This window comes from Netta rufina, assembly GCF_964035555.1.
Source record: "Netta rufina genome assembly, chromosome: 3".
NCBI lineage: Eukaryota > Metazoa > Chordata > Aves > Anseriformes > Anatidae > Netta > Netta rufina.
This window is the reverse complement of record NC_140125.1, coordinates 112,185,290-112,329,468: the sequence shown is the minus strand read 5'-3', so window position 1 is coordinate 112,329,468 and position 144,179 is coordinate 112,185,290. Positions and strand designations below refer to the sequence as shown.

General features: G+C 37.3%; 2 protein-coding genes across 2 annotated transcripts; one reads left to right on the top strand and one right to left on the bottom strand.

Annotated features, from left to right (window-relative positions):
• Positions 1-23,453: 23,453 nt before the first annotated feature.
• On the bottom strand, positions 23,454-29,378 carry TDRD15 (tudor domain containing 15; the record flags this gene model as incomplete). The annotated part of the gene is made up of 1 exon (XM_084284474.1): positions 23,454-29,378. The coding sequence occupies one exon, from the start codon at positions 29,376-29,378 to the stop codon at positions 23,454-23,456; it is 5,925 nt and encodes a 1,974-aa protein (XP_084140600.1).
• Positions 29,379-78,062: 48,684 nt separating this feature from the next.
• APOB (apolipoprotein B) lies at positions 78,063-115,031 on the top strand (the record flags this gene model as incomplete). Its single annotated transcript, XM_084283890.1, has 29 exons — positions 78,063-78,120; positions 79,745-79,783; positions 82,490-82,605; positions 83,495-83,640; positions 84,761-84,914; positions 85,100-85,255; positions 86,267-86,391; positions 86,575-86,660; positions 87,393-87,612; positions 88,619-88,846; positions 89,049-89,166; positions 89,265-89,411; positions 90,533-90,741; positions 91,103-91,340; positions 91,897-92,073; positions 92,376-92,567; positions 93,266-93,433; positions 94,641-94,852; positions 95,097-95,279; positions 95,499-95,620; positions 96,280-96,490; positions 97,787-97,962; positions 98,096-98,283; positions 98,563-98,708; positions 101,240-101,616; positions 102,539-110,119; positions 110,940-111,054; positions 111,895-112,078; positions 113,211-115,031. 29 exons carry the CDS (start codon positions 78,063-78,065, stop codon positions 115,029-115,031), a joined length of 13,893 nt encoding a protein of 4,630 aa, XP_084140016.1.
• Between the last annotated feature and the right edge of the window lie 29,148 nt (positions 115,032-144,179).

The following is a 144,179-nucleotide window of genomic DNA, read 5'->3' as shown; positions in this document are numbered from 1 at the left end:
TTCAGAAAGCCATAGATATGTTTTAAATTGTTTAATAAAATTATTACTCTGTTGATTGGCTAGGAAATATGGTTAGGAAAGTAAAGTCTATCATCTAAAATGAGATGTTATTTGTATTATTTCCCTGCAAGAGAATTTACAATAAGAAATTGTATCTGCAGGTTGCATGTCAAGGCACTTGTAATAGCTTGGACAATGTTTTCAATGGCGTCTTTTCTTTAATAACAAGTGATTATTCTATCCTATAGGAGGAAGGAGTCATTCAGGCAAATACCTGGTTCACAGCAGTATTTCTTCCATGTACCCATGCATTCTCCATGAGAAATGTATCACTCTAACAACACTTTTTATGACATCCAGGCGTCAGCAGAACCAGCTGTCGAGGCTAATGGAAGTACACAATCTTCCTGATGAATTCTGGAATAATCCAAAGGAGAAGATGATGACAATTACCTTTGAGACACCTGCCTCTAAAATGGCACATGCTCATTTTAAACAGCCTGTAATCTCACCTTGAGTGACTGCCAGGCTTCATTTGGATCCTTCATGTTTAATATATTATTTAGATTGCATGGTTTTAGGCCTGAAAGGAAGCAATTTAGATTGAAATTAGCAATAGAGTGTGGAATTATACTGACAGGCTGTGGAAGTTTAGATAGTTATTTCAAAAATATCACTCTCTGCTCTATACGTGCCTCTATGGTACTAAAAATGTTTAGAGTGTTAAGACATCACAATTAAATGCTCAGAAGTAACAATTCTTAAGTTAAGATGTCAGGCACTGTTTTAGTTCCTTTAGTTCCTTTCCTTGTTTTTAGGTGCACTGGAATATCTCAAGCACCTCTGGCCCATGATCAAACAGAGAAATGCAGGGAGGGCCTGTAAGGCTGACCAACAGAGAGGAGGAGATAGATCATGAGAGGTAAGCAATTGCCCACCTCTACGTACACCTCTAGAAGGTGGCTCAGTTAGTCTAGGAAATGAAACTTAAGTGGAAAGATAAAGCTAATTAGAAATTAGAAATTAAAGGGGAAAATGGTGAAAAACAAAGATTAATGTTGGCAAGAGAAAAAAAAGTGCAAATCCACCATGAATACCTTGATGCTAGAGACTGGAGGGAATGTCCTCACTCAGAACCACCTCTTGATGACAGTCACAACAGCAGAAACCTGCCAAAATTTTAACTCTCTTATTGCAGCAATCATAACTGTAACACTGCAACAGTGGCACGTTTCTCACTTTAGATGACGTGGAATGCCGCCCTAAGTCCTTTAAGTTTTGATTTTGGAAGACTGTTGATAATTATTGTCTAACTTTTCCAGCAGACAAATGGGTCTGGACACTTTTAGCCAAACTGGTGAAAGTTTCTCAGTAGAAGGTAGTATCAGGAGTACTCTGACATCCAGAAACATACCTGTTAATGGTGTTCACTATGTGTCAGGATATATGGAATTGCCATTCATCTTAAATAGCAGGCAGTTATTCAAGGAAACTACAATTTGCAGACACTGACAAGCTCTCATGCATGAGTTCCAGCTTCATTCCTTCTGCTTGCTGGAGACCACACAGCAAAAGCAGACCCCGATAAATCAGTTACATTAGTATTATCTGGAGGTGACACAGGCATGCGCACGCGTGATGAGGTATCTACAGAAAAGAAGCAGGCAGACTTTCTAGTCAACATCAGTTTTAATTGCTTCTCTTAGTCTAGCCACACTAAGTCTGTTTTATTAAAATGCAGCTAGATGGCATTTATCCTTTAACCATCCATCCATTCTTTTTTAAATGGTGCTCACATTACTATCTATGCACTAATCTTAGTTATAACTCCCATCTGCAACTTTATACTATATATTTAAGTTCTACAGAGAGTAGAGATTTTTTTCACTTAAAAAGTCTTCTAATTTACTATTTTTTAACATGCAGCAGCTTCTACAGTTTTTTTTATTTGAGACTTTTCTTTTCAATCCAGCCAACCTTCAGTGGCAGTGTGTATTTTAGGAAGCTGTACAGCCATCTGGAAAAGCTTCTTCTCTTTTTTTTTTTTTTTGGTTATGTTTATCCTTTGCACTTTTCAGATTTCTGTCAACGTCCATGGTAACAGCTGCTATAATACTCTCCACCCTTGTGTGGTTTGATTGCTGCACAATCCAATGTGGTTTGCAGTCTAGACTTCAAGCAACCACCAATTTGTAAAACCAATAGTTATTTTTTTGCCTTTGGAGACTATTATATAGGTGTCATTTCTGTCCCTTTTGCTTGTGGTTTATTTCAAGGTTGGTTGATCAGAAGACTTTATGCATTGTTTTTTCATGCACATATGCATATATATATATTACATATATATAAAAAATCCTCAAGATGTTTTGCATTACTTTTTTTTTCTTTCTAGCTGCTATCGCCTGGCTCATAAATGAAATTATTTTCCTTGTTTGTAGAGCAGAAACTCTGAAGGGTGTTGCAATTCATGTATACCTGTATTTTATTTTTCATGAATTGTTACAATGTGCATAGGAATAGCATGATTCACCCCCTCCAGAATTTAGAATAAAATGAAAAATAGTATCACCTCCAGGTAGAAGCATGAAAACTTTTTCAACAGATAAGATCAGTAAATGAAGTGATTTTTTTTTAAAAAAAGCAGCTGAATATGAGACATTTGTGATGGTGAACTGTATTAATCAAAGCTGAAATTTGGGAATGCACTGTCTATTGAAAGTGCAAAAAAATTACCTAATGGCTACAAAGTATTTTGAATCAAGCTTCATAAAGAGTTCACGTAATTACTGGAAGGAAAAAGGTTCCAATAATTTGCTAACCTGGGAGTCTAGCATGTGATCTATATTCACAGATGAACTTGCCTGACTTTTAAGGACCTTTGCTCCAGAAAACATCAATAGCTTGGAGAAGGGTGTCAGAGTATTCATAGCTGAGCAAAGAGCTACCTGCATAACCAACAGCAAATACCAAGGTGGGATTTGTGCCTGAAATCATGTCTCTTGGAGGCTTAGTTGTTTGATACCTGGGTTTACCTCATGGATCTTTTGAGGCATGCAAGGCAGGTGCCTAGTCTAATCTGAAAGCTGACGTTCCCTTCATAGCCACTGGAGAACATGCAGAGTGATTCATCCCACCCTAAGGCCTAAGCAAGCATTTAAGGAAACTTCACTGGCAAAACTCTGTACAGCTGGAGGATTATACAGAGATTTTAATGACTGTATACTTGGAATTCAGTGTTTAATTTCAATCTGCTAAAAAACAACTTCTGCAACTACATCTGTGAGCTGGGACACAGAGTCTCAGAACCCTATCTGTCCAACAAGGATACCATTGTCCCTATCTACAGCAAAGTTTATGTGGATAAATATATTTCTGTGAGTTATTCAGATTTTGCAGAAATGTACATGTACCACAGAGAGATTTTACATCAAAGGAAAAATTGAGATTCTTACTTGGAATTTGCCTTCCAGCTAGCTAGGCTTTTCAATTCACCAGTGAGGACTTGACTCTTCCTTTCCACTTGCTAAACAGAAAAGCCAAATTGTGGCCAGTAAATTTTTATGACCTTATTCTACCTCTGTATCAAACTATCATGTCAGTGGCTCTAAAAAATATTAGCATGGATGTATTAGGCAAAAGCCTCGTCAAAATATTTCATTTCTCCAAAATTTGACCAGCTGTGAGAAATATCACAGGAAAAAAAAAAAAAAAAAAAAAAAAACTTCATGAATTGCTATCCAGTACAGCATGTTGAACTGTAGGCCCAAAAACGTCAGCATATCAAGAAAAATAGCTCTAGGGAACTGCAAACATCATCCAACAGAGAGAAATTTTGTATACAATGTAAATATTGGACTGCCTGTCTTTTTATATTGTTATTGCTAAGCTCTTTACTGTTTAACCTATGTGGTACTGTACCTGTCAGTCTCTGTTGTACCTGAAAGTTTCTGTAAACAAACAGCATTATGATAAATCTCTTGAGTCTCCCTGAGGCATTTTTTCTGCTGCTGGAAGCCTGAGGTCACTGTGCAGTCAGTCCTGCAAATGTCCCCCTTGACTATCAACTAAGAGGGCACGAGTCTGGATGCTGTGACGCTGGAATGCTTTAATAAAAAACTCACAATACAGAGCTTTGGGAATCAGCATCTTTAGCAAGTTTGTAAAATCCTTTCATTTCTTCTAAGTATCAGGGAAAAAAAAAAAATCATGTGTCAAGCTGTCAGTGTGTAAAAGAAATTGTCCCTGAGCACACACTGCTGAAGAACGGGAATGTAGCAGGAGTCACACTGCTTTATCTGCTGACAATTCATGTGAAGGTGCATGCCTCCTCCAAGATTGAAGCTAGAGGGAAACGAATGACCAGTTTGAAACAGATAAATAAAATCGGGCATTGTTTTTTCACTGATAGACTGGAGGTCAGATCCAAACAACCAAACGAACAGTAGAACCTAAACATAAGATGTTGAGATCTTTCATAGTGATTCAGAGAGTACGAGTTAGTCATCTTAGTCTCTTAATGTAGCACTACACCTAAAGAACAACCCTTACAGAGCTATGTTACACCCTGATGTGGAGCCCTCCAGACCCAGACAGTAACTCCTTGTGCTAGGGGTAGGATATGTCTCCCTAACTTTAGGCATCTTAAGGTCAGTTGTCTGTCTCCAGGTTACCTTTACAATCCACATAAAAAAGCAGGATGTTTTTTTTACCTTTTGTTACCTGACGTGAAGTGTTTTCCTAGATGTGCCTATTTGTATTTGTCTCCACTGACTTAGGCTTGCATGGATAACTTTCATATGTGCACATTTCAGGGAGACGAAAGGTAGCTTAACCCATTTTCCATCAAGTTACATAGCTGCATATATACACATAGTACTAAGATGTCACTTTTTTTTTTTTTGTGTGTGTGAATGTGTGTATGTGTCTGGTATTTATTTATTTTTAACATGGACCAAAAGAGGCAACTTCTGTTTTTCTCATTTGTCAATGAAGTTCTTCTGTATTCCTCAATGTATGTCACTCTAAGAGAATTCCTGGTATTCCTGACATTGTAACTCATGAGAACTATCTGATTTGAGCAGGCAATAATAAGTTTTGCATATTTCGAGCAGATGGCTTTATCGCAGAGGAAAGTTTAAGTCAACTGCAGTGGTTTCACCTGATGTGCAGCTAACCACCATGCTGCTCTCACTCCCCCTCAAAAGAAGAGAATATGATGGAAAAAGAGTCTCACAGGTTGTGGTAAGGACAGTTTAATTAAAGGAAAAGAGACTAAACCAAGCAAAAGACACATGGAAGCAAAGGGAGAAAACGTTTATTCTCTACGTCCCCTCAGCAAGCAATGTCTGGCCACGTCTTGGGAAGCAGGCCTCAGTATGTGTAGCTGGTGCTCATAAAGACCGTTTTCCTAATGAGAGCCCCCCCCTCTCCTTCCCATCAGCTTTTATTGCCAAACATGCTGTATGGAAGATCCCTTTGGCTGTTTTAGGGTGGTGGTCCTGGTGATGTGACTGCTGGCCTTTCGGCTAGGGCACACAGAGGGGCAGCCTCCATGCACGGCCCAGCAACAGCCAAAGCACCGGTGCGATACCGACGCTGTTCTAGCTACAAGCGCAGAACACAGCACTATAGGGGCAGATGAGGGAACACTAGTGTCATCCCAAACAAACCAGCACAACATCTGAATGGCTACGCCACAGATCTGCCCCTTCCTCCCCTCTGTCCCCACCCAGACTGAGATGTGAATGGGAGGTCAGAACCCCGTCTTGCAGCTTAGTTTTTCAGAACTACCTCATGTCACAAAATGACTTGCCCTTCCTACTTTACAATTTGTGTGCAGGACAAGTTATATTATAGCATACATCACGACATGTACAGGAACATTATTAAGTTCTACTTAAAAATCTTAACCACGAGACATGAAAATGCCAGTATCCCAGGTTTTGTTTTCAGACAAAGAATAGAGAAACCATTACTCCATGTAACCTATTTAGACAGGTGTGCAAAGGAAATAATATTGTTAGACTTGCAGAAAATCCCTAAAAAGTTTCCACGGACCTAAAAAAAGGTCTTGCTGTGTAACTGAAGTTACATCAGAGCTTATGGGAACTAGAAGAGAAGACATTGCTTGTAACACTAGGAGGACATCAGCAAGATCAGTATAAAAACATTGCCATTTCTTTGGATGACTTGAAACAGCCCAAAGACAAATTTGATGATCAAGGAAGGCTCATTCAGCCCATGTTTCCAAGCTAGCCAGGCATACAATGAAATATGGGATCCGTTCTGACACTCTGAAATCTCCCCAAGTCAATCTGGGAGGATTTGCAACATTCCATCACCCATCTATCTCTGTGTCCTTGCCCCACTCACAAGGCCTCCACAGGCAACTACCTGAGAAGCAACGTAGAGACCTATATAAAAAACGGGTATATAGCCAACATTTTTATTACCTCTCCTAACAAAAATTGACATAGTGCAATCTCTTCTCCTATCCTTGTATTTTCCATGACTGCTCACTGCAGACCCCGTAGGATACATTCACTCTGAACAAGCTAGTACATTATCACAAGCTGTATGAAATCTGAAACCCCCTAAGATCTGTTCCAAAATGTCCATAGTGTCCTTATAAACAGTACACATTCACAGTCACTCAGGAAGCCCAAACAGTCAACAGAAGATCTGAGTGCTTGCAGGAACCCCTGGACATCTTTGCTGCTACAAGATGGAGCAATCAAAAACACTTTTAATATGCTCTAAGTATCCCTGACACAGATATGTGCACAATGCAAGCACCTACCATTCTTACCATTCTCCTTCTCTCTGCTACTGCTCTACCCTAAGGCACTTCCACCCAACGTAGATGCACAACTCTTATAAACCAAATGCTTCCCTCTCAGCCAAGTGGGCTGCAGTCCTCTCCAGCCAAGCCCAAGAAATGCCTTGCACCCATTCAGGAAGAACAAACTCATTTACAAAACACCCTTTGTCTGCATAGATGGTGCTGCTTGCAACATCTCATGCCTAATAACAAGGTTTATCCTGCTCTTTACGATCCAAGGAGACAAAAAAGTATATATAAAGTATATATATTCATGCAGATAAATGAAGCATATACATGTGTCTTTATAGATCTGAATATCCCTCTTGTGCAAGTCATTTTGTCCTTTAATATAGGAAATAAGAGCCTTCACAGAAAATGGTGTCATGTAGATTTCTGATATTTATTATTCCAAGTGAGATGATGAAGTTACTTTTCTTTTCCATACAAAAGTGGGTGCAGTGAAAATTGTGTGCGAGTTGCCAGCACATTTGTGTTTTGAAGGGTTATTGATGTGAATAGCAGGTGAAGTGTAAAGAAAAGGCTCCAGCTGTTTCTTGTTTTGAATTCTTCCTTGGTGCAAGCACCGAGAGTAAATACTGGAATAGGAAAAGTTAAACTCGTAAGTGTCCCAGTTACGCTCAGAGAGAAAAGAATTAAAACCCTTTTTTGCTGGTGTGCTATGCAGTTCTGCAACATTGATTTTATTCACACATAGTGCACAGCTGTTTATTGAGTCTGACCCTTGAGGGGACGCCAAAGAAACACTGGAAATGAAACCACTCAGAAAAGACCGTTTTCCTTTCCTGTTTACTTGATAGATGTTTCATATTAAAAAACAACAACAACAAAATCAGAAAAAGAAGGAAACATTTCTTATATAACAGTGACTTGCAAATCATTGTTTCAAGCAGTAGCATAATTATTTCAATACTTCTGATGTTCTTCCCATCTTATTCTCCTGTTGCTTTGACTAAAAATTAAAACAGTGGAGAAGCTACTGTTGTTACTGTTCAGGAGACTGTAAAATAAAACTAAGCAACGTTGTCCTTTATTAGAATGATTTAGTAACCAGACCATCTCACTTTTTTCTACTGCCTTAAACGTTACTATAACCAGCCTTAAATATGTCATTGCTATTCTGTTTGATTGTTTTGTCAGAATAAGAAATATAAAATACATAATGGATTCAAATAAAGACAGATTGAAATGCGGTGAGCACATTCAAATCCCTGCAGATCCAATTTTGTGGGTAGGGAAGATGACTGTGAAGTGTTGCCTGAGTATTTTTAACTACAGACTCCTGTGGACCCACCTTACTTAATACAGTCCTTCTTGAAACAAATAGTCCTATTATTGGGATATAAAAATTTAAATAAAAATGGGACCCATGCAATTGAAATTTTTAATTAATAATAGTGAAGATAATAAATGTCCTGAAAATGATGCCTTTGACACCTCACCCCTTTCTGCTTTGGTGGCCTCTAGCCACCAATGACAAAATCTGCACAGGTGAAAGCAATTTCCACAGCCACCAATTCTTCATTTGGTATCAGACAATTCATTAAAACAAGAGAGATGTTATCTATTTTAAGTGGTAGGCTGCTATACTTCAAGACTTTTGAGGTAATTCAGATTTAAGATTTCCTTTTCCTATAGCTTATATTACTATTGACTAAGTTCTAGTATATGTGTCAAAAAATCAAATTTTAAGTCTTTGAATAAAGAGAGAGGAGTGGTCAAGTGAATGGAGGAAAGAGAAATGTTCTTCTCCTAAAGGACAGCAGGATAAAATCATCAACTACTGTGAGGAAGCTGCAGCAAAAACAGTGTTTGAACCTCCAAAAGGTTTAAAGAGCCAGGTCAAGGGGACTTGCTGGAACACAAAATCCAAGTTACAACCAGAGACAGAGCTGTCAAGAGCTGTGATGACAGTTCAAACTCAAAATTGCTTAAAGAGCAAGCTAGTGCAAGGACTGAATGATGAAACAACTGGGAAAAGCAATTTGTAGATCTTTGAATTAAGATGAATACATGCAAAATATTATTATTTTCCAATAGGATGGTCAGTTGGCCATTACAGCACTGGTATGAGAAATGCAGATTTTAATTAAAAAATAATTGGCATATCCAGTTCAGAGTTAGTGAGAAATGTTTCTCAATGTGTTAACTTTCAGATTACTGCAAGAAGACAAACGGGTACAGGTTTTTCTTCTTCCTTTTTAAGCCATCTAAGCTGGAGGTCAAATGTTTGGATAAAAGTAAGTCTATGCAAATTTGCCTTTTGTTGTACATTGACTATCTTTTCCTATTATAATATTTCTGAATTTTATGTTAAAGTTATAATGCTCTTAATCTTCTCCTCTGTGATATCTACAGCAACAAGGACAATGGTGGAAACCTTCAGCCTGAATAGTTCAGGAGCTTAGGCCAGCACATGCATTCATCAAATGCAAATAATGTCAATGACAGTCTGTGTTATTCTGATTTATTTCAACAAATCTCAAAAGCTATATTTAAAAAAAAAAATAATCTCAATAAGTAGTTTAATATTTTGCTGCAATTAATGCTCTTCTTTGGCTTAAGCACACTGTCCAATCATTAAATAAGCTCTTCCAATCTCACTGCCCTTTACGGAATCCGTTGAAAGTCTTTTCCTCTGAAATACACAGAAGCAAATAGTGAGAATTTAAAAAGAGGGGGAAAGAGTAAGACAGCCAATTCAACCTGCAGATTACGTAACTGTCTCCTTTTATAAATGAAATCTCAGTTTTTAAGAGAATCTTTGAATCATAGAATATCCTGAGTTGGAAGGGGCCCACAAGGATCATGGTGTCCAACTCCTGTTTCTGTACAGGACCACCCAAAATCAGACCACATGTCTGAGAGCATTATCCAAACACTTGAACTCCAGCAGGCTCAGTGCTATGTCCACTGCCCAGGGGAGCCTGTCCCAGTACCCGACCACCCTCTTACTGAAGAACATTTTTGTAACATCCAAACCTGAATTTATCTAAGAGTAAAAACCTCACCTTGAAGAACTGTTAATTGCACTACCACTGAAAGTTTCTTCAAGCTAAAATTGGTTAAGAGAATGAACCCTATAGTCATGAGCACAGGCTTTCCCTCACTTAAAATTTCACACCAACACTGGCACCAAAGGAATTGCTTTTCAGATACAACATTATGAGGGAAACCAGGCCATTTTCAGACCTTTATTTTTAAGGGCTAGATTATCCTCCTTCTAACCATGTTGAATTGTCTTACTGCGCAAGTGACCCACTCTAAGATACTGATAAAGAATAATAAAAACAGGAGAACCTCCCCTTAGAGTGTTATATATCATTCATGTACAAACAGTACATTGTTTTATCATTAACTACACAGCTCTGCATTTATTTTAAAGTCTTTGGTTATTTTTCTAAGCATTCACAATTCACAATTAAGTGCTTAGAAAGCCAAACTGCAAAGCACCAAGTGGTTGGAAGCTTAAAAAAATAAATAAATTCATAATAAAAATAAAAGCATACCTTTCTAATGGCAGATGGCCAACTAACTACACTGAATGATGTCATCTGACAACTGCATGGAATACCTTTCAAAAGTTGTTCTGAATTTTCTCAAGAGAAAATTATGAGATTGATGTGGATAACAAGAAAAAAAAAGTCCTTAGTGTTGTACAGCACAAAATGCTGAAAACTGGAAGCCCATCCAGACCTGCTTGCCTTAAGGCACTCCAATTCTTGTCAACAGCACACAAGGGACAATTGTGACGTAGCATCATGTTTAGATCTAGTAGCAACCCTACAGCAGAACCTACCAGGTACATGTTCACAATTTTAAAATAATTGCAGTTTTCATATCCCATTAAGAGATGCTTAAAATCTGCAGCAAATTCCTTAACTTCCCAGCAACCACATACCAGAAATCAAACCAGTTGATCATAGAAGTCCTTTGGGATCTTCAAAACCGGATTTCTAATATTTGTGGACTTCACTTTCATTTTTCCTTCTTTTGAAACAGTGAGGTAAATCCACGCTTGTTGTCTTTATATGTAGCTGCAAATAATACTTTAACCAAGGACGGAGTTAGATGTAGTGTAGCAGCATTCCTGAGAAGATGGTTAGGGAAGAATGGAAGACATTTTCCCTACAACCAACAATAGGCAGCAAGAACTCCTTGGCATCATCTTTTTATTTCCAGAGCACATCCTTCCATTCCATGACTCCCTCCCTCTGCTAAAGCCAAACATTTGTCTTATCCCCAGGCCCAAAGCAGATGTCACTGGCCCAGACTTGAGCCTTAACTTCACTTACTCTTTCTTTTGAATGAACAGTTTTTAAAAGTAAAATCTTCTAGTGAGATATGCCACGAGAACTAGTGGGAGTAAGAAGCGATACCAAGCCTAAATTCCTTCAGGATGAAAAGCTGGGAATAAAAAAAAAACACATTGACATGTATAATAACCACACAGAGCTGTAACCCCAAAGAGATCCCTCTGCTTTCCATTCTCACTAGAGCCTCATTCCTCACCCGCTTGTAGTTTTCACTGCTTTTTCACATCACTCTTTCCTATGCACCCATTTATACCAGGTCTATACAGACTTTTTTTTTTTTAAATCCAAGATCACCTCATCTTCATTTTTCTGACTAATCTTCAGCACAAACTAAGTCATCTGATTCAGTTTTATCCTTCGTTCCCTTCATTCATTTCCACTCAGCATCCACATTTACTCACTTCTCATCCCTTTGCAACTAACCAGTCTGTAGCTGAAAAATGATATTATGGTATTATTTGCCGGGAGGGCCAACTATACCCTGGGATGCATCAAGCACAGCATCGCTAGGCGGTTGAGGGAGGTGATTGTCCCGCTCTGCTCTGCGCTGGTGCGGCCTCACCTTGAGTACTGTGTGCAGTTCTGGGCACCACAGTACAAGAAGGACATTAAACTGTTGGAGAGTGTCCAGAGGAGGGCAATGAAGACGGTGAAGGGCCTAGAGGGGAAGACATATGAGGAGTGGCTGAGGGCACTGGGCCTGTTCAGCCTGGAGGAGAGGAGGCTGAGGGGGGACCTCATCACGGTCTACAACTTCCTCACGAGGGGGTGTGGGGAGGCAGGTGACCTGTTCTCTGTAAACACCAGTGATAGGACCTGTGGGAATGGTGTTAAACTGAGGCAGGGGAAGTTTAGGCTGGACATCAGGAAGAGGTTCTTCAGCGAGACGGTGGTTGCACACTGGACCAGGCTCCCCAGGGATGTAGTCACTGCACCAAGCCTGTCTGTATTTAAAAAGCAATTGGACTGTGCACTTAGTCACATGGTCTAAACCTTTGAGCAGACCTGTGTGGTGCCAGGAGTTGGACTTGATGATCCTTATGGGTCCCTTCCAACTCGGGATATTCTATGATTCTATTACTGCTGATCGGACAGGAACAGAGCAGTTTTATCGTTAGTGTTAGGTCAGAGGTTGGACTCGATGATCTTGAGGTCTCTTCCAACCTAGAAATTCTGTGATTCTGTGATCTTCCTGCCTCATTGCTGAAAGTCCACAGACAGATTAGTTACAGGGCAACAAGTCCTATTCATTGCATAAAAACAGAAAGAAAAATGGTGGAATTCCAATTTAGTATTATTCTCCTCCATATTAATACATAAATAGCTTGGAAAACCAATTTCCTCCATAAATTTGCAGATTGTTATAGATGATGCTGCCTATTAGTATGTGCATTTAAGGACTTCCACTTACAGAAAAGCATGCAATTATGTCTTTGCTATTAACTATGTTACACGAAGATAAATGTTATTTAAACCCGCTGCAAATTCCAAAGGCCAACGAGTTTTCATAACTAGGTCATTTTAAATGAAAATAATTCAAGATTGGTCAATTCCTTGCCACTTAAAGAGCAAAATCAGGCAGATGGAACATTTAATTTTAGCAAATTCCATCACTTCATAAAACAATTCAGCATTATGTTGCTACATCTGACACTATATGCTTCTTTTTTTCCCCACAGAATTAAGACTTCGCCTCCTCAGACCAGCTTGGAAAACTTTTCACTGCAAAAATTATCTATAAGAAGAACTGAAAAATAAATGGGATTATTTTATTTTTGTGCAAATGGCTTCTTATGCTGATAACTTCTTTTGTCTTTTGTATCTTCAGTTCAGGAATAGTTAATGAAAAGTCTCCACCTGGTGGCCAACCGTATTTTGGTGAAATAGGAACACTGTGCTACCTGTCCAGCATACTTTTTCAATATCTTACCGACTTGAGTCATTCTTTCAACTTTTTTTTCCAATAAAACGAGGCCAAAAATGGCTTGTGGATACAGTATCATCTGTAGCCTACAGTGATATTCACAGGTGCCTCCCACGTTTATAATTTTGCAGTCATTCTGATCAGTACACTATTTTATCTGTGTCTTGTTACTCGGTTTTATATGCACAGTCCTCAAGGAGCCCAAGCAGGCAGAGAAAAAAGTGTGGTACATAATACAAACTGAAAAACTCTAGAGATATCTCCTGAGAGAAACTGAAAATTTCACAGCACATTTGGAGGTAAGAAATGGAATCCCCTCTAAAATAAAGGAAAACAATAAAACAGTAATTAGAGGGAGAAGATAGTTGGTCAAAGAAAGCTCTCAAAGTTCATATATTAGCATCAATGAAAGTGACAAAATCTAATTGTGATTGTAAAGAAATTTGTTTGTGGACTCCAATTTGCCATGTGGGAATGGTCACTTCAGAGTGCCACAGCAGATGACAATATACTGTCTGGTGAGGAAGATAATTTTGTATTACAGGACTGAAGTTTAATAATTATTGGCAAAAATAAAAAAATCCATTCCATGTAAGAATTTAAAAAACATTGTCATCATCTAAACATACTATAAACCACAGTTTACTCTTGTTGAAAGCATTACAACTATTTTGTAAACTTAATGAAAACATTAGAAAACTGCATTTTCAACAACTTTATTTCCCCCGTCTTTAAATCTTCTTTGAAACACTCTTGTGCCTGATCCAGCTCTTCATCATTAACCTCATATTTTCAGCATCTCTGCTCAGCTAAGTCCATTACTTGTACAACTGCTCATTGATTTTGACAGGGACAAAAATAATAGCATGCCATAATCACCAGGACAGCTTTGGACTTGATGATCCAAAATTAAACAAATGTCTACACTCCCTTTGGCATCGGCTATCAAATCATAACTTGGAGCAGATACTGTGGATTCACATTGGACTACTGCAAATTTATAGCCTATGGGTCTTTTAGTAATTTTGAGAGTTTATACCCCAACTTGGAAAAAAGATAGAATGCTGTAAAAAGCATTAAACATTTTTATTTAATACAAAATCTTTTCTAAAGCCACTCTAGAAGAAACTGTTTCTTTTCTAATGCTTATTTCCATAAACATTACAAATAAAGAAAGCGCAGATCATACATGCCTTATGAGCTTTCTATGGAAACTAATGTAGGGATCAATTAAAAAAAAAAAAAAAAAAAAGGTACCATAGAGCTTTCATGTGAATGGGACAGAGAAATTCTGTGTAACTGTAGAATGCTGCTCTTCCCAGAACAGCAGGTGAGAAGACCAAAGTGCCATCTCAGGCAGTCACTGATGCATGTGAAACTGCTTCCTGCACATTGCTGGGTGGTTCTTGGCCTGCAGAAACATCGCTTGCTTTGCCAGGGCTTGCAAAAGTGGAAGAACATACTGTCTAATTGATTTTTAAATTAATTTGTTGTCAAATCTAGCAGCACAGTTTAGATTTGGACTGCTGCTAGTAGGACAAGAAGGATAAGGGGTCTTATCAAGATTAGATCATTTATGTTGCAGTCATCGCAAACACCTTATGGTGTTTGCTCCCCTGACAGTCAACAGAGAGAAACATGCGCTTTTGGGGAGCAATTCACCCAACCTACTTCAGACATCTACTCTGGAGCGAGATGTATCGCATAACACAAAAGTCTGTTTCTTTCCATTTTATTAAAAAACCCTGTGGTAATTTCAAATTCAGATGTTTGCATTCCAGCTTAACTCTTTCATATCCATTTCAGAAAGTGTGAAACTCCATTTCATGGGAGTAGCCAAACACAGAGATGACTGTCAAGCCAGGCTCGGTTTATAGAAGGGAAATTTGGAAGAGCTGCGGTTTCCGCTCTAGGAAACACCTCAAATATTTATTTAGACTAAGGCTTATTACTGCTAAGATGAGCTTTCTGAACACTGTTATAGATGTCTTCTGAGGTGGGTCTCCTATATCCTTTTGTTTTGGGGCTCTTCCACTTCCTATGAAGTACGTATATAGCCATTGAGGCAGAGAACAACAGACTCAACAAATATGTCTGGATTTTTACAGCACAGCTTCAAAATTAACCTTCAGGCTCCCCTGTGTACCCATCCAAACCACGAACCAAGTATTATAAAAAGGGGAGTACCTACAAAATATTCACATATAAGAATGAACAAGACTTTCCCAGATGGACCACATCACAGAGTAAAGTATTTCAGAAGCAAAATATGCCTCTGAGGTCACCTCCTTCAGCCTCACAGGAAACAAACTAAGCTTGTTCCTTTCAGGCAATTCATCTAATCTAGTTTTAAATAAGCCATATAATGAGGCTTCTACAGCTTCCCCTGGGAACTTATTCTACAGTCTAATAGAACTCATTTTCAGGAAGTTTAAATTATTTTTAATTTCCTCCCATTACTTCTAGTTGTATGTATTATATTATACTTTATAGAGTAAACTTTTGAAATACAGTAAATAGCCTTTTTTAAAAAACAAAAACACAGCTAACCCTCACCATCATTAATCTGATGGATTTCAGAGTTTTCTTTTACAAATGAATTTCATTCTGAGAAAATGTTCCAAACTAAGAACTGAGCAAAATGTTTTCTATTTATATCTATATAACAGGTAATGTTGTAATGTTCTACAAATGTAACCCACTCCAAAATTAGAGTTATTAGTACTAAAGAAATATATCAGGTATGTCTATTCCCTTAAATTGAAAACCCTGCTTGTTAAAAAAGATTCAGAGTATAGAACATCTTGAAAAGTGGAAAGGGACAGAAACTTGCCATAAAATTCTTACTGCCTGGATGGAATAAACAGTCATTGACAAAAACTCCTGGTTTATTAATAAGCCCTACTTAGCTCAGCCAAATGTACCTTCCTAAGCACATATACCTGTATAAAGCACCTGCTGGGAAAAAAAGCCATGATAGAAAAAGACAAAATTTAAGGAAATAAAGCTGGAAAAGTGGTTTTGGGTATTGTAGTATATTGTCTGTCATCATTAAATCACATTATGATGGTACCCTAGAGCTGATAGCCCTTGTAAATTGAATTGTTCCTACAGAACGGCATGGAGATAAGTTAGGTGTGCCTATACTCCATCTCCACTATGTCATCAAGCATGTATGTGCATTGCTATACATTACCTAGACTGAATGCAGTACAAAGTCTGGTATGGAGCACTAACACCACTGCCCAGATTGGAGCAAGCTCTCCACAATGAAACCACCTCTCCCCAAACTTATCACCTGAACTAGGTATGTCTATTATACACTGTGCATAATCCAAGAAAATAATTGTTATGAGTAGCTAAGGTTGGAACAGATTTGTCTGACCCCCCACTTAGTGTAGGACTAGCTTCAGAGTGAGGGCAGGTTGTCCAGGGCCTCGTTCAGTCAAGGCCTGAGATCTCTAAGGAATGGAAAATACAGAGCCTCTCCAGGCAAACTGCCAGTCTTGTTGGAAATCCTTTTTTTTTTTTTTTCTTGTATCTGACTGGCATTTCCCTTGCTGCAATTTGTGTCCATCATTCCTCAACCTTCTTCCATAAAATGCCATGGCCTATGAAGAGTTTGTTTTCTTTCTAACTTCAGTTTAGGTCTTTGAAGAGTGATCTAGTCCTATAGCGAGGCAGAGTTCACCTCACCGCGCAGCCACACTGCTCACTCATAATTAAGCCTGCTGTCCATCAGAAACCCAAACACCTGATACTGGATACACCCCACTTTTTTTTTTTTTTTTTGCAGAGCTGCATTCTAGCCAGTTGGTCCCCAGCTTGCACTGTTGTACAAGGTAGATCCACCAGAAAGCATCAACTTTTCATGGAAACAAACAAAAAAGTGAGCAATAGGTTTAACTTTTACAATACACCAGAATATTTCTGACAAAAACTAACAGCATGAATTAGGGTGCATGGACTAATTTTAATAAATTCTGACAGCAGGCATTAGGCAGAACTGTAGTGTCCAGGTTCAGACTTGTTATTTAAAAAAACCTTGTTCAGCAGCTGCTGTACCTGCAGGCCCCTGCAGTCACAAGCTGCCTTCCTGTCTGATATCCCAACTCCCCAGGCACCCAGAGCTATGCTACTAAGCCTGTCCTGAACTATTTCAATCTCAGCGCCTCAGTGCTTATCTCCCATATACACCCAGCTGGAATCCAACTCAGGGCCTTTTCCAGCTTACATCCCTTAGGAGCCATGCACTCAAAACAGGTGTTCTTTCTTACCTTCTAGCTCTTAAGGGTCCACATTTAGAATAAAGGTACTCTGAGAGAACGCCCCATATAAACAGCATGGGACAGTGCTTTTTAGCCTTTTTTTTTTCTCCTCCAAAAGTTGTTAGAGAACACAGTAGCAAACGCAAAAGAACAGCTTAATTGTTAAATTATCCAACCAGGAAACATGAGACATTTTCAATTTGAGGGCGTCCAAAGCCATACCTTCCATCACCAAGCTGTAACAATAAGGTTATTTTTCATTCCTTCCTCTCAAAACTGTTTCATTGTGGATAAATTAGTGAACGCATCACAGAAGCAGTGCTTTAGAGTACCTATCTTAACCCCTGTATTTCTGTGCCCTAGCAGCTAAGCTATAAGACGGTGCCTTCTCTCTTCTGTCTGTCCCAAGTACCTTGCCATACTGCTACGCAGCTTCAGTAAGAAGGGAAAATGCTTTTTTCCAAAATGCCATACAATGTGCAGGAACTTTTACTTGTGGCTGTGGTTTAGTAGGAATTTTTTCTTGGAACTCCTAACATCAAAACAAGTGATGTAAACAGTGCACATTAGATGAAAAATGAGCATTATCTTATCTGTTTTATGAATGACTGCTCACTATGTTGAATAAGCTATCTGTAGACATAGCTCAGGAAAATACACTGCATCGAGAGAAATGCCGACTTAGATGTCACACCAAGCCAACTTCAGACAGCTGGCTGTCAGAGCAGACTCCACAGCCCACACCATGACAAGACGCAGATGTTCGAGGACACGCTCCAAATGACTCTTGAGTCTGAAGGGAGAACTGCCTAAAGCAGCCAACCTGAAACACCGAGCACAGGCACCCGAAATGCCACCCCTTCCTCAGCCACCTTATGCTGCAGGTAGGTGGCTCTTCCATCCTCTTGTTCCTCATGAAATTAGAAGCCTAATTTGTCTCATACTGAAGTTTCACATTTTAAAGCATGTAAGGAGGATAAACTGTTTTATAGAGTAGGCTGATACATTCAATCCAACTGGAGAAAATACAATGTTTATTCTCTATATCAGACCAAAGTTGATTTTTTTTTTTCCTCAATTCTTTTGGGTGTGTGCTTTAGGCCCAGAGCTATCAGTCATTCGAGTTCTCTTGCTGGAGGTACCCTGCTTTGCAGAAAGGATGCAAAATTAATTAGGGAAAATAAAGGGTGGAAAACACAGGGAACATGACCGGATTATGGAAGTCGTAGTGTCTGCTCCCCTAGCTGCTTCATCAAGGAGTGTTTTACATACAAATGCCTAAGAATTCATTCGAGCAGAAATTGGAGCACAGGTTTCCCCCTGCCCGAAGAATTGTCTAGCTCCTAGACTTGACTCCTGTGGCTGGAGAAAAAGAGACATATTGCAGCTCTTTAATACTTTTTGTACAGTAAAACAGCTTCAAGGGGGGGAATAGCATGCTTATCACCTGAAGGTGGGAAATGAGGGTCTGAACCCCTGGAGGCGAAAGGGGGAATACTGGCTTAATGCAAAAGTAAGTGAAATTCCACATAACATGGAATGTCAGATTAGAGGAGATCAGTGGTTCCATGGCTTTAAACAAAATGAACATAATTAAAAAGCTTGATCATATATTTTGTGTTAAGTTCAAACTTCTATGAAATCAGGGTGATTAAACACTAAAGAATTAATCAGAATCAAAGTCTGTCAAATAGTGTTTTTGCTCTCACCACCCTGGTATTCCTTTAAAGTAGAAAAAAATATTAAACTCATTTAAACCCCACTTTTACTCCATTTCCTTTTATTTGCAGCATAATAATTTCACAGAACTAGGTCTGGTTATACTCGAGGGTCACCCAGTTGGATTCCTGATGTTTACTGCTCACTAAAAATTACACTGCAGTCACAATTTTAATTCCTTCATTATGCAGATCTAGACATGGTAGTCCTAGAAACCTTCTTATTAAATCTGCAGGAATCAAGATGGCTCTACCTGAAGTCACTGCAGAGCTGGATAAGTTTTTTTCATGATTTTGGTTTCACAATGTTTATTATTCTAAAAAAAAAAAAAAATCTTCCTTAGAGACAAATCAATGAGGTTTTCAAATGTGTCTAAACAATTAAGAAATGGAAATGTACTGGGCATTAATGGGAACAAGCATTTCTAAGTTCTTTTTCATACCCAGTCTGCAAATAAAGTATCTATATATCTAGAGAAACCATTTGGCAAACATTCTTATATCAGACCTCCCTTAAAATAACTTTTTTTTTTTTTTCCTTCTCTGCTTAATCTAATATTTCACTTTTTCTCTGAACTAATACAGTAAGATCATCGCTTGAAAGAAACTTCTGTAATAAACACCTTGAAAATGCCTACCAGGAACCATGCACAGAGCCACAAGATGTCAGTGCAGCTCAAACATGGTTAATCAGGATCAAGCAGCCTCCTCAGCCTCTGAAACATGCTTAGCAGGATTTGTCTTTGAGAGACACCATCACCATACAAACATCTCCTAAATAAATCCGAAGAGGAATTAAGCTAAAAATCACAAACTCTTTTCACATCAAGTGAAAATGACTGTTTCTGTCATTACTGGGTTTGTCAAAGAAAATGTCACAATACAAAACAGATTTTTATATTCACAGAGTTGCTCAGCAAAGTAGTATGGTTGTTAGCATATTTGGCAGTTTAAACATCCTCCCCAGCTCCACACCCTTGAGTCTGACTGCACCCTCAGTTTTCTGTCATGTTTGAATTAAAGGAAACATCAGCTGACTCCATACTACATGGTGCATGGTGCTTTCCCTGAGGTAAAGAAGCAAAACTTGTTCCTCCTCTCCTCCTCTCACAAGCATTAACAAGATGCAATGTCATTAACTCCTCCTTTCTAACCGAGACCGCTGAAACTGGTCAGTAGAATAGCAACTTGTGAATGCTGGAGTAAGAGCAGTGAGCATCAGAGAAAACTAACAGCCTGCAAAACTAAGATTGCATTCATTAGAAGATCAGTCTATAAAAGAAAAACTGTGCGTTGAAATGTTAGAAAACATTAAGGTAACTAGAGAACAGACTATTTCTTAAAGATCTTAAAACAACATTGAACATGACACTAAAAATTGGAATGCACGAATAAAATGGTCTACAAGAAATTAAGTAACCCAAATATAGCGTACACAATTAAGAAAAACACTGTCTTTTTAAGTTTATGATGTCTTACCTTTTCAGCATAATTTTGGACAACAGCTGAAATCAGCTATCAACCTGATTTCCAGTTTGACTCAACTTTAAATACAAATACATAAAAAGATAACTGTATATAAGTAACAAGATGATCCCATCTCTAATCAATCTTCTATTCCACAGCTTGGAAAGAAACATACTCTTCCAGTATAAAGTATGTGTTCCTCAACGCTGAGCAGCAAATTAGGTACAAGCCACCTCTAACACTGCAAAATTGGTTACATATGATCCTCTGCAGTCAGTAAAAGCAACGTCAGAGGCTCTTCTGCATCCTTAAGATTTCTTTTATGGAAGAATTGATCACTTTTTAGTTTTTAAGAGTTCTTTGTCATGCTTTACACTCATATTTCATATCTATTCATTTGCAAACTTGAAAAATCTTCACAGGTGCAGTGAACACTGAAACCTAAATTTATGCCTGAGAAATCAAAATAGCTATGGTTCCTGGCCCATACAAACATCTAGTAACTGGCATGCCATTTCAATAGTCTTGAATCACAACCCCAGACCAGCAGTAGAACTTTTTTCCTTCCATCTGCCTTTCTTGCTAGATGAATTCTTAATCATCTTACTCTTTCTCTCACACCCACAATTTCTTGTGACTGACAGTTCCCCCTCTGGAGATAGTATAGGGCTCCTGCTGAATCCGTCAGAAAGGAGCATCAAAATCAGCAAGAGGTAGTCTTACTCTAGGGAGTAGTGCTGCATAGTAAGTTCTTCAAACTCAGATGTATCTTGCTGTATGGTTATAACATCTTACAGCTACATTGAGACATAAATAAAAACAAGAAAAAGATACCCACTCCCAGAAATACCAGGTAGGCTTTAGGGGACACTGAAAAATGTCAGAGCATTTGAGAAACATCACAATCTTTTTAACAGAGTTCAAATGTTCATCAATACACAATGTACATCTTTAAAAATAATGCAAAATGTTTCCCAAAGTAATTGCAAGCTACTTTGCAAGTAATAGGATATAAAGCATGCCTACCTATCTGCCACAAGAGGTCTGGCTCCCTTTAAGGTGTGAGTTAAAAGTATAAGAGCAGCACAGAGCAGATGCAGGGTGAGCGGGGCATGCATCTCACGCTAGCAAGCTTACAAGTGAGCCCACAGAAAGTCTGTGCCATTTGTACAGCATTCAGAAGCAAACCTTGATTCAGCAAACTACAAATACAATCTGCTTCACAGCTGCTGGATTAGATGGCAAGGACTGCTCCGTGGCACCATCCCACAAAGAAAGTAGAGATGTAGCTTTGAATTCTCTCTAATGCATTCACCAACCACAGAGGTCACAGAAAGTTTGAAAACATTCAGAATGATTTAGGCAAGGCATGTTACACACAGAAGATAAGCATTTTATTGTTCATGACAAAGAGGCAAAATAGTGAATACATCATTTTTAATTCCAATTGCAACTGGCTCTTTATCACTTTTACATATTTAAAAAAAAAAAACAAAGTAATCAATGACATGTATAAACAAATGCATAATTTACACAAAAATATTTAGGAAATACAACCAAATGATAAGCAATAGCTTTCAATTAAATTTTACCAAATCAAAGCATTATTTTTGCTCAGAATTATGCCTGCCCAAAGACAAATAGCATAAGTAATCTAAACTCTCAAATCCTCTGACAATTTCTCTCAACTAGGTCACACGCATAGCCTCTTCTACTGCTTGGAAGGAGGATGCTGTTATGGCTGAGGCTGGGGATAGGGGAAGTACACACCAAAGAAAGAAGACTGGGAATAAAATCTTAGCAAGACATCCCAGCAACTTCATTTAACAATTGTAACATAACCCTAAAATGTCTGATAATTCACACAAGCAATGACTGAAGCTGTCATCTTTATTTTCATTTACAGTATAATCCTGAAAATACTTTCCCATTATCTAGTTTCTACCTTAAGTAGTTTGGTCATCAGACCTTCGGAAAAGAAACGACAATTTCAAGCTAGATTCATTACATGTTGAAAATAAAAAGTCTTGCAAAAAGCTAATGTGCAATTAGCAGAACATCAAAATCATACTCTTAACAGCTCTTTGGTTTTTCTTTTTAAACCACCTGTCATTACTAGGCTCCATTTTGTAACATTAAGTATTGTACAACCGCCTAAGTTAAGACAGTCTATTTTACATTAGCAAAAATCAAATTTAAAAATGTTAGTTGTACATTAATATTACACAAATAGAACTGCCATTTAAGGTATTCAGATGATCTTTTTTTAAAAAGAAAAAAACAAAACAAAACAAACAAAAAACAGACATTCAAGATGTGCTGTTAGAACCAAATGATAGCCAGAAGTTAGAATCACAGTTAATTAAACCTTAAAACTTTCATGCAGAGGCACTTAAAACTAAGTATTACTTGGCACTACAAAGAACATAACTCCATGAAGTAAATATAGAGTTATCAATGTGAGTTGAGTGAGCTTTTTCATGCAGTAAAGAAGTACTTTTTCTTAATCTGCAGCCTAATTATTATTTAAATAAATGTTTTGATGGTATCTTCACACTGTCTTTAGAGACTGGGGTTCATCAGAATGACAAGTCTCAACCGGTACTTCTGATAGTAGATCTACTCTGTGTGAAATCAATTTTAATTTTTTGTATCATCACAGTGCTGAAAGACTTCATAGTTTTCTCCCCACCCCCTACTCCGCCCCCCCAGTGTTATAAGAACTAAGATCCTTTATTAGCGATGTAGCACTCTCTTTCCAGACACCTTTTTTGGAACTTTTATCACAAGCAGTCCTATCCTATTTCTTTGCTTCATGTCTATCAAAAAAACAAACAAACAAACAAACAAGTTTATTTTTGTTTAGTTACAATCTGGTTCACAAAGAAAACCACCACACTTAGAATTTGGATAATCAGGCTACAAGCATGTTTTGGTTGATTCAACTCCATCAACTGGATTGGGACAGCACCTACCTGCAGAGTAGACTGCATGGCCAGCAGCAACTAAGGCACAACCTAGATTATTCTCCTCATACAGAATATCAACCTCTAACCTCATTCCAGAGCCATAGTGTTTAAAATGGAATATGAGATTTGGTTTACTAAGAAGCTTTTGAAACAGAAATTTGGCTTCATCACTCCAGTATTCCCCTGTGGCAGGAACTATACCATGTAAAGAGCAAGAGTAAGCCAAGTGTGGTAAATAAGACAGACTTTCTGGAATAACTTTAAGTCTATGGATTTCCGAGCAGGGGATGCTTTTCAGAAAGCCATAATCAATAAATGTAATAAGAACAGACTGACTTGTCACTTCACTAATTTGTACTCTGTTCCACTGTGCTTCCAGTCCAAACTGGATCAAGCAGCTGTTACCAGGAAACACAAGTTCTTCTGGCAAAGCTGGCAAGTCATCAGGAACATCAGAGAGCAGCAAAGATAAGGTTTTCATGGAATCAAATAAGTCTTCAAACTGGATGCTGAAGTTTGAAGGATCAGTAACTGCAGTTGCAAACCCAGAATACTTTCTGCCACTCTGCAGCAGTGTCCATGTGATTGAATTCATCCTGAATGACTCCTGAAACTCCTCCATACAGTCTGTATTACTGGATTTTTCCGGTTCAACAACAGTTGTTAAGAGCTGATTCAAGTATTTCTGAAGCAGAACTTTCCCTACTAAGATATCTACTTCCCAGATATGAGAAGATTCCAAGTATCTCAGAAACAAGATCCTTATTCCACCATTTAGGAGTGTATTTACTACATGGATAAATGGAACTTTACTCATTTTTTTTAACCAAACCCATTCACAAAGCACAGCTTGTTTAGGAATGCTTTTAATCTCATCACTGAGAATCTTTGCATTATTTAAGGACACCATCTCATAGATGCCATAATCTATAAAAAAAACTAGCATTAACCTCTCCCTGATAAACATCTTTATCACTTTCGATCGATACCACTTTAAGTTCCTTTCAGATTTTACCATGCACTCCAACCCTTCCTCAATGTTATCCGCCATAAGTAAACCACTTCTTTGTGCTTCTTTGACAAGCATGGCATTTAAACCATTTAATATCTGCAGATTTTTAAGTAACTGTACATGAAATTCTCCACCTGCTGAAGCATTAATTATTTCTGCTCTTTCTATTTGTTCAGTATTTAGATCCTGAGGAGGGACATTTAAGCACATTTTAGAATTATTTTCCATCCTAGCAGTCTGACTTTTCCTTTGACCATCTAAGTCACTCACAGACCTTCCGTCTTGAGGATTACCATTTGTAAGCAGAATTTGTTTTGACACGTGTTCCCAACTCTGCATTGGTTTGTTTTGCAAACTTGTCCCGCCACTTTTCTGCTGAAAGCCATCAGAGATAGAATTTCCATCACAAATTATATCTACTTTCCATTGCTCTCCATCTTGCTCTAAGAATTTGCAAGTGACTAATTTATTATTTGTTTTGTTTACAAAATAGGAAGTTCTTTCGTTAGTCCAGCTTTCATCAGGAGCACTATTCACTGTGCTAAGGAAACAATGAATACTGAGCCTCGGCAAAGTTAACAACTTTTTCTGAATCCTGCAGATTTTGGAAAGGCTTACAACTGCTGTATTGCCATAGTCAATAAACTCTACCTCAAAGGAGTCTCCTGATTTCAGAGTTTTAATAACTGCCCTATAGTAAAAACAGTCAATGGCAAACTCTGCTAAAATGAGATCCCCTACCATGAGCTCACCTAAGCCATTTTCATGACCTATATTCACCATGCTTTCATTTAATTCTTCTGCTAGTTGAATTATTAAGTTTTCATCCTCTGCAAACTGAATATAGAAACTCGATGGACTATTTGTATGAGAAATGTACCCTGCTACTTCAGAATTCACCTGAATATCACGTTGAGGAAGACTGATTAATTTTGGAATATTTTCATTATCCCTTTCCTGCTGACCTGTATAATTTAGTTGTTCAGTACAAGATTCAGAGAGAGCATTTACAGTTATTTCCTTTAAACTTAAAGAAGGATGACACAGTGATTGAGAAGCAGACTTTCCATCCATAGGTTTCTCTCTGTGTTCCGTAGCAGCACTGTAAGGTTTTAGAAAACCTGGTTCTTCACTGCCCTCTGAAGTTACCGGCTTTGAGGACCCACAACACTGGTCTTGTGTTCTACGTGTAATTTGCTCTTCATCTCCAAAATTCTCTCCATTATCTGCCTGGTAATACTCATTGTCTACTTGAAATTTCAGTTTATTTTTCAATTGAATCCTTTCAGGACTTTCAAAACTTACTTCACCGTTATTTTCTATGTCGTGTATCACTTCATAACTTCCAACAAATTGTTCTGTATAATTTGTCACATAAGCCAATTCTTCCAATAGTTTTTCTTCAACTTTCTGACCTACTTGGAGCTGTCCATCATACAACTCAACAACAATCTGGCCATCTGATTCTCTGGATACAATTACAGCTTTCAGCAGCTTGCCAAGGAAAGTTTCCTCAAACCATCTAATAATTCTTGCTGGAAATTTTGTGTCCTTAAGATTGGACAGACAGCATTTAATGGCTTGCATGGGTGTGAGTATTAGGTCAGTGGCAGAGTCTGGAATAGGCATCAATTGGTCTCTCTCTACCATATGCTTATTTCCAAAATCCACAAAGTCAGCACACAGATAGGATGTTGACCCCACAGGAGAAACCAAAGCTCTATAAAACTGACCATCTTCAAAATATCTGGCTATACATAATCGCGTACTGATGGTATCATATTTTGCATGATTTGCCATCTTACTGATTTCAGTCACATTTCGCGACAATGCCTCTATAGTTGCACTGTTTCGATTAAGCTGGCAATAGAATTTTGAAGGGCTATGTATGTGAGTTATATAAACCTCCTCCTCGCTCCCAATTTCTATATTAAAAGATGAGTAATAAAAACTGTACATGGAACCCAAAGGTGCAAGTCTTTGCAATCCAATACATTCAGACTGGTTGAGTCCACATTCCCTGAGAAACTCCTCTGCACTAATAAACGGAGTCTGTAAGTCAACTATATTGCATAAACAGTTTGGACTTAAAAGAATTAGAGCATAGACAGTGCAAGTCAATGGTCCTCCAGCAGCAGAAACGAAGTCGTTAAAAAGTCTACACTTTTCTTCAGACCAATTAAGTGCATCAGTTTGTAAGGGTACATTTTTAAGTGCGCACTGAAAGGCTTGACTTTCGAGAGTTAGGAAATCTGGAAGGACAGCTTGAAGATCATTAAGTAGAACTCTTTCCCGATAACCATAGTCTACAAAAACCACATCAACTTCATTTGTGGACACTTGCTGCAAAACACTTGCTCTGTACCACTTCCCATCTTTGGGACATTTAACAACACAGGCAACCTGTCCGGTTTTGTAAGGAATAGTATGCTCTTTATAGTAAGTCTGGATTTGCTTCATTAAGGTATTTAGCTCTGGCAGTTTACTCTGCAACTGGCATGAAAACTCTGTTGGGGAAACACTGTAAGAACACACCACTTCAAAAACAGCTCCTGGTTTAAACACAAGCTCTTTATAAAGTGTTTTTTTTTCAGGTACTGGGACCTGGGAAAATGACTGAGACCTGACCTGATGACTTTCAGAGAGAGCATCTTTTCCAAAAGAGGACGGCATCATTGATTTTCTCAGCCTAGAAGATGTGCTTACTGTTTTTTCCTTTTGAAATACCTGTCTATTTTGTGATACATTATTTTTATAAATATCAGAGGTGCACCGTGCATTTACATAATTTTGTTTTAACTGGAGGGGATTCTGGGCTTGGTGTTTTTTTGACAGATTTTGAGCAGAAACTGGTCTTCTTTCCCAGTATTCTGCATATCCAGCCTGAGCCATAAGTGCGGCAACATTACTTTCCTGCAAAGCATTCCTATACCGTGCATTAACAATATATTTGTTGTTTTGCTTTCCAATGACCTGAAACAGCAGCAGTTTGTTAAATACAATTTGTTTGAAGAAATCAGTTTCCTTTTTAACCCACACATCTTCAACAGGAGAAGTGCAAGCAAGTTCACAACACACAGCTAAAGCCGGCAAAGCAGCAAACTCCGGAAGCAATGTTTTCACATCGTAACAGGGTACTGTATCTGTATTCCCAAAATCTAAAAAGTAGACAGTAATGCTTACACGAAGCACTTCAGTGACAACACCCCGATAATAATGCTTATCTTTGCTATACCTGGCACAGCACAGTAATCCAGGTTCCGGGTTTTCAAGGACCCAGTCATCAGCTCCACATTGGTTATATGCATCTGCAATATTATTCATCAGGGCTCGAAATTCTTTCTGATATGCACATGTCTGAATCCAGAAGTTGGACGGATTTATGACATATACCACAGAAGCAATATAGGAAGTATTCATCTGCATTTTTACTCTTTTGCAATGGCTTGATAAAGACCTATCCCATTCAGGTAAGCAGTTCTTTGTCTGTTTATTTCCAGTGAGATTTTTAGACGAACTCCAGACACTTGCTTCGTAGCTTACACCGATGCTAGAGATTTTTGTTGCCAAAGGTGGGACAAATGATGCAGCCGCCTCATTCAAGTTCTCTGGATGCTTAGCATTAATTCCAAAATTTTGATTTTTCAGTGTAATATAATATAAGTGTTTACTGGCATTGAATAAATCAACACAGACACACACAGAAGTCTGTCCTGTCAAGGCCTGTATAAATTTTTTCAGCTGAAGATTTATTACTGCTTCATCCTGACTCCCAAAACAAGACAGTGCACATGGAAATGAAATCATAGGCAGTGACATGAACTCTACTGTAAGTTTCTGAACACAACTACATGGCACAGTTTCGATATTACCTAAATCCATAAACCAGACTTCCACACGGTTGGGCAGAAGCTGTTTTATCACTCCTCTATGCCATTGTCCATTTTGCCTTTTAGCAGCACAAAGTAGCCCTAAACTATCAAAAGATGTATTATTCTCTGTACTAATAGCTTCATAGTACAAAGACATAGCTTCTGTCAAATTTTCCAGCTCTTTCTGTCGTTCCTGTATCTGACAGTAAAATTTACTCAGGCTTATTGCAACAGTTATTTTTACATTTACTTTACTACCAGCTGGTAGATGTGGAAAGAGATCTGGAACTGGCCAAAAGTCTGATGGTTTCTCTGAATTAGTAAAAGTAAGCAATTCCTGGACTGGACATTTCTGTTGCAACAACTGTGGCATTCTCTTAAATGTTTCTGGTGGAAACACTTTCAACATTTCTACAATAAGACAAAAGGAATCTCCATCAATAAGTTTTCCTAACTGCAGTTCAAGAATATCACTAATGACCTTTGGTACTTCCAGAATAAACAGCTGGTACGATGTAACAGATTTCACGTGACCTGTAATCTGCAGTCCTACCAGTGATGAAAAATAGTTTATGGCTTTTGGACTCCATTTTTCTCCAAGAGGAAGTATGTTAGCAAAAATCCCCCAAACTACTTTTGGAGGCAGCTGAAAAAAATCATCACCAGCAGAAGCAATATGTATTTCCTCAACCACTAGCACCTGTCCAGTGTCTATAAGAAAGGCTTTACAGATGTTCTCTTTCTTTTCCAAAACTTTTCCTCTATGCCATTTTCCATCCGCATCTTCCACCAAACAAGATCCACCAATGTCAACGTTATCTTTCACTTTGAATACACGTTGCATTTCATTTTGCAGTATGTAGTAGTCAAGTTCACACCCCACCTTGCATTGACCCTTGAATACTATGACCACGCATTCTGGATGGCACTCTATATGACTGATCTTCAGATTCATATCAACTACATTTGGTGAAGGAGTCAGAGATTTCATTCTGTCTGCAAAAAGAAGGAGCAAGATCAGCCTGACAATTTTTCCTATTTCCTTATTAACTAATTCCTTATATGAAAGTTGTTTTTAAAATGTTTTAACGGTATATTTTTACAGTTCTGGCTAGAACATATACTGAACATGTAACTGTCACGTTTTATGCTATTGTGATTGTACTTGGCACAATTCTCTTTTTACAAAGATATCCAGGTAATAACTGAAAAAAGTACCTCTACAGCTGCTCTCATTGCTGCAGTCTACATTTCTCACTTGAGCATAATTTATCATCAGAAAGTGGATCCCAAAATGATAAAGAGAACTAAAGATACCAGATACCTTGGTAAGGGGAATCACAAACGTAGGAAGGGATGGGGGCAGATAAGACCAGGAAAATACCTATTTCTTTTTGGAAAAGAAAAGTATTTCTGCTCAAAAGAAGTGGAAGGCAATTCATGTCCTTTATAAGTATCTGGTGGTCTGATCTATATGTAATAAATTCAACCACAGTGCTCTCCGAAGGAGATTCAGAGCATCACCGTACTAGACCTGCAGTTCATTAAATTTACCTGCAAAAGTGTTTCTAGTGTATTTCTTTCTTTTTAATATAGGAATTACCAAGAATGACTTCTCACACTGTGCTCTTTTTATGCAACTTTTCATGTGAAATATTTCTTCAAACCAATGACATCTAATGCTCTGATTTACCTTTTACTTCATCTTTTGAATCATATTCATTACACTATCACATATAGCTTTAGCTTATTTTATGTTTTCTTAATTTCAAGGACATACAGAACACATTATCTATGTCTAACATTTCTGCCATGCCCATCAACAATCAGGTCAAATATGTTTTGTACTGTCTTAACTTGTACTGCTCTGTAACATCTGGTTCTGACAGTTTAAATACCCTCAAACCATTCAAACTATGCCCTAACCTTCATCTATAATTTGGTCTTCAAGATCAGTTTCCATTTTCATCCAAATTTGGACATTTCAATGGATCTGCAATTCCACATTGTTTAAAAAGGCAATACATGCCTATAATTTAACCAAGAAACTCCATGAACTAAGCCACTGTTCTAACCAAGTAATTATGGCAGTCAACATCTGTCAAATGCAAAGACAGCTCATAAACACACGAACTGGGCAAAACATGCTTGATCTATGACTTTTTACATAATGTTAAAAGCGAAGCTTTCCATTTGAACTACAAATTATCAGAACAAGACCTTCCTCATCTTGCAAAAGGTTTTTCAACAGAATTGGAATAGAAGCTCTTATCGCAAGCATATATGAAGTAACTAATGATCATACATCTTCAGAAGAAATACTGTTCCCTGTCATTCTTTACTCCACTGTAAAGCTTACCATCATAGAATGGTTTGGATTGGAAGGGACCTTAAAGAGCATCTAATCCCAATCCCCCTGCCATAAGCATCTTCAGCTGAAGGAGGATGAGATGACACTGTAGATACTTGACTTTTCAGAAAATAAAAACAAACACAACCAAAAGTCAAAGCTAACCAAAAAAGCCAACACTCTTAGTAAAAACAGTACCAAATCCAGATCCGACTACACCTTCTTTAAGCAACACCCACGCTTTGCACTTTTCCCAGTAAAAAAAAAAATAAAACAAAATGGTCTTTTCTACCTGCCAGAAACACCTGATCACAACAGAGAGAATCAAATCATAGAAAGTGCCATCACCGATGCTTTGCGAACCTCATTACTTCCACTGTTTTCATTTGTTATGTGTTACAATTTAGGCATCTATGTTTTTTTGCCAGTTATCATAACCCAAACAGCAGCATCACACTGAAACAATCAGATTTTTAAAGTTCACAAAAACTTTACTCACCTTCTATACCAGGTATGGCTTATACTTTCAGAACATACTTCTTAGAAGCCTCAGGCCTTATAATAGCAGCTCTGCACCTCTCTAAAAGATAATAAATTCATCAGAAAGTACAACTCTTGTTCTCCTCTGAACACTCCTCCCTCCCAAAACACCCTTAAGAAATTCCTTATGCCCAGTTTAATTAAAGTGTTAATATTTCAAAAAACAGAATTACAAGACTGAACCCACCTTCCTAAAACCATAAAAGACCTTTCTTCATTGGAAGTTAGAAAGAAAAAAAGGGGAAAAACAAACCAAAAAAAAAAAAAAACAAAAAACAACAACAACAAAAAACAGAGCCAGAACACTACAAATACTTGCTAAGCAAGACTGGTCACACAGCTACTCGTTTGCTGAGCTTCGGCCAGCCAAAAATCTATTATCTATTACACATCGCTACAATGCGGATTTAAAAAATGATAAAAGAACTTCTAAAGCACAACCGAAGGTAGGACAGGAGTGAAAGTCTAAGGGAACTGCACATTCATAACAGCAGCAGCTCTGCACAGGGCTAGTTGACAACCTGACATAAGCAGAACGTGAAGCAGGGCTGAAACTCACAACACACACAACACGCAGATGACTGCCACCCCCGATCAGCAGCACCTTTAACACTCACAAGCATGAAAGGGACGTGGGAGAGCCATAACCACCACAGCACGACCATTTCCCACCACCTTAACACCGGACCGACGAGCGATACATCGCTGCCGCCGCTCCTCCCACACCGACAAAATGGCGGCGTACTCACGGCCTCACACACATATACACGCTCTTCAGGGCCGGGGGCGGGACTTAGAGTTGATTGACAGGAGCGCCTTAAGGGCTTCCAGCCAATCGGCACAGCGCATAGCTGAGGTGCAGCCTCCATCTTGTGCTGAGTGGGGAGGGGGAAAGGAGGTGGTTGGGGTTTATTTTGTTGCTCAGGGTCACGTTGTTAGTTTATTTTGTTCGTTTGTTTTCTTACGCTTGCTTTTTGCAGCTGTCTGTCATAACAGTCTTTAACCTTTTTTAAAGATGTCTGTGAATTGTGGGTCATCAAATCTTCAGGAAATACCTTAAGAGGCTTTGAGAGCTTTCAGTCTTTCCCATCATCAAGAATTTCTCCAGAATAGAACTGAGTGCATCTTAATAGGAAGTTTAAATGTCCCGCATCAGCAGGATCTGGTGCATGGAACCTGGGTAGGTTTCTACAAGAAAGCTGAGCTTTTATTTATTTGTTCATTTGCTTATTTATTTAAAGTTTCTTATTCAGAACACAAGTTTACTGAGGTGGTCACAACAAGAAACTTGGTATGAAGAACAGTCTTGCAAGTATCAACAGATGTACAGTGCTTCTCCCTCACAGTTTGAATGAATTTGTACGTGTATAATAGTTTCTAAGGGCTTACCTTCACTTTTTACAGCTTTTTGCCACAGATCAGGGTTCTTGCATTGTAGTTCATATTTTCTAAACTGGCAGGAGAGAAAAGATGCTTTTACAGTAATCTAGATACAGTAATCTCCAAGTACAGTTTACAGTGAAGTCTGGATTATATATATTTAATGTGTTATACCTACTTGAATTAGCCCTAAAACTGAGAGTAGTTCTCAATTCAATTTTGCAGGTAAGTGCTCGTGGCCATGAAATTCTATCTTTTTTTGTAAGGTTTACTCAGAATGAAGAACGTACAGGTCTATCATTGCTACACCTTTATCTTTCTAAACCTGGAAAGAATGCCTAGTGTATTCTTGAATTATTATGTTCCCCCACAGTATGTCATTAATGGCAGACTGCTTTGGAAGAAGCATTCATTGCTTCAGTCACTGCACATGAATTTTGTGCAGTTTGTTTTGTTCCTTGATAGAAAATAAGGGTATATGTGTTCATTCTGAACAGTAAGGTTGTTTACTGTCTTAAGTAATGCAGTGCAGAAATGCCCTATGCACTCTCTCTGTACTCCAGTCTTCCCATTTCGTCTCTTTTCAGCTACAGAACCTATATGCTGTTAAGCTGGTTTTGACAATCTGGGGTAGCAGCAGGGTTTCACATCCATACTTGTCTTCAGGTAGTTTCTCATGAAGGCTTTCCTGCAGGAGGCATCTCACCCTCCCTGAACACCTCTAACAGGATGTGCAAATTTAAGGAAAATTCTCAAATCTTGCAAATAAATGAGTCTGTAGCTCAAGAAATCCGGAACAGTAATTTTAACCGCTAAGTACATACTGCACTTTTTTCATATAAATCTGTTAATTTGCAAATAATGTTTTATCTGCTGATGTGCAGGTACTGCATTTTGCATTGATATACTGACAAGAGTTTTGAGGTGTTCTTTTAAGAGTAGTCTAAGGTTTCTTGAATCTTATTCTAAAGATTATCACGTTTAGCTGTTTTAGAGATGGATGTCCAGTGTATTTCTAAAGGTAGAATACTACTATATTTAGCATAGTAATAGATGAATTAATGACTCACAGTACTGAAATTTTCCCTTTTCTAAGGTGTTTGGAAGCAGTTTAACTAGATAAATGTAAGTATTTTATTTGGTGTTAGATTATCAGATTTCACATCCATCACATTGGTCTAATTAGGCTGAGTTAGGTAAGAATGGAGTTCATTAGTATCATGTTTATAGGGAGCAAAGGTAAGACTGAAACTTATAAATAATTTATATTATTGCAAGATTATAAACCTCAGACTGAAATTTACAATCCAAGGTAGCATCTAGTCCTCCTCTTCAGTGCAAAGGGAGAATGCTGCCTCCGTATGGCAATAGGCAAGGAGCAATCTAGAGTTTATGAATACTAAATGTTACAAAGAGATGTGAGGTGGTGCTATGCTTTTATCTGTAATTTAAACTGAAGTCAGTGTTGTTCTCATATTACAATCCAAAATTCACTCCTAAAGGCATAGCACTATCACAATTTTTTATTTTGTAAAGGCAGCAATACCTACACCCTTTCTTACTTAAATTACAGTGGCGATGGCAGCTGTAATATAATAATCTTAGGGCTAGAACAGTCAGAAATGGATTCTTTCAGCATGACTGAGTTTAAAAACTGTGTGCCACTTCCCTGCAGAGTGCCTTAACCATGTGCAGTTATGCATGGTGGAATGCAGTTTGTCCCTCCTTTTTGAAGTTGTGCCACTGTGGCTGGGAGGAAAGGAAAAGAGAAGATGACTGGACAATCTGTCAGGGCAGATTAGATGATGTAGCTTTCTCACCTTTATTATGGGAACAGAAAACAGCTATTTATGCCTTTGTTACAGAACTTCTTTGCATTACTTCAACCAGTGAAGGAATTGTCTTTTCTGATATAGGGTGGCATTTTTTGATAGCTCTTTGGTTTGCTTTGGTATAAATTTTTTTTCCTATACTTGGTATCTACATTGAAAAGTGTCAGGTGTACATAAAACATTTAAAAATCTCAAAAATTAGCTCCTCCAATAACATTTCTGAGACGTGAAGTGTCACTAGAGGCCTTTGTAAGCATTGAGGAAGCATATAATGGCCAAAAGCAGAAATAACAGTATTGATACAACCCATAACATCCCTACAGTGAACTTTGAAAAACTTGCAAAATCTACTGAATTTTTACATTTGAATAGAGAATGTTTTAAAATACTGCTGAAACTGCATGTCAGTTGGTACTAAATCTGAAGTGGTTTACCCAGTGTTGTTTACTGTGTAAGTGGAACATCCAGCTCTACGTGTTCAGTTCTTCCTCTGTTGATCTTTACAAATGCTGTATTGCTGTTATTCCCACAAAAAGCTATGCTTTCCTTCCTCATTGTTATTGTGAGGTAACCATATTTTTGCTGTTTTATCCAGTATGGAAAGTTAACAAATTCTGGCGAGCTTATTTATATCACATTGACAGAAATAAAAGTAAAATAATACAATGTAAAATAATATGAAAGAAGAATTAACGTTATCTTTTACTTGTGAGGCTTTTCTTTCTTAACAAGTCTTGAATAAAAAAATGTCTATAAGATGAAACTCCTGACGTGAGCCTCACATATTTTGTATATATCAAAGTAATTAACAAGGAAGCACCTCATGTAAGGCCAGAGTATTAGTCTTCTCTTCAGGAAATTTTTGCTGTTACTGTTACATAGGCCCTAAAAACAGTTAATGAAAAAGTAAAGCTTTTCACTAGAAAAGCTTTTTGTGCTCATGGTATGAGATTGCTGTATGTACGCTCTTTTAATTCTGTAAGAGATGACAATCTGACTGTTTTACTGTGTTCCGTATGCTTTCATGTTGGGTTTCTTGCGAAGAACTGGATATTAGTTTTCCTTGTGGATGGATGGAAGTGTGCTATAAAGAAAGCAAACCTGTTCTTCCTGCTACATGTTAGCACAATATCATAAATGAAGTTCTACTGCCAGCTGTCTGCCAAGACAGAGAACAATGTCGGGGGGTGAGCAACAGCTGAAAATATTCTACTGTTCAGAACTCTCTCTCCCTGGAGGGGACAGAACGTAAAACAATGTTATCCTTTATTAAAAAAATAACATGGATGCTGAAACATTACCCTAAGGATGCCTTGTGGATGGCATAGACGTTCATCTCCCAGTCTGAACACCAACAGTAGTCTCAGTAGTCTGCAGCCTTCCTAAAGCACCCTTGGTGGGTGGTAAATGTGGATTTGATTTGATTTGAGCAGATGGAAAAATCCTGGAGATACATTGCCATCAGGAGGATACCACATAAGAAGAGGTGAGGAATTGTCAGCTTCTCTTCTGTGAGAGTTTTAAAATAAGAGTGAACCTCACTGAATTCCTTGGAGGAAAGGGGGGTGGGGGGTGGGGGGGAGAGCTGGTTAACCACCTACCTCTGTGGAAGGCAGGAGTTATTATGGTTTACGAGAAGAGGGGAATATGTCCACAGCTGAAGGGAAGAAAATGTTTTAAGACTTCATCCTATACTTAACATTTCCTTTCGGATGATGATTCTGTAAATTATATGCTGACTGGACTGAATCTCATTCTGAAGCACCTGATATTCAGCAAGAATTATGTAAAAATCATAACTGCTTTGATTCCACTGGGGGAGAGGAGGAGAATTAGAAAATACACATTCTAGTTTTAATCTGTTTTCTGGGACCTGTCCTTTATTGTTATGATTGTTTCTGAATAATAATATCATAGAACTTACTAGAATATATGACTGTTACACTTTTTCATTTTTAGGGACAGTTTGCAGTAACAAAGCACTTTGAAATTGTCTTCTATAGAATTTGTTTACTGAGTTTACATACTAAAGTTTAGGGGTGGAGGAACTTGTTCTGCATGGTTTGATTCCAGCCCTCTGATTTCAGAGTCTCATGAAAACTTGAAAATAAAACAGCATTTATAATAAAATAAATACAGCCAATGATGTCTGTTTATTGTATGTGTAAAAAAAAAAAAAAAAAAAAGCTTTTCAAAAGGCAAAATAACATTCCTGTTAATAGCATTTGTGATTGTCTTTTATGAAAGTGTCTTTGAAAGGGAATATGTAGGTGACAGACAGGTAGTGGCAACAGCAGAAATACAAGATACTACAAAATTCTGAAAATGAAGAAAACCCCTTTATTTTTTATTTAAGATTAATCGCACAGAAGATGGAGCACTGTTTCCAGTTTAGGTAAACCCAGGATTATTGTTTTAAATTATTAAATTTACATTAGAAACAGGTGATATAAAAATAATCACATCATTCTGTTAGCTTTTCCAGAAAAGGTGAGGTTGTTGTTGAGAACCTTCAATACTTCAAGATCAGTATACCACTGTTTGTTCTTTCTTTGTCTCTGAAATCAATCCAGAAGTTTTTATGGTTTTGTTTTGTTTTTGTAGTAGTGAGCAGACTTTTTAAGCAGGACTCTAAATGGTCATCTAAAAACAAAAGTTTGTGCACTTTTTTCTATTTTCTTCTTAAAGTGTATCCTCAATGGGTCCTTTTTATGTTTTTGTTAACTCGAGTGATATCCACTAGGTGGCAGGAACAACCACAAGTTTAGCAGAATGCTTGAAAATATGCTTGTGTTAGTTCAGTAGAGGAAGGAGCACTAGAGTGATTAATTCAGCCTGATCTATAATGAACTATGAGAGTGCACGTTCTTCAGAGTTTCACTCGAAGGGTCATCACGTTAACTGCACAATTTGAAACCACTTGAAATATTTTCAGGCAACCTGGACTAACTCTGAAATATATTTAATTTGCTATACCTATTTACCTAGTACACAGTCAGACTTTCATTTCAATTATTTTAGTAAATGACATGTCAATCACACATCATACTTCTTCTATATTGTTATTAATGTATCCCGAATAGTTACTGCTACAAAGATAGTCATTAACTTAGCATATCAAAAAGCAGAGCATGGAGACAGCTTTCATGAAATACAGCAGTAGGTAGTAGTTATTGCTTCTTAAAATGCACATTCTACTTTCAGTGGCAATGACTCTTAGAGAAAGGAGGAGATATGCCCATTGTATCAGACCATACAACCATTTTACAGTTGAAAGAGCAAATTGAGACTTGTTCTTGAACAATGGAACAAAGCATAAAGTAGAATTTCTGTTAATTGGGGCCACCCAAAGCAGATGAGTTTTGTTGTACTAACTACACCATACCAGTACAGCTATGTAGATAAAGTCCCAGTAGTAGTGGTTAGGATGAGTTTCTTTCCTGTGCAATTTCCATGGTGCTGTGTAGTAAGGGCATGCCACTATATCGTCTTCCATGTCAGTTTAACATAATGTAGAGCTGTGTATGAGTATCATAGAATAGTTGTGTTGGAAGGGACCTTTACAGATCAAGGTCAACCCCCCTGCCACAAGTGGGGACTTCTTTCACTAGACCAAGTTGCTCTAAGCCTCTTCCAACCTGGCCTTGAACTCTTCCAGGGATGAGGCATCCACAGCTTCTCTGGGCAACCTGTGCCAGTGCCTCACTGCCCTCAGAGTGAAGAATTTCTTCCTTATATTTAATGCAAATCTATATCAGTTTAAAAGCATTGCCCCTTGTCCTATCACTACATGCTCTTGTAAAAAGTCCCTCTCCATCTTTCTTACAAGCCCACTTTAAATATTGAAAGACTTCAATGAGGTCTCACTGGAGTGTTCTCTTCTCCAGACTGAATTCCCCAGCTATATCAGCCTGTCTTCACAGGAGAAGTGCTCCAGCCCTCTGATCATCCTTGTGGCCCTCCTCTGGACCTGCTCTAACAGGTCCTCATCTTTCTTGGGCTGGGGGGCCCAGACCTGGATGCAGTACTGCAGGTGGGATCTCACGGGGGCGAAGTATAGAAGGAGAATCACATAACCTCATTAACTTAATCTGCTGTGCAGGTTGAGAGAATCTCAGTCTCCATCTACATTAGCAATTCCTGTGGCATGCTCAGAGTAGATCTATGAAGAGAGGTGATTGGTGCTGATGACCCAGTATCCACATCAAGTAGATTTAAAAGCCAGGGGAATTACTTAAGGTAAGCCCTAGTGTGGTCACATAGACTGAATGCCCACTAGAATTTTGAAAAGAATTTTTTGAGTTAGTTTCATTCCAAAGCATTCAAGTTTGCACACACTGAGACAGGTCTGCAGTGCTGATAAAACTGAGGTAAGTGGGGATGGAGATTCACCTCCTGTTCTAAACTAAATTTAATGTAGAAGCACCCACAGGGAATCTACATTTAGCTTCCAGTGGGTAAATTCCCAGTTCTTCATCATGGCAGTGGAAGAGAAAGGCTAATGGAGAGGCTGAATATCGCTACAGGAAGAGGAGTAATCAGCTTCAAAATAGAACTTTAATGATTTTAGTTCTTCAGATTCAAAAGTTCTATTTCTCGTAGTAAATTCTGCATTTCTAAAACATGTAGATCAAGACATCTGGGACTTTTTATATACTGAGATCAGTTTTATCTGAGGGAAGAATTATGTTGCATGTGTGATGGCAATTCTCTTATTATTGAATAATATTTTAACATTAAAATATTGAAATGCATCAGAAATATTGAGTAATAATAACAATTCTGATGCAATCAGAACAATCTATTGCATGTAGTGATGGGTGAATTGTGAGTCGTGGGATCACAAGAACTATAAGGTAGAAAAGAACCCTCTCAATCGTCTAGTTTTCTCTAAAAAGACAAACCGAATGATCTAACAGGTTTTTAACATTATTCATTTTTATGGTCCATATCGATTAACTAATTCTGGCTCTAGCCCTACAAGCAGGATATGAAGAAGGAAGTTTAGCCTCTTGCAGAATTTAATGAACACCGTGGGGTGTCTGAAGAGGTACATGTTTTGGGTTATGCAGGTCTGACGATACTTATATGGTCTTAATTCATGCTCACTTAAAATTTGAGCAGACCTGTGTGTGAATTTTACACATTCAAGTTAAAATCAAACTTTCCACAGTATTAACCAAATAATTGTTTTGGCTCAGACCCTGTCTATGAAGGTATCCACTGGATGCATAAAGTTTAAGGATGGCAGTTTTATCTGTAATCTCTGCACACACTTTTCATTAAAACATGAAAAAAATTAAAATAAAATAAAACAAAATAAAATAATAAAGGAAAAGGCTTTGATTATTTAAATTTCCTCATCTCATTGGTTCAGGTCTATAATCTGTAAAAGACCTTTTTATTCAGGAATGTTGATCATCTCTAATTCCTGCTGTAGCAGTGCTCAGCATCTTTTTGAAGCTGAGATCTATGGTTTTAAGCTAGCTCCATGTTTGTTCTTTTTTCTTAAAGGCCTTGCAGTGTTAGACTTCAATGTTAATCATTGTATCCATCTTGTTAAATATTTTCTATCTTGTCTCTGTTTACAAACAGAATGAATTCCCTAAAGGTGTTTTCTGGCGTTTGTCATCAGTCATTTACATGAAATTTGCAAAGTGCAAACAATGGCAGTGGTCATTACAACATGTACTTGCTTTTCATATTTTCTGCACAACCTGTTCTCTCATACTAGAACCAGGATGTTCACATGTATGTGTGTGGCCTTTAATACCAGTTCTGTTTTTAGTGAGTGGCCAAATCTTACCTTTGGATAGGTGCAGGAAGCATACTGTTCCCTGAAATGTCTGCATACGTTATTTTACCCACTGAGGTTAGTTTAGACATAGATTTTAAGTTAAAACATCTTAAAACATTTTTTGTTCTTTAATTATTCTCTGTTAAATTTTAGTTATACAGCATAATGCAAAATGTATTTCTGCATGATGGGTCTTTCAGACAATACTGGAAAAGGATGATATACTACAGCAGATTTAATTGCTGCAGGGTGCTGATCCATCCTTGGAATTCAACTACAGGATTTTGTCATCACAAGTATTAAAGGAGCAAAGACAGGCTGAAAATCACAACAGCACTGGGGGAAAATTTTGTCCTTATTGAAGCCAATGGCAAAAGTCCCATTGACTTCACTGGGGCCAGGATTTCACTCCATATATTTAAGGAACAACAAAAAAAGTATTACATGTGTTACTAATACTGTGTGGAAAGTGAAATATATTCTCTTTTTTTTTTTTTTTTTTTGGTATCTGATTGGCTTTTCATTGTTTTTTGTTACAGATTAATTTTGAGTTTCTTGTCCCCTAAAGCACAAAAAATAGATATGAAGTTAACACTTCAATGTCTGATTACACAGTCAAAGTTGCACAGATTGATGAATCTCTTTGAATTTTTCATCTGCAAATTTGAATATAGGATCAAGACTCAAAAGATGACAGTAACATTATTGAAAGATAGAATGTACTCAGTAGCATGATTTTTTTATGTGAAATTCACTCACTCTTGACCCAGAGTTTGGCCACTTTCAGGAAATTATGTAAGTCGCACCTCCCAGTCCAGACTTTGTGCTAAGCTCTTTTCCCAGCATTCAGTCTACTCTTAAGTTTTCCCATCTCTGTCATGTAAAGTGGTATTTCTGGGCAGGTGTAGATTTCTGCTTCATATACTTTACTTTTACATGCAATCTAAGCCATGTAAAACACATTCAGGCCATGTACATGTTAGGTTTTTAGTACCAGCTCAATGGCCTCAGTGCAAAACCTGGTCTCATTATGCTCTTCACAGATGTGCTGTGAGGTTTACCAGTGCATTGTACCTTGGTTTCAAAACAGCAACAACTAAAACAGTGGCTAAAAAGGCTGAATAAACATGGTTTCAGTACTACCCCATGGATTTTCATATAAATTCTTACAATAGTACTTTTTTTCTATATCGATTTCTTAGTTTAGAACATTCCCTGTTACCTTATTAAGAAATCATAAGGCACTACTGGATATCATTAACAACGTGTTTCACTTCTACGTTAAGAATGGGTTCCAAATACAGAGAGAGACAGTCATCTTCAAAATGACCACATTTCCAAGGGAAAGTTGTGCATAGTTCATGTACAGTCCATATGTGCACAAAATTAATTTTTCTTTAATTCCCACATACTGCTAAACATCAATATCACTAAAGTGCTTTTACTTGCATTTGATGTAATCCGCGATCATACCTTGACATACTTAATGTAGCAGGGCCACTACATGGTTCTATCTATTCCGTGGATGGAGCTTTGACAATTAAAAGCAAGAATCACAGAATCATCTAGGTTGGAAGAGACCTCCAAGATCAAGGAGTCCAACCTCTGACCTAACACTAACAAGTCCTCCACTAAACCATATCACTAAGCTCTACATCTAAACATCTTTTGGGATGCTTCATTACCTGTGTTATGTTTGAAATATTAAGATGTTATCTCAAGGTTAAATTTAAATAATATTTTCTGAAATGTGTACATGTTATTTTCAGTAGGCAGAGAAAAAAATACCCTAATGGAAATCAGTGACAGATTCATCTGTCATTAAATGATTAAATTCATTAAATGATTAAATTCATTACATTCAGAAAGGTCCAAATTTTATATCACAGGTCTGACTATTTTTTGATGATTCTTATGTGTGGAGTAGTCCTCTGTCACGGGTCAACAAACACTCTTTCAAAAAAGTCCTAGGCGTGATCATAGACTCGTCTTGGGACTATTTTGCAACAGATTTGGATGGACATCAGCCTGGTTTAGAGACTGAGAAAGTTTCAGTAATGAGAGTGCAACTGAATTACAGCAACTGGGTGCAGGGGCAGAGAATAATCTCAGGTCCTGCTTGACATGCTTGGTGCACAGTAGACTCTCTGTGCAGATATCTAAGGACATAGTTTAATTCCCACAAGAAAAGGTACACAGTGACTTTTCTAGGTATTTCATTGTCAAACTGCACTGTCACCACCCTGACTAACGTAAAAGAAGGGCAGCCAAGTGGGCAAACTGCATTTTGGGTTGTATTAAACCACAGCATGGCCATCTGGTGAAACAAGGTGTTTCTCCCAGTGTATTTAGTGCTGGTGGGACCTCACTTTGAATATTGGTTTCAGTTCTGTTCTCTTCAGTTTAAAAGGGTTGTTAAGGTACTTGAAAGTGGCCAGAGGAGGGCAACAAAGCTGGTATTGAGAGCTGGAATGCATGTCCTAAGAGGAGAGGCCAAGGACACTTGGGTTGTGTGGTTTGGAGAAAAGGAGGCCGAGAGGTTACCTCAGTGCTCTCTGCAGCTTACCAAGGAGGGGAAGCAGAGATTGAGGTGCTGGTCTCTGTTCCTCCGTAGCTGATGACTGCAGAGGGAACAGCACAAAGCTCTGCCAGAAGTTCAGTCTGGACATTAGGAAAAATGTCTTTACTGTGAGGGTGGTCAAACACTGGAACAAGCTTCCTGGGGAGGTGGTTGGTACCCCATGGCTGTCAGTGTTCAAGAAGCATTTGGATAATCCCCTCAGTAACATGCTTTTTTTTCTTTTAGCCCTGAAGTGGTTGGGCAGTTGGACTCAATATTTGTAGGTCCCCAATTTCCCTTGTGTCTGAAGAAAATTGCTTTGAAGCTTAACTGACAGGTTGTTTACTGCAGTTTTCTGTGTTACATGGGATAATGCAAGGGACTGGGAAAGGTAGGGGGAGCTTGAGGTCACATTCATGCAAATGGTCATAGTGGTCCATGGAAAATATTTTCTTTCATGTGTTCTGTGTCAGGATGATCTTTCAGTTGAACGGGTCAGTGTAGTCTGCAGTTGAGCATTATCAGTTGATCTGAGCCCTAAAGTGTTTGCTTTGAATAATTCTTATCGTTTTTCCCCCCCAAAGAATTACACAACATGCAATACCTCTAAAAAGTCTTATCAGGAATCTTTTGAAGTAAATAAAATATATTTTTGCCATTTAAGGCTTGACTAAGCAATTGACAAAATATGAAATTATTTGAGAACTGTATGCCAATGGAAGCACATATCCAGCAAGATAAAAATCAGAATGTAAATGTGTATTGAATAGAAGCACATCTGTAAACATAGTAGCTTTAAATGTGATAACATGGGTAAACAGTAGGAAGGATAGAATTGCACAGACTTCATTATGGATTGTGCAATCACGTTGGGGAGCTTAGGCATGTACTTCAGTTGCTAGCCTGCTCTGACAACCACAGTCTCCAAATAGTGTATTTGATGCTTGCTTAAACCATTCTCCACTGCAGTCATACCTTCAGTTGCAGTGTCAGCATACATGAGAGAAAAGCTGCTGTAACTTCCCACAAAATAGCTAGACTGAAAATCAGATTATGTACTGGGTTCTTTGAGTTATAGATTCATAAATGGGTAAAAAATAATAATTGGACCAAAAGATTTTCTGTGAAAAAAACAATTGAAGGTTCATATTTTTCTCAAGTTAATATTTTTGCTGTTTTCTGTAGAAAACACAAATACATATTTGGGAGCAATTAAAACATTAAAAATTGAAAATCAGACAAAAGTATGAAAAAGTAATTACTTTCTTTACAATCCAGAAGAATGCTAAGAGCTTTGAGAGACTGGGGAGATTTTGAGCTAAATGAAGGAAAAAGAGCCTTAGTAGGATTTTTGTTCCAGTTTTATATTTTCTATGAAGACTAATTGATATGTTTTTGTCACCTTAGCTATGAGACTGATTCAGAACTCTGACCTGATCTGCCTTTGTCCTTAGCTTTGATAGAGGTGAGTGCAACCAGGAAATTTCAGCACTGAAAATGTACATAATGCGCTGATACAGATTTTGAAGCTACATCAAACTTAACAGCTTAATTTTTTTTGAGGCTGTGTAGAATTCCTAGATTTCTCTTAGACAAAGCCTTTCTACTTTGCATTTTAAATGCCAAACTGTCTTCCTGGTATCATGTCCCCATCTTGAATCTTCACAGTTCTTTTCAAGCAGACTAACATTTTTTTTCTTTACTGCTGCCACATCAAACTTATTTACCACATTATGTGCCTTAGAGTAACAGTGGTCCCATAAATACCTTTGAAAGCGCAAGTGTGTAGACACCCAGTTATGATAAAGTTATTTTTACTTATAGCTTTTAATATATAATATTTATAATATAATATATAATATATAATATATAATATAATATTTAATATATTAAATGCCTCTAGTTATAGTTTGGAGTTTAATCAGAAAGTTTGACACCCAAATCAAGTGCTAAGTGAGGATCAGGGCTCGGACACAGTGGTGGAATACCAGTGGTTCTCAAAGATCAATTCAGCACACATCCACCTGGACAAACTGAGTTAAAGTTTTGTCTTGAAAGCTTTTTTTTTTTTTTCAGCCTGGACAGGAAAAATTCTTATAGAATTAGCCACTAGTGATACTTAGTAACATGTAAAGTGACTGTCATTTTCTTCAAACTAAGAGCAACTTGCAACAAGAAAATCCTACTCTACATTTTTATTTCCAGCTGTTTCAAAATTTAGAAACTTGATAATTAGCATCTCTTAAGTATGCCTGCTGTAGGAAAGATTAAATATTAAAGAAATTCCTATGTGCTTTTGAAATTTATATTTATATGATTATTTTATTTTCCCTCTTACAAAATGATGAAACATAAATATGTGCTAATTAAGTCTGTTGGTCCAGATGGATTGAGGCCAAATTTCAAGACTGATTTAACACCTGATAAAACAGTGACTTGAGAAAAGGATCCTTGCAAGCAAGCCTAAAAGGTATGGATGATTTGATAATTTTCAAGACAAAAAAACAAGCGTCATATACATTTTGCAAACAAGCTTCACAAACAGGTCTGCAGAAATATAGGCTAAGGTGTAATTATGCTAGTCTATGTGACTGTTCTCACATGAACCTTTCCTTGGAATCAATAAAGTCAGTCATGCTTATTTCAGGGAGTGAATCATTGAAGATAAAATGTATAACTAATCAAAAGATATAACAATGTTACATTGAAAAATTTTAGATTAATATAAAAACCTTTTATTCACATCTGTGGGTACTCCTCATCCCCGTAGTTTATCTATGAATCAATCTCAGGATCAGACGTACCGCAAACACAAAAAACATCTAACAAGTTTTGGAGTGCTTCTCAGAAACAGCAGATTTTTGCGATGAAGTGCACTGCATGTTGACTGTATAGTATAGGCATATATTCATTGCCTATAGGCCTATATCAGAAAAGTAACGTAGATAGTGACTGGAAGTAGGAGGCTTCCATGAGATCAAATTAAAATTTGAGTAAAAACAGGGAGCAGTCTGCATGAATTGATGACAGCATTTCTGTTCCTTGCCTTCAGTTTCTAGTTTCTCACTAATCATTATCTCACTAATCATAATCAATATCTCACTAATCATTAGACTACCTACATGCCTGTCACATGACTGGAAAGAGGACTTCATCCACCTCCAATAAACAGCACATAAAAGCTAGCAGCACATCCAGCCTGCTACTTCTGTGAGGCCTGACAGAAATGGAGGCACTAAAAGTAGGCCAGATAGTCACATAAGACTGTTATAGCCCATTCTCCTCACACTAAGCTCTTTTCATCTAAGCATGGCAGCGACTGTAGCTGTCTTAAACAAAACTTCTACTGTCAGTGGAGTTTAAAAGAATAACACTATTTTATATTAAGAGGAGAGCAAGTTGCACCTTTATGGAGATTTCAATATGAGCAAAACAACGGAGACATAATTTTTCCAGTAACATCTTAAAATTAGAGAACAATCATGAGCCAATTACTTTTAAATGTACATAGGAGAGCATTAGTAGTATATTTTCATAGCATACTAGGTCCTAGAAAACCACAATGCAGACAGTCACACAGGATTGAAAATACAACAGGAACAAATACAGTGGGAGCTAATAATCAAAAAATGAAGTGACAGCAATGGCTGAGACGGAGAAATTAGAAAGTAGAGAAAAGTCATAAGGAAAGCAAAAAGATAAAGAGAAAAACATGTTTGGGAGACTTACAATTTTAGAAGTTTTAAACAACAAACATGGTCAGTGAAGACATGCTGTAAATAACAATGCAGAATATGCAGAAGTTTTATAGAAATATTTTATTTTCACTTTGGGAAAGTATGCTAGGTGACTATAATAAGGTCATGCTCGAGTATTTTCCGCTCTAACAGCCACTAATGAAGATATTAAGTGTCAGCTATTACAATGCATACTTTCAAATAAGCACATAGGGATGTGCTTGCATCCAAACATTATTTTTTTTAAAAGCTGCTTGAGGAGGTCTCTGTGTTTTTAATGCTGATTTTTATAAGTCTTTAGTCACTTCTTAAGGATTGGAAGAAAGTTAGCATAGTGTCAAGAAGTGGCTATTTTTTTGTTTAGACTGTAGCAAGGTTTCAAAATAATGTTCCATAGCAACTTGAGACACAACTGGGGAGGTGTGTTCTGGGTGTGTTCATTGTAACGTTGGCTAGACTGTAAGCTTCAGAGAGTAGTTAGTATACAATATAGTCCACTATTGGTGGTTGGTTACTAGCGGTTTTCCCTGGGGCTCAGTACCAGTCCTGAAACTATTCAGCACTGCCAGAGTCCAATACTCACTGAAACTCATTTGAATATTCTATTCATGGGGGTTGTAACATTTAATATCAGATTTACTTCTTGAAAGATACTTGATTGTTCACAAGATTTTGATTTAGAAATGCAATAAATGTACTGAAATCTCTGTACAAGCAATTGCAGTGTGCAGTTGGATCACAGTACATTACATTACAAATGTAATTCCCATTATCAGTCTCTATGCTCAACTGTCACAATGTTGGAAATCCCTAGTCACTGGGAACGAACTGGGTTGAAGTCTGCTCAAGCCTGTTGCTGTCTTCAAAGTTATTTTGCTAGTTTTTTAAATTTTATACTCTTCTGTTGAGCCAGCTATTCACTCCCCACATGCTAGTCTGGTTAACACAGAGATGCATTCACACATTCTTAATGAACTCAGGGAGAAACATTTACACCATTAGTTTATCCATTCAACTGTCAATAGCTGTTTATCTAAAACAAAGGCCACCCTCTGGTCCGTTGGTATTGAGGTAGTCAGCTTCTTTGCAACAGCTGTGGTTAGCCCCATCCAATATTACTCTCTAAGCTTAATAGGCTGTGCCCATCTCTACTGAGCATTCTTTCATTTTAGGAGTTTTTTCAGTGAGTCAATTCTACATCTAGGGTTTTAGTCAGTCATGAGCATCTCCATTAACAACCTAGAGGATGGAACAGAATTCACTCTTAGCAAGTACATGGGTGACAGCAAATGGAGGGGAGGGATTGACAAGCTACAGGTCAGGGTTGCTACTGAGAAGGCCTTGGACAAAGTAGAGATGTGGGCTGACAGGACCGTTGTGAAGTTCGGCAAAGGTAATTACAGAGCCTTGTATTTGAGTAGAATGAGACTAACAGAACATTCTGGGATCTCACTTGACAGAAACCAGTGCTGCAGGAGAGGAACTGGTAGAAAAGTTGAACATAAGCCAGCACTGTGCCCCTCCAGCTATGACAGCCTGCTTTATAAGAGGCTGTTTTAGAAAGAGAGCAGCCATCTGGGGTGCTGTGTCCTCTTTGATGAACTCATCCTTGAGATAAATCATAGAATCATAGAATATCCCAAGTTGGAAGGGACCCATAAGGATCATCAAGTCCAGCTCCTGGCACCGCACAGGTCTGCTCAAAGGTTTAGACCATGTGACTAAGTGCACAGTCCAATCGCTTTTTAAATACAGACAGCTTGGTGTAGTGACTACTTCACTGGGGAGCCTGGTCCAGTGTGCAACCACCGTCTCGCTGAAGAACCTCTTCCTGATGTCCAGCCTAAACTTCCCCTGCCTCAGTTTAACACCATTCCCACAGGTCCTATCACTGGTGTTTACAGAGAACAGGTCACCTGCCTCCCCACTCCCACTCACGAGGAAGTTGTAGACTGCGATGACGTCCCCCCTCAGCCTCCTCTCCTCCAGGCTGAACAGGCCCAGTGCCCTCAGTCGCTCCTCATATGTCTTCCCCTCTAGGCCCTTCACCGTCTTCATTGCCCTCCTCTGGACACTCTCCAACAGTTTAATGTCCTTCTTGTACTGTGGTGCCCAGAACTGCACACAGTACTCAAGGTGAGTCCGTACCAGCGCAGAGTAGAACGGGACAATCACCTCCCTCGACTGACCAGCGATGCTGTGCTTGATGCATCCCAGGGTACGGTTGGCCTTCATGGCTGCCAGGGCACCCTGCTGGCTCATATTCAACATGCTGTCAAACACAACCCCCAGATCCCTCTCTGCAGGGCTGCTCTCCAGCGTCTCATTGCCCAGTCTGTATGTATAGCCAGGGTTGCCCTGTCCCAGGTGCAGGACCCGGCACTTGCTTTTGTTAAACTTCATGTGGTTGGTGATCACCCAGCTCTCCATATAACATATATGTTATAACATATAAATAGAGCTATGCTCTTCTCAGGAATGACCAGTGGAAAGCTGACGGAAACAAAACACAACAAGGGATATTCCAGAGATATAAAGAACAATACGGAATTTGAACAAATAATAGGACAGATCTCCCAGGAAGATTGCAGAATCGCCATTCTTGAAGATTATTGTCGTGGTTTAACCCGGCTGGCAGCTAAACACCACGCAGCCGTTCGCTCCCCCTCCCCCCTCCCTCTCTGGGACGGGGGAGAGAAATGGAAAATGAAGCCCGTGAGTTGAGATAAAGACAGTTTAATAAGACAGGAAAATAATAATAATAATAATAATAATAATAATAATAATAATAATAATAATAGTGCTATCGATAGTAGTACTACTACTAATAATATGTACAAACAAGTGATGCACAATGCAATTGCTCACCACCTGCTGACCGATGCCCAACCTAACCCCGAGCAGTCCGGCCCCCTTCCCCAGCTAGCCACCCCTATATATTGTTTAGCATGACGTCAGATGGTATGGAATACCCCTTTGGCTAGTTTGGGTCACCTGTCCTGGGTCTGTCCCCTCCCAGCTCTTACTGCACCCCCAGCCTGCCCGTTGGCAGGACAGAGCAAGAAGCTGAAATGTCCTTGGCTTAGTATAAGCACTGCTCTGCAACAATTAAAACATCGGGGTGTTATCAGCACTCTTCTCATCCTAAGCCAAAACACAGCATTCTACCAGCCACTAGCAAGAAAATTAACTCTGTTCTAACTGAAACCAGGACAATTATTCAAGTCAGCTCGCCCTAAGCAACCTGCTCTAACTTTGAAGTCACCTCTGCTTTGAGAAGTGATTGGACCAGGTGACCTTCTGAGATCCCTGTCAACCTAATTAACACTATTATTCTATGATCTGACCAGAAAAGGGGATCAATCATTCAGTGCTCCACTTCCTGTCATAGTTGATGGACTTTCTTATACACAGTTTGACTGCTAGGATTCTGTTACTGCCAGAAATCAAGATGGAAGAAGGCAGATAAGATATCTACCTAAAATTGTCAAAATCGTTAAACTTTTCTGCAAGAGAACTTGTATGAAAAAAACAACAACTAAGAACTCAACTACAAAAACACTACAGAAACCCTCAAAATTATGAAGGAAATGTAGAGTTAATGGCACAAATTTACATAATATTTGACCTAAGATCATATAGAATATAAGATCTAAGAAAAAAATCTTGTATTTGGATACTCCAAATGTGAAAGATGCAGCTTTTGAAAACACTTTTCAGCTGTCTCAGTCAATGTTTTTAAATGCCCATAATGTCATAGAAATGCCTCTGTGTTCTGAACTCATCTTCAAAATGTTTCATTTTCAGAACAAAAGGACTAATATAGTCTTGAAAATACCTTCTCACCTTAGGTTTTAGTTACTATAGTGTTACTAAGAACATTGTAATTCATGTTTATTTTTAATTAAAATATTCAATGTAACGTTCAAAGCATGTCTTCACTAAAATCCTGAATGATTCATACATCATTTTTTGTTAACTATTGGTATAAATGGTAAATAACTGATTTTACTATTATTTGGAAGAAGGAGGACTTTGATGCCACTTACCTATAGAGTATAGCGGTTCTGGGATCAATTAGCTAGCATCACAGTGACAGTTCTGAAAATTGAAAATGGACACAATAATGATGAGATTTTGAATAAATCGCTACTGTTTCCTGGTAACACTCAGGCTTTATCTGGGAGTGGAACAGAAGTCAGTTGTTTTCTTTACAGTCTTAGTCAGACGCATGAGTATTAAAACAGCTGTCGATGACTGTATACTTGTTCACTTACTGTCTCACTTTCCTGATTAAATTAGTAATTCCTCCTCTGTATTTTTCCTTTACATAGTCTAATCAACCAGTGAAGAATGAAGTAATAGGAATATTTATGGTCTCTAGTTAGTGGTAGAACAATTAAACTGTCCTAGATATGATGCTCCAGATTCATTTTTATTAAAGAGACTACAACTCTATCTCCTTGTATTTCCTGTAGACTTTATGGACTTGGAGGAGCTAAGATAGGACAGGCTCTATAGATGAAGTACACTGTAGTTGGTTCTTAGCCAAAAACAACTTTTGACAAGCACTCTTGTGAATTTTTTCAACTGCAAAACCTGTGCATTATTTGTACAGGGAGCAAGTAGTCTTATCAATAGTGCTGACTCTACCAGTGTTTATCAGTATTGTGCATGTAGGTTAAAACTAGTGTCAGTAAGTGAATGAACTCAAGCCTGAAACCAGCGTCTGCCTGTACCTCCTGTTTATCCCAGTCCTTATCAGAGAAGTTATAAAGAAGCTGTTTTTTCTGAGCCCATTTGGATTATAAAGAAGCAGCAAGAAACACCATGCTTTTATTACTAGGATCCTAGATACCTGGACTTTGTACGTAACAAATCTCTGTTGGCTGCAACCTTTGCACAGCATAATAAATACGTTTGCTGCGTGGCAATGAGCTCACAGAATTAGTAGCAGAAAAACAAAGAAATGTTTTGAAGTTAGTCATGTAAAACTACTCTTAAATACAGAAGGAACTGCTGCTTTATAGCCAGTGTATGCTCTAATTGATTTGAATAACAAAACTATCTTAATAGAGGAAAAAAATCTTTGTCTTTCAGTACTGTTAATTAATTGTGGTTTTATAGGACTGTTTCAATTTCAAACTCAAACACAGAAGTTGTATATAAGCAAAAAAACCCTTCCTTTTAACTAGAAAAACAACTTAATACATGGCAACTGTAATGTCAGGTGTACTTTGAAATACTTTTTGGAAAACCAAATCTGATAAAATAATTCAAATTGTATTGCATTTTTTTTAACCTAAACGTTTTTGTTTGTTTATTTGTTTGTTTTTCCTGATAAAAACAGAAAATATACACAAGATTTTCATAAATTTCCCCTTGGAAATTGTTAGTCAAATAAACATTTCCTGTTCCTATGGTATTAGCAGTCAGAATTTTAAGGGAACGGGCCTGGAAAAGAATTTCTTAAAGCATCCAGGAAGCTAAGTACAAGTGGCATACATGTAATCACATAAACTAGTGACATAAATGGAAGACATTGGGTGCATTTTTTCATCACAAGATAATTAAATGCTTTTGGAAAGCTGTCTCTAGGCTTTAATCTATTTTCATAAAATCATAGAATAAGAGAACAGCTTGGATTGGAAGAGACCTCAAAGATCATCCAGTTCCAACCCCCTTGCCATGGGCAGGGATGCCACCCACTGGATCAGGTTTCCCAGGGCCTCCTCCAACCTGGCCTTGAACACCTACAGGGATGGGGCATCCACAGCTTCTCTGGGCCAGTGTCAGTGCCTCACCACCCTCCATGTGAAGAATTTCCTTCTAACTCTAAATCTCTTCTAGTTTAAAACCATTCCTCCTCATCCTGTCAATATCTGATTTTGGAAAAAGTTGCTCTCCATCTATTATGTAAGTCCTTTTTAAGTACTGAAAAGCTGAAATGAGGTCACCCCAGAGTCTTTTGTTTAGGCTGAATATCCCCGGCTCTCTCAGCCTTTCTTTGCAGGAGAGGTGCTCCAACCCTGTGATTGTGGCCCTCCCCTGGGCCCTCTCTAACAGCCCCACATCCTTCTTGTGCTGGAGGCCCCCAGATGCAGTGCTCCAAGTGGGGCCTCGCAAGGGCAGAGCAGAGGGGGACAGTCACCTCCCTCCACCTGCTGGCCACTCCTCTGTTGATGCAGCCCAGGGTGAAGTTGGCCTTCTGGGCTGCAAGCACGCACTGCTGGTTCATGTCAAGCTTTTCATCCACCAGAACCCCCAAGTCCTTCTCCCTGGGGCTGCTCTCAATGAGTTCTTCACCCAGTCTGTCCTCAAGTCTGGAATTGCCCTGACCCAGGTGTAGTACCTTGTACTTCATCTTTTTGAACCTCATTAGGTTTCTGTGGGCCCTCTTCTCAAGCTTGTCCAGGTCCCTTTGGATGACATCCCTTCCTTCTTTTGTATCAACTGCACCACTCATCTTGGTGTCATCTGCAAATTAGCTGAGGGTGCACTCGATCCCATTGTCTATGTCGCTGATAAACATATAAAGCAGCACTGGTCCCAGGAAATGGCCCCTGCGGGACACTGCTCATCACCGGCCTCCACCGGGACATAGAGCCACTATGAAGGTGCGACCTTCAAGACAACTCCTTATCTATTGAATGATCTGCCCATCAAATCCATACCTCTCTAATTTGGAGATCTGGATGTTATATGGGCCTTACAGAAGTCCAGGTAGATGACATTGGTTGCTCATACATTGTCAGCTGATGGAGTCACTCCATCACAGAATGCCACCAGATTGGTCAGGCATGATTTTCACTGTTTTTCATCTGTTTTAGAATAGAAACAAATGCAAGATATTAGAAAATTACTCTTTTTTTTTTTTTTCTTTTTTTTTTTTTTCTTTACAAAAGCAGTCCAGGTGTGGATTTCAGAAATATATATTATTGCCAGAATTCAAACTAGCCTAGTTATTTTAAATACATATTATATAGGGATGTAGTGCAAAACACTGCACATAGAAGTGTGTTGGACTAAAACAAAGCCTGAATTTCATACATTTGCACTCAAAGGGCAAGGTAGAAAAAAATAAATAAATAAATAATAATAAGACCTTCAGGCATATGAAGCACAATGCAGTTGGGATTTTAGGTAAGTAAGTTCATCAGAGTGTTTCATATAAATCTTATTTGGGCACCTGAGATTTTGTGGGTGCTTATTATTTTAGTGAAAACTTACTGTGGTGCTGAAAATGTTACACGTTCCCTGAAGCATCACCACCTTGGCTTTCCAGTGCCTGTCTCTCCTGTAAGACTGTTTATGATTTACAAACAAGGCATGTCTATTTCAGCCCCTTTGGGAGGCCAATTCATTCAGTGCTCTTTCAGCACCCCTAACACACATGGACAGTATTTATTTCATCACACAGTACAGCAGTCACAGATAGTTTCACCTGAAACAGCTGGACAGCTGGAGTAAGCATCAGACTTTTGTATAGCAGTCTAGAGAGTTAAACCAGTTGTCCAGGAAATGGAAGTCAGGGTTTCCAGACTACTTTGTTCAGGCATGTTTCATCTGATTTGCTTAGCTTTCAGGTGACTGCTCTAACCATTAGCTGATAGATAAAAATGCAATGGGAACCAGTCACCACCCCTTGTACTAGATAATTACCTAAGTTAATTTGAAGAACTTCCTATTTTTACTCCTACTCAGCTGTTCTGTGGGCATAGCCCTACATTTCATGCTCAGTTAAAATTCCTACCTAGATAAGAAGTCCTGAACAAGCAAAGAATACCAGGCTAAGATCTGTCCTTAAAATGGTAATTAACAGGATAACACTGTCTTTTAACAATAGTGATAATTATAATAATAGTGATAACATACTGATTCCTTGAATTAAAATCAGCTTTAAATGCATTTCAGAGAAATTACCTTGAATCTTACGTGTTCTTTGATGGAGGACACATTTTAAATCTTGTGCTTTCCAAAATTCACAAAATAAAAGCAAAAAAAAAAAAAAAAAAAAACAAAAAAACAGCAACCAAATCACTCAATAGAGTCAAGGAAGCAGAGAAGCAGCTAAACTTACCCAGTGACAGCTGACAGTGTTGCAAGGGTAAGAAGAGATACAAGACACACCTTTAAGTTATTATTCTAGCTATTTCTATTATGAGGAAGAGACACAGGAATAAGAATACAGTAGAGATGCAGGTAGTTACTCATACTACCCAACCTCAGGTGCCTTATCTAGCCATTTTGTCTCCATTTTCAGATGTTCAGCAGTGAAAGATGAGAGCCTCAAAAACATTGTATGTTTTCAGATGACAGGAAGATGCAACTGCATTAATTATTTAGCCTCAATCCAACATGTGCTTCTGAAGCAAACCCTTACTCTGCTTTGATTCATATTTTCAGACTGTCTCAAAGAATACAAACTGGACTAATTTCAAATGAAATTAAAGCAGGGATGCACCGTAAGCTATTCAGTCCTAGTTTATGTTCAGTCTCTGGGGGCAAATTGAAATTAATCTGAAGTCCACAAAAATGTGTGTACTCTGGCTATTAGGTCCTCAACATAAATAATTTTGCTCTGTGTTCCACTCCTTTTGATCTGCAGTACTTGCTAATGAAAGAATATCTTGATTCACCCCCATCTTTCTACTGAGTATAGGTGAAGCTAGAAAGATTTTTCAGGTCTGAGAATAAGTGGCTGAATAATCCCAGTCTCATTTTTTCTTGTTTACTCATTAGCCACCAAAGAAGTCTTCAGCTGCTTATTGTCAATGTGTGACAACGTTTAGTTCCACAAAAGTACTACGTTTGAAAATCAGACATATTTCTGCAATCAAAGTACCCTGTAGCTTAGAAAAAGAAAGCTAAAATAATCTCAAATAGACTGAGTTTTGGGCTATACTGGTGGTCAGAAATGGCTAAAACATTACAGCTTTGAGAAGCAGTAGATGTGAAGTACAGATGGATCATAAGGATTGTAACCATGTTGGTCCATTTTGGAAATCTCTGACTAGTTGGAAACCCCAAATACTATACTTACTAAAATTAAATAGAAAATAAATATTGGTGTTCAACCTTCAACTCAAATATATGCTCAATTTATTCTGGCTTAATTTATTTTGAAATAATTTATTTCATATCAGATAAGCTGATCTAGCTGTCAGCATACACATGCTTAACCCTAAGGAAACATGGACTTAACCCGACGTTAGGTTTCATTTGCTGCAAGCTAGGAGTGAGCACATGGAGAACTACTCTGGTAGTTGTCTGTTGACTAAACTTGTCTGTTTGACTAAGCCTTTAGTCTGTTCCTAGTGGATAAGCATTCAACCATGAGAAGAAAAAAAAAAAAAAAAAAAGGTCATTCAACCATGAGAAAAAAAAATATAGCCACTTACCTTACATGTTATTACCTCTTTTCTTTAGGGTAACGGGGATTGATATGTTTTATAATTCACTATAGAGTAGCAGGAAGAATGGTTCATGGCTTAAATTATACTGAGCTGCAAAACCCAAGATTTTGAACCATCAAAAATAGTTCTGCAATTTAAGAAACAACACTACCATACACCTCTTTGTAAACTAATATTGTGACTCGTGCTTGCATTCAGAGAAACAAAGGGTTACTGGTGAGGATAGCAAAATAATCATTGTAGAAACAGTGGTCACCAAATAAATGTTTAACTAAAATAAATTTGCCCTAGATTTCTTTGGCAGAATAACCAGGACACTGAAAAGTACACAGTGGTCTTCCCAGCACTTTTTAGTCCCCCTTTTTTTGAGAAATTGAAGGTTTAAAGAGCTCAATTTTCTAAATATTTTCACTTTTTTTTTTTTTTAGAACTTGTTCATGAGAAATTCTTCTTAGATCTGTGGAGGGTTTTCTAGTAAAATTTTTCTGCTTTTGTGAAAGGCTTTTAGAAACTTACAAAATATGTGATGAATCTCAGTCTGAAAGATCCAACTTTGGAGTAGCTTTTTGTTTGTTTGTTTGTTTGTTTTATGCTGCATCTTATCTATAAATCTTAGTGGCTTCAACATACTGTTGGAGGGAGCAGAAATGCAAACACACCACTGGAAGGGTTCATGGCAACATGGTACATGACTGCTTTTAGCAAAAAGAGATCAGGCAGAGCTGTGAACCCAATAGACCCTGAATGTAACTTTGGGCCAAAATCTTTATATTTCAGTAGCCTTTACATGCTGTCATGTATTCTGTGAGTAATTTGAGAGTCTTAGTCCTAGCATGTTCTGTGCCAGAGCCAGTCCAACTTGGAGATCTATGAGATTGTTGACAATATAAAGCCAGACCCACCTTTATTTTTTTTTTTCATTATTATTATTTTTATTTTTACCTTAACCTCTTCCCCTAGATTTTTTTTTTTTAATGGATGAGTAATGAAGGCTTACAGGACTAAAGATTTTTGAAGAGCTTCTCTTTGTGAACAAAAACTCAAAAGGGTGAAATCCTAACGCTCTTGTAGTTGATGGCAATTCTCCCATTGACTTCAATGTGGATAGGATTTCTTCCAAAGTGCACAGAGTTTTCTCAAGTCAAAATGTAAGCACACGGGCTTATTAATAAATGCACAATAATACAGCAAGCCAAAGGCAGTATAAATACTTAAACAGAGTGTGATTCTGTTTAAATGCCAATAGTGGACTTACTTTTGGAATCTGTAAAGGATCCAGATGCCACAGCTAGGATTTCTCACTTTCAGACATCTGGGTTCACCGATTGCTATTCAAAAGGAAATAATTAATAAAGAAAAAGTGGCAGAGTGGTGCTATATATGCTATGGCACAGGACTCTATAGTGATTATGAGCTATTTTCTAATGTTTTAAGCAAGTGAGAGATGAATTCTTTTTATATAATCCTTATTCCACTTTTTTTCCAAGAGAAAGTGAAAAATAACAACTGAAGTTAACAGAATGCAGATGAAAGTATCAGGAATTTTTGAAACTATAATTTCAAAACATGAAGAAACATGAAGATTTTAATGAATTTGCTTTCCATTTTATAGCTGTCTCTGCAAGTCAGTTGGAATTTATATATGTTTGTTAGATATGTGTCACATTACTGACTGTTTCCTTTATTGAAATGAGTAATATGTGTTTTGTAGGTTTGAGTTTAGTATTTAGACATCTTTTCTGTAGGCACTGAACTGGCTGAGTGTAGCTGTCTGTTCATTTTGTCTGTACTGCAAAGGAACACCTCCACTAATTAACTTGATAGAAATGACAAAATTCTCTTATATAATACTTGAGTTTGCATGTTACTTTTAAGTGTCTTACCGAAGAGGAGTCTGGAAATCATTCTTCCTGCCTGTAAGGGAAACAGAAAAGATTCTTTATGTCTTGAAAGAGACAGAGATGGAAAAGAGAAAAGGTCTTTTATATGAGTTGTTTCTTTCTGTGTTTTTTGTTTATTTGTTTGTTTGTTTTCTGTTTTGTTTTTGTGTTTGTTTGTTTTAATCCTATCTTTGAAGGACTGGTGACCCTAACCAGGGGTTGCAGCAACAACCTTATAACAGAGGTCTGATAAGCCTGTGAAGCAATCACCTTTTGTCTAATCATTTCCAATGACTTGTCTTCTACTGAAAGCATTTGCAAGTCTAGGAGGGAAGTACTCAGTAAAAACATTTATTTGAATTCATGAATACTTGAATTTTAGTTTAAGGAAACTATTTTTTCCAGTTCGTACAATCCTAAGACATATCATACATGTAAGACTACCTCTACAGAAGACTACAATCTTAAATTCACGTCTACTCATGACACTAAGCTTGGAGCAGCGCTCATTTCTACAGTGTATGTATAAAATACATGCAAGTGCTGACATCCTATGTGTTATAACTTATGTTAAGAGCTGGAAACTTCACATGTGAACAGAATAGTTTTTTACAGTGAATTCATTATTGTTGTTACAAGCAGTGTAATTTCCTTTATATTGCTTTCCTTAATGCACGGATAAAGGATCCTATTTCAGACTATAAAAGACAAGTTATATATATATATATATATATATAATTTTTTTTTTCTGGCTCCCAAGTAGTAAATGTTTAATTATTGGTTTAGAAAGAACTGTGAATTGTGATATAAACATAGAAAGCATATACAAAAACAACTTAGATATATACAGAACTGAAGTTTGATCTCATCTTCCATAGCTTTTCTCATAAAGATGAGGAATAATAAAAGTTTAGAACATTCAACATCCAGAGGGTGAAATTGAGCTGAGTTTTTGTAAACATAATCACATAATCGTTATGCATCATTTTTAAGTAACTCATCAAAGTTAGGCTACTATAGATGCACAAAGGTAGGTGAAGTGACTTGTAGGTAATTAAGGCATTTAAAGTCTTGTTTAATTTCAGCAAGATCTAAGTCTCCTAAAGGATATACTGTAAACATTCTTAGACATCAAAATGAGAAAATAAGCACCTTCTGATATTTTCTAAAATATCTTTATTCTTTGGGATTTGGGAGAGCTCATCTAATATATATTTAGTGTTTAGCATTAAAATCTGAATGAGCTGTCTAAGCTACCTTTATATTCAGTGAAAAGAACTAGGCATGTTTAGCTCAACTCACTTCCACTGGTTTGCATTTAACTTTAGGAGATGATTTGTGCCTGGATGTACCTTTTTTCTCCCATTATTTATGGGAGAAACCTAGGTTCTAACTAAAATACAAGTATTGGTGTTAGTTGTGTTTGGTCAAGTGAATCTGCAAAGCCAGTTTAAGATTATAGATATTCAAAGTTAGGTGAAATTAATCCCACTTTGAATCCATAACAGTAGGTGACTAAATATCATTAAAATGTTGCCTGAAGAGGTAAATCAAGAGAAGAAATTCTTCATTTACACATTTCTTTTGTACCTGTTCTATTTTGCATTTTCATCATGGGGAAGAGAGACATTTGAAAATGAGAATCTTTGTTTTCTTTATATGAAGTTCTGAAAATTCAACATTTTCTTAGGCAATAAAGTGCATAATGCGGCTCTTCTGTCAGTAAATAGTTGCCAGTGGATGAACTCTGAATGTATTTGGAGCTCCCGGGAGATGTATTTTTATGCTAACCAGAAGACTGCAAGGACATATGGCACTGAGGTAACTTAAAACATATACTTTAAAATTGAGAGAATAATTTAAAAATAATAATAATATTTTTTAAAACCGGAATTTTGATACAACATAGATTTTAAGTCTTATCCCAAGAGAAGAGGCTTGGTAAGAAAATCTTCCATAGGATTTACTGAATTTAATAAATAAAACTTTGTTTCCATGTCAGGTTATTTCACTGTATGCCTAGTGCAGTCCTCCTTCTCCTTTTAAAAGATAGTCTATAATCTTGACTGATTTCATTTATTTTTTTTTTACCTACCCTGTTTTTTAAAAATGCTGAATATCCTTTTCCTCAAACTACTGTTTACTTACTTCTCAGCTCCAGAAACAAATAATCTGCTGTCTTCAGCTGGGCTACCATCAAAGAATCACCAAGGAAGCAGTGGCCACATTTGTTGGCTTTGATTTGTTCATGTCCTCAAGTTATGCTTCTGTGCTTTTGTCAAATTACAGCCCTGTAGTTCAGAAAGACAACGGTGTCCAGAGACTTCAATAATGCTTGAAATGCATTTGTACAGTGACAGAAATGTGTAGAGAAAGAACCATAATAAGACATTTAATTATCCAGTGTTTCTAGAACACAAAACATCCTTGTCTGCTTTCATGGAACATGTTGGTCCTGCCATAAACTGCAGCCAGTAATTAAGAACATGGTACTAGTAATGGAGTCTGTTGTGATAACCCTTGAAGTTCTTTCCATCAGGTCTGTCTCTTTTTTATCTAGGAAAATAGATTCTGTCAATCACCACATCCTGGCAAACTCCCTCATATCAAAGTATTACTTATTTAGTTCCTTCTTTTTTAATGCCTTCATTATCTGTTAGGTTAACAGGTTTATGCTAAGTTTCTTTACTTTGATCTTTCTTCTTTTTATCCCATGCACTTTGCTCCTTGACCCCTTCCTCAGCTGCCCTGAGCTCAGCTTGGCATATGCCTTTATAGAAAGGACTGCAATGCAACCTGAATTTGCTAACAGGCAGGCATTCTGCTCTCAAACAGAAACAGAGCAGGGCAGAGCTTTATGAAGCTTCACTGCTCAAGAATTCACCCAGCTTTTCAGGTGGCTTTTGCTGCTTTCCGTCAGCTTTGTTGTTTTCACAACTGCAGACATGAACAAGTTAGCCAGTTTCACTTTGTATTTATTGCAGTATATTCAGTCTATGGGTACAACTTTGAATGTGAATTGTCTGTCTCGTAACAAAGCTAAAATTGCCTTTCCCTTTATTTACCATTAAAAAACAAAATTGGTACTGCAATTGTAACAAGACACTACAAAAATTATTATTTTAGGAGCTTTACCAATGCAGAAATGCTGTAATGTGTACATTTTCTTAATGTGTACTGAAATATCCATATTCGAAGACAAAGCATTTATGATGGCACTGTGTATGTTCTTGGAGATATTCCAGTGAAACAGCTACTACTCTGTCCCAGAAGCAATTGTTCTGAGCCTGTGCTCTGTCCAGGGTTTCACACAAATTCCCAGTTAAACACAGGTCATGCTGAAGTCTGCAGTGTAATGGTATGTCAAGAATTATTACCTTTAAGCAATCTAGTATACTTGTGGAAGTGTCAGCATTGTGGCCAAGAACTCTGAGAACTAATTTACACTGCAGTTTTCCAAATACAATAGTGAACACAAAGCACTTCTCTAATGCCTTTAAAAATCCACCACAAAGAAGAATGAAAGGTAGCACTGCATTTGTAATTCTGCAATAATTTGTTAATCTAACGAGGCCAAATGCTTTAAAAACATTAAGCTTCCAGGTTTGTATTTAGCCTTTGAAACAAGTAGCTTGATTTTACAGCAGCTAACTTTTTAATCAACTTTTTAACATTTAATGGAGGCTACTAGATTCTGAAAAAAATTACCCTGACGTTCATTTTAATTGGTTAAATATGCAGTCGTATTTAGCATAGTTAGCAGCTTCATTGTAATTATTACCATATTTCTAAAGCTTGGCTCAGATCTTTTCCATCATTAACTTTTATTACTCTATCTGTATCAAACAACAATAAATATATAACCAAGAACCGCCCTCTTTTGACTATGTTCATGACATCATGAGTTTTTCACTGTTGAATTTATGACTGTAGTAAGGAAACACAATGTACATGGTGTCCCTTTCCCATCACTTGGAAATCATTCCTCGACTGGCATAAGTAGGTAACTGTAAGCCAATGAAAATAAATCTTTAAATTATTCGTAAGAATTGTCATGGCTAATGACAGCGTAAGTGCAGTTTGATAGATTATCCCCACAGATAACGGTTGCTACATTCTACTAATGAAGTGTCAATATTAATTTATAACATTAACTGCTTTATGAAATGCTTTGTATGGCCATCACATTGCCTGAATTACAATAGAAAGTAAATTAAAGTTTAGAGAATGCTTGATCAGTTTTTCTGTCAGTCAGCAGTTTATTGAAATGCCTCCTATTCCTAATAATTGCTTTCTTGCCACAGAATGGTATATATTCTAATAAACTGTGATCTAAATTTTTTCAATAAATATCCCCATTGTAGGAAAAAAAAAAAAAGCAAGCATTTTGTGAGAAAAGCCAACAAAGGGTGAAATGGTACCTGTCAGGAGGATGTGACCATCAAAAGATGTGGTTATCCTTTCTGCTAAAGAACATTGAGATGATCCACAGTTGGCTTTGTAGGGTTTTGAAATCTATATCTGAGGAAAGGCTGTCCTTAAGGCCTGTCCATCTTACTTCAGGACTTATTGCATAGTTTAGAGGAAATTATTTTAAACTTCGTTCCTCTGTATTAATTAATACTACGTGTTTTTTAATAAAATTGGTCTTTTATGTAGACAAATTTCTTGGAAGCAGGCTGAGTAGCTTGAGTTTATCAGATAGATTAAAAGAATAACTGTCACAGTGAACTAGATGCCTCATTGAAAGCCAATGCCTCCTATCGGTTCCAGTTATTGTGGAAAAATTGGTCTGATTTAATGTTTTTTGCATTATGTGGATTTTTTTGTATATGAATTTTATCTGAAGTGCAATGAGGCAAATTTCTTTAGTAAAGCCAAAATTTGACCTATTATAGATTATAAGGGAATATTTGACCTATTAAGAATATAAGGGAAAGAATCGATCAGGGGAGGAGGGCATGAATCAGCAATGTGCCCTTGTCACTAAAAAGGTTAACAGTATTCTTGGCTGCAGTAGAGAAAGTATCACCAGCAGGTTAAGAAACGTGATCCTTACACTCTATTAAGCACTGGTGAGACCACACCTGGAGTGCCGTGTCCAGTTCTGGGCTCCCCAGTACTAGAGAGACATGGACAGGGTCCAACACAGGGCTGTGAAGGTGATGAAGGGACTGGAGCATCTCTCAGGAGGAAAGGCTGAGAAAGCTGGGATTCTTAAGCCTAGAGAAGAGGAGGGGGATCTCATCAGCATATATTAATATCTGAAAGAAGATGGAGCCAGGCTCTTTTGAGTGGTGCCCTGTGCCAGGACAAGAGGCACAAACTGGGAACACAGGAGGTTCCCTCTGAACACCAAGCCAAACTTACTGTGCATGCACGTTCACATATAGTGGTGGACTTTTGTACATCATTAATTACAGAGATGATGAAATCTATATGCAGAGGCATAACAGCCCTTAGGTACCTAATTTCCATTGATAAACTGTTCTTGGAGCCTTTGAAAATCCTGTTTTTTGTCTTCCATCCTCTGACATAATTGCATTCAATAAGAAAAAAAAAAAAAAAAAAAAAAAAAAGCGGTAATGGACCTGAGTATTCCAGTATCATAGCTGTTTAATCTACGCTTTTCTGTGTAGTTGTCAGCCTTTGACAGTAGACACAATTCTTATTTTAGATACAACATTCCTGAAATTTTAGGGTATGTTTTCAGAGGGATTTCTTGTCTTTGTGCTTTTTAGAAACCTGTTAGTGTTTGAGGAAAAATACTCTCTGATGTTGCAATGAGGGGCTTCACCTTTCAGGGTAATGTTTAACTTCAGGTGCAAATGTCCACAAACAGAAAGGTCTTTCTGTAAGAACACTGCAGATTTAAGCTACTGATCTCATCAAAGAAGTAACCACTGTATATTTCCATCATTCTTTTAATTCATTTCTGCACAGCTGCCCACATTTCTGGAGCATAAAGCTGGAAAGGACTATCTAAATCCTTAGGATCACAGTCCTATGTGCTATCACAAGCAACTGTGTTTTGTTATGCTAGTCATAAATGTATTAAACTAGGCTCTAAATCTGTTTGGTTTTGTCCCCTAGGATATCACCATTCCTCTGCAAAGGCTTATATTCTAATGCATAATTTCCAGTCTTCAGCCTAGATTTTTGACAGCTTTATTTTGGGCCCATGACAACATCATCCTCAAGCTTACATGGCTTTTCTTTCTTCCAGTGGATTTACAGGGATCATTCACAGTCCTTTCAAATTTCTCTAGGATAGAAGTGTCAGGCTGCTTTGTCCCCTCTTGAAACAACACCTTTTGTTTCTGTATTGATTCAGAAAGTTCTTCTTGCCTGTCTAGTTTGAATTAATGTCTGCTGAATATGGGCAACAAATGCTTGTAGTATTCTATATGAAATTCCAGTAGTGCTAGGGAAAATAATCAGGAATTACTGTTATATTCTAGCAGGTAATAAGTAATATATCCCTATCACGATACAAATGTAGATAGATAGATAGAACTGATAGAGCCTAAGATTACAACTGCTCTCCACTCATGCCACAGCTCACCACTCGTGGTTTTCCTGCACATAAAAATATGTAAAATATATGAAAATCCTTCCCTTTCTCTTTTTTTTTTTTTTTTTTTTTCTTGGTATACAAGTTTCTAGCTTAAAGCAGCAGTTCAACCTTTCTGTTCTTAAATGTACTTACCTTTCATTTCGTTTAGTTCCTTCCCTTGTGATCTTCTAATCTCTTCGTTGCCTATGGGCTACATCCACAGAAAGACATACTCGGATTTGCTCAGATTTTTAACTGTGCTCTTTTTGCTCAATAGCTCACTAACTTTGATGGCACAGTCACTGCTGAAGTACCTCCCTTCATCACTAGAAAGTTCCATCGACATCTCCAATTCTGTTCCTGCATGTGTCCCAAGATATGTTACAGAGAATTGAGGTTGATGTCAATTTAATTTTCAGACTAAGTTTAACAGTGTCTTTCAACTCCTTTTTTCCCATCTTTCCTTTGCTTGCTTTCTTTTACAGCAGTTGTACTTTCCCTCTGGAGTTTTAAGTTCTCCCTTAACACTTCCAAGATCTAACTTCTTTGTTGATCTGCTCCTTTTTCTTATTCATCTGTAATACTCTGCTTATTTTAATAGTATTTTCTGACAAGGTTATTAATTCAGTTAGGTTTGAGTTCTCCCTTACAAGTTTTTTCCCCTTGTTTAATATGGAAATTCCAAAGTGGCATTGTGGTAAAGAAATTGCATTCTTCCTGCATCATGCTCTTCATTTGATTTTTCAGTGTTCCCTAGAAACAATTCTCTTTTCATAAATGCTTGTCAGTGGCTGAACATTTCTCATTTTCCTAGAAATACAAATCAACAGTCTACCTATTTTCCTTCCCTTGTCAGTTTTATACCCTTCTCCTTTGGAAAAAAAAAAAAAAAAATCTCTGAAATTCCACTGGAAGAGTCACTGGAAATAATACCACTTCCTTGAATGTTTTTCCCAAACTGACAATCTAGACCTGTTCCAGTATGAAACCAACAGAATTGTTGCTTTCCAGCATAGCTTACAGTGAACAGTTCTTCAGGCTTCTTCTTCAGATTTATTCATTCACATTTCATATCCTTACTTCTCAGGGTTTATCCTTACATGTCTCAGGGTTTTTACTTCCTGTTTGTCTTCTGTCCTCAGGTCATGGCATTACAATTAATCTTGCAGTTCTTCGTATATTATCTTCATGTCTCCTTGGACTCTACTCTCTGAGACTACACCTACACTAGTAATCTAAAAAGAACCATGGTAATTGGGCCTTACTTTTTCTTACATCTAATAATTAGAGTCCATGACCCACTTTTATCCCAACCTAAGAAGCACTATCCCAAATAATGCCTGGGCACCATTTGAAACTTACCTCAAGTCAGGATACTGCATGTGAACACCCTGTTTGGTGATATGAAAGAATTTAACTTGATGGGCACAGACTGTACCATGCCACTTGGCCTTAGAGCCAGAAAGTAATCTTTGGTCCATGTCATTTTTAAATATAAATAAACCTAGTTGTCCTCATCACCCTTTTACCGTAGTGCTAGTTTCCTTTCTGTTCTTCTTTTGCAGGCATTTTCTGTCTTTATCTCTTTCTTGTTCTTCACTACAGCAAATTTGTTTTTCAAATAATTCTTTCTGTACTGACGGGTCTCTTGTTTTATCTTTGTGATAGTTACTGTCTACATTTCTGGGCATCTCATGTGTAAATACTTGAGCAGCCCAATCACTTACCCAACTTCTTGATTCCATCCTTAGATTTCTTTCCCTTATGTTCTTTTTTTTTTTTTTTTTTTTTTTTTAATATTTATTCTTTCATTCAGAGCCCCATTATTGTCTTCTCTTTCTGGACTCTAATTTTAAACAGGGGAAAACTCCCATCCCAAATAGCTTGTTTGTGGTCTATTTCACTGCTGACCATTTGGTGCTTCAATCTAACTCTACTTCTGTGCTATGGCTGAATTAAATGTCCATCAGTAGTGATTAAAGGCAGAAAGGTTCCAGCACAGGCTTAGCTAAAAGCTGAGATGGAAACGTTAAACCTATATGTAATGTCATTTCAGAGTAATTTTTACCAAAGTTTAAAATCATGGGAAATTTTCACTTTCCCAAGATAAATCTCAGATAACTGAAATTCAGCATTAGGTTTGGTATTAATACCATGAAACTGCATAATAAAAATTCTTACATCTGAACTTCTAAGCACAACTGCCATTTCAAAGAACTGGAGAAGTTTTACATTCTCAGCTATAACCATTTCAAACTCTATCATCCATCAACAAAGAGCATGATTCCACATTCTATATTCTTTCTCACTCTATGTTTTACACTCTGACTTGGATGCATCAGAAATTATTTCACTTCAGATACTAGGACTATCAATACAAGTCTGGTGAGAGCAAATTTTATTTTGAGAACATAATTTAATCTTTTAAGTTTATTTTCTAAGACCACTACAATCATGCTTTATCAACTAGTATTCAGACAAGAAGATTTTTATAGAATATAGAGTAGGCACACAGAAACAGCAGTGCAAAATGCTTCACAGAGAAATGCTAGAAACTATTTTCTGCGGTGTAGGGTTCTGCAGATAATCTAAATGTCTGAGTTCCCATTACAGTCAGTGGAGATCTATGTGTTTAATCAGATATTTAGTCAAAGGCATTTAGTATATGGTTTTGAGATTTCTTTTGTTACTGACGTAGTGATATCTATGATACAGGATACATAAAAGGCTCTTGCCCCCTTGGAGAGGGAGGTGAAGACCAAACATGATACTCAAAAATATCAGATGACTTAAGATGTCCAATTTATAAACTAAATTCTTTCTGTATCCTCATACTGTTTTATCTTCAAGTTTCAGTCTCTCTTGTTTGAATTTAGATCAGCCAGACACAAGAAGTATTCTTGCTTGCATTTGTAGAACATGACTGTGATATGGTCCTGGTCCAGCTAGAAGAGAACATCCAGCATATTTGCTAAACTAAGAGATACATAAATGAATAGACTCAAACAGAAGTCCTCAAAGCTACCTGTGGTTTTGTATTTATTTATTTTTTTTTTTTTTAGTTTGATTAAATAGACTTGGGCATCTGGTATAATTTCTTATTCAATGGATTGTCTTTTCTGACCTTCAGTTGCCAACTGAAGCATGAAAATCTCTTGTAAGATCTATGTTATACCTCTAACCTCCATGCAGATATTCTTCATATCCTAAAGAGCTGAAAATAAAATTGGATGGCTGTGTTTCAACAACTGATTCCACATACAGGTACCTCCCAAATGTCTTCTTATACTACAGGAAAAGGAGACTTACACTGTTTTTTTTCTTTCTTTATATTTGTAATTATTTTCTGTGCCTTTATCTTATCTCTTCTTATCTCCTCTTCAAAGCAAACAATGGCAGTCTCTTCAGTCTCTATCAGATTGGAATATTTTCCATGGCTCTGACCTGTCTATCTGATCCTTCTTGGTTTCCACTATATGCTTTCTGAACTTTACCACAGGAACTGAATAATAGCCCTGTTTGTTTCTATTATTTTTGTTCCTGTTGAGAACATACCATTGGTTGTATTACTATAACACATTTGGACACTGTTCTCCATTCTCCTCCTTCAGTGCATTACTGCTTTGCTTTGTTGCTCACATTGACTACAATTCTGAAATGCTCACAACTATGTGCATATTCCTGCCTATCCCCAAATCCTTACCATTGCAATGAAGCTCATCTCATTTAAACTTACCATCTGAGCATTGTAGGCCTGAAGTCTACACTGCAACTCAAAATGGTTCTAGAATAGGAAACTGCATATCTGGAGGATATAATGCCACTGTATAAGCATTGCATCATGATCTTAGGAAACGGGAAGCATGTTATTGCAGGAAGCCACACAATAAAGCACTCTGAGGTTATGCATGTTCTAATGCAACAAAAAAGGCCATTTTAAGGAGCTGAAGTGTGTGTAATGAGAATCTGCTTGCTTGTTACTGCAGCTGAATTCTGGATAGGGTAGAGGATTACAAGGGCTTAGTGAACAGGAAGATAAAGAGGAGAATTTCAGCAATCTAACACCAAAGCAAGGCTTAGCAAAAGGCTAACCGTGAGGAAGAAGAAATTACTGGGATAGTGTGAAACAGATAAAAAGAATAGGAAGAAGAGAATACCGCTGGAAAATTTATTTAATTTAAACACCATTGTAGTAACAAAAAAATCAAAACAGATGCAGAAGGGGAAAGATGTTGAAACACCAAGGAATAGAAAGGCAAATATTGGAGCAGTCAGCAGAGAAGTGGCTGCTGCGACAATCAAACAAGAACAGCCAAAGAGCCAGCTTCAAAATGGAGCCAAATCCTCAGATAGAGTAACATAACTCCATCATTGTCTACCAATTAATTCCTACAGATAAAGTAACACTTAACATTGTGTTTCTCTAAGAAACATGTCCATTTTCTTTAATTTATGTAGTAATTGGTACGTTGAGACGATGATTTTCTTAATAACAAAAAATGTAATTCCAAAAGTCATTCTTGCCAACTAAATAAATATTTAGATTTTTTGTTTAACTTGATTAAACTTGTTTTCAAGGAGCTTAAAAAGTTAACTTCTGGAAGTTTTCCTTCTGTTACTAAATAACATCTGAACTAAATAACATCAGAACAACAGGATGTTCTCTTTTCTGAAATCCAGCTTCTATTGAAAGATGAACTTTAACAGATTTTTTCATTTTATATCTTATCTTAGTGTTAAATGAGGGTTGGTTTCATTTGAGTGATCAGCATAATGAATAACGACATTGTTGGTAGAAAATCAGATAACATCGTACACAAACATAAAACAAAATGCTGCATCTTCACTGCACCCTTAATGTAAATGAGTTTTAACTTATGTGGCAATCAATTGCAACCACTCATTATCCAGAAAAAGGCATTTTTTTTCAAAGATGTGTTGGACTGATTTTCAGACCATCAGCCCCCACAACAGAAGCTGGACAGAGAACATATTATTTTCCCAGTGTAAGAATCTGACCACATTATTTGATGCTTAAAAATTGAAGTAAGATATGGTATCACTGTAGCCCCTGGGGCACCATCAAACATGTAAGCAAAGACAACAAGGAGTAACATGCTTATTTCCATTATCATGCTTTCTTGCTATATGGTGGAGTTAATGAAAAAAAAAAAAAAAAATCCAGCATGATTTTACTAAAGAAAATGTAATAATATTGGAAATAGATATTAACCAAGAATTTTATTTATCAGCAGTAGAATTGTGTGGTTTAATCAGAAAAATACTCAGGTGCACAGGTAATCCTAAACCACTGCAATAATCTGCTGCACATATGCAAAGCCTCTTCAACCTTAAAAGGCATTTTTTTCTGAAATCTCTGTGACCCTTGGCCTGTCCTAGAATTTAAAATCACAACTATTACAATGGTGTTTCTAATTTTGAAAAAAAAATTTGCCCTATGAAGGAAACGGAGCCCACTGCTCATTAAGGCTGTATTTATAAAGGTGATCAGAAAGCGAAAAGCCTTTGATGTCAGTACCAATAACCTGAGTGACATGTCCCCTTCCTTTCTAACTTTTCAGAGCCTCAAGCCTAGCAGGTGCTGTTCATCATTCAGTAATGAAATTTATAACTTGGTCTGCATATAGATTAAAGTTCAGTCCCTACCTGACAGCCATATCTGCTATCACTTTCATCGCTTCATATATTTCATTATCATTTCTAGTCATGTCATACAAAAGGTACTGACTTTTTTTGTTTTCTTCCTTGCAGCATCAGCACTTTAGGAAAATGGAAAAAAAAAAAGAAAAAAAAAAGACAAAAAAAAAAGACTCTTTCTCAGATGAGACATAGGTAAACCTGATTATTTCCTTGACTAGAATGTGCAAACATAATTCACAGAACCTTCCTTGTGGCCTTCAAGCAGCTAGTACCTCAAAGGGTGCATCTTCTGGAGTGTTGGTTATCTAATGTTAAAAGAAAGGTAGTAGTGAGTGCTTCTTATGCTATATAAGGCAAGTTAGTCAGTCCCTTTGTGCTTCTATTCCCTATAGGTCATGTGAAGATAGATAGATATTTTTATCTTCCTGAACAGAATTGTGCCTTGAAAATGCTCTGGAATGATCTCATAAAAATGCATGTGATATTATTTAGAAATCTGTGATGTGCAGTAACAATCAGTTAAAATTCTTGAATTGATGGATCAGCTCTGACACTGAGTGAAGCCAACCTGTCAGACACCTTGACTTGGAGTGATTATTGAACAGCTCAAAGAGCAAAAAGAAATAACAAATTGTTCAGAGTGGTCAAAAAATGAACTCCCAAAACAACTGGAAAAGATTTAAACATTATTCCTTGGTGTATTTGTGAGCAGCAGAAGCCAGCAAAAAAGAAAAACAGTGAGACAGTAGTTTTGTAACTGATAACTCTTATATCCAAAGCTTTCATTTAATTGAAATGCAGAAGACTGTGTTAAATCATAGTGTGCATATTTGAGGAACATGGTATTCTGTAAAAAAAATAGCATATGTGACAGCTAAATATTTGAAAAGAAAGAGAAAAAGAAAAAGAAAAAGAAAAAGAAAAAAAAAAAAAAAGAAAAAGAAAGAAGTTGTTTCTATGTTAATGAACTCAGTGTGTAAGTCTGGAAAGCAAATTGAGTCTCTGAGAAGTGGCCAGATGTGGAGATGAGGAAAAGCTTCACAGAAAACACAGTGGTGGAGAGAATCATTCTTGGGAAAGCAGTTAGAATTTTGTAAGCAGAGGTGGCACCCTGTGTATGTCTGCTGAGACATGCTCTAACATTATGAACGTGATGGAGGGTTGAAACAATGAGAGAGCTGAAGCAAAAAAGTGCACAGAACTTTGAGCTGGAGTTCTCAAAAACAAGTGGTTCGCTGAACCACCCATGTCACGATGCTCTGGTACAACATGATATTTCAGCGGGGCTGGCAATAATGGAACATTAGAACCTGGAAAAAAATGATAAAGAAAAACTGCCACTGGTTCAAGAGCAGTTACTGGAACAACATTATAATTTTGCTGCAGGAAATCCCTGAATTGTCATTAAGAAAGTAAATGTGTCTTAACTTTTTTGCAGATGCACTGATCAAGTTGTACTAGTAACAATGTTGTTAGCACTAAAAGAGACAGTAGATGATCAAGCTTCCAGTGGTGAGCTTAGAAGGAAATATTTGAATGGAAAGTATAGATAGTGGAAACTGGAAAAGAAAAATGGGGGAAAAATGGAAAAACTGCTATTTTAGAAATACATTAAGCACTTCAACATGTCACCTTGTTGGAGAGAGAGAATAAAGTCGAGGTTTGCTTGGAGAGAGAGAATAAAGTCGAGGTTTGCAGGATTATTTGTAGGAATCTATTGGCAGAATTCAAAACTGAATTTAGAGAGCCCAACCTACCACAATTCAAAAATATGTTTCTTTGCCTAGGCACAACACAAAATGAAGGAACTGGGGAGGCTTAATACTTCGAAAGGAAAGTATGAATAAAAGCTTCAACAGAATTGGTACATTTTCTTGTTAGTGCAGAAAAAAGGCAGACCCTTTTCCCAGGAATATACTCAAAAGAACTAAATAAATATGTAAAAAGGAAACATTTTCCACTACCTACAAGGAGAGAAATTCTGGAGGAGATGGCTTATGCCAAATATTTTTCTACTCTTGATGCCTCAGCAGGCTTCTGGCAGCTGTTCTTAGACAAACAGAATGTATGTTTATGCACCTCCAACACCTCCTTTGGGAGACACAGTTTCCTCCAATTGCCATTGGGTTGTAGTTAGCACCATAGGTGTTTTGCCAGAAAATACAACCATTTTTCTCTGATGAGGGACATGCTAAGACCGAAACAGATGACACTGATCTGGGAAACACAGTAGAAGAGTAAGACCAATGTTTCCAAGGAGCTCCCAAAGAACCTGAAGTGCTGGCCTTGACCTCAACAAATAATAAAGAAATTTGAACACCATCTACTGTGTATATTTCTCAGAAATTTAAAAAAAAAAGTGGGAAAAGATGCAAGAAAAGAAATGAGAACGGAGAGGAAGGGAAAGGAAGATGCACAAGGATTCTTTGCAGTATAGAAAACTTAGTATCTTGTGTGATTGCTTCCATTAACTGTTTGTATTGCTGCTTTGCTAAAGTCATTGAGTGAAATGAGATGCGAAACTTAAATCTGAGTTAGGTGAAGAGGCCTTTGTCCTGTGAGTAAGCACGAGATGAAATTGATGGTGGGTGTATCCAGTCAACTCAGATGGTGGCTGTTAGACCACCTCTGTCAAAGGATTTGACTAATCTCCAGTAACTGAAATAGGAAATGTAAAAGAAAAATATCAAGAAGAATAAAAGGATGTATATATCTATACAATATAATTATAACACATATAAATTATATATGCATGTATATATAATATATTGTTATTATATATTAGTATATAATTGATATGATATATGATATATATAATAAAAATATATTTAATGTAATTAAATATATAATAATATAAATGTAATAATTCATAATATTGTATTTATTATGATATTATTATGTTATATATAATAAAATAAAGGTTGGATTTTGTATATGTATCAGTATTAGCAAAGCTATTGTTGGCATTACCAAAACAGAACTGAGAAAAACAGTTCCTCTCTGGAAAAGATGTATAAGAAGGAGGCAGTTCACTTTCAGATGAGTGATTTAAGGTTACAGACTTCCTCTATACAACTGTGGACAAAAGTATAAAGACAAATTTTGATAAATTGTTCTTCCTAGTAACAAATCCAGACTGTGAATGTCAGGAGAACTCTTTAAGACTAAGGCCTTACAAATAACACACAGTATGGCTAAGAAACAGATTCCAAGCCAAAATTCTTTATTAAGAGGTTCAGTTAGAGTATTAGCTCTGTTTTCTCTTTATTGGTACTCATATGACCATCCCTATATACAATAGGAGGAATGTTACAAAGATGCTTACACTTACACTGAAAAGAAAGGGATTAGTGAGTATTAGTACTGTGGAGGCTATCAGGGTTTGCTATATGTACCGTAAGTACAGGCCTCCACAGCCAGTGTTATGGAATAGGACTTACTAAAAATGCTTTCTCCTGCTCACTCCCAGTTATATGCTTGCAATAGATTATTGTGCTGAGTTTCCTTAGATATTTTTTCTAGATTCTACACGCAACTGTGACCATCAAGTCCTTTTTCATTATAAGTGATATACTGATGTGTATGATGTGCCATAGCTTATGTGCAAGAGTTCAAACAGTTTGCAAGTAGGCAATAAATATACTTAGTCCTGAGCTACAAGTCCCTGCTCAGCAATATCCTGCTCAGCAATAAAGCTGGGGGAGTTCGCCAGGGGAGCTGTCGCTACCTGGGGGTGGGATGGGCATCAGTCAGTGGGTGCTAAGCAATCGCATTGTGCATCACTAGTTTTGTGTATTTTTGTATCATTATTATTTTCCCTTTTCTGTCCTATTAAATTGCCTTTATCTCAACCCAGAAGTTTTATCTTTTTTTTTTTTCCAGTTTTATCCCTCATCCCACTGGGGGTGTGGAGAGAGTAAACGGCTGCATGGTGCTGAGCTGCCTGCCCAGTAAAACCACATCGTATTATGCATTCATTTAATCCACATGTGCAGTGCATACATAACTGAAGCTAGAACTTCTCAATCTCACAGGATATATGTCCTAACCACTGCACGAGAGTTGTTTCATTATTCACTTGCCTTATTTCTGGCCCTAGAAATTTAAAATATTGGTAGCACAATAGTCACAGGTTGATCAGGAAGGCTGCTCCCCTCTCTGACCACGGCACAGTAAGTTCTGTAGTTCCAATGTCAGTGCAGCTGTTCCAGTTTTTTAAAGGACAGGAATGGACTCAAACATTTACTTTGTTCATGTATAGGTGAGGAGGAATTAGAATTAGCCTGCTAATACCACAGATGGATTGAAGTCCATTAAGGACAGAACAACAAATGACCCTGCCTTCAGCATGTGTTTGGACTCTATTGTACAAGGCACTGAGCATCTTGATCTAGTAAGATCTGTTTTGAATGTAGCATTGCATTATTATTATGAAGTCTTCCACATCAGAGATCTTCCATATCCATTATAACCATACACATATTATATCTGAATGAAATTAATTCAGCATGTAAGAAGCATTGTCATACTTCCTACAATTCATGAGGCCATTGATTCAGTCTATACACAGGGTGTCTGATGAATGCATAAAGTTGTGGACCTTGTGAATACCTGATCCGTCCGTGTGCATGTGACACATTCAGTCTATCAGTCATTCTTCATGTATATGAACTACCATATATGGTAGTGTATTGTAAAGAATCTGTGCAGGTTGTATGTTTTGCATTTCTAGATAGTCCCAACATATGGACCCACACAACATCCCAAATTGATGGCTAGATTTTTAGGAAAGAATGAAGATATAATTAAGAAGAAATAAATAAGTTATAAAGTGCATTAAATGTATATAAAATTTATGACAGCTGCAGCTAACACTGATTTGATTTTTTTCTTATTTCATGAGCATTAATAAATGCTGTACATTTTCCTAAATGAACCATAGAACCTCATTTCATTAATGGTTAATTGGCAGACATTGATGACTTTTTTACCTCATTTAGGGATTTTTCCTTTTACTAGGCTCTCGTAAGGGAAAAAAAAAAAAAAAAAAAAAAAAAAAAAAGGTGCAGAAACAGTTCCTTTCTAAATATAATTTGTTATTTTTTAATCATTTTTAAAACTAGTATTTAATTTTTTTGAAGGGAAAGGTTAACAGAGTTACTGGTCTCTGGTATTACATTGTGCTTCAGCAATGCCTGGAGTTTACCATGGTGAGCCCCAATGCTGAAACTCCCTTTCTCTGTAATACAGGAAAAAAAAATCCTCCAGGGAAAAGAACAGTGAACACAGCACTCACTGCAGACAGGTTGATCCAAAGACAGATGGAGGAACACAACTGAGGTAATTGTTTTTTAGATCGGGACCAAATCTGTATAGTTTAGAGATATACAACATAAACCAAAGTTTGGAGCTACTCCCAGTATAGAACACTGGGGAATAAAGTTCAATTTTTTGTCATCCTTTCAAACCCACACTGATACTCTCTGCCTCTCTTTGTCAAATGGAATACAAAAGATGCAAAGACATGAGAGCTGCAATACTATCACCAGACTTCAGGATGGCTCCATCTCCAAAGACTTTGTTTTATTTGCAAGAGAGAAACTCAGCAGAGAGAGTGTGACTTGGCCAAAAGTAATTGAGAAACATGCGAAGTAAAATGAGATAATACAATTTGAAATGATTTGGTCTAGAAGATAAACTGTTCTGAGGTCAATGCTCACGACTTCACAGAAATGGTTAAACAAGAACTTTATGTTGTCTGGCTCCGTGTGTATATTGAATCTTTGAATGGTGATTCCTTGGTGACGGAATAGATAAAAGTAGCGTGTGACATTTTGTGGTACCAGCAATGAGAAACACCTGCTGTCCCTTGACTAGGTAATACAGCAATATAAACCTGTCCCAGCAGAATGGTGCACCCAAGTTACCTACATGCTTATCATGCTTATGGGCTGAGTCATGACTTCTGTAATCTAGCTGCGTCCATGCAATGTCATGTTAATTCGATCAGCCTGCCTCTGCTTGGGCCCAGAGAAACACCTGAAGGCAGTGAGGAGACACAGGCAAAATATGGAAGTAGCTAACAAATCTCTGAATTCTGAACACCGGCCAATCCAAAGCTCTGTTCATCTGCAGTGCTAAAGTGAACAAATAAATAGATTTTAAATAATAGTGAAAATCTCTTGATATTTGAATGTAGAAAGGGTGTCACATGCTAGGAGTGAAAATACAATGTTATTGTACAGTCTCTTTGGTAGAATCATGTTACAAAGCAGAATCACTTGTATTACAACACATACTGAGGCAGCTGTGGACACAAAAGTAAACAAAAAGCTATGTAGCTTTTTGGAAGTAAAAACAATAATCTGTTGGTTGTTGTATTGTATCTGATTGGTGTGAACCAAGGACAGAAACAGAAATGGAAAAGCCTGAGAAATTGTTTTTTTTTTTTTTTTTTCATGATGTTTCCAATACTGATGAGTTCAGCAAAAAAAATAAATTTCTGCAAGAAATCTCTCAGAAATGGCATGTTCCAACTAATATGATCAGACAGAATCCTAATTATAAGATATCTCTTTTATTGAAAAGTATGCCCCATGCTTACTGTTTGGTTGAACTGATGCTAGGAGATATGTGGTTGTAGTGTATGCTGGAATGGTAAGGTAACTTAACCGTGAAATCCAAGAGCGAAAAGATACAAAGAAATAAGAGACTTTACAGATAACTTCTATGATGCATGGTAACATTTCAAGGGAAAAGGAATTACCAGTTAGCTAAGCCAAAATTTAATTTTTTGATTCAACAAGCTAGGAGGAAATATTTTGATTTGGGAAAGTCAAAACATTTCATTTTGATCAGATATATGAAAATTAAATTTACTGAACAAAATGTTCTCAATTATTTCCATATTTAGATTTTTTTTTTTAAATGAAATTAGAATCATAGAATGGTTTGGGTTGGAAGGTACCTTAAAGATCAACTAATTGCAACCCCCTCACCTATATTAGTTTCAATAGATATGAGTAGAGAGAGCATTCAAACTACTGGGATTTCTCATGGCATAAAACCAGTCTTCTTACCAATGTACATATTCATAAACAGCTTTTTATTTGTTTGTATTTTAATTTAGTTTATATTTGTAGACTTTTCTTCATTCAGATGTATTTGTTGTCTCATTTTCATAGTTCTGCTACAATTAACAAAAGAAATGAAATTTAAATTAAGGAGACAAAGGAATTCTACAGAGCTCACTTTCAACATGAGTATGATCTGATTTGCCAGAACATTACAGGTAAATTATATATATATATATATTATTATTATTTTTTTTAGAAAGGCATATGACAGATTTCAGCAGAACAAAGTAAAAATCCTTAACCTTTCATTCTTCTGCCTGTAAAGGGAAGATGTCTAAGTTGCACAAATTTCTCAAATTTCTTAAGCCTTTCAACATCTGTGGTGAAAGCATGCTGCAGTGATCATTTCTTCTAGCTATAATTTATGCATTGTAAGCCTTCCTATGTAAATGTGGGAAACGTATTTGAACACATTGGGAGATGATGTAGCTGTGGGCTTTTGTTTTCAAAACTCTGTTAAAGAAAAAACAAAACAAAACAAAACAACAAAACAAACAAACAAACAAAAACAAAAACAAACAAAAAAAAAAAACTGGAAGGGTAACATATATCTAGTATATGTTCAGTCTTCTGCCTTTGGGGACTCCCAGCAACCAAAGCAGCACAGTGTTTGGAGCGCAGTGAGGATCTAGATCTCTCACCTTTGGACCTTTGGCAATTTGCTCCGAGCTTTCTAAACCGTTTGCCTCAGCTGCTTGCTACAGACTATATAAGTGAAGGTCCAAGTCAGAAGGCTCACTCTCCCTCTGAGGCAGTAGGGAAGAGGTGAAGAGGGGAGCGAAAGAAAAGCAGAGGAAAAGAGAGAGCAGCAAGAGGGTTCGGGGCTCGCCATGGGCCCTGTGCAGCTCTTGCTGCTCTTGCTGCTGCTCATCAGTGGTGTTCTCACACGTAAGTACTGCCTTTTATGGCAGCACTTTTTGCTGCTTTATTTATGAACTCGTTAAAACAACAATAATGCAAAAACCAGCAAGACAGTGGTTTATAGAATTAGGGTAAGTGTGATTAAAGAGGCCATCTCTTCCCTTTGGAGGACTGGGCAACCATAGGAGGGTCCCAACAGGAAAAACCACAAATGTTTTCTGGTGCCTTTTGATCAGATTCAATGTATTTTACAACTTACAAGGAATTCACATAGTTTATTTGGGTCTGATTGTTTTACTGTAATGTGGTCCTTGCTCACATCCATGGAAATACTGCAGCTTACAGTACAGGCTTATCCCAGGTTTGCTGAACTATGTTTGGGATATGTGAAAAAAAAAAATGGGAGCAATAAAGCAAAATGTATTTGGCAGGTAGCACTTAGGTTTGAAACACAGTTTTATGTTAAGGAGACACAGCCATTAGTAGTAGTAATAAAAGCAATAGACCAGAAGAGGTTTCTTTCTAAAATCAGAAAAGATAGTCTGCATCAATATGGTGCAGTGTGTTGTGAGCTATCTCTTTGCTTCCCAAGAAGTGGTTTTTCAAAATATGACCTTGTAGTGTTATGACTGCAGGAACCTCAAGGAGGGAAATGAGTCTGGGGCCACTTATGCAGTTCTGAACCACAGTCAGGGTTTATATGCAGATCCAATTCAGCATCAATACACCTTTGCAGGACTATGATTCTGTTCCTGACTGATGTTACAAAATTTTGAACGATGCACTTGTTTCTAATGCTTAATATTAGTGTTATTACTGATGCTACTATATTGCCATAGAGTGGTTTGCCTTGGAATTCCCATCATGGAAGCCTGGAAAGTCTGCAGGAAATATTCTGAAAAGTGTTGGCATTCATGTGTGATGTCCATGGAATGACATAGCACCACATGAGTGCAGCAAACTTACTAGGATATGTTTTATTATATTTACAATAGTCATATGGGATGTGTCTAAGGCATAATGGAGCAAACAATTCTTAAATTGAATAAGCTTTCAATTCGCGGTCTTTTCCTCCAAAGTGTGAACTCTGAATATTCACACCGGTTGCCAGAGAAAGCATATTAATTGTTTAAACAAGTATAATCAACAAGTATATTTGTCTTGATCAATATAATTCAATCTTATTTATTGCCCTACATTGTCTACAAAAAAAAAAAAAAAAAAAAAAAAAAAAGATAGCAGAGAATTGTAGTATTATTTATCAAAGTTGTAATTTTTCAAATGTACAAAAAGCAAAATACAGCCATTCATTCATTATGCAGTATTTCTGTGTTCCAAATAGACAAAACTTTTAAAGCAAGCAAACTATGTTACATGGTGTATTTCATCTGTCTATCTCTGAATTTTGTGCCTATTGTTTAAAATTTTTCATGTAATATAGAACCATTAAAAATACTTGTCAGCCTAGAAGCTGATCCTTCTCAGTGTAAATCAAAGTAATTTAATTCAGTGAAAACTACATCAAAAGTTGGTATTAATTAGACAGCCTTTACAGTGAAAATGTAGTATTTCCTTTTATATGTACATAGTCCTTGCTTTATGACTATAAACGGCCTGTGCTACTTTTAATTCTTGTTTTTATTCTTCACAGAAGAAGAAACACCTGAAAATGGAAACCCTGGATGTTCAAGTAACTGATTTTTTGCATCAACTTTTGTTGTCTCATGTTGTTATATTAACTAAATACAATATTCAAAGCTTTTTCCTATTCCACACATTTCTGCCTCAGAAATAAGTGTAACAAAAGTGATGCCAATATTCTGAAGTCTTAACTGTCATTTATTTTAAGTATTTAATTATCCATAAGGCTTAGCCTTAAGAATATCAAAAGTTTTAGTAAAATCAGAGGAGATGAGATAGTGTTTCTAAACTTTTTAAAAAGCTCCATTTAAGAAGCTTTTCTTTCATTGTTTTGTTGATTTCTTAATTCTCAGGTGTAAATTCCTTAATCTGGAAATCCCTGTTTATCAGATGTGAAGCTTTAGTACTGAGGTTATGCACATTACACTTTACCACGAGCTGAATCTCACTTCTGATGTACTCTTCACAGTGGCTGCTAAACCCACAGAATTGCACTTGGATATCTAACTAGATAACTGCAGAATAAATCATCAACTCCGTCAGCAAGGACAGCAATTCCTTAAAACAAGTCAAGACTCAGGAAATGCTGACTTTATGCCCTATCTCCACAATGAACTCTGACTGGCCCTGACTGCTTGGTTAGACACATAATGTTCCACCATAGGGTCAAAGTACCAAATAAGTTTTTTTGGTCGTTGTCCCTTTTGATCTTCAGGATTTTTTTTTCACATGTTGGATACTTTAGCACCACCACCAGACAACTGAGGCTATTTCAGCTGTCTGAAAGAAATTCAAATTTTTTTCTGGGCTTCACTGCCAATTTCTTGTGTACTTTTGATATAATAAATTCATTGGTATTTGCATTTCTAATCTTATCATTTCCATATTCCTTTTCCATCTATTCCTGTGCAAAAGCAGAAAATGAAGCAATAACTAACCTTTTGGCTTTAGCCTAGGAGATATTGGTATTGCAAATATTTCTGAGAATGTACAGTTAAGCAGTGATAAAGTCCAGGATAGTAAAAAGTAATGGGGATAGCTTTTTATTTATTTATTTATTTATTTATTTATTTATTCTGCAGTTAAATTTAAGGTTAATTAGATGACTTAAATCATTTGTCAAATGTTTATCAGTAACACTCATTACTATATGGTAACAAGTATTAATTATATTAATTCTGCTGGGCAATTTCATGAAATTAATCTCAGTTAAAACACTATTAAAATAGTTGAAGATAATAAAAATTATAATCCTATGAGGAAATACAATATCCGTAGTAATGTTCCATTCTCCTCCCTAAAAATGCAATTTTGTGGTGTATATAACGAGACACCATTTCATTTGACCTGTGATATGACAAATATTTTATAAAAGAGGAAGAGTACATTGATGGCAGGTGTAGGCAAGCAAAATCATGCAGATTTGATGGTGGGCATTTGGGTTTATAGCAAGATGACTGTACCTTTTTCTTCTGCAAAAGTAGATCAGATATGTTCAGACAGTCACAAATAACCACATAGGAGGTATTTAGGAAATTGAGTTTCACTCAGCATCACTATAATGTCACAGTTGCAGTGAGCTGCTCAGTCTGAACAGAGGGAACAGTTATTTCAGGTTCAGATACAGCTAAACTGCTTTAACACAGTCACTGAAAATATCCGATCACATGTTTAGTTTAAAATGATGTCTGTAAATATAATGGGAGTGAATTGTACCTGAGGATATTATTTGGCCTACATTACACATACCAGACACAAAAATAATATCTTATAGCCCCGTATTTGACGCTGAGCCAAAATATTCTTTCTTTATGTCTCTGTTATGACATTCATTCCTGCTTGTAGGATTTAAAATTACAGACAAATTGCCTCTGAAAACAACAGGAACACATTAAATACTGTTGAAATTCATCCCTTTGAGGAAGCCCATTATGTTTTATGGCTTCCTTTGATATAAAAGAGAAACACCTCCACTAATCCTTCCTCCTGCCTCATCTTCACTCAAAAACTGAGTGGTTTTGCCTTGCAGTAGATGGTCTTTATATAGCAAATTTTATATAGCAAAAAGTTAACACCATTAAAAAGTCTACTCTACTGAAAATCATTGGTCTATTAATTTAATTCATTACAGTATATCACATTTCAGGAAGGTATTCTGTAGATTCTGATGAAATGGTAAAATGGTAATGGAGAGAGATAGTTTTGACATTCTATTCCTTTCTGTGTTTATTTGCTTTCAGTCTTTCCAATTTGATTTAGGTAAAGAGTTTCTTGCATCTTCTTTGAATTATAAGGCAAAAGTCTTAGGTGATATTATTAATTTTATTAAGAATTTAAAAACTGTCATTTGGTTAGTTTATTTTTAAAGTAATGGGGTCATTCTTAAAACAGTTCCACATCTTAACTTTTCTGCTGGTTATGTCATTAACTCAATTAGGTGTGATTTTGAGGCCACATGGGGTAATATTGTCAGTTCTCATTCTATACAGCATTGGACCCAAAAACTTATGCTTCCTCCAAAAAATTTTGTCTGAGCTATAGCTACTTTAGAAAACATCCAGCTGACATGAAGGCATTACTTCTCTGTCTAAAAACTCCCCTATAGCAAGTATAAAAGAGAGTAGTGGGGCACTTCTCATGCTTCCTTTATGAGGGGCATTCATTTTAGTTAAATGACATTAAGTATGTATTGTAAGGATCTCACTATTCATAACCCTACTAAGTGATAAAAGCTCTCTTGTTTTCCTAATTGCAGAAGATGCAACCAGATTTAAACACCTCAGGAAATATGTTTACTTATATGAAGCAGAAACATCAAATGGAATCACAGGAACAGCAGATTCTCGAAGTGGTTCAAAGATCACCTGCAAGGTAAGGAAAAGAGAGTAAACACAACTCATTGGCCTGTATACTGAGTAAAATCAGAGCTGACATCTGAGAAACATCCTTCAGTGTTTTTCCAAACAGGATTATTCTTTTGAAAGTACATGTTGAGAACCCTGAAGACTAACCCTCCCTATCCTAGACAGAAGGCACCTCATACCTTCATACCATTATGCTAGTGTTCTGTCTTGATCTGGCTGTACTTTTAGGTGAGAGAGGAAGAAGACCTGATAGTTGAACTTTGCTTCACTACCAGGCTGAATGTGTATCAAACAATTCTAGAGGTTAAACTAAGACAGCTCACTGATGCCATGAAGTCCACTTGGTCACCTGTTGGTGGTAATTTTCAGGACAGGATCAGTGCAGTAGGGGTAAAAGGCTCCACAGGGCATTAAACTAATGTCCATCCTAATCCTGCACCAGCTTCCCAAAACTATTCCTTTTTAAATGTGTTTATTATTATTATTATTATTATTATTATTATTATTATTATTATTATTTATTATTTTCAGAATTTGAGTAGTTGGGGAAAGTATTCTTTATTTAGCTCACACAATTTGACAGTCTAAACATCAATCATTATAATGACTCAAGTTTTCATACAATTTTTCTAGTACTACACATTTTCAGAACCTAGGTTTCTTGCTTAGTGTGTATACTCCATGGCATTAGCCAAGCCAATACTTGCTTTCAAGTCTTCTACCTGAAGCTACCTTAAGCTGTTTAGAGCAGTTTGGAATCTTTCCCAAGAGCTGCTATCAGCATGATTCTGATGATTTACCAAGCCAAGGAAGACTATGTTCTCAAAACTGGATCTGGATGATCTAGAAACATGGTAATGAAAAAACAGATAAACACATCCTGTTTGTGTTTTCAGGTTGAACTGGAGGTACCACAGCTGTGCCACTTCATCCTGAGGACAATGCATTGCTCCCTAAGGGAGACATTTGGTGTTGATGCTGAGGGAAGATCCATGCTGAAAAAGTCAAAGAACTCTGAAGACTTTGCAAATGCCATGTCCAAGTAAGCAATATCAATTATCAGTACAATACATTGATATCAATACATCAATACCTGTAGCCTTAACACTGAAAAGCTGGTAATGTTACAGCCCCGACTATGCTTTTCCAGGCTTAGAACATGCTGATGATAAAATGTCAGGTTTATACGCTATTTCCACAGCAATACTCTATTGTATTTAGGGCTAACTTGATACAGTTCTCAGTTGTGACTAGGGAAGTGGTTTTTTTTTGTTTGTTTGTTTGTTTTTTTCTATCCAGAATTTTCACTTAGAATGTCTTTGTGATTTGTGTCATTTACGTCATGAAACTGCTGGTTAGTATCCCAGTAGTTTACTGCAAGTGGAAGGTTCCTTATTATAAGTAAATTCTCAAATGGCTGTCTGCAGCCATTTTGAGATCATTTTCCATGGCTGATATGGTACAAAGACTGTGCAACAGAAAGGCATTTGAGACTGAAGTCCAGTTTTCCTATCATGATCTTTAATGACCCATGGGACTTATCTTTTCCTTACTTATCTGCTTTCGTAGCTTACTGCTATTATTTCCTTCACCCAGCTAGTCCTCAGTGCTGTGTAGTGTGCTGTATTCGTGCCCCTTTATGCGTGTTTCAGTGCCTCACTATCCACTTCTTCTTGTTTCCCAAGCCATAGATTTTAAAACAACTTGAGGAAGTGTTGAAATATGTTTTTCAGAAAATAATCACGGTTTTATTTAAAAACCACAACTAGTAGAGAATCTTCTCCATCCTTTTGTAGCCTATTGCAGTAGTTAATAATTACCTCATTCTAAAAATTTGCTTATCTCCTCTCTGAATTGTGCAATTCCAAATTCCAGCCATTGCTCCTGATATTTACTTGTCCTTAGATGACGTAGTCTGGTGATATCAGAATGTCCTTGGTTAGAATTTTGCTGGGAATTACCTACTTTAATAGTAAGTCTTTGTAATAGACTTTGTGTTTTAAAGTCTATTTTAAAGTAAAATAACAATAAAATAAAGTAACAATGAATAGTAAATAATCATAAACCAAAATAGATGTGATGCCATCATTTTATTGATAGCATGTTCTTCACCATGTGATTTTGACATGTTTTCATACTAATGTTGGGGATTTTTTGGACAGACATGAGCTAAAATTCAGCATTCAGGATGGAACAAAAGTCAAGCTGTATCCAGAGAAGGATGAACCTCTGAATGTCCTGAATCTCAAGAGAGGGATCATCTCAGCTCTCCTTGTGCCAACAGAAACAGTGGAAAATGTAAAAACAATTTCTATGGTAAGTGTTTTGAAAAGCATTCACGTTATTTCCTTAACAAATGGAATAAATCTCACCTAGTAGAATTACTCCTAAATATAATTTTCAGAAGACCTGGAAATTCAGATGAGAGAGGGTGCATTTCTGCTAGATCAGAAAATGTCTGACAACATGAATAAAGGTACCAATTTCTTTCTTCTCTCCAGGATACTGTATATGGAAAGTGTGACACTGAGGTTGAATTCAAATCCAGGAAAGGAAATGTTGCAGAAGATATATCAATTAATAGGAACCTGAAAGCCTGTGACAACTTCAGCCCAATCAGAGATTACGTCAGTCCTATTGCTGTTGTGAAGGGACTAGTAAGTATACCACTATAAAATCTGTAATATAACATTCTTCACTGCATCACTTAAAATGGTAAACACCTACTAACTTTGTATTTATCTTATAAAAGCTTCAATAGGTTTTCTGTACCCTTGCATAAGAACAGACTGTGATTTTGCTGGCAGTCAATAGAGAAGAACAGATGCAGACAAAAATAATATAATTACCGTCTTCCATGTTCCATGAGTTTTTAGAGGAGACCATCTCATAGTTTGTCTTCTATAGAGGAGTTGGTACTGTTGTAGTTGGTACTATACAATAACCTATCAGATCATGTACAAATTGTTTGTTTAGCGGGTCAAAATTTTCAACATTTCCATTTCACGTAAAACATACAGTCCACCAACACCCTGATATATTTGTGATATACAGGACAGGGCTCTCTGCCCTAAAGTTAAAGTTTTGACATACTGTTCAGGGTATTAGGAATCCACAGTGATCAAATGCAATTGCTTCCATGAATATTTACAGACTTCTTCCTGATAACATGGCATCTGTGCCTTTGAGTTTTTCCTAAAAAGAAAGAAAAAACACAGGACTTCATATTGTTCTGAAAAATACATTTATTGATTTCTTCCACTTCTACAGCTTGTTGTAGAAATCTTTAAAACGCGTATAATACAAGTAAAATTACAAAGGACATCAGCTGTTATGAGGGGCCTGAACTACTTTAAAAATTACAAACTAGTTCATATGAATGAGTCCTTTATCATAAACAACAGGGGATCGATCATGAAGCAACTACTAAGCCAAACACCACAGTGAGGCCAGAGGAAAAAAATCTGTGGGATTTTTGCCTGTGAAGAGACTTAAGAATAAAGATTACTACTAGCACAATTTCCTTTTTCTGTGAGAATGATTACAGTAATGCACCATCATTTTCAATATACTGTAACTGTTAACATTACAGGAGTGTGGCAGCCTGTAAAACTATGTTTGTTCCTATATTATTCAGTAAAATGACTGCCATATTGTTTATTTTACAGAACATCCCATTATCTACCCTTTTGAGTAGTACCCAATTCTGTCATTACAATATTGATGCAAAGAAAAGGCATATAAGAGATGTTGTCTGCAGTGAAAAACACCTGTTTCTGCCTTCCTCATACAAGTAGGTTGCCCACTACTAAATATAACACTTCTAAAATTAATGTTTATTTAGAATTATGATGTATTAAATTCTGCCGTGACTTCTTCCCCAAATATGCATTTTGTTCTCATGGAGGCAAAAAGCATAGCAAGATCCCTCAAATTTAGACTCAACTAAAGCTCTGAATATTTATTTTTTTGCTAGAAATCATTATGGCATGATGACAGAGGTCAACCAGACACTGAAGCTTGAAGATACTCCAAAGATCAATAACAGAAATTTTGATGGAGGTACAACTGCGATTCTCAATAAATGTCAAATATGGGAACTTTTTTTGTAACTGTGAATTCATTAAAAATGTATTTGAGTGCACCAAAAAAAAAATTAAAACAAATTTTAATGAATCTTTATTGACTTAGACATAAACAAGATTTGGGGAGAAGTAGGGGAAAATTGAAAAATTAAAAAACATTGAAATTCTAAGTGATCTTTGTCTTTAATTTTGAAATTAATCTTTATAGTTAAAGAGTTATAAATAGTGTGGAAAATAATTTAATCTTTTCAGAAATGAGCTCAATGATACTTTCTTAGTTAACCATAATTCCTTTTGCAACTTTTAACTTCAGCTACCAAATCTAAACAGTTCATTATTTCTCTAATTAGGTTCTGAAAAATCCTTCTTTAAAATGTAATTGTTATTCCTAGTCAGAGCATATTTCTCCTAAGATATGTTCATTAAAAGTTAGAAAAGCAAACTCTGCTAATGCAAAAGGTGTCAAGGAAATGTTTTTGTGAAATTTTAAGAAATTTTATGCAAATAAATATCATGATTCTACTTTGGAGAGAATTGTATTTAAAGTCCATTCGATTATTTTTAGAAACTATTCATCTTTTAAATTCCATCAATTGTGGTATAAAACCATCTACAGTGTTGATATTAATTATACTGTGTATAGCAAAATGCAAAAATGAACACAGGTCCTTGATAAAGATATAAAGAATGCCATTTTTTTCATTGATAGATGAACTGGAAGAGAAAGGACTTGCCCTGGAAGTTGCAGATGCCAAATTTTCCCGTCAGGGTGATGCTGTTTTAAAAATTCTTCAGGAACTGCAGAAACTTGCAGCCTCCCAGCAAAACCAGCAGAGAGCAAGACTCTTTTACAAATTTGTTTCTGGACTTAGAAATTTACACAACACCACTATTGGCTCTCTTGTACCAAAGATGATGGAAACTTCAAGGTATGTTCCAACAGTTCATTATATAAATACAGCAAGTATAAACTACATAGCAAAATAATTCCAAAGTTGATTTGCTTCACACTCCTTCAAATTGTAGTTTAATGGAGGTAAGGATTGTCTTTCATAAAGATAAGTATCATACTAATTATGTAGAGAGAGAAATGAGAGTAAGTAAGAACTTTGAATTTAATATTTTTCCATCAGAAATTCTTGGATGGTAATGACAACTTGAACATTAAATATATGAAAACAATATAAGAATTTAAATAGGTCTGAAAGTTCTAGGTTTCTGTGAAGTACTAATATTGCTTGATCATTTTATGCTCAAATCTTCAAATCTTACTGGAAAAGCTGAACTATAAATTAGAGTTGAAGCACATTACAGAGTTTTTCTCCCAACTGCCATCCCAAGTGTGTACACCTGATGCAGTTCAGTGAATATGTTATTACAGCCAAATATCTTTTATCTATTTTTTCTCAAGGACAATGTAATACCAATTTCCAAGAACACAATTTTGAAAGTGAAATAATTTGAGACATGAGGGCAGAAATCTTTGGTCTATCCTCCACTCCCCACCCAGACTATTCCTGTCCTGGCTGGACTTACACATACTTCATGTCTTCAGTCTGTAGAGGGACTAAAGCCTCAGCCTAGTTCAACATATTTTAATACGTAAATGTATGGGAAAGTATGAGGTTGTGGTGGGAAAAAAAAAAATATATATATATATATATATATATATATATATGTCTGTGTAATTATAGTATTGTTAGTACTTTATTCTTGTTCATATCTAGTCATTATATTGTAGTTTGTAAAACTAAGAAACTTGTTTCTGATAAGCAATTGCATGACTTGCTTCCAGTCACACATCACACATTAGCATACATGATTTATATTAACACACCTTAATAACCTTGTCAAATGTTTCTTTCAGACATAAAGCATGCAGGGATAACAGCAAACAAAGAATTAATTAACCAAGGCCATCCCTTTTCTTTTCAGTTCCTTCACAGTTCAGGCCCTGATTCAGTGTGGGACTCCAGAGTGCTATAGCGCCATTCTTCAAATACTGAGAACTGGAAATGTGAATCCACTTGTGGTAGACTTGGTTACATACACACTGGCATTATTGCCTTCTCCAACTCCAGAAAGAATACAGGAAATTCTTAACATGGCCCAGTATCAGCCAAGTAGAGCTTCCTTTTATGGCTTGAGTCATTCTGTTACTAAGTAAGTAACGGTAGCATGTGATTTTACAAAATAACCTCAAGAAAATATTACCATGCTTAGAGTAAACCTTAAGAGTAGTCCTCTTTGAGTTTATTTTTTTTTTTTTTTTTTTTGTTAGTCTCGGGAATTTGTTCTACTGGAATAAAAATAAATAGGCATTTCCTATTTTCTCCTTTTGTTTATAATATCTTTATTGCTTTAGGTTCTATAATGAGAAGATGATTGTGACAGAGGAAATAATGAATGTTGCAGACTTCATGATGTCACTGCTTGGCACTGATTGTTCTGGGGATGCTGAACTCACATACCTCACACTTCGGGTATTTTTATTTTTTCCTTATTGTAGCATGTATATTATTTTACTTCTGTTGGTGGAGAAAAAAAGTTCATTGTCTTTCTATGTTTTTATCCCTGACAGGCTATTGGAAACATGGGTGCAGTAATGGAGAAAGCTAAACCCAACCTGAAATCTTCTCTTAAGACATGTATTAGAAATGAAGCTGCATCACTTTCAGTTCAGAAAGCAGCCATCCAGGCATTCAGGAAAATGACTATTACTGAAGAGGTAAACTGGGTCGCAAGAACCAGCATAAACTGCTTTCAGTTCACCCTGACTGTTCACATAAATAATTGAATAAACTAGGACATTCCTATTAATTCATATTTTTGCTATCTCCCTTTTAGCTGTCTGCAGCTTTTTTGGAACTCCTTTAGTTAGTTTAGTTTTTGTTCATGTATCTGAGAAGTTCTGCAGACTTCAGAGTTAGTGGGTGTTGTTCCTTTGAGATGAAGCTGCTTTATATAGACAGTTTCAATTCAAATGGCAAGTTTGGATCTGTTCCTGTCGGAGTGGTTTAAATGGAGTTCTTATTTGAAGCTAGGTTTAACTAAGGAATTAATACAGATTTAAATAGATTTAACTAAGAAAAATCATGTTTCTATTCTATACTGTCACTTTGTTGTCATTGTTATTTGCAGTACTAGTGAGATTTATGTTTATATCACAGTGATATGAAAGCACCTCCCACAGAACGGGTGACATTATACAGTGCACTTCAGCTTAGTATAGTGAAAAGCGGTTTTATCAACAAGTTCCTGCTCTAAAAGATGAGATCTTGTTTCCAGACAAGATTTAAGGAGTCTGGGACCTGGAGGCACCTGGAGCTTACATCCTCAGATTTAGTATCATTTAAAACATTTGTCTTTTATTATTGTTATTCATTATTTTCAAATTACGTTTTTATTTTTCCTGCAGCAGAGTATCTTGATGACCTTATTTTCTAAACTGAATGATTTCCCAAATTTTTTCCCAAATTTGAAGTTTTTTTTTTTCCACAGACCAGAACATTTCAGATTCCCAACAACAAAAAATCATTACTCTAAATCAAAAAAATAATAATTAAAAAAAAAAAAAATTAACCTGCCAGATACAGGATAAGAAAATCTGTTTGAATCAAAACAGTAATTTCTATTTAAAAAATCCACAAAAAGAAGCTTTATCAGACTAATAACAATGAAATCACTTTTAGAAACAAGGTATTCTGTATTTACACAGTCCTGAAAAAAATGTATTCTAGAAATTCTATCAGCCTATATATTCCCAAAGGAGTTTGACGCTATTGTATACTAGCTAGACACTGATGTCTACTACATCAGTGCAAAATATATCCTTCTCTGTTTACATAGGACCGGTCAGCACTTTTGAAAGTGTTCCAAGGGGATGCACTTGCAGACAAACGTCTAGCAGCCTATCTCATACTGATGAAAAATCCTTCCCCAAGTGATCTTACAAAGATTTTGAGAGTCCTCACAAAGGAGAAGAATGAGCAAGTGAAAAGCTTTATAGCCTCACACATTGCCAACATCCTTGACTCTGAAGAAGTAGGCATTGAAGAGTAAGTAAAATTTTGTTATATACTGCTCTTCTAAGAAGAACAAAGTTTTTCCATAATTGCAGTGGTTGCATCCTGGCCACCAGGATGATGTTAGAAATGCAGTTTTTTCATTTTTATTTGTTTGTTTGTTTTGGTTTTGTTTGTTTAAAGAAGAACATCAGCTGGGTAAATCTATGGTTTTGTTAGAGCATTGCCAACTTGTACTCTTGCCCTTAGTCTTATTTTTATTAGTAGTATGTGCAGAGAGCTAGCCATTTACCTTAGTTGTATGAATGTCTACAAGGGACACAAGAAATCTCATACCTAAATGCATTTCTGGAATTCATACTAATCATATTTGCATTGCTATCCTCTTTCCTAGTCTTAAAAGCCGGCTTGAAGAAGCTCTGAAAGGAAACGAGGTTCCAACAGCCAAAGATTTCAGAAAATTCTCACAAAATTATCAGGTTTCCAAAAAAGTTTCAGTACCTGGAGTTGATCCCATCTCTGCCAAAGTAGAAGGAAATGTGATATTTGATCCAAACAGCTATGTTCCTAAAGAGACTATGCTAAAAACCACCCTGGATATATATGGATTTGGCCCAAGCGATATCTTTGAGGTACAACAATTATCAAAAGCTTTTGCTAGTATTCAGCTGTTTTCTTTCTCACTTCTGTTTGCTTATAACAACTTTCAGTGAATAATGTATTGTTTTTACAAGCTTTGGGAGAAATCTAAAGATCACTATACTTACAAGGAGACTTTCATTTGATCTCAATGGGCTTTAGAGCAAGCCATCCATTATGTGATGTCACTTGCCACTGACTGGATGGACGACCCTGTTGGAGTTATTGAAGGCCTCAGCTAGGGTAAAATGAACCCATCTGTAACAAATTGACTTCATGCTAATGAGTCATTACTGGCACACTGAAGTACTCACAGTAGATTCTAAGTGAGGTACAGCCTATGTGTAGGTTTTATGTTGGACCTCAACAAAGAAAGAAAATGAATCATAAGACCTAGTATTCTCTTCTGTGACATATCTTCCCTTAAGCATCAGACTTGTAGGACACACTTTAAATGCATTTTTTTGTTCCGTAGAAAGTCTGTTTGTTGTAAAGTTCCAAAGAAGTGGGGAAGCTCTCTCAGTTATGGCATTGTTCTGTTCATTTCAGCTTGGCTTGGATGGAAAAGGTTTTGAACCAACACTGGAAGCTTTGTTTGGAGAGAAAGGATTTTTCCCAGACACTGCAAGCAAGGCCCTGTACTGGGTTGATGGCAGAGTGCCAGAGCAGGTTTCCAGAGCTCTCTTTAACTACTTTGGTTACTCCCAGGATGGCAAGCAGGATCAGGTACAGCTTGAAAACATTATCTGTGCAGTACAGCATTCCTATATTTACTTAGTAATTACAGCATTTACATGCTTATTGTATATGAACTTTCTCCTTTTCTGGTATGCTAGAATGGAAATCTTTAATGCTATTTAGCAATGCTCTTTCTTAATTGCATGTGGGAGGGCCTTTGTCTGGAAGCAGACCAAATGGCAAGATCTGCATGTGCATATTACCTGACATTAACTGAGTAATTGTTCTAAATGCGTGATCTTACAGATTTCTCACAAATCTATTTTACTACTTTCTGACTGAATTTTCAGGAGGTCATGAAAGGAATAATGCTTAACCTTGAAAAACTGTTAAAAGAATTAAGCAACAAGGAAGCTCCTGAAGGAAGAGCATATCTGAGAATCCTGGGAGAAGAACTTGGGTACTTGAAACTCAATGATTTCAAATTGCTGGGAAGCATGCTTTTAAAGAGCATTAAAACTCTCCAGAGTATTCCCGAAATGGTATGTTTCTGGTGTACTAATATGTGTTATTCATGGTGGTTGTTTTTTTTTTTGTTTGTTTGTTTGTTTGTTTGTTTTTTGGTTTGGTTTGGTTTGTTTGGTTTTTTTTTTTGTTTGTTTGTTTGTTTTTGTTTTGTTTTTTACCATTTTTTAAAGCTTAGATTGTGTTGATATATATCCATTCTATATAAAGAATGGACGTTTGATGCCAGTGCTGGTCACATAAAAATAAAATTATTTAAAATGAAATACCAAAATGTAGTCTGAAGGACTCTGAGGAACCTATAAAGACCCCTTAATAACCAAGTGGAGTCCTAGAAGATGGGTGAATGGAAAAGCAGAAAAAAAGGAGGGTTCAGATCTTATTGTATGATTGAGATATCTACTGGAACAATGCCCAAAATCTCAGTGCTTGCCAGTATGTTATATTACTTTTTTTTTTTTTTATTATGAAAAATGTACATTAATTTTAAGCAATAGTCTATCATCTTAAAAAGAAAAGGGGAAGTAGTACAGTTTAGGAATATTTAGTAAAATGTTACTTTCAATTAATCCAAAAAGTGTTTTGCCATTGATTTTGGAGAAGCCAGAATGTTACATGTCATCTAAACCAACTCACTTTCATATGTGTATGTCAAGAGAGGAGATAAAATCTAGAATCCAGCATAGGTCTGTTAATTTCCTTGTTTGATTCACAGATTGCACAGGCCATCTCAAAAGGTGTTGACAGAGACTTATTTGTCCACTACATGTTCATGGACAACGAGTTTGAGCTCCCAACTGGTGCAGGCTTGCAACTGAAGTTTGCCTTGTCCGGAATAGCGACACCTGGTGCCAAAGTAGCTGTGAAGCTTCATCAAAAAAGTGTAAATCTCAACAGCTCTCTTTGTTCTGTCTTCTCCTACTAATCTGCAATCTATTTAGGGATTAGATTGTAACACCAAAAGAATGTTAAAGACTACAAAATATTTTTAAAGTAAAAAACAAAAACTAAAACAAAACTAACTTATTAGAAGTCACCAGTTAATATGTGGATATTTACGTTGAAGTGAGAACACATATGATAAATTAAATGAGATATAACGAAATGTATGAATTAAATGTATTTTAATAACCCTTTTACAGTAATCCTTTTAATCTCTGTGTAGTTCTCTTTGTATGCTTTCAAAATGAGACTAGAGCAAAAGCTACAGCATGTGAATTAGTTGTTCAGACCAGTTAATAAGAATTTTTGATGTAACCAAATCAAAGTGAAAAATTTGCTTTCCAATTAAATATTGAAAAAATGAGCTAAAGGAAACATTTTTTATACAAAATTAAACATATTTTAATATTTTAAAAGTTAAAGAGGATGCAACAAAATTAATTCTCCAGTTAAAGTGAAAAAAAAAATAATGAAATATTTATATTCTTTTTCCAGAACTCAAACTATTTTACTCTGGTTTAGTCAGTATTTTATATAAAGTCCTGAATATTTGCAGTTCACATAAACTTTTATTTTTTTAACATATTTAAGTAACACATTTTAAAAAATGCCATCAAAGTTATTATTGGCTGCTTTTTAGTATCTTGTGGAGCATTTTTAAAGAATTTTGCATTCTGTCCCTTCTTTCTGTAATAGCTAAACAAAAGCTTGAAAATTAGCTATCTTCTGTTTAGAGAATTTCTAATCTTGGATCCTTTTTTTTTTTTTTTTTTTTTTTTCCAAATACCTTACTCATTGCATTTGAAAATTGCTATATTTTTTTCTACAATGGTAAACAGGCTCTTGTTTTAAGAGCCATTATTTAAAAATACATGCAAGTAGCTTAACATACTTTCCTTCTGTAGCATGAGTACTTATACAGTAAAGTAGATAAGGTTTCTTGGTGATATCTTGCTGTATTTGCTACACGACTGTTACCACTTCTGTGCTCCCTCAGCTGATGTGACTTGGGAATCAATTATTTTGAATAGCAAAATCAATTATACAAAACCTACCTCTAGTTTATCAGTAATGAGGATATTATGTTTGTAAAAGGCATAGGATATGTATTGTAAAAATAAATACATCTTTTTGGTTTTATTAAATAGATGCAAGCAGAACTCATTGCTAAACCTTCGGTAGCAGTTGAGTTTGTAACACACCTGGGAATAAACATGCCTGAATTTGCTAGAAGTGGTGTGGAGGTGAATTCCAATATATTCCATGAGTCTGGAATTGAAGCACATGTTAGTGTGAAAGCTGGACAGCTGAAATTCAGCATTCCTGCTCCAAAGACCCCAACGAAACTCCTCAGTATCAGGTAATGGGAACTCAATGAGAACTTTCAAAGCTGTGTTTTTGCCTTCCCTTTTGTTTTTTTATTTTTTTCTTCTCTCACATTAAATTATTGCAATAGAATGCCTGTTATTTCACTAAGCCCCTTTCTCAGTAAGTTATTTTTATTCAGAAAGTAACTTTGTAACCTTACCAATCAGATATAATATGTATAATTTCTGAACACCTGTCCTGGGAATAAATGGCACACTTTCCTTTTCCTGTTCTAGCAACACATTACATTTGGTGTCTCCAACCAAAACTGAAGAGATTCCACCTCTGATTGAGAACAGAGAGTTCTGGACTTCATGCAAGCCTCTCATTGCTGGTCTAAATTTCTGCACCAAATTATTGTACTCCAATGCCAGTGCCACAGATGCAGCTCCATATTATCCCTTGACTGGAGAAACCAGGTAAAAAAAATTCGACTATGTCTATTTTGTGTTAAATAATCTCCCTTCTCAGGGCTTAGTATCTACAGTACACTTTCATATAAATCTTAGCTTTAAAAATAATCAAATCACAGACATGAGCTGCTCAGAAAGAGAACTATTGAGAATTGTATGTTTTCTCCTGTTTGTGGTCATGGCAAAATTAGTTATATACAAGACATCTGTTTACTCCTTCTTTAGATATGAAGTTGAAATAGTGTCCACGGGAGAAGTGAAGGAATACTCTGCAAGTGCAAACTATGACCTACAGAGAGAGGGAAATGGACTGATAGACACTTTGAAATTTGCTCTCCAAGCAGAAGGTAAGAGTCTGAAAAATCAGTATGGTTTAGCTCAGTTTTGAGCTATATGTCATTGAACTGGAAAAAGACTTTTATGAATAAATTGCAATAGAGGTATTTACAGTATAAAATATAACACTGTTTTCACTCCCAAATAGGCCAACACTTTCACTTTCATTTCATTTCATTTCATTTCATTTCATTTCATTTCATTTCATTTCATTTCATTTCATGTTTTCAATCCCAATGAAAGATCTTCATGATGAGAGGCAGATTTTACATGCCAAAAAGTGCTTTCATGTATTTTAAATGAAAATGTGATGTTGGTGAATGAAAGAAAGGAAAAGGAGAAATTAATGGGTTCTATATAAGTAAGAAAAAAATACCTGAAAATTTCTGATGAAATATGAAAGTAATGCTTTCAAATTAAGAAAAACTGCATAAAAATCAAGTTTTTAAAGGAAGACAGCAACCTTAAGTAACAAAGTTGTGACAGGATTAGTCCACGATGGATTTAGAAAATGAGGAGAAAAAGATGACCCAGTTTCTAACTGAGATTCATCAAAGGTTGCCTTACATCCTCAGGATGATATAATTTCCAGTTGATTGGTTTTTGATTCCTTTTTAGAAAAATCCACAAGACTCCATAGTTGTGAATAACCAGAGTACATATTTTCCAGGTGTAAAACAGCATGAAGCCACACTGACCTTCAAGTACAATAGAGACAGGAAGATTTTGACCAGTGATGTCCACATTCCAGAGGTTGATATTGACTTTGGTACAAACTTCAGAATTAGTGATGAATCCACTTCGGGGAAGAAAGCATATACCTTTGTCTTGGACTTTAATAACAAGAAGATTTCTGAAGTTACTCTTACTGGCCAAATAAGGTAACTCAGAAAACCACTTAGAGTTTTTCAGATACCTTTGGATAAGATAGCTGAAGTTTATATTGAAGGTTGAAAATTCTGGAAAACAATCTCTCATTTTTGGAGAAATTGCACATTCATGTATAGAGACATATAAACTCATTCTTCAAACCCGCTTGAAAAACCCTTGAAATGTTATTTTATTTGTTACGCATCACATATACATAAAATAACTATACCTAATACACTAACTGATCCTTCTTGCCACGTGTATAATTTCTGTTGGAAGATTCTTGATGTAGTTCTGCCATGTTTGCAAACATGATTACAAGAATGACATTGTACTAGTGTTATTGCAGGTGTGATAGTCGAAGGATATAAACAAGGCAAGGTTTGTTCAGAGAGGTATTATCGTTTACGAGATATATTCAGCCATTAAAAAAAAAAAAAAAAAAAAAAAAAAAAAGTTATTACATCTCCCCATGAAGGAATCTAACAGCACTCAATAAGCAACAAAACCAAAAATAACTGAGAGCTTCCTGTAAAAATTCCCACGCTTCATGATGAGAATATTTCCGGGAACATCTACAGGGGACCTAACAAAAATGTTCAGCCTGCCAGGGTTTCTAAAATTGTCTGCCTCACAAGCCCATGGTGAAATGAGCTGATCACATTCTTTAATAAACCTCAGTCTTCCATGGAATTCTGTGATCCTGATGGTGCCCCAGGGAGTCTTTGTCTTTGCTGTTCATGCAGAATTGCCTCTGATATCAGTAGGAGCTTTGGACAGATGTCAGGGACCTCAATTCCCTTTCATTTGCACTAACATAATATTAGAAGTTTGCTCAAGTCAACAAAGTTACAGAGATAAAATAAATGTGAGTAAAGGAAAATGAAGCCCAGTGGCATAATATATTTTGTCAAGTGTTTTACTTCTACTTGATTCATGGTCATACTCAGTATCCTTAATAGAGAACTCAGCTTGAGTTCAGAATTTGGTTCAGGTAGATCATTAACAGACAGGTAGATATTTTCATCCATTTCAGTATTACGGATTTATATGAAATATAATACGGAATTATTCTTGTGTACATCCAAACAGCTGCATTATAACAATTTAATTTAAATTTCACAAAGTAACTGACAGGAGCTGAAAACATTAATCGACTCATAAATAAGTTTACAAGTCTTATTCATTCTGTTTTTTGTAACATCTATTATGCTTTTACTTTAGATTTAAATACTGAAATTTCTCCTGAAACAGTAAAAACGTAGAATGAAATGTTTTATATTTGTATTTACATTTTGCTTTCACAGATATGCTGGAATGGAAGAAGCGATGTTAGGAGGCACCATTTCTATTCCTCGCCTGCAAACTGAACTTAGATCTGAAGCATTGGTTAATTATTCACCCAGCAAAGGATATCTTCAGATGAGCTCATCTGCAACAACTCATGGAAACACAATTTCAGAAAGAGTTCTTTTCAGTTATGGTAGGAGCAAAAACATAAGCCATGTGTACAACCTATACTTTTAAACAACTTTTTACCTTAGTTTACACTATACCCCTAAATAGAACAAAAATATACTAATTTTACGCTTTTGTTTTAAAATCATCATTTTCAGATTCTGAAAAAGTTGAGCTAGAGTGGAATTCAGGTGCCAGTGCTGCTGTGAAAAGAATGTCTTCTGTCTTCCCAGTGGACTTTTCAGACTACCCAAAGACTTTAGAGAAGTATGCCAATGAACTGCTGGATCAGAAGGTTGCCCATACGGATATGACAATGCGACATATCGTATCACAATTTATTGTGGTATGTTTCAACCTACAGTAGATATTAATTACAACATGACCGCATAGTCCTAATTAATTTTTGCCTCCCCCAAGGAAGACAAAATGGGTACTACTTGTAAAAGCACTCATCAGATTGAGTAAGATTTATATTTTCAACTTTGATCAAGCCAACCATTTTATCAGATGCCTAGTGCTATACTAATAGTTATGCTGGCTTTCAGATAACTTACATAACTTCAAAGGGTTTGAAAGTCCTAAAACTTTGTTTTACTTTGGAAAACTTTTCTCCTCATTGCAGGCAACAAACACCTGGCTGCAAAAGGCTTCAAAAGATGTCCCCTATGCCCAGACTCTACACGCCAAACTAAGTGGACTGCAGGAACTGAGCATTCAGAAAATTAACCTGCCTGTTATCACCATTCCTGAAGAACTTTTCCTGAAAAGGTATGTAGAGAAATAAGGATAATCACACAGGAAACTGAAAACAGATATTTATTCCTATGTTTGTGTATTTTATTTTGTTTTATTTTGTTTTGTTTTATTTTGTTTTATTTTATTTTATTTTATTTTATTTTATTTTATTTTATTTTATTTTATTTTATTTTATAAAGCATTGTGGAATTGTTGTAAACATCATAACATTAGAATAATAACAAAGAATTTTAGGAGAAGAGAGACTAAATTATACAGATTTGAATCTACACTAATCACTCCTACAGCATACGAATGAATACATCCTGAAGTCCTGTGTTGCATAGTAATGAGAACTGAGCAAAAATACACTGTTCAACAACCTTTACTCTGGAGTCACAGAACTAGTGCAGACAGATTTCACATAGATTTGTGTTCTGCATCCCTACAGACACCTTGTCTTTGGCCATAACCCTAACATCTATACTTTTGCCTGTGCAGTCCTACTGGACAGTTCTCCCTATTCCCCTAAACACTCTGGTTGACCTTCACTGGTATAGTATAAGTACCATGACTCCATCCATCACTTGCTCAGAGGCAGCACGTGCCATGGTTGTACACATATGGGCTGGATACTTGCACTAGTTTTAGACCATTTCCTCCACCTAATCTGGATTTCTCAGAGTTTGTATGAATGTAATTACTCTTGAGACTTTTACCCTTCTGTCAAATTTGATAGAAATCATCCAATATATTAAAAAAATTCTGAAAGGTAAGGCCTGACCAACAAAAAGAGAGACCAGCAGCAAATAAATAGTATTTATTTGCTTCTGTCTCTAGGAAATTAAATAATAAATCATCCAAAGTGGATCCAGTCATTAAAATGTTCATGTGCCTGCCAGAATTTGATCTCATTGCAGTTTCTAGCATATATTGGTCTTGCCAAATAGTGTTCATACTATATTGCTTCTCATGCATAAGGATTCAAGGAGCAGTTGTGCTTGGTAATATTTTCAGTGGTACACCCACAGCGGTACACTACTCTGATAAATCATGTTTGTATAGTTTGCTCATGAGTCAAGGAAATATTGATTGATAAAATTAATAAAATTAATGCAAAGAACTAAAATTAATAAAATTAATGCAAAGAACTAAAGAAGCTAGTGTAAGATTGGGTTATATAAACAGATGGGGAGATGCGTTGCATTTTATCTTTTAGTGTTGTTTTTCCATATATCGTCTTTCACAGTAGTAATATAAAATGTTACATGTCTATTTCTTTCATTGCATTCCTAAGCTAAGTATAAGCAAGGAAAATGTTTTTTTTTTTCTTCTACATTCTTACCAATAGTGTACATTAGAATAACAGGAATTTCTACTTCTCTGTGATGTTGCTTTTTTAACCATTTCATGTAAGGAACAAATTTTTAAAATGTTTGCTTAATTTTCATCTTAGGAAATAGCTCTAAGTGTAAAAAAGAACATTTGGTATTATAAAAGACCAGTTAGACAAACAAGAAAAGCATCTTTGCCAGCTTATTGTTCATGAACAAATTAAGGCAAAGTTTCCTCCTGTTTTGCCTTTTCATAACTACACATTTTCCCCACAAACTTTTCAGCTAACAATCCATTTTTCCAGTCCTAAATCCTGGTGGAATTATTACATTTTTATATATTTTTGTTCAGAATAAAATAAATAAATAAAAATCCTGAATATTTGGATTAAACTTTTGAAATGCTTGTGATCAGAGAGAAAAATTCTTGCTAATTTAGGTTCTTACAACATCTAATGCTAGTGAGACTTTTTATACATATCTTTAAGAATATATCACCAAAAAAAAAAAAAAAAAGAAAAAAAGAATATAATCACATTTTTTTCTGGTACTCAGCATGACACCTTGCTGAAGTGCAGCACAACTTATGGAGGAATTATCTTTTCCTGTATACCAGCAATTTTCTTTCAAATTCCTTCATTTTCATGCCAATACATCTTTTCAAGAATGTGCATAAGGCAGATTTAGATTTGGATTCTTAGATTATAAAATCAAATGCAAGATTCATAACAATTGCATGTTTGGCCCCTTGAAAGACACTGTCTACCTGTGAGCTAAGGTTAGTTGAGCTCTGAACAAAGACTCAGGAATGTTTGAATTCTAATCCAAGGCCTTATGGAAATATTGTGTTTCTGGACTACAGGTTTCACAGCCTGGTCTAGTGGAAGCTGTCTCTGCCTATGGCAGGGGGGTTGGAATTAGATGATCTTTAAAGGCCCTTCCAACTCAAACCATTCTATAATTCTATGCCTATTTGATCTCTCAGTCTTCATGATTATAAAATAAGGGGAAAAAACATTGACCAAAATCAGATATCAAAAATGGTTTCAGGAGATTCTGATATATGAGTGCTTCTAAAATGTTGAGATGATCATTATATTTCTCTCTAAAACTCAAGTTGGGACATTGATACAACCATGTAAGCCCGGTATCCTGGGAATAGTAGGAATCATTTCTGTGTATATGTCATGGACTTGCACAGCTTTTAACAGAATCACTTTTATTTTCTAGTGAAGGCCGGATCAAATACATCTTCAATAAGAACAGTTTTCTAATTAATATTCCGTTACCATTTGGTGGAAGATCATCCTATGACATAAGGGTGCCACAAACTGTTAAAACACCTCCTCTGGTAATGGAGTCGATAGGAATAAATGTACCATCTCAGGAATACAGAATCCCAGCATTTACTGTTCCAGAATCCTATCCTCTTCTTGTGCCTCTCCTGGGTACTTTAGAGGTCTCTACTAATGTGTACAGCAACTATTACAACTGGACAGGATCATACACTTTGGCTAATAGCAGCACAGAGAAAGCATCCAGCATAAGAACTACTTACACCACAAATGCTGATTCAGTTTTTGAGCTACTTTCCTACAATGTGAAAGGTAAGAATGTATGCTAATACCATAAGGCTGGCAAAACTATTTTAATGACTTTCTTTTATATGTATCAGGTACAGCCCATTTATTTTTACATTGCTTATTTAAAGAAAGAGGTTGTGTAATCTCAAATCACTTTGTTTTTAAAGATACTATTTGTTAATAGTGCCGTTAATTTAGGCACTAAAGGTAAATTCAGATAATTTACTAAAGACTTAAGGTATATATTTTAGAATATATTCCATATCAAAGGCACAGTTCTTTAGAACTGAAGGCATGATCATATAAACAGTTGTGTATTTCACAAGTCAAGTGTTTTCAAAATCAGACATGTGTGTAGGTATGCCTCCAGTTTGTTTTTCTCTGTCTCTCTCTATATATATGTACACAAACATATATGTTTTATTACTTATATGTGTCCATATACTGCCATAACTATATAGCAGTTAGCCCAGATTCAGACGAGGCAGATGTTAAAATTAGTTTTCTTTTAAGATAGTTCTTAAATTGGAAAAGGTCAGGCTAACTTTAGTCTCTTATCAATTTCCCACCTCATATAAAATATGATAAAAATGACATTTTTAGAAAAGGGAATGTTAACTATGTTTTAGTTTCAGCTATTCTTGGGATTCCATCTTGTTAAATAAATTTTAAATCGTGACATAACTTTTCATAATCTCGTAATTATATTTCATACAGCAACATAGAGATTTGATTTATTCACAGAAAATTTAGTCCCAAATATAAAAATAATTTATTTTAGAAATATTCAGGATCAACCAAAACATTTTTTATTTTAAAACAAAATGGTATAGTAACAGTAACTGCAGTTCAAGCAGTAACATAAAATCTTAGTGACATCAGACAAAATCTTAAAGACAAAACGGTATAGATTACATCATTATCTTTTGTTTTTTTCCTATTTCAGGTTCTGGTGAAGCATCTTATAATAGAAATGGATTCACCTGTGCATATGAAAATCACCTCAAGCACAGACTTTTAACTTCAGTTTTTAAATTATCTAGGACAAAGAGTTATGAACCTAGTCTAGTTTCAAACTGCACTGTATCACTTATGGCATCCAGTACTCTGGGTCCTCAGCTTTCATTTTCTGGTGATATTGTTTCTGAAAAAACAAATAACATGAACATCAATAATGTCAAGATGGAAGGGCAACTGGAAGTGGCTTCTGTCTTTGCAAGAAGCATTTATACTATGTCAAGCTCATACAATGAAAAGAGACGGGTTTTGGAAGGGAAATCAAATCTGAAGTTGGATTCTCCTTACCTGCAAGCTACCAATCAACTATCTGGTAGATACAGTGATGATGTATTTTCCATTACTTCGGTTTCTGATGTACAAAGTGGACTATTAAAGAACACAGCTTCACTGAAGTATGAAAATAGCCAGCTGAAAATGACATCTGAAACAAATGGGAGGTATCGACAACTTGCAGCTGTCAATAAGCTTGAATTAATTTTGTCAAAGAAGATGGCAGCACTTCGCTCTGAGTATCAAGCCACTTACAAGCAAGCTCAATATTATGCCTTGTTTGCAGGTTCTCTCAATTCCCAGGATCTTGTTTTCAACACTGATATCTCTCTGACTGATCAAAGGAATCGAGCAGCACATAAGTCATCGCTCAATGTTAATCAGTATGGTCTAGCTAGCAGTGCAACTACAAATGTGCAATTTAGTCCATTAACAATGCAGAGTGAAATGAATGCCAAACTTGATACTGCTGGAGGCTCTATGTCACTATCCTCTTCTGGGCGCTATGGTAAAAACAATGCAAAATTCAATCTTGGTGGAAGAGTCAGCTTAACGGAAGTAACGCTGGGAAGTGAATATCAAAGTACAGTTCTGGGTATGGACAATAAACATGTTTTAAACTTCAGAGTTAATAGAGAAGGACTCAAGTTCTCAAATAGTTTGCAAGGGTCATTCAAAGAGATTAAGCTGGAGTACTCAAATGACTTGACTATTCCCGGTTTATCCCTAATGTTTTCTTCAAAGTTAGACAACAGCTTCAGCTTTGACAAGTTCCACAAGCATGGCTTTGATCTGCAGCTGCAGCCTAGATCACTCACAGCTAAGCTGAGCAATAATATTAAATACACCAAAACTGAAGTTTCCAACAAAGCAGAACTCCTCCTCGAGCTTCTGAAGCTGAACTTGGGTGGCAATATGAGAGCAGCCTATGGATCAGATGAAATAAGGCATACCTACACTATTACATATGCTGATCTAGCTGCAAACTTTAAAACAGATACAGTTGCAAATGTTCAAGGTGCAGCAGTGAGTCACAGAGTTAATCTCAATATAGCAGGACTGGCTACCTCAGTTACTATGAACACAAACTGTGATTCTAAATCTCTCCGGTTCAGCAACGCTCTGCGTTCCACTATGGCCCCATTTACTGTTACTGCTGATGTCCATACCAATGGTAATGGAAAGCTGATTGCCATGGGTGAACATACAGGAGACCTTTACAGCAAATTCCTGTTTAAAGCAGAGCCTCTTGCTTTCACTTTCTCCCATGATTACAGAGGATCTACCAGTCACAGCTTCAAGTCTAGAGGAAGATACACTACTCAGCTTGATAACAAAGTTCATATGCTTTTTACTCCATCAGAACAGTCCAGTGCTTGGAAATTGAAAAGTCAGCTGAACAATAATGTATATTCACAAGATCTCAATGCTTACAATGATGCAGAAAAGACTGGTGTGGAACTTAGTGGAAGAGCTTTAGCAGATCTCTCTGTGTTGGATACATCAATCACACTACCATTCACACCTGAAGAAGTTAACATCATTGACGTATTAGGTCTCAGGGGCAGTGTGTCAGAGCCTCAAGAATTCAGCATCTCTGGCTCTGTGAAGTACGATAAAAATAAAGATATGCATGTTATTAACCTACCACTCCTGGAACACTTACCAGTCTACTTTGAGCAAATCAGAGGTGCCATGCTAACCTCACTTCAGGCTGTACAAAGTTACCTGAAAAACATTGACATAGATCAATATATGAGAGAATACAAGGCAACTTTGGATAAACTCCCACAGCACCTTAATGATTATGTGGAGAAATTAGATCTGAAAGGCAGAGTTAGCACCATGAAAACTAATTTGATTGCTTTCACAAAGGACTACAGAATAACATCTGATGATCTCCAAATTATGTTGGAAAAAGCCCTGGAAAATCTTCAAGAAATACTGCTTCAGCTTCAGGTCTATCTGATACAACTTGAGCAATACATCAAAGACAATTTTGAACAGTTTGACATTAAAGCACTTATTGCACAGCTTCTTGATCAAGTAGTTGAAAAAATAACAGCTCTAGATAACAAATATAACATAAGAATGACTGTAGTTGACACTCTTCAGAGATTACAAATTTTTTTTCAAGAATATTATCCCAGCAAAATTGGAAGCAGCACGATGGCTTGGATTAAAAACGTAGATGATGAATACAGAATCACTGCTAGAATACAGGAAAGCCTAGAAGAACTCAAAATTCAGATTCAGAATATTGATGTCAGACGCATTGCAGAAAAATTGAAACAGCAGATTAAAATATTTGATGTTAAACAAGTTTTAGAAAAATTGAAGCGTTCATTGCCAATTAAAAAAATGAAAGAAGTTCTTGAACAAATCAAAGACTTTATTCTAAATTGGATGGAGGATTATGAAGTGTCCGAGAAGATCAGTGCTTTCCGAGGTCATATACATAAACTGATTGTAAAATATGAAATCGATAAGCAGGTGTATTTTTTAATGGACAGAATGACAGAACTTCTTAACCAGTACAGAATAAAAGAAACTGTCCAGAAGCTGACTGTCTACCTGAAAAAAATTGATGTGAAGACCTACTTTGATAAAATTGTTGCTTTTATTGATGATGTTGTCAAGAAAGTGCAAACCTTTGATTATGAAATGATGATAAAGGAAGTCAACAAGTTCCTTGACATGGTTATAAAAAAACTCAAGTCTTTTGATTATAACCAGTTTGTTGATAAAACAAATGAGAAAATCCAAGAAGTAACACAAAAAATAAATGAGGAGCTCAGAAATCTAGAACTTCCACAGAAAGCAGAAGCATTAAAACAGTATATGAAAGATTTTAGTGCTGTGATTTCAAAATACATAGAACAATTAAAGGACACCAAGCTTGCTGCCATAATTAACTGGCTCAAAGAGCTCATAAACTCAACAACATTTGCTAATCTGAAAGCCAAAGTAAATGAGCATCTGGAAGACCTGCGAGAGAGGATTTCTGACATGGATATCTCCAAAGAATTTGAATGGTATCTTCAGAAGATAAGCCAATTCTACAATTCTGCTGTCATATACATTTCTGAACAGTGGAACATAGCTTTTAAAAAAATTGTTATTTTGGCTGAAGAGTATGACCTAAAAAATTGGGCTGAAAATTTAAACCAGTTTGTTGAAACAGGATTTAAAGTCCCTGAAATAAGAATTGTTATAGTCACTATACCTGCCTTTGAGTTCAGTCTCCGAAGTCTCCGGGAAGCAACATTTCGAACACCAGACTTCGTTGTTCCACTGACTGATCTGCACATCCCCTCCTATGAGATAAATATTAAGAGATTAAAAGACGTGAAAATCCCAATGAAATTTACTACCCCAGAGTTTACTGTTCTAAATAGTTTTAAAGTTCCATCTTATACAATTGACCTAAATGAGATTAAATTGCAGATTGTGAGAACAATAGACCAACTCATGTCTGGTGATTTTCAGCTGCCAACAATTGATTTGTATTTTAAAGATCTGAAGATGAGAGATATGCCTTTTTCTGACATTTCTTTTCCAGAATTACAAATGCCTCAGTTTGAAATACCAGAATTACTGGTTCCAAAGCTAAATCTAAATGAGCTCCAGATTCCTGACTTGAAGATACCAGAGTTCCAACTTCCACGTATCCCACATACAGTGACTGTCCCTACATTTGGCAAGCTGTCTGGTGCTTTCAGAGTTACCTCTCCATTCTTCACTCTGTCTACACAAGCTGAAGTTCATAATACTACAACATCTGTAAACAGTCCAGAATTTGTGACCTCCCTTTCAGCTCAAACAACATCCAAATTAGATTTCCTAGTTTTTAGTGTTATTGTAGATTCACGTCTCTTGGCCCCTGAGATGAAACAGCTGAACGTTAAAAATTCCATGAAGGTCAACCACAGGTTCCTTAAAGTTGATCACACCAACGAATTGGTATTTTTAGGGACTTCTGTAGAAGGAGAAGCTGAAACCAAAGCAAACTTCTATACAACAAAAAATTCCATAGAACTTCAGAATAAATTAATGGTCAAGCTGCAAAGAAAAATTTGGATACAGAGTGGAACAGCATATTCCCACAGACTGAATATTCCACAAGCTGCCTTCTCCAGCCAGGCTGATTTCGTCAATAATATGACAACAGAGGTAGAAGCAGGACATATATCATTTACCTCCAATGGTAAAGGAAACTGGAAATGGGCTTCTCCTAATTTCTCCGATGAAGGCACTCATGATTCACATGCCACCTTCAGGGTTGAGGGTCCCATTATTATATTCTTTGGTGACTATAGAATAAATGATAAGTACCTGAAAGTCAGCCAAGCTGTGAGATACGAATGTGGTTTTCTAAATTATGCAACGCTTCAGATTCAGTCTGAGATCGAGTCACAGCGTGTGGGGCGTAGCGTTCTGAATGTAAAAGGTACAGTCCAGCTTGGAGGAATGAAAGTAGAATTAACAGGCTCTCACAATGCTCGTCTCAATGGACGGATTACTGGGACTGTAAATAATGAAGTTTTCTTCTTGGCACAGCCTTTTGAAATTCGAGTATTAACGAACAATGATGGAAACGTGAAAATAAGCTTCCCAATGAAATTGACTGGCAAAATTGACTTCCTGAATAACTATGGTCTTTCACTCAGTTCTTCTGTTCAGCAGGTCAGCTGGCAAGCTACTGGCAGGTTCAATCAGTACAGGTATTCCCATAATATGTCTGCTGGCAACAATGATGACAGAATTGAAGCTCATGTTGAAATGAGTGGAGATGCCAACCTAGACTTCCTAAATATTCCTCTAACCATTCCTCAGCTTAATGTTCCCTATACTGGAATCCAGACTCCTCAGCTAAAAGATTTTTCACTGTGGGAACGGGTAGGCCTGAAGGACTTACTGAAGACTACAAGACAATCATTTGATTTAAATTTGAATGCTCAGTATGAGAAAAACAAAGACATGCATGTAATCCCGCTTCCTTTAGCAACAGTGCATGAAGCACTTAATAAATACATCAATTTCTTCAACAAATATTTTGAGAGAGGAAGAAACACAGCTTTAGATTTTCTCACAAAGTCATATAACGAAGCCAAAACAAAATTTGACAAATACAAAATACAAACATCACTGAACAAACTGCCACGGACCTTCAGGATTCCAGGATACACCATTCCAATTGTGAATGTTGAGGTTTCTCCTTTTACTGCTGAGATGCCAGCCTTTGGTTACATGCTCCCAAAAGAAATAAGTACAACAGGATTCACAGTCCCATTTATTGGCTTTTCAGTACCATCTTACACACTAGTATTACCTTCTCTGGAACTTCCAGTCCTTCATGTTCCACAGGATCTACGCACTCTAAAGCTTCCTAGATTCAGAATCAATAGCCCATCAAACCACATCTTAATTCCTGCCATGGGAAATATTACTTATGACTTCTCATTTAAATCCAGTGTGATCACTTTGACTGCAAATGCTGGTCTGTTTAATCAGTCAGATATTGCTGGGCAACTTAGCATCTCATCTTCATCTGTCTTTGATGCACTACAATTTAAGCTGGATGGTTCAACGAGCTTGACAAGAAAAAGGGGGTTGAAACTGGCCACAGCACTCTCTCTGAGTAATAACAAATTTCTAGGAGGAGGTCATGACAGCACTATTAGTCTCACAAGGAGAAACATGGAAGCATCATTGACAACAAATGCTCAAATTAACACACCAGTTTTAAAAGTGAATTTCAGCCAAGAGCTTTCTGGAAATACTAAGTCTAAACCCACTCTTTCCTCTGGGCTAAAAGTAATGTATGATTTTAATACTCCTAAATATGGCACCAGTGCTAAGGGAGGAATTGCTCACAAATTTGCTTTAGAGAGCCTTACATCTTACCTATCAGTAGAATCATCAACAAAGGGGAATATTGATGGAGTAATTTACACTGGAAATTCATTTTCTGGCACTCTGGTCCACGAGGCAAACACTTACCTGAATGCTAATGGAGCCCGGTCATCTCTCAAGCTTGAGACCAACTCCCAAGCAGACGGACTCTGGAACAGTGAAATGAAAGAAATACTTGCAGTTGAAGCATCTACTCGACGTGTTTATGCAGTCTGGGAGCACAATGGCAAAAACTATGCACGATATACACCTCTTTTCACAACAACGGGGTCTCAAAAATGCAAAGCAACCTTTGAGATGGCTCCTTGGAGCATGTCAGCAGATCTTCAGATTCAAGCCACTCAGCCAAATTCTTTCCTAGACATAGCCTCAATTAATCAGGTTGTCCTAATGAAAATCAATACTGTGAACCAGAAAGTTGGCTGGAAGGGTGAAAGCCAAATTCAGTCATTATCTTTGGGACATGATATGCAATTATCAAATGAAAAATCAAAGGTAAAGTTTGATATTTCTGGATCTTTGGGAGGATACATAGACTTCCTCAAAAAAATGAAGTGTCCCATTGCTGATAAGAGCTTATGGGATATCTTGAAGTTGGACGTCACTACCAGTGCTGACAGAAAACAATACTTAAATGCTTCAGCATCCCTCGTGTACACAAAGAGTGATGATGGTACCTTCTTCCCCATACCTGTGAATAAATTAACCGATGGCTTCACATTCAATATTCCTGAGTTTCATCTAAAGGTTCCAAGTCCTGTCTTCAGCACTCCAGAGTTCAGAGTTCCTTTCACCACTCTGCAGGTCCCAGCCTACACCATCGACCTGCGCAACATAAAAATTCCGCAGACACTAAACATGATGCCGTTTGACGTCAATTTACCCACGCTGCCAAGACTAAGATTCCCCAAAGTGGATGTAGGAGCCAATTACATTACATTAGAAGAATACAAGATACCATATTTTGAGCTGACTGTACCTGAATACCAAATAACTGTGTCTCAATTCACTCTTCCAAAGAGTATTTCTCTTGGCAGTTTCCATATAAATCTGGATGAAGTAGCTAATAAGATTGCAGATTTTGATTTCCCTACAATTACAATTCCCGAACAGAAAATTGAGATCCCCCCTCTCAAGGTGTCCTTGCCTGCTGGAATTTACATTCCATCATTTGGTGCCTTGACTGGATCTTTCAAAGCTGTTTCCCCTTTGTACAATGTCACCTGGAGAACAGACTTATCAAATAAAAAGGACTCCTTTGAACTGTCTGTCGACTCTACCTGCAGCTCAACATTACTGTTCCTGGAATATGACTTGAATGGTAAGATATTATAATTCTACATGCCGCAGTTCTGGGCTAAACACTCCATACTGTTTTTCTGTTTAGCAATTACATTAGATTATACATCTCCTTTTGTCTTCATCAGCATTTTTTCATAAATTATTATCAGTCTCAGTCAGACACCCTGAAGGCTAATTACAAGTTATATGTATAACTAATGGCATACTCTGAAAAAAATGGAAGAGATCTCTTTTTTTATATAACAGTTTCTTACTTTCAATTGCAGACATCATAACATTCCCCCATTACTTAAGATAATACCTTTAAAGGAGAGAAAGCAGGCTCACTTTTTGTGTAATTCAGTTCAGATAAATAAATGCCTACCTTTTTTCTTATAGAATCATAGAATTAACCATTAATTTTCATAAATAACCATTAATTTTCATAATTAGTCATTAAGAGTTAAACATATTTGGTTTTCAAAATATTTCAACTCAGAAAGCTCAGGCATCCCATATAGTTTTTACTTCTAGACTTTAGAATAATAGTAAAAGCATACATAAGAACAAAATTATAAAACTCTCAAGAGATTAGAATCTAGAATCCCCATTTCTGGTCTGCATGAATGCAAAATGTTATACCCCTGTTATTATAAACATAGAGGAAAATTTAATTTTAACATATTCTGGTTGAACAAGTATTTTTGTATCTTTTTATTTTGGGCATTATGGTCATTTAGTTTCTGGAAGTATAATTTTGCATACAATGGAAACAGTCCACAACTGGCCTAGTTGTTGACTAGCTCAACATGTATTTTGTATTGTTTTGGTAAAACACGCATTTGAAATCTGTTTCACAGCTGTTTCAAACTACAAATATGAAGGAGACATGTTTGTTATGAAGACCACTGGCAGCCTTTCTCACCGTGACTTGAGTGCAAACTACAAGCAAGATGTCACTCTTCAGGGATTTGGGTAAAGATTTGTTCTGACAATCTAATTTATAATAGACAAAAGTGCCAATGATGTACTTGTTGCTTTAAACACAAATGCCCCAGAGTGCTTTGCTATAATTAGTAAGAACCTATGTAACTAATCTGTCATTATTGGTGATAACTTTTTCTATCTTGAGATAGCTGAAATGCTATTCCCTCTCAGTATTTCCAACATAGCTTTTCTGAGCAGCCCTATTTCATAAGTGCTAAGATATAAACCCAGCATTTCATATTCAGAGTGGTTCTAGATCTGACCATCAACGACACTTTTTCATTGGAACCCTCTGTCAGCACAAGTCATTAAAGAGTAATTTTTATTCACAAATCCTGGTACTAGGGATTACAGACTTGGTCTTCTAACTGCCTGTTTTGATGTCCAAGTGTTGTGCTGATATATCGAAGGGACAGAAGTCTGTGAAGGCAAGTACAAATGCAGATACAAAATACTGCCTGAACTTATGTTGATGGAAAAAAATGAAGTCGGCTTATAGAAGTCTTTAGAAAGCTTACAACAAGGCAGCTACAGGTTTTGATTTGTAATTATTCAATGAAAATTCTCAAACGAGCTCAATATAGTATCTAAAAAAAAAAAAAGGAAAATTGGAGTAACATGAAGTTTTGAATATATTAGGCTAAACACTAAGCCCTAAGTAATTTGGATAATAAAGCCCTACTTTCTTTTGATGACAAAGGTATTGTTCACATGGACATATACATAATATCATAGGTAGTGTTATATTTAGGCATACTGCATTGTGTACTTCCTTAGGGCCTGTGCTGTGTTCTTGTGTTCATTATAGCTGTGTATTCTTTGTTGTAGAATTGTGGCCAACACTGCATCATTAGACATCATCAGCCCAACATTTACTGATGTTCATGTACGTTATCAAAAGACTGACAGCACAATATCCTCTTCAGTATCTTCACCTTCTGCTGGGACCTTAGGCTATCTCATTGAAGTAGAAACTGACATTCTGAAGAAGAAAGTTTACTACCGAACTCGGGTAAGCTTGATATGACCAATAGCAAGCAAAAAGGTTGGTGGTGGTCAGAGAAAAAGCTCCCTTTTAAAGATTGTGTATTTTGATACTAAGACATAAGTTAAACACCCTTTGTCCAAAGAAAAAGTGTATTATCAGTAATTATGTTTTTTATTTCCTACACTGGCCTTGCCAATTCTAAAAGTAGCATCTATGTGAAGAGACTGTTTCAGCTTCTCCGCACACTTAATTTTACCCTCTTCCATGATCAAGAAAACATTCCTGCCAAAAGTGAAGAAAGTACAGAAACAGTTTTTGATAACCAAACGATCAGGCTTGGTGTATTCCTGTCAGGCTACTTACAATTATTTCAAAAGTTGCCCCTATAGGAATCAAGCCCCTGGAAGAGGTCAGACCACATAGAGTATCTTCTTTTTGGATCCATTAATACATTATAAGAAGTAAAAAACTTTTTAGATTTGCTAACAAAAGATGCTATTATTGGCATACAATGATTACAAAATTAATATTTTACCTTCCAAGTTGATAAACTAATTTAAGAATCACCATCAACTCATAATTCATTACTTATTACTGAAAACTGGAAAATGTGTTTATGTAAATAGATTTGAGGGTCTTGTATTACTCTAAGTAGCTCTCACTTATTGTTTCATTGATTTCAATGATTGCAAAATGAAATCCTCTAATGTTTTCATATTAAGGAAAGGCTGTTTAAATTCACTTTAAATAATTTCAAGAAGGAGCAGAAGGCTCATCTCCTAAGTAACTGACAGGTTTTATGAGGCCTCATAGGCATTTAATAGAAAGGAAAGAAAAATCTTATTTACAGTCTGATTTTAAAAACAAATAAAAAGACTAAATTATGTTGTGGTACTCCTGTGCAGAGGCATAGAGCACCTTGATACAATATAATTTTTTCCAAAATAACATTTCAAGATGGGAGTAAACATACAGTAGACAAAAATTTGTAGTGTATGTATCTTAATACATGTATATATTTGTGGTGGCCAGACCCAGTACAATATTAAATTTAAAGTTATGCAAAATGAGAACATTGAAATACACTTAATATAAATAATGTGGGATTTGTTTTATTTACAAGCTATCTTTTGGTTATCCCATCTTATATTTTCAGTCTGCTCCTCAGAAGGACATTGACATATTAAGCAGTGAGATATCCTTCAAGAATCCTCACCTGATTCAAATGAAATTCAACTGGAAAGAGGATGCTGCCAAAGACTTGCTGTTGGGTCTGAAAGACAAAGTACCTAAAATGACAAATGCAGTCTATAGATCTGTTAATTGGTACCATAAGGAGCATATGGGACTGGATATTAGTGCTGCCACCTGGAAGATGAAGAATATCATGCAGAATAATGCTGACAAAGCATACGCATTTGCTGCAAAACAGATAGACCAAATAGATGCTCAGCTTCGCACAGCTGCCAATGAGGCCTCTGGCAAATATCAGGAGATGAAGGTGAAAGCTAAACAGCTGTATCAAAAAGCAGCAGATCAAGCTGGACAGATTGAATATCAAAAAATAAAAGCAAAGCTTTTGGATGCTACAATTGACATAATTGAAGAGTATCACAAGAAAATAAAACACCTAATTGATTCAGTCATTGAGTTCCTGAAGACCACAAAATTCCAGGTTCCTGGATTTTTTGAGAAGTACACTGGTGAAGAATTATACCTTATGACTACAGAGAAGGCAGCAAAAACTGCTGATATGTGCCTTTCAAAACTTCAGGAATACTTTGATGCCTTGATTGCAGCTATTAATGAGCTGGAAGTCAGAGTTCCTGCTTCTGAAACAATTCTTAGAGGTCGTAATGTACTTGATCAAATTAAAGAAATGCTGAAACATTTGCAGGAAAAAATCAGGCAGACGTTTGCTACTCTCCAGGAAGCTGACTTTGCAGGAAAACTTAACCACCTTAAACAAATAGTGCAACAAACTTTTCAGAAAGCAGAAGATATAGTTAGAAGCTTGCAGTCCAAAAATTTTGAGGACATCAAAGTCCAAACACAACAGCTGTACAAAGATGCAATGGCTTCAGTCTATGCACAGAAACTTAGATCCTTGGCAGAAGATGTTAAAAAATACATTTATCACGTGAAAGTTTTTAGCCAGAAGACATTCCAGGAGCTTTCAGAAAAGCTGCACCAGCTGCTTCTCTATATAAGGGCATTGAGAGAGGAATATTTTGATCCAACTACACTTGGATGGTCACTGAAATACTATGAAGTAGAAGACAAGGTATTAGGATGGCTGAAGAATCTAATAGACACACTAGTGAATTGGCAGACCAGGTATGTTGGAGATCTTGCTGATTCATTTACACGCCTGACAGACCAAGTAAGAGAACTGGTGGAAAAATACAGCCAGGAATACTATGACCTTATAGCTGATGTTGAAGGAAAAGGAAAACAGAAGGTCATGGAGCTCTCATCTGCTGCTCAGGAAAAGATCCGATACTGGTCTGCAGCTGCTAAAAAGAAAATCAATGAATATAACAAGCAAGTCAAGGCAAAACTCCAGGAGATCTATGAGCAGCTTAGCGATTCTCAAGAAAAGCTAATCAGTGAGGCCAAAAAGTTAATTGATCTAACTATAGAGAAGTACTCTGCACTACTTCAGTATATCTCTGAGCTTCTTCGTTGGCTTGAGCAAGTAACAGCTGACAGCATAAAACCATATATAGCTGTTCGTCAAGGAGAGCTTAGAATAGATGTGCCATTTGATTGGGAGTCCATTAACCAAATGCCCCAGAAAAGCAGAGAGGCACTCAGAAAAAAGGTGGAATTAACACGCACACTAATTCAGCAAGGCATTGAACAAGGCTCCAGGAAATGGGAAGAAATGCAAAAATTCATTGATGAACAACTTGCCACTGAGCAGCTGAGTCTTCAGCAGATTGTGGAAAACATACAGAAGCGCATGAAGACCTGAATGGACATGCAGAAGAGAAGTGATAAGTTTATACCACAATGTATTTAAAAATAACAGCAATCAGCATGCTGGAACTTCAGGTAGATACTGTTTGAATCTGAATTTGTAACTGAAAACTGAATAATCTACAGTAGGTTATTTTAATAAGCTTAATAAGCCAATAAATGAGTTCTTTATTACATTTTTGTGTCATTCATTACAGCTAGTTTTACTTGGACCATAAGGCTTAATCCAACAATCTTCAAGGTCAAAAGGAAGTCTTTGCATTGATTTCACAGTATGTTGGATCAAGCCAGTAATGTGCAATACATATTGTAAATAGTCGCAAAAGCTACAGAATACACAGAATAAACAGGTTTAAAATAAAGGTCACATTTATAAGCCAGGTGAAGAACAACTTGGAAACACATTTATTTCCCAACTTAGAAATACATTCACAGATGAGTTTGGGAGAAAAAGAAGAGGAAAGGAGCACAAGAGAGCATACAAAAAATAAGATATGAAAAAAAGTAATGAATTCCAGAAAAAATATCAAAAAGCAGAAAATATTATAATTGAATAGAAATCTGAGTCCTGGACAATTTCAGATAACAACAACATTCTATTGAGAAAAAGAAATCTACACATATATCAGTTTTCAGAAAGCTCCGCAAAGAAATTTAGATTTTTTTTTCCTACTGGCTAATTTGTCATTCAGAAATACATGGGTTTCTTACCTGTTTCCCCATGATACTTCTGTTTTGACATCACGCTGACTAACTTTTGTTTACCATGAGTTTAGCTGACTGTCAAAGTTTCACTGACATCACTGAATATGACAGGAATAGAAGTGTTTTCCCCTCAATCTCCTAAACAGGAGCCTAGACCTCATTTAAATGAATTCCAAGTTCAAAGATGAATTTAATAAAGTTGAAGAATTCACTCACAAAATAGGACTACTTTGGGGTGGAATATGTGTGGAACTGTAATGGTTTCTTTTCAGCTATTGAAATACTGTATAGATAGTCCTTGAAAAAAGCCTACTTAGGCTAAAATAATGTTATCTCTTTGAGAATAAACTCTTTAACAAACAAGACTAGAAATTCTGTGTACATGTTTGTTTTAATACAATCAATCCAGTCTGAAATATGATTTTTTGCTGGTTCATTAATTGGGAAAACAGAAATTATCCATTTTTTTGCAGTCATGACCTTTTAGAGCTTGGTTTCATCCCATGGCATGATGGGTTACATATGGGAAGCAATGGATCACTAGTTTGCAAATACCTGAGTAAGTTTTGTGGGAGCAGATACATATTTACAGCACAGAGCAGCGTCATGCTAGCTCAGGTCCTGGAAACAGGAGATTCTAGTGCCCACACTGAGTTTATGCAGTAGTAACACTCCCTGCTCTGCAGCACGTCCATGCTGATCTAGCAAAATCTCAGAGCAGGTTGGGCTATATAGCTTTGACATCCTATTACCAGATATCACCTAAGTCCCTGCTCATGGCAGGAGGGATTGGAATTTGGATCTTTAAGGTCCCTTCCAACACAAGCCATTCTATGATTTTAAGTCTGCCACTAATGATGACTTTTTTCAAGTATGTAAACAGCAAGAGGAAGACTAGAGACAATGTGGGCCCCTTGCTAAATGAGAGGGGTGTCCTGGTCACGGGAGACACTGAGAAGGCAGAGATTCTGAATGCTTTCTTTGCTTCAGTCTTTGCTTCAGTCTTTGCTTCAAGGACACTCCCCCAGGACTCCTCACCCCTGGCAATAGGACAAAGGGTCTGGGAAATGGAGGGCTCCACCCTGGTGGACATGAGAGTGGTTTGGGAGCGTCTGAGTGGGCTCAACGCACACAAATCCATGGGTCCCAATGGGATGCATCTGTGTGTGCTGAGGGAGCTGGCAAATATGATTGCTGAACCACTCTCTATCATCTTTGAAAGCTCCTGAAGAATGGGTGAGGTGCCTGAAGACTGGAGGCAATGTCACTCCGGTCTTCAAGAAGGGCAAGAAGGAGGATCCGGGAAACTGCAGGACAATCAGTTTCACCTCTGTCCCTGGAAGGCTGTTGGAGCAGCTTGTTCTGGATGACATCTCCAAGCAATTGGAAGAGAAGAAGGTTATGAAGATTAGCCAGCATGGATTCACCAAGGGGAAGTTGTGCTCGAACAACCTCGTTGCCTTCTATGATGGCATCACCGGCTGGGTAGATGGGGTGAGAGCGGTGGATGTCACCTACCTTGACTTTAGCAAGGCTTTCGATACTGTCTCCCATGACATCCTACTAGCAAAGCTGAGAAAGTGTGGAATAGATGAGTGGACGGCAAGGTGGGTTGAGAACTGGCTGACTGACTGAGCTCAGAGGGTGGTGATCAGAGGAGCAGAGTCTGGCTGGAGGCCTGTGACTAGCAGTGTTACTCAGGGCTCGGTGCTGGGTCCGGTCTTGTTCAACATCTTCATCGACGACCTTGATGAGGGAATAGTGTCTGCCCTCAGCAAGTACGCTGATGACACAAAGCTGGGAGGAGTGGCTGACATGCCAGAAGGCTGTGCTGCCATTCAGCGAGACGTGGACCGGCTGAAGAGATGGGCAGGAAGAAACCAAATGAGGTTTAATAAGAGCAAGTGTAGAGTCCTGCACCTGGGAAGGAACAACCCAAAGTATCAGTACAGGCTGGGGGACGACCTACTGGAGAGGAGCACTGAGGAAAAGGACCTGGGAGTCCTGGTGGACAACAGGTTGACCATGAGCCAGCACTGATGTGCCCTGATGGCCAAGAGGGCCAATGGGATCCTGGCATGCATTAAAAGGAGCATGGCCAGCAGGTCAAGGGAGGTGATCCTCCCCCACTACTCTGCCCTGGTCAGGCCTCACCTGGAGTACCGTGTCCAGTTCTAGGCTCCCCAGTACAAGAAAGACAGGGATCTCCTGGAAAGAGTCCAGCAGAGGGCCACAAAGATGATACAGGGCCTGGAGCATCTTCCCTATGAAGAAAGGCTGACACATGGTTCTGTTCAGCCTGGAGAAGAGAAGATTGAGAGGGGATCTCCTCAGTGTATATAAATATCTGAGGGGTGGGACACAGAAGGATGTAGCCAACCTCTTCTCAGTGGTTTGTGAGGATATGACAAGGGGCAATGGCTGCAAGTTAGAGCGCAGGAAGTTCTGCACTGACATGCAAAAGAACTTCTTCACGTTGAGGATGATGGAGCACTGGAAGTGGCTGCCTATGGAGGTTGTGGAGTCTCCTTCTCTGGAGATATTCAAGGCTTGTCTGGATGCCTACCTGGGCAGCCTGCTCTGAGGAACCTGCTTTGGCAGGGGAGTTGGACCCAATGATCTTTTGAGGTCCCTTCCAACCCCGACAGTTCTGTGATTCTGTGATCCTGTGATTCTGTGATTGTTCTCACATATGCTAAATTAACCTCCAAATCAGAATGAATTTAGCACAGTTGTATATACACAACTATCTAGCTTTCATCAGAGAGTGAGCATCTCTTAGAAAGTAAGGTAATTCAATTTTGTCTTTAGCTTTTAGCCATCAAAAGTTTTTGTTTTGTTTATTATTATTATTTATATATTTTTTTAAAGTTCTGATCCTGAATAAAACTAATCTGTGTATGTCACCCTGCCCAGGGGAACCAGAGATATAAAAATCTCTGTTTACACATTCTCTTGAGTATCCTGATAAATAAAGATGTTGACTGCAGAGCTTTTTCACCTTCATTCACAAGGAAACTGAAGCCTCCATGTCATCTGATCTTTACTTGATGTCAGATTACACAACTCATTTCCCTGAATTTCACAAATGTTTAAGCACAACCAGATTTCTCAGACCCTGTCTGATTCTTGCTTCCATCCATCATGACAAATGGCCCTGTGAAACAAAGGACAATAGAAAAAAAATATATAAAAGTTATGGGAGAGGAGAGATTTAAAGTTCTGTTTTCTTTTGTTTTCTCCTTCATGGCTATTTATTTCTGTCCATCATCCATAGTTCTTGGGAGGGTTATAAATTCTGAAGAAGGATTTACTTATAAAGAATGGGTTAACTGGATAATAAATATGCCAAATAGCATAAATACAGGCTCTCTTTGGCAAGAGTGAAGATTCCCAAGAGCAAACACAATAGTTCGCACACTAAACTGTGGTTAGGGTTTAGAGGAGACTTCCAAGTCTCATAGCAGTGTTGCCGCCAATTGGATTAGAGCTCTCAGCCCTGTAATCGATGTGACAGCCATCTTGCAGCATCTTCCCCTTCGGTCTGGGGAGGGCCTAGAAGCAGAATATTGATCTCAAAAACTAGATCTTGCTGGAACCTAGCTGCTGTAAAATCCCCACACAGGAGGTGTCATCTTAAGTACCCCTCTGAAAGTGCTGCCATGTTTTGACAGAAATAGGGGTGGGGGTTGTCTGGTATGCACAGGTATGACCTACGAGCAGCTACAACTGTGTGTATCTTTAAGTTCTATTCCTGTTTGATTTTTCCTAATTTTTTCTTAGCTAATTTGTTCTAGCAAATTTGTTCTAGCAAATTTCTTTAATTTCTTTTTTTTTTTTTTTTTTTTTTTTCCCATGTAATTACATAAAATGTAGGCAAAACCACAATCATTCAAATAATGGTGCAATTGACTCCACTTATGAAACTTTAGCAATATAATCATTTGAAATATTATTAGTTCAATTTTGGCCTCATTTTCAACCTATTTTATATAATAAGAGGTAATATATTTCATTAATTTGAATTATGTGGGAGATAACGGGGAATGAGCAACTATCTGGGGCTCACTGACATTGTTTCTCTTTTTCCTATAGTCTTCCTCATTTGAATTCTCATAAATGCCAGAGGGGCTTTTCTTTATAATTTACAGCAAGTATCAGACATAGAGCAGAACTGGTTGTAAAAGTTTAATTAAGTGAAACATTTTAACAAGAAATTCAGAGAACAATATGCCCTGCTCTAACTAAGTGATTGTAGAAATAACATTGACAAGAAACGTGTGTGTTCCTAAATGAAAAACTTTTACAGACGTAGGACAGCAAAAATGTTCCAGAATTTAGGTTATGCAACTAACTGGACTTGGTCTTTTATTAAGTGATTTAAAAATACATGTATGCATTTGCTGTGTATACACAGATTCTACACACATACCCACATCCAAGCTTACCGTATAGTGCATTATCCATCTCCAGCTCAATTTTATGCCTTTGATAATTGCAGAGCAATTGTCATTATGGCCTACTGATACCTTACAAAGTTTAAATTGAGTTATTCAGCAAATGACATCAAATTTTGCACTCCTCTTCTGCTGGCAGATTTATTACTCAGATGGGAAAGCAGAATTTATTAAAGGTCATACGGACATACAGAACTGCTTGTATTCTGTTACTACTCAGCCAAATCCTGGCCCAAATAAAATCAATGGCAAAATGTCTATTGGCCTCAGCAGCCATAGGCTTTGGCTAGTTATGAGTATAATTTGAGAAGCACTTTGGGATCCTGTAGGACAAAAAACATATATTTTTTTATCTATAAAAATCTATACAAATATATACATATATATTTGAAAAAACATGCAGACAGGAAAAATTAAGCACTAACACATTCAAGACAGGCCAGAATGAAGATTGCCTGTTCAATGCTAACCAGAGTCTCTCTGTATACCTACTGATATCCAGTTTTGCCTAATATCACAGGGAAAGCGTGCCAGGGCCAAAAATCTTGGGTTCTAGTCCCATATTTTAAACATGGAAATATGCCTATTCCTCTCAGCACCATCTCTCTCATCTCATTATCCATTCAAGGCATTGAGGGAAACTGGGACCTTGCAGAAAAAAGCAAATGTTGGAGGTTTACAAGACCTGAACAGGCAAACAAGCAACCCAACCTGAGTTAAGGTTGTCCTTGCTTTGAGTGGGAAGTTGCATTAGAGACATCGCAAGGTCCCTTCCAGCCTGAGTTACCTCATCACTCTCTGTGACTAAAGTGGTGTGGCTTTATGTTACAGTATGTAACACCACACTTACTCTTTGGTAAATAATTTATGAGAAATAGCCTTCCTCATAATTCCAATGCATTATTACACAAAAATATAGAAGTTGTGCAATATCCCTGTGTGTAAATGCATCATTGTTCTGACTCCAGCCATGAGGCATAGGCCACAGTATCAAACGCAGATGCAACAACTAATCTGAATACTTCATATTTAATTATTTAATCTGAATACTTCATAGCAGCATATTTCTGATAAAACCTTTAGTTTTGAATGCTGTTGAACTTGTATGATTAAGGCATATTTCAAAAATAGGAATTTAAATAGAATGATCAAGGAAACAGGTTCACATGCATGCATCCGCTATCTCTGGTTTGTGCAACCTGATAATCTATCACAGCTGAATTAAGGGGAAGTAGGTGTCAGGGCATGTTTGCTAGGAGGTTTGAACTTCTGTCTTTAGATTGACAGTAAGATATCATAGTAGCTCTATGTTTCTACTATGTAACTCTGTTTCTACTCAAATTGTCTTCTCTCCAGAAAATAGGTTCATTCTTAACCATACACAGCCACACAAACACCCTGGGAATCTGCACAGTTTCCAGGGTATTATCTGCCAACTATCTCATACTATTCTTCAGTATAATGCATCATTCTCTTTGACCTTCAGTGCTGGTGATACTGACTTGTATCAACCTGGACCATGTACTGCAGAGATCCTCCTTAATTTCTTTTATACCTCTGGGTTCCAGGCGCAGCAGAATTTTTGAGCAAGGGGATTTTAAACATGCTTTCACCTACTGTGCTGAAAACCTTTTCTTTTGCATTCTCTTTCAGAAGAAGCAAGACCTCACTGTTCTTTTACTGATGTGAATCACTCTGCAGTTGGGAGGGGCCAAGGCCTGCCCTACCCTCCTCCTTAAAGTACTTCTTCTCTGCAAGTTTGCTATATATTAGGTATGTAAGTGTATCCATAACCAGTCAGTCATTCCTATAATGCTGGCTATATACCTACATGAGCATAAATTTGCAAAATCACATGGGTAGTGTAAGTAACTTATGACAAATACTTTGTGGCCAATGCTTTCATTCCCCACAGCTGCATCCTGTAATCTTTATCAGTTTCATACTCTATAAGTATCCTGAATTCCCCTGAAGGCTTCTAAATTTTCTCAGTCAATTCTTCATGTTTTCTCTTCAATGTGATTCATGACAGTTTAGACAGAAGTATCCCTGCCTTACCAAACCATGAAGGCTTTCCCAGCATGCAGGAACACACCACAAAAGCGTATTTTGACTGTGATTTTGGTAGCTGTTAAGAGAACAAAGAGCACTGATAGATCTTCTCAGAATGGTTGGAGATGGCTCATCTGCTAGTCTGGGCATTGGCAGAGGGAGAGGATCAAACCCAGAGCGGCAGTTCTGCCACCAACTTTTAGATATAACAAAGGCTATATGAGATACACCAAACTTGATTGCCAGGTGTGTGCTGTAAGCAGAGGTTATACTCTACTCTGTTATACACAGAGGCTATATTCTGTTTTGTGTATAGCTTTAGCTAAGGATGACAAGTATTTAGCCTTCATAATTTACTTTTCTTTTCCCCACACTTTTCTCCTGATAATACTACCTCTTCCACAGTTAGATGTAACCCAGAATTGTAGCCAAACAGAGGAAAATAAGTGAGCATACACACACTATTTTGCACTAGTATCTTTTTTAGTATTTGCTATGATAGTAGGACATTATTTCTGAAAAGCTTGATTTTGTTTTTATTCAGGATCATCTTCTGTAAAAGTGATATAAGCGTGCCCTTCTGTTCAACTGAAAGCACTGGTAACTATATTTCTTTGCCCTGAAAGCACTGGTAACTATAGCTCTTTGTGCAAGTTTAAAGTATAAAAGTGTGTTTGTTTTTTTTATTATTATTATTATTATTATTATTATTATTATTATTATTATTATTATTATTATCATTAATAATTATTATTATATTATAATATATAATAATATTATAATTAATAATAATAATAATAATAATAATAATAATAATAATAATAATAATAATAATAATAATAATAATAATAATAATTTTTTTATGGTGGAACCCCCAGAAATCACTCCATCTGTTAACGTACAGCTTTGTCATCAGTGTCCTAATCATCCCCTCATGGCACTCACAAATGACCCTGAAATTACTTTTTTTTTTTTTTTTTTCTAAAGCCTTTAATATTCTTAAGTTTTCAATTGGTAGTCAGCCTGAAAGACAGTCAAGATCCAAAACCAATAGCAAAAAGCTATTAGAACCCTATGCTAACTGAATCGAGTTTTTGCATTTAGCCAGAAAAATCACCATTTCTTGCGTGTACATGCACTCCCCCACACCTCCCACTCCCATTGGGGCTGTAATACACTTCTGTAAAAAAGGAAGAAAAGTGGAGAGGTGGTATGACTGTCTCTGAGTTTCAGGGTATGTGTTAATTGCACTTTCCTGCTTCTAATTTAAATTATTTCAGGGTCACTACCTTGGAATATTATCAGAGAGTCGTTAATTAATAAAAAGGTCACACAAACACCTACTGCATTTGTCTTCTGTGACACTTCAGACAGGCATTTCACATTGTTAACAGGCTTTTTGTCTCTCCATAATGCTCTTTCTCTGTCTTTATTACATTTGTTTCTTTAATAAGCTTTTGTTTTTCTCTATGGTAATGACTGGCTTACAACTACTTACAAACAATACAGAAAGTTATGCAAAACCATTTAATTTGAAAGTTGCAGAACAGAAAGCCAGCCAAACTCAAAAGAACACATCCCTCACACACAGCCCACATACACAAAGCTATGAAGTCAAATGCATTACAACACTACAAACCCAACCTTGTCTCAGACACATCTGTCTATATGCACATACATCCATGCAAACACACGCACATGTACAATGTACATTACTGTCAAGTTAAAAGCCTAAAGTTAATTCTTAATCCTTAGGTCATCCCCTTTGTTTCAGCACATTGAGCCAGCCAAGTCTTCCCGAAATGACTGTCAGCAGCTAGCTGAGGTAACTCTTCCCACTCAGCTCCCATTAGTTCAGCAGCTTCACCAATGACGTTCCACAAAGTTCATCATCCAAAGCTTCAATTCTTGTTTAAACAAAGAATCAGAAAGTTGTATTTGTAAAATGTCACAGTGAAACATTTTTACTTTTTTTTTTTTTTTTCTCCTTTTAGCTGAAACACCCTGATGAATTTGTTTTACAGTTTTGTGAAATGGTCCAGTTGGATCATATTCAGCATTTGCCAGTTCCTCCTCCAAATCATTCAAACCGAAATTTTCAGACCCTTTGAGAAACAAACTTTAGTTTTAAAAAATTAGCATTTTTATTTTACTAGTGGGGGATGATCTCAGCAGCAGGTGACTTCTTCATAGCCATGCCATCCGGACCTTCATGCCCTCCTTCTTAAGCTTTCTATTGAATGTTCCTATCTTTCTGCTATCTGCAAATCTTAATAAATACCCCGTGACTGATTACCCTTACAACATATTACCCATTACAGAGGCAGGATCTAGTTTTAATAGCTGACATTCTGTATTGAAGTTCAGTTCTTAGGCCAGCTTTGGATCCACTGCATGATTTGGTCATTTTACTTTCTCATATGTTAATTTCCCATCAGTAAAATGGGAATTATACTTCTCTGCATTTCAGCAGAGTTGTCAGAACAGAACTAATTCATGACTTGGAGATAATCTAATAACTCTAATGGTGTTGAAGGCCTTGATGTAGATAGGCACATTGTAATGGCAACAGGAAATCAAGATGCATGTATTGACTTCTCTCTCTGATCATTATGTTTATTGTTTTAGAAACTTGGAGCTGATTTCATGTGTTAAATCACTCAGAAACACTCTAATCCACCCCAAAAGCATCATACATACCAGGCATCAAACATATAACACTCTCATACAGATAAATGATCCGAGAAATGGACTCAACGGCTGCTAGCAGTTAATTTATATCGTGGTTTTGCCAGAAACTTTTAACTTTGGAAATAATCTGCCACCCGTTTCAATTTTTGGCTGCCACATAATGCACCTTTGTGAAGTCACCTTCTGTCTAATTGAGATGTTTCTTTTTATGGGTGAACATTTGTTTTAAAAATAACAAATAGTTATCTCATTTACTGTTCATAAATATTGTGCCACTTAACCGTATGTAACCAAGCCCCATTTCATCTGGTTTAATGTTTAGCAAGGCATGCAAACTAGTAGATATTACAGGGAGAAGATGATTTATTTAATAAAATTACATAACTTTTTATTCCATTAAAAATAATAATAATTCCAACTAAAAAACTGTTTAAAGTAGAAAAGCATAGCCTACAAAGGTTGATACCAACAAGTCAGCACATACTGGAAAGTCTGATGCTAAACTCAGCTGCTTCTTCACCCTGTCTCCACTTCTGCTCTGTATCTGGTGTGCAGCCAGTCTCTATTTCTGAAGTCAAGTACTCCCATAGTGATTACTGATGTCCAGAATAATGTAGTTAGCAGATAGCCCATTTACTCTTCTGTGGATAAGTCTGCAACAGAACTTTTTCAGAAACACTTTTTTTCTTGTGGGTAGTATAAAGGTTTGGATGTATAAGATAAAATATGTAATATGCAATGTGCAATATGCACATTTACAATAATAGAATCATAGAATCATCTAGGTAAGGAAAGACCTTCACAATCATCAACCATCAACCTGACCTACCCTGTCACACCACTAAACTATGCCATTTAGTGCCATGTCTACTCGTCTCTTAAAAACCTCCAGGGACGGGGACTCCAACACTTCACTGGGCAGCCCATTTCAGTGCCTGAACCCTCTCTCCATGAAGAATTTCTTCCTAGCATCTGGTCTGAATCTCCCTGGCACAATTTGAGATTTTTTGCATCAATAAATTTTCACATGAGAAAAGAGACCAACACCCTCCTTGCTGCAACTTCTTTTCAGGTATCTGTAGTATGCAATGAGGTCTCCCCTCAGCCTCCTCTTCTCCAGACTGAACAACCCGAGTTCCCTCATGTGTTCTGTTTTCTAGTCCCTTCACCAGCTTTGATGCTCTTCTCTTCACATGCTCAAGCAACTCAATGTCCTTCTTGTAGGGTGGGTCCCAAAGCTGAACACCATATTTGAGGTGCAGCCTCACCAGTGCCATGTACAAGAGGACAATCACTGCCCCGGTCCTGCTGGCCATGCTATTTCTGATGCAGGCCAGAATGCCATTGGCATTCTTGGCCACATGAGCACACTGCTGGGTCATAATATTTATATGTTATATCTACCTATTTCTAGTCTGCCAACGGACAAGAAGTTGAACATGAGCCAGCAGCATGGCCTCTAGCCCAAGAAGGCTAACTGCATGCTGAGCAAAGGCAGCTAGTGGGATGGGGAAGAGATCATCTTCCTCTGTTTGGCACTTGTGAGACCACATCCTGATTGCTATGTCCAGGGTTCAGAGTCCAGGGCTCCCCAGTGCAGGAGAGTCATGAACATACCACAGTGTCCAGCAGAGGCCAACAACCTGATCAGCATACAGTGTATGAACAAGAGGGAGATGGGGCTGTTCGGTCTCAAGAAGAGGTGTCTTCTGCAACCTCTTCCATGGTTAAAAAGAAGAAACAATCAATCTCTTCTCAGACTGAAAAGACAACAAACGATAGATAATATCTATGTGAAAAAGAAAAAGAAAAAAACATCACCCTGTGACTGTTCACATACTAGCACAGGAGCCCAGAGATGTTCTAGAATCAAATTCTTTGGAGATGTTCAGAACTCAAACGGACATGGTCCTGAGCAGCTTCATCTGACTTCACAGTTGAATTCAGCTTCAAAGTTGGCTCTACTTTGTGCAGGGTGTTGGATTAGATGATCTCCAGATGTACATTTGACTCCAACTCACTCAATTTCATGGGAAGGTCTGGACATGTAAGCACCCCAAAAAATGTGAAAGGCTGTGAGTTAGTACTCATTTAATGCTAGAGATTCTTCAGAGAAAAGTCTATGAATGCCCCAGCCACAGGAAAGTCTTCCAGTGGAATTCATAATCAACCATGCAACACAAACATGTATTAAACCTGACTTCAGTGCTTCTTGAGCTCTCAAAACTATTTAGTATAGTGGAAGAAGCTCACATGTTCCCCACTCCCATTGAAAGTCACAGAAAATTGCTCTAGATTACATTTTATGTTCATAGACTCCCTGTTTTGCTGCTGTTGTTTATCTTCAGCACATGTAGAATCTGCTTTCAGGAAAAGATAGGCCAATAAATGTGATCTTTTGTTTAGATGTAATGCATTCCTCTTGCTCATTAGATGGCTTTTCGAGATTAATCTAAGAGTGTTGCTCTTGCAGTCAACCAGATAAGGCATCTTTTTTTCTTTTGGGGAAGGGAGGAGTGAGATGTCTACAATTTTTTTTTGGCTAGAGCAACACTGATACTTTATGCAATTGGGCCTTTGTTCTTAAAATAAACACATGAACTTGGCTTAAAATAAGAAGTAGTAGAATTTGTTTGTTATTAGAATGCACTTGTGATTAACAGAACCACTAAACAGCAGCTGTCCTTGTGCACTGTGTGAGATGACCACACTTTCCCCACATACTTAGGAGGACAAGAATGGCATGTGCTATGATGCTAAGGATGTCGGAAATGTTGTGGATGCCTTTTAAATTACATTTACTGCTCTGTGTTTCTCCAATCAAGGAAGCACTATAGGAAAGCAAGGAAACTGAGCAAGACAAACAGCCTATGCTCAATTAACTTTATGTCTGAGCTTTTCTTCTAACACCAGGCTGTGAAGTCTAGTTGCCCGGGATAGTGCCCTCTGGGAAAAAACAAACAAACAAACAAACAAACAAACAAAAAGGGCATTCATGTATTCGTGCATGTCTTTTTAGGAGTGCCCATAGCACTGCAATATACACACCAACTGTGATGCAAACAGAATTTGAGAAACTTTTTTTTCAACTGGCTCTTCAGTCCTGTGTATTCAAAGTTGGTTATGTCCTTTTCATGTCCCTTCTGATATGACCCTGAAAGTATCTGGTATAAAGCTTGGCGGGATTTCTCCATATTTTATGCTTCAGTTAAGCCACTGCTCTGGCTACCAAAAGACTCTTAGACAATGCCCCTCTTCATTGAACATTTTTTCTGTTATTGTTCTAATTAATACTGTGGTTTGGGCTTTTTTATTATTTATGTATTTATTTATTTTTATTTTCACATGTCTAGTTCCCTCTTTCTTGTGTGTAACCTTGCTGCTTGGCCAGGTGACCCTGAGTGGGCTGCAGTCGGGGCAGAGATGGTTGATTCCGTAGGCTGATCTTATTGCTTCCCTACTTTTTCAGGAAGTCCTTTCCCACTCTGTGTGTCCTTCATTCACCTCTCTTCTCCTTTCTAGACCACATCAATATATCCTTAGAGCTAGGATCTTTGTCTTACATCTACCTTGCCACAGCTAGGTTTTCTGATCCTAGTGGGGCTATAGTCAGACAACTTAAAAAATTAAGCATCTCAAAGTGGGGACCTATCCCACAGAGGAGAAGGCTTTTGACATTGAGTTGTTTGCACAGTGTTTCTGAATACACATTTTCCCCGCAGTGTCTCTCCCAGCTACAGGATCACCTCTACAAACCACCAGCCTTTGTAACTATAGTAGGAGGACAGCGCATTGGAAAAAATCAGGGCTGGGAAAGGGACAGGCTAAAAATGTTTATTTCATAGCATATGCATGAGACTCGTCAGATTTTCTGCCAGCCAGAAGGGCCAACTGTAAGCGGTGTATTGGCAACGCAGCTTTCAGAGAGGAATGGCCCATTCTGAATCACACTCTGACTGGGAAACCTGCCCCAAAACCTTACCTGGGCATGGCAATGAGAGAGGGAAGCAAAAACATTGGAGGGACAACTTTACATGGTGAGTAGAGAGCTAGAAACAGAGAGCAAGTCTTCTTTGTCAGCAACAAACTCATCTGCACTACAAGGAAAGAGAAGCTACAGTTGTTACATTTTGAGCTTTCCTCTTTTACAACAGTAGATAAGAGTTAAAAAATAAATTAATATATATATATATTTCAAAATAAATATCCCAAATTAGCTAGAATATTCAGAACAATCAGGACTGACTTAGAAATCTATTAAAAGCTGATAGACTTTAGAGTCCTAGGTGACCTAAGATCTTCTGGTAATGATACTAAAATTTTAAAACTAAACATGTTGTGGGGTTTATCAGCAGAACCTAACACATCACTAGGACTTCATGCCTTCTGCCACTAAACAACAGCTGAGAGGAGGAGGTTTTTTATTATTATTATTATTTTTTATTTTACATTTCTAATCTCTGTGATATTTAAGTTTTGGATTTAAGCACCTAAAGGACTGTGTGTGTCATGAAATAGTTTTGTGTATGTAGCCTTAAGACTCCTTTCACAGTAAATCTGCCTGGGATAACTGAGCAGACACTGAACTGTTTTGAGCTAATTTGTTTCTAAAAGCTCGTGTGATTATAATTGGTGAAAATATCATTGCTATATAGATTTTAGGGTGCAAAACTCATGGGCAATACCAGTTTGAAGGAAAAGCAGTGCAGTCTAGGAAATCAAACAGCAGCTTTGAGAAAAGGGTGCTATCCAAAAGGTGATTCATGATTAAGAGCATTCTGTGCTAAAGAATGAAACAACAACAGCTCCAGTGACAGCACTGACCTGAGAAAAAGCCTTGTAAATGCATGGATGTAATGAGAGGAGGAAGGATTTTCTTACACCCATCTTTTCCCCATATTCAGTATATGCATAGACCTCACATCGTTACTTGACCTTCACTGGTCTAAAACATTTGAAGCACATTACTTTTGGCAGCTCTACAGTGGGGTCAGCAACCTCCAGCAAGAGCCAGTAACAAAGACCTCAGGTGCAATAACATCTTAAATCACCACAGCTGCTTGTTTGGCACATGTGAGTCACAGGTCCATGTGGATGAGTATAAAAAAAAACTAAAGGTTATGTCTATATTAGTAAACTAAACAGTGTCAGGGCCATCAAGCCATCTGGAACAATCTGATTGCATCCATAATATTAAACTCTGTTAACCTCTAGAACAGGACAGACACCTTCATGTTGCCTATTGGCAATGGTCCCTGGCCTGTACTAACTCACAAGCCATACCTAGGAATTGTCTGGGAGATTGTTAGTAGATCTGGGCCAAAACCATGCCAAGGACTGTTCTAACAATTGAAAAGAGCAGATGAGCATGTTCCAGCACCCGTACCAATGCCTTGACACTGTTTAATTTACTGGAATACATGTACCCATAGTTTTCCAAGTGTCACAGATCCATCTGATGTCCCTACATAGTTTGGTCTCTGCAGTTAGATATTTAAAACATATGCAGCCTGACAGTACCTCTTTATATAATCATAATCGGTGTATTGGCATGCTGTGCCCAAGCTTTCCTCCAGAAATATACTTTTTTTTAATGATTGCAAGTGAATACATCTCTACTTGGAATAAAATAAATAAATAAATGAAAAACAGTGTATTTGTCAAGCCAAACATACTTTCAGAACTGGAGCAGTCTGGAATGCACAGCTGGAATGTGCAACGGCGTTAAGGGATCCTAAATACCAGAAGAGCAACAAGTTGGACTTCTGAAGCACAGCACTTACAATATTTGTTGAACAAGCTTTGATTTCTCTGGTCGTCAGTCCCCTACAGTCACTGCTCTGGTGTGAAGTGTCTTGGTGCTTTTTACCCATCAAGTCTTGGTAGAAATCAATAAGGTTTCTGGTTATTCTGGTATTCTGGTTATATTTATGGTCCCATAAATATATGTTAAAAATACACTTCTTGTACAACACCTTTTCTGGAAATGTGAGGCCTTTCCTTCAACCATCCTAAACATAAGGTCATTCTTAGAAACTTCTGAAAATACACACATAAGCAGGTTTCCTGTGAACAGACCTGCTCAGACACTGGTCAGACACGCCAGCCTCCTACCACAGCTCTTTAACAGCACACAAGTTTGTATAGGCCACAACTCCTCCTGCAACTGCAGCTGTTGCCCAGGCAAAGGCAGCAACAGGTCTCCACATCCTTTCCACCTCCAGCATGTTTCAGAGGGTCCTGAACACAGAAAATTTTGTGGTTTTCAAAATTCTTCCTTCCCCACCTGAATACCAGAAGTACCAAGGGACATAAGACCAACAGGATTAAGGTTTTTCAAGACTCAAGTGGGCTTTCGGTGTACCTGAAAATCATTTATGATCATAGAAAAAGAAAATTCATCCTCCAATGAATGCTCAAATTTTTGCAGATAATAAAAATAACATGGGAGAAGTGTTTTGCCCAAAGATTTTTGCATTTACTACCAAAAACAGCAAAGGTTTGACCACTACCTGTTCTGCCCCTCACTGGTTCTACCTTCCCTGTGGAGAAGAACACTGGGGGTTATAACTTAAGGGCAATAAGTGTAGGAAGCTGAGAATCCACAAAACAAGCCCCAAACTTAACTTTCCCCCTTTAAGTTGTTGTCTTCTTCTTTGCTTTAGCCTGCTTTCCTTCCAAATGCAACATGTTTTTTTTGGAACATTAACATGCAACATGCTTTACTATCGTCTAGTTAGTTCATTCTTATTACATATCCCTAAACAGATCTTGGTTCTTTATAAATTAAAAAAAAACCATTTTCATATAAAACGCATGAGACATAGATTGCTCCCCACCCTCCCTATTTCAGAAGGACAATTCTACCAATTTCAAAAGCTTTCTTCCCAGTTGTTTTGACAGTGATTATTTTTAATGTGGTGTCAATAAATATATTCATATTTGAAGCAATGTTGACATAACAAACAAGAAAAAAAATCAAAAAATAACCTTTCTCCCATTTATATATTCCAAGGAAAAGGGTCATGTTATATACTCAGTAGTAATTATGAGGTGACCCTATAAATTATTGTCCAGTGATTCATGTTATTCTATAGACTTTAGGTCATACACTTCATTTCAAGCTGAAAGTGCTGTAAAGGATATATTAGACTCTGCAGGAAATAAGGAGAGAGTACAGTGTACACTCCATATGGGTACCATGGGAGACCTGGCTGTGAGAGAGCACTTTCCAGCAAAATGTGCTGAAATTACTGCAATGAACCTGAGCTGAAGAAGCAACTAGACTGCATGTTTGCTTGCTGACTTGAGAGAGGAGGGTCCTCAGCTTGTCATCAGAAGCAATGACTAGAATTAAATCTCCCTAAGTTCTTTGTTCAGTGCTAGACAGAAGATTAATCATAATAAAATTAAGGTGGTTTCGCTTCATAACACAACTTACCATGATTTGACACTGTATAGCAAGAGTGGACATACCTCACGTAATGTTTTCTTCAGTCCACCCCAAAACACTTTCTGTGGGAGACAAATAAACTGACATTTTATAAGTGGGAAACAGGCATGAAATTGAGCAGTGTCCCATTACCCCCTGGAAGCCCTAAGACCCAACTGGGATTATGTGGGCCCATCCTATAAACTTTTGACCTCAGTTCCCTGAGCCATTTATTCTTACCCAACCTGTATCTCCACGAAATCAGTGCATTGCTGACAGTTCCTGAAGGAACCCAGACAAACTCTCTCTGCTCAGTTGACTGCCAAGAAAACAATTTACCTCTCAGAGAAATAATCAAAGCTGGCAGGGGGAGGAGGGAAAACTCTCACTAAGCATGGGAATCCGAGACAAGAGGCAGTGGGCACAAACTGAAACAGAGGAAGTTCCCTCTGAGCAGGAGGAAACACTTTCTTTATATGAGGGTGACCGAGCACCAGCACAGGTTGCCCAGGGACTGTGGGGTCTCCTCCCTGGACATTTTCAAAAGCCAACTGGACGTGGTCTTGGGCACCCTCCTGTGGAGCAGAGGTGGGACCAGGTGGACCCAGAGACCCCTTCCAGCCTCAGCCATTTTGTGATTCTGTGATTCTATGAACCTAGCTTTATTACTGAAGATGAACACGTCTGTCCACAACTAATTCTCTCTCCACAAACACTGAGTACAAACAACTTTCCCTTTTCATTCTATGGTATTGAAAGCAAGTCCTTTTTTCCACCAAACAAGCACCTACTGATCTGTTTTCAACCCATCATACTCAAACATTGTCTAAAATCAAGGGTATAAGTAGGTAAAGGAGAGCCTCACACTACATTTTTAAAAGTGAGATGGCTACAATAGATGTTTTTCTCCCCAAAGGAAAACTTGCACAATGCTACGATACCACAGACATTTTTTATTTACTTGAGCTTTGTGCTGTTTTTTGGAGTCATGCCTCTCATGATGGCCTTATGTGAGTGGTTGCATCTCAACTGGGGAACTTGGCACAGCCAGGACTGTTTGACTGTAACCCACTGCTGACACCATCTGCATTAGTATTATCAGACTGTTTTGGTCTGTACAACCAGATAATCACAGCCCTAAGTTGCTTATTGGGAATGCTCCTTGGTCTGTATTAACTTTAGAACTGTGTCCAGAAATTGTCTGGGAGCATGGTAGTTGTTTGAGGCCAAAAACATGCCAGAGAATATTCTAAAACTGTAATATTGCAAACAATTGTCTCCCAGTCCCTGCATCTCTGCTCTGGCTCTGTTTAATTTACCAGTATCAACATAGCCAAGAAAACCAGGATCAGTAATTGTACCAAAATCCCGTAGGCTTGCCATATTGTGAACAGCTGTTGGTCCAAACAGTGCTGCCTTGTTAATGGCTTCCCAATCACCAAAAGTCGGTTTTACCCTTTAGGAAACATTCCCACTATTGCTCTCTTCCCTTCCCTTCCCTTCCCTTCCCTTCCCTTCCCTTCCCTTCCCTTCCCTTCCCTTCCCTTCCCTTCCCTTCCCTTCCCTTCCCTTCCCTTCCCTTCCCTTCCCTTCCCTTCCCTTCCCTTCCCTTCCCTTCCCTTCCCTTCCCTTCCCTTCCCTTCCCTTCCCTTCCCTCTTCATTTTTTTCTTTTTTTTAATTTTTTTTTCTTGTAGTGATTTTTTGTTGTTATTCATTTATTTCACTTTTTTTTTTTTTTTTTTTTTTTTTTTGAGAGAGAGAGAGAGAGAGACTGTACCCAGTAATGTACAGCTTAAGACCTCAGGCTGTGCCACTCCTGTCCAGTTGGTCCCATGCATGGGCTACCCGGATGCTGCTGCAAGGAGTTGGATGCTAATCAGAACAACGGTTCTGGCAGTATCACTTTTCCCCAGTTAGTGTCCTCCTGGCTATCTCACACCTCATATTGCCTCACTAAAATGCCAGTGTCCAATATATGTCAGGGAGAGGCATCCCCACAAGCCTTTGTGAGGATGGCAGCTGGAAGGGACTGCCCCAGCTGGAGAAGTTCTAACCTTACCCTGCTTCCCACCCCACAGCTCACAGAGCCCAGCAGAATTGAGCTGTACAATCTTCCCTGCAACAACCTCCTTCTTTCTGGGAATTCCTAGATATTGACAGTGTTTTATCTGGCATGAAAGTTCATGTGCTTTATACTTTATATGTGCAATGAGTGGCACATCCCCTTTGGGTTGGGTGGGGGGCAGAAACTCAGACCAGCTTTACTGGGGATGTGCACGTATTTCTCACCACATGATGACAGAGGGATGGAAACAGATCATCTCCAAGTACTTCCAGAGGAGTCGGTACAGCCACCAGAACAAGATGTTGGAGCACCAGTGCCCTGCAGCATGGAAGAACTTTTGCAGTATCTGGAGGACTGCCCTTTTCTTTCCATATTTCAACAGCATTTTGTACCAACCCATTTATCAGACTATCCAAGATTTTTTGGGTGTGCTCATCTCCATTTATTATCTAGCAGGCAATGAATAGAGGGCTTTTGCCTGTAGTCCTGCCTAGTGACAGAGCCCTCAGAGGGCTGTGGGATGCTTCATGGTTAGCTGAACCTCACTAAAAAGCCTGCATTTGCTGTCAGTTGCTCTCTAGAAACAAGCTGCCATGCTACTGTAATATTATTGCTTACATCCCAGTGTTATAGTGTATGATACAAGGTGAGGAGAAACATGAAGCAATAACTTAATGATAAGGGCTGTCCTTTGCTGTGTAAAACGATTCATCACTTCCAGACAGATTTACTTTTCTCTCTTCAAACAGTTTAGGGCAGGTGTGAGAGCTGCTGCAGAAAACAGCCACGGGGTTTCATGGTGCACCTTTTAGTGGGTGGTCCGACCAAATATTTTTGCATGTGACCTTCATGTTGGCCCTAAAATGGTTTCCAAAACAAGGTCAAACAAATGCGTTGGAAACTACCTCTGCCATCATTCAGGGAGTGAGGAGCATCGAAACATTAAAACTGTGGAGTAAAACGTACCATATGTTGCTTCTGTGACTGCATCCAGCTTTACCTCATTGGCTTTGTTAGCCCAACACATCCAGGCAGCGTGCAAAGCACCTTGGCTGAAATGCGCCGGTCAGTCAGACGATGGCACTACAGACCCAGCTCCACCAGCTGCATCCCATGCTCATTAAAATGTCCCTTAGGCCGTTCATTATTCTGGTTTCATTCTCAATCCTGGCTTTCCCCTGGTTACCTGGTTGGAAACTGTACCCCCTGATAACTCATCCACCCGCACAGGCAGCCCATAGCAAAGGTTGCTAAGAGAGGGACTGCCACCTGTTAAGAATCTGTGGTTTGGGGATGCAGTGAAGTGTGCTCCTTTCCCACACTAGTATTTTAAAAGGTTATAGATCATGTGTGCATAATAGGCAGAACATTAGGTCGCTTGTCTCACTTACAACAATAATCCATTTTGATATGGGTCAGGTTGACACAAAGGGTCCACCCATACCAGATCTATTGACGAAACTGATCCCTTTCCCCCAAACTAATGAAATTTTCAACTAATGGGTACTTAAGTTAATAAAGTGTGCCACACATCTGCTAGAAGCCATTTGTAAAATAAAGCGCCGGAGTTCAATTTTGAGATCATTGACATAATGTTTGAGTGGCATCCCACAGGGACCCAGCATGGGACCAAATTAAGGAGAGTAACACAATAAACGTGTGAGAAATAACGTTGGTATATAAACAGTAAGTAGGAGCTTCTCTTTCTTTAAAGGAAGCGTAATACTACTTGGGGTTCATACCATCACTAATGAATTGAGCAGGACAAATCCTGATCTCCCCTCGCAGCCAATGGGCATTTGGACAATGACTTCAATAGGGCCAGGATTTAACCTGGGGAATTATTTTGACGGAAATTGGCAACAAGCTGGTTCTTATAGCTAAAAAGTATCTTTTCACTGAACATGTGCATGTCTAAAATTCTCCTCTCCACACTATTTTGTCCTGTCTTTTGTTGAGGAAAATGGAGGGGGGAAAAAAAGATTTCAACAGAGCCTGAGAGATTTATTTTTTAATTCCTGAAGTTACCTAGCTTGATGGAATTCAAGCTAAATGTCTCTTAGCAGTAACAAAGCTCTCCTTTTCTACAGCACTCAGGGATTAGACACAGGAATCATTCTACATTATCAGATGAATTTTAATAGTCTGCTTTCCTATATCAAATACTGCAAACCAAGAAACAGCCTGGAATATCAGTGACTGTTTAATCATCCTCAATGAAAAGTACTTTTCAAAAAACTGTATCACTATAGTTGACCTACTTTTTTCTTGTATGAAAAATATTTTTCATTTTAAAATGACATTGAAAAATGAAAATCATGAAAAAAGTTTAGGTAATATTATTTATAAGCAATTACTTTTTAAAAAGGGTAAACCAAACATCCTAAAAAACAACAAAAGATTTCTTCAAAAAAGAAATCTTGCTTCTATAGTACTTCTGTCATGTTTCGAGGAGGGAAAGTAGAAAAGTTGTTACCTTAGTAAAGCTAAAATTTCAGTTCAAAACAGTGAAAAGGGCTTGCATCACTATTTACTACTTTGTCTTCTTCTCGGAGTCTATATAGAGGAGAGATATGCCAGTTTTATAAGCAATATATTTAAATTTCCCCTTTAACATATTCCTAAAGCAGTTTTTCAGTGAAATAGGCAGATGCCAGATGATGTGGAAAGGCTACAGTGAAGAATCATCAGAGGTGATGCTTTCTCTTTGCCAAAGATTAACATTTACTGTCCAGTTGCAGATGGTGAAACCCTGTAGAAGACAAAAGCTCCAGGCCTGCCTTTGCTGTGCACATCCCATAGCAGAACCCTTCAAAATGCTGCTAAATGGTGGTGGCATTTACAGCAAATACTGGAAATTAAATTATTTTTCCTAATAAAACCTCATCATTTTTAGCCTGCTTTATTCATAACCCCACATAGATGAAGACTGTAAACCTTTCTTTCCCTCTGTTCACACAGTTTTCCTCAGTTTCAGCTTTAGCTTTGGAAAACAGGAAGCAAACACCCATACAAGTTCCTGGGCTGAGCCTAAATCTGGCCTTAATCTAAATGTGGTTGAAGCCCCCTTAACCACCCCACACTGGCACACGTCCCCTCTCATCCCTAAGCACATACATGTGCTGTTCCAAGAATAATGTTTCTCACACTATTTCTCAGCTTTCAACACTGATCCCAATTGTCTTTCACAGTACAGAAACAGGGCGGGTAGAAATAGCTGGGGATGTGCAGAGGAAGATCCCACTCAAACTTCACTGATGTGAGGCTGTTTTTTCCAACCTAGTTCACTCCAGGATACATTCATGCAATAACACCATTTCCCAAAGCAGATCATTTCCCTGTTCATGATCTTATATCATGCAAATATATGGGAGCCTTCTGGCAGGTTGCAGTGGGGTTTGAACCACATTCCCCTTTTTTGATTAAAAATAACTTGAGTGGACTCAGGTGTCTGTTATGTCTGCCCCCAGCTATGCCTGCAGGTGGGTGGACACAGAGGGAAGTTGACTTTGGTCAAGGCAACCTCCACCCTCACATGGGTCACCCAGCTGCCAGCCTTACCAAATTTATCCTGCTCTCAAATGTCACCCTATGGCTTTGATTCAGACACAGCTCTGGATCCTAGACTCCCTGCACATAGAAGGCTGCAACCTCTCTGCAGATGCCTGCACAGATCCTCTCACTTGCAACACATGAGCACACACACACACGCACACACAGTTCTCCAGCAGCTGACCAGGACTCCCCTGGTCTGTTCAGTAGCCAACTTGCCCACGGACTCACTCTCAGAGCCCACACACCTGCTTCCAGTGCACAAGCAATGGCACAACCCCACTTGATCCAGTTGTTGGCACTACAGACACTGGGACCCTCAAACAACAGTCAGATTCCAGGTGCTGGCACTCAGACCCCCATACATACACATGTGCAGCAAATGAGAGAGTCCCTCAAGCCTGATTTTTTTTTTTTTTCAAATGCACCTCTGGGATTAAAAACACCATCTCCACAAACCCTGCCGTATTTTCCCTGTTCTAGAATGCTTCAGCTGCAGAGTTCAAATTTCAGAGCAGTCTGAGTATCAGATTTTTGCACTAGAAGAAACAGAACGACAGAGATATGCTAACCTCACCCACAGAGCAGGTCAGTGATAGGGCCAGGAGTGAATTCCCAGTTTCCCAGGTCCCAGGAAGGGTAGAAGTCTAACCCAACATATGTTTTAAATTTCATATTTTATCTCTCCTGAAATGTTGCCTGTTCATTTCTAGCCAGCAAGACTCTACTGCTTTTCAATCTGATTAGACTAAGCCACGCTGATGCCAGGTGAAAGCTGATGTACTTCTCCTGGATTTGAGACTTACTTATTGGTGTGTTTGTTTTCTCTGAAGATGGATTGTCTGAAATTTTTTCATAAGCACATTGGCAATACTCCCCTACTTGGACTCACTATTAAAAATAAAAGAGAGGAAAAAAAAGAGAATGAAAGAAAAAAAAATTAAAAAATCCAACTTTCCTTGTGACTTGTTCATATGACTTAAATTCTGGGTTAATTTCAACACATCAATTATTTGTTGAGATACTAAGTGATCTCATTTCATGAAAAGAGAAGAAAGGGATTAAAAAATCATGCAAATTGAAGAAATGTACATCCCCTTCCAAGCCTGCTACTTACTCACCCCCCATTCAGTGAGACGTAAGGAGAGACTGAGCTTGATTTCAACTGTGCTAAAAGGCAGAAAGGAGAGCTGCAGGCATGCAGGGGTGGGAAAAAGAAAAGGGTGGGGAAGGAATGGGGCAGGCTCATGAGTATATAATTGTGATACATTTGGGACAACACATGTAAGGTGAGAAAAGCCAGCCATGATGCTGATTATAATTTTGGGGTGGGTTTGGGGGGAGTCTGGATAAACTGACTTTGTCCCAGTGTATCTGTCTGGGGTGGCAAAACCCAATCATACATATATGCACATATATGTATATACATATATATCCACCTTGCTGAGATTTACGCCAGAACAGCACTGTCCCACCTCTCAGTACTTAGAACACCTTTTTTTAATTATTTTTTTTACCTACAATTTATGCTTTACCTAACTGTATTTCTTCCTGTGTATTTCAAGAACTCTGAAATGTTCAGGTCAATCCAAAACCTTCTTTGGTGAAAGAGAGGAAAAGATCATGATTACCACAGCAGATACGTGCTCATTCCCTCAGAGCCTGAGCCAGCCCAGAGCTAAACAGCTTGGCCAGGCACTCGAGAGCCACGTTCCTGGGGAGGTAAATCCATGTCTCCATAGAGCATCACAACCCAGCCCACACCCGGGACATGTTGGTGGCCACTGCAGATGAAAGAGAGCCTCGCAGCTTTCTGATCCACAGATCTTCCTTAGCACTTCCATAAAACCCTTAATGGCAGTGGAATCAGCCCTGGCTGAGGTGCACGTAACACTTAGCAGCTTTTATGGACAAAAGACCCTCCTTTCTCTCTTTTCCTCCCATTTGTTACTCTTAACTCCGTTGACTTTAGCTGATTTCTTGCATTATGAATGAGAGGAGACGCCACCCTAGAGGTTATAGCAGTATGCACCAGGGTGTGACTCCAGCTGGTGTCTTTTGGAATGAAGCTGCTGCAACTAAGGACACAGTGGGACTGACCTTTAGCTGCTTGGACTCATCTAGCAGACCTGAGGCAATGGAAAATCATCACCCCTCCCTGGCTGCATAGTCAGCAGGTTAGGTTTTAGCAAAATCTTCTTCAAATTGCCAAGTAGAACTGATTGGGGGAAAAAGAAAAAAAAAAAAAAAAAAAAAAAAGAGAGAGAGAGAAAAAAAAGAGAGAAAAAAAAAGGAAAAAAAAAAAAAAAGAGAGAGAGAGAAACCTTCTATCTTTCATATGTTGTCATTCTGAAGTATTGCTCTTTTCCATTTTCTTGATTTCTCCCCATGTTTCTAATTCAAAAAGCATTATGGGAATAGCCACCAACATTTTTCATTTATCAAATACAGGGGTTTTGACACATGATATATTTTAACATGAATTTCCTTATGCTTTCTATAAAAATGTATTTAAATAATATCAGGGAGATCACGAATTATTTCCTGGTCAAAACACATGCCAAAAGTCTACTTGCCCATGCTATCTTTTGGAGCAAAGAAATTGCCATCATATCTATTATCAACTCTTCCTTTTCAGGGAAACACCTGCAGAATCTGCATGGGGAAATCTGGCAGAACTCCACTTCAACCTCATCGTGCCTCAGTGTTACTGTTACAGCCTGAGGTTAAATTCTGCTGGCAACACACATTTATGTTCTGGAAGCAATTTTTTGTTAACACCTATGGTAGCTCTTAGCGTCAAGTTACTTAACATGACAATTAGTAGGAATCACAGCAGTGGTGTTCTCTTTTATGCCAAATTCATACCAAGAAACCGAAAAGGGAGTTAGTTATATCAAATAAAGAAAAGAAACACCACCTGAGTATCGTTTGGAATGAAGAAAAAAGTGCCAGACTCCATGAATCCTGCAATAAATTTTTGTGCTCTTGATTTTAAGTGAATAATACTTAGACATTACATCTGCTATATATATACATACATATATATATGTGTCAGTGCATGTTTTAGAGCTAATAGTTCTCTGTAGTCCTTTGTTTCTCCTAGATGGGCTATGCTTTTGGATACCTGTAGCTTTGAATTGATACCTATACCCACACACAGTTTTTCTTCTGAAAGACCACATTTTTCCAAACAAGGAATATTTGCTATGAGCTTAGCAAAAGACACAGGAGATCCCTGACAGATATAATGTTTTCAAGTCCAGCTTTTACCTCTCTGGAAAAATGAAATATGGAGGACACACATCAAAAAGTGAATGAAGTATTTTTCACATGCTTTTCAAAATTTGTCCTCTGTTCATCAAGTCAAATGGAGTTTCATTGTGCTAACTGTGCAATAACAGCATACTGCAAACCTCTGAAACAGCATTCACTATAGTAGTGTAAGCACAAGGTGAAATCCATCTGTTGCTCCATCCCACATGCCTCACACATCACCTTTAGTAAAAAGCTGCCTGGAATGACTGCACCTCAAAGTATGTGGCCATGACATAGTGCTGCACAGAGGCAAGAGAGGAATCCAGCCTAGAGCCTTTTAAAGATAAAGCTTCAACCTTACATTGTCATTATCAGTCTGTTTATGCAGCAGTAGGTGCAAGCAAATTGGAAGTGGAATAAAGATGAGTTCAAGGGCTTAGTAGCTGGATCCCATCATGCAGTCATAACATCCTGAAATGTTCATGTCATCACATTTCCTTTTACTGTTAGGTTTAGATAGCCTCACAAGCATAAGGAGATGCACGGTTTTCCTGAAGCAGTAAGAGCATATTGCACAGAGCTAGGTAGATCCATTTCTTAGCAATCTGGAATCTAAATAATTTGAAATATATGTTTAATTATTGATGATCATTTCCTCATCCCAAATTACCTGCCAAGATTTCCATACAGCTACTCAATAAAGAGGGTAGAGTTTCCTACAGGCAGGGTGTGAAAATCAAGAGCAGTTTGCATTTAGTGCAAAGTTAGGGCAGTTAGAAAAAGTGCATGTTGTCAGGACATACCCATGCTAAACATCACTAGTAGTAGCAATAACAGAAACTGTTACCATTGTGACACACAGTGTGTGACAGCACTCAAACACAGTTTGGCACCTAAATATATTTGTAAACTTTGTTCTAGGCATCAACATAGGAAGAGAGAATCTGTGGTCCAAAGACAGCAGATAAATTCTTAAATTTCCTAATTAGATATGCATTTTTTCAAAGAGAAATCCCAGATTTCTTAGAGAAGGGTGAAGGGACAAATATGCTCTGTCTTACTGAACTGGAATCAGATTATGGAAGCAGCATAAGCAAACTCCGTCTGTAATTGTCATCTCCCTGGTGGACTACACCGTCAAGCATCTCTAAGGTCTGTCATGGTCTCTTTGCTCTGTGGCCAATAAGGACATTCATCAAAAGCTTCAGGTTCCCAGCTCTCTCACATGGGTGGCTCCACTTGGGAATGAAAGGGTACAACTGCATTGGAAAATAGCCACATTATAACTCCAGCAAAGGAAGGGATTTTGTAATAAACAGGGAATATCAGAGACAAATGAGAAATAAAAAAGTAAAGAGCCCCCTCCAGTGTCACCACATACATGATTAATGAGACTTAAGGAATTCGCCAATAGACTCTCCAAGCAACTGAGTTTAGTTTCAATGGTATGCAGTCAGGTTGTATTTGTATTCAGAAATCCCAGCTGTACTTGATACCCAGGACTATTCCATGTATGTGAAAAGTATTACATGCAATTCAGCTAAGAAAAGAAAAAGAAATCATCTTTCAAATATAGGACATTTTTAAGACCAGGATATTGTTATGGACATTTTTGCTATCTAACAGTTTCTCTCCTCCTTGTTTTAAGTGGAATACAGGGAAATTAGAAAGAGCTGAAGTTATTAAAAAGTTGTGGTCTTCTGAGTCGTCTATCTGAGATTTTCTTTAGAAAATCTCAATGTGTGTGGTATAAAATGAAATTAATGCATTTTTAAAAGAGTAAAATACAAATGCAATGCAGTGGCAAATGAAAACAATGAGGCTTGGTCTGCCTGACTTTTGTCCTGTTACCTAACTCATATGCTTAACTTCTTGAACCTGATCTCACTGTCAATAGAAAGAAGACACACTTCCCACAGGTACTTTATTTTTCAGACTGTTGGCTTCAGATCTGAAAAGTCCCCTGTGCATCTTGCACACTGGTCATCTTTCCATGTGTTGGAGGCCACACACTGGGTCTTTGAGATTGTGGCAGTAAGACTGAAGACTAATCGACTTCACATCTGTAGAAAACTTAAGGAAAGAAACCTGAATAAATATTTCAAGGGGTGGATAAAGTAGCATTTATACAATTCTGGTCCATTTCTAATACCCACCGAGATCCCCGGCTGTTTCAGTGTGAAGCCAGAAGTAAACCAAAGTTGAGTTCCTTTCCCATTCATAGTCTTTCTGTCTCTACTTAAAAACAATATTTTAAAACATTTAAACCATATGGTGTCTTTATAAAGAGTTTACATTTTTCTGCAGTCAAAAATATATCGATAGCTCCTTATTAGCTGACAATATGATATGATGATAATATCTTAATAGCTGGATAAGAATTAAAATATAAACTAGGAATAGTACCTAGCCTAAAAAGCAGAAATCCACATCTTAGGACAATCCAGAAAGGGCTATAGTGGTTGCATGGGGTTTGGTTGGAATGTCCTACGAGGAAAGATTATGTTTAGTCTGGCAAGGATTCACTTGAAAAGTGGTTTAATGATAGTATACAAAACACAGACAACTCAAATCTGGACAAAAGACAGAAGTATTAGAGAACTTAATTTCTTTAAATACTGTAAGATGATTAAAGTAAAAAAAAAAAAAAAAAAAAAAAAAAAAGATCATTTTAACAGACAACTGCTGGTCTTGTATAGCCCTTTAGCCTTTTAAAAATAACCAGGAGAATTGCAGAACAATTAGTAGAACAAATATTTGTTCTTACAAAAAGCATATTGAATAGATTTGGGACACAGGATGCAAGTAATTATTAGAATCAAAATAGGCTAATGTTCTCCCAATGCTATTTGTAAAGCAATTTGAGTTTCATTATTAGAATGTGTATTTAACATATCATTTTGAATCTCATTACATGCTATTTGGACTAA